Source organism: Mus musculus, chromosome 7 (assembly GCF_000001635.26).
Source record: "Mus musculus strain C57BL/6J chromosome 7, GRCm38.p6 C57BL/6J".
In the NCBI taxonomy this organism is placed as follows: domain Eukaryota; kingdom Metazoa; phylum Chordata; class Mammalia; order Rodentia; family Muridae; genus Mus; species Mus musculus.
In genome coordinates, this window is record NC_000073.6 from 141948598 (window position 1) to 142072485 (window position 123888).

The 123888-nt window shown below is 50.0% G+C and overlaps 2 protein-coding genes and 1 non-coding gene across 11 annotated transcripts; 2 read left to right on the forward strand and 1 right to left on the reverse strand.

Moving 5' to 3' along the window:
• The first annotated feature begins 1153 nt into the window (after window positions 1-1153).
• On the forward strand, window positions 1154-55647 carry Brsk2 (BR serine/threonine kinase 2). 4 transcript variants are annotated; one of them, NM_001276763.1, is made up of 20 exons: window positions 1154-1582; window positions 32940-33034; window positions 34384-34469; window positions 35797-35937; window positions 36252-36368; window positions 36837-36870; window positions 37113-37181; window positions 37289-37435; window positions 38825-38856; window positions 39154-39318; window positions 39517-39614; window positions 39689-39839; window positions 41751-41816; window positions 43643-43703; window positions 44515-44722; window positions 45118-45166; window positions 48292-48415; window positions 49781-49961; window positions 50036-50125; window positions 53878-55647. In NM_001276763.1, exons 1-20 carry the CDS (start codon window positions 1489-1491, stop codon window positions 53895-53897), a joined length of 2028 nt encoding a protein of 675 aa, NP_001263692.1. In that variant the 5' UTR covers window positions 1154-1488; the 3' UTR covers window positions 53898-55647. The 4 variants fall into 4 exon arrangements, with proteins under 4 accessions (NP_001263692.1, NP_001009929.1, NP_001009930.1 ...); NM_001009929.3 differs by lacking the exon at window positions 41751-41816 and adding an exon at window positions 50323-50417; NM_001009930.3 differs by lacking the exon at window positions 41751-41816 and adding an exon at window positions 52245-52292 and having other exon boundaries at window positions 53466-55647.
• On the forward strand, window positions 43582-43644 carry Mir3104 (microRNA 3104). Its single transcript, NR_037291.1, has one exon. It is a non-coding gene; the product is annotated as a microRNA 3104 (primary transcript).
• A 4272-nt stretch (window positions 55648-59919) lies between the features above and the next one.
• Mob2 (MOB kinase activator 2) lies at window positions 59920-112462 on the reverse strand. Of its 6 annotated transcripts, NM_001382351.1 has the most exons (6): window positions 112388-112462; window positions 75677-75879; window positions 67748-67908; window positions 67482-67575; window positions 61656-61780; window positions 59938-60981 (listed from the first exon to the last, which is right to left on the reverse strand). In NM_001382351.1, the coding sequence occupies exons 4-6, from the start codon at window positions 67496-67498 to the stop codon at window positions 60671-60673; spliced, it is 453 nt and encodes a 150-aa protein (NP_001369280.1). In that variant the 5' UTR covers window positions 67499-67575; window positions 67748-67908; window positions 75677-75879; window positions 112388-112462; the 3' UTR covers window positions 59938-60670. The 6 variants fall into 6 exon arrangements, with proteins under 6 accessions (NP_001344634.1, NP_001334489.1, NP_001369280.1 ...); NM_001357705.1 differs by lacking the exon at window positions 75677-75879 and having other exon boundaries at window positions 59920-60977; window positions 112388-112437; NM_001347560.1 differs by lacking the exons at window positions 75677-75879; window positions 112388-112462 and adding an exon at window positions 111540-112256 and having other exon boundaries at window positions 59920-60981.
• Window positions 112463-123888: the final 11426 nt, after the last annotated feature.

Here is a 123888-nt window from a genome sequence, read left to right on the forward strand (position 1 = left end):
GACTTGTTCACCTAGTAGTACACTGTTGACTAGAGTAGCTTCCATTGAAGTACACAGTAAATATAATCCACATCTGTAAAGTTCTGAGCCTGGCCGCCATCAGTTCTCTTCCACCACCTTCCACAGCACATCTTAAGGAAACACAAGGGTTTCATGCAAGAAAAAGAGAGTCCCAGTAGGCCTGACCGCCTCCACCACCGTCCTTAAGGCCACACTCTTTTCAGAGGCTTCTCTGGATCTTAGGTGCCATGAATCTCCTTGACTCTCTGCTTCTCTTAAACATAGAAAGGGTCTACCGCTAAAGTCTTGGAGGCACTAGGGGGTCTGCTGCAGAGAGCCTCTGCTAGAGTTCACTGGCCCTGCTATACTGATGTCTACTGGCATACCAAAGAAACGCTGTCCCCTTCTTCCCACGGGAACAGAAACAGCGGGTGGAGAATGGCTTCCAGGGCATTTTGGACACTGCAGCTTACAGCTCTCTCGCCCGGCATAAAACATTACACTTAATACGCAGATCACCTGTATTCAGAGCTCTAGTCTGCACAGAGCACCCACGGTGAATGCAGCAACCCAACCTAAAAGCAGTATCTCCACACCGCCTGCAGAACCCGGCCTGCGTGCCATATCTTTGCCAATGCTCAATATCCCCACCCTGCAGGGAGCACCTGTGCCTGGTGACCAGCACTCCAAAACCGACTGCAGTACCCTGCCACGATCCAATGGCCCCGTTTTATATGAAAAACGCTCGCGAGGGCGGAAAACTCCTTCCAAAACCCAGGGGTTCAGGGAGAAACCCCTAGACCAAGGCGACCACATGGACGTCTTCCCAAGGTCTGCTTCCTGCGCCGTCCGGCATTCGTTTTAATGACAAGGCACCAGGCAGCTAAAGCACTCTCCGGAGGCTCCTGGCTCTGTCCTGGCCTCCCCTTCGCCCCCGCCCCAACAACACCCCAATCTCGCTTTTCCTGGCCCAGCGCGCTCTTAGAGACTGGCGGGGCGGTCCAGGCGGAAGACGCTGATTGGGCCATGCCTCTGATTGACAGCTGCAAGCACCAGTTGTCACGGTAGCTGCAGCCGGTGGCGCTCGCTCGGGCTCGGCTCGGGCTCGGAGGCACTCGAAGCGGCTCGGCTGCTCGTCTGGGCTCGGCTGAGTGGCTCGGTTCGGTTGCTCGGCGGGGCTCGGCTGCACGGCCGCGGACGGGCGTGCGCTGGGGGGGGGCGCGGGGCGCGGGCCTCGGAGGTGGCGGCGGAAGCCTGGTGCCCCCGCCCGCCGGGTCCTCTCAGAGAGGCAGAGCGGCATTCCCGCGGCCCGGCCTCGTACGGGTGCGGCGTGGGGGGCGGCGGGGGCGCGGAGCAGCGCGGCCCGCCCGGGGGCGCCGCGGGCCGGGTCAGCGCGGACGGCGCTCGGCGGACTCGGGCGCACTGCTGGCCGGCCCCTCCCTGCCCGCGCGCCCGGGCGCCCACTCGCCGGCGCGGGGCCCGGGAGCGATGACATCGACGGGGAAGGACGGCGGCGGGGCGCAGCACGCGCAGTATGTGGGGCCCTACCGGCTGGAGAAGACGCTGGGCAAGGGGCAGACAGGTGCGTGCGCGCCGGCGGCTGGGGGCGCGGGCGGGGCCGGGATGCAGGGCGGGCGCGCGGCCGTGGGGCCAGGGAGACCGTGCTGACCGGCCGGGTGGGGCCGAGTGAGGCCGCAGAGCAGGGATGCTGCAGGCTGGGCCCGGCGGCCGCGAACAATGGGCGGCGGTGCGCCGGCGGCCGCCGCACTCCTGGGTCCCGCGGTGGAGCCCCTCAGCCCACCGGTTGCAGGAGGGCGGGTGCAGCCCAAGGACATGCAGCGCGGCCTGGGGCGCACGGCGACTGGGGCAGCATGGGCCGGGCCTGGCGACTCCTGGCAGTCCCGCTGCAGGTGCGCGGCCCGGGGCCCGCATTGTGCGCCGGAGCGAGCGCCGGGCCCATTGTGCCGCGGGAGGAGGGGGACGAGCGGGCGCCCATCTGCCGTCTGCCGCGTTAATAGGCGTGCTGCCTGAGCAGCTGCGTCCCGGCCGCATGACCCCCACCTCCAGGCAGCGGCCACCGCCCGGCAGGTCCTGGCCTGGCTTTCCTAGGCTGGACCTCCCGTTCTGGTGGGGGTGACAGCGCAGGAACCTAAGGAAAGCTGGACAGCGCCTTCTTCTGCACCCAGTCTCAAGCCCGAGCGTCTGCGACATTGGGTTTCCCTGGGGAGGTAGAGGGTGACGGTTCCTGGGCTTGGGCCATACATCACCGCCTGGCGGTTGAAACAGACCAGGGCCTACAGCAGAAATGAACCTCCCCAAGAGTCCTCACTGTCTTTCCCTGGACAGGTTCCATTTCTGCACAGCTTTCCCATAGACCAGCCGTGAACTACCTTACATTTGGCCAGCTTTCTGGGGCAGCCTAGGTTTAGTCAGCCCCCTCATCTGGTCAGCGAGGCGCATTCACACAGTCGTCTTTGTGGGAGGCTGGGACTCAGCCATTTTCTTTCTTCTCCCAGGACTGGCCTGTCTTCGGCTGCCCAAAGGTCCGATTGGCGCTGCCCACATCTCCTTTCTCTTTGGAAAAAGTTCCCCAGAGCCAGTGCAGGCCGGGGAGTGGAGGACAGTGGGGAGGTGCAGCGTGGTTCAGGTGGGGGCTTGGGAGCCTTCTACAAGCACCCCTGGGGCTTCAGGGAGGCAGTGGTAGAAGATGATATTTGAGAAGAAGGTGGACCAGGCTGAGTTCTCTTGGAGGCTCGTAACTGTGATGTCACTGAGCCAAAGGCAGGTGGGTTTTTTTTTTTTCCAAGCCCCAGGGCTTCCCACCCTGGAGTCAACCCCTGAGCTGAGCAGTCAACACCAAGGCACTGATCAAGGGGCCCAGGACTGAGTGAAAGGCATAGGCAGCTGGTGTTCTCTTGAGTTCTGCATGTTTCTTGGGATGAGCAACTGTAGTTTGTGAGGGAAGAGCCTGGAGTAGCAGAATGCAGGGGACAGTGAAATAATCTAATTGTACCAATAAAACGTTGTTAAAAGAAGCCCTGGGTGTGTAAGTGATGAGAGCAGGGAATGATGCACGGTGCCTTGTGGACTCTGGGCAGGGGCTGGTCTCCTTGTTTTCTCTGTGGCATTACATGGTCCTATAGTTAATGACACAGTGATGGCAGGTGATATAGAAGGACCCTAGCAATCGTGCTCCTGGATCCTTGGATGCGCCCTCTCTCCGGACTACTGAGCGACAAAGGAGTGCAAATGTGCCGCTCAGGAGACTGTTCATCCTGAGTGTCTGCCTGCTATACTACTGGAGGATCGTTCTGGTGGCTGTAGGTAGATCCTGACTGTATCTGCTGAACCTGGTCAATTAGCAGCAGATGTCAGCAGAATTGCTGTATCTCAGCCTTCTTTGCTACACCAGGATCAGGCAGAGGCAGACTTCTTGCCAGAAAGGCTTGATGAGGGAGTGTAAGCCAGACCACTGTCCACTGCTGCCCTGCTTACATGCTGATCTGAGGGCTTCTCCTGGCATGACCACATGTCTTGGGAACACACACACAGATGGCTTTCGGTTTTTACCCACCTGCTCATTTCAACACTAACCCTTGCTCCATTTTGCTTGTATCTGTCTATCCAGACAGAAGCTGCTTCTTGGGGCTATGGATGGGCATAGTCTGGTGGCAGTGAACTTTGTGGAACAGTGTAAGCCCCATCACCTATGGGAAGGTGTACCTCAAGATGTTGCCTCCAGACAGTTAGATGGCCTCACTGCTCTGCCTGTCAGAGGCAGGATACTTTTCTACCCATACTAGAACTTTGCCTTTGTGGGCTCACAGCCCGAGAGGGCCTGTAGGACCTTGTCTTTGTTAGGACTTCTATAGCTGTGCTAGAACACCATAGCCAAAAGCAACTTGGGGAGTGAAGGGTTTATTTCAGCTTGCACATCACAGTCCATCATAGAAGGAAGTCATGGCAGGATCTGAAGGCAAGGCAGGAATCTGGAAGCAGGAACCGAAGCAGGGGCACGGAGGAATGCTGCTTGCTGGCTTGCTCCTCCTGATTTGTTCAGCCTGCTTTCCCGTGCAACTCCAGGACTACCTACCCAAGAGGTGTCACTCACAATGGAATGGGTCCTCCTGAATCAGTCATTAATCATGAAAATGTCCCATAGGTTTGTCTATAGGCCAATCTGGTGGGGTCATTTTTTTTTTCCTCAATTGATCTTCTGTCTTCCCAAATGACTCTAGCCTGTGTTGATGGAAAGAGAGAGAGAGAAAGAGAGAGAGAGAGAGAGAGAGAGAGAGAGAGAGACCATACTTGCCAGCACAGACCTACTATAGGGGGTGATGACAGGGCCTGCTACTATGCAAGAAGTGGTCAGTCAGGCCAAGGCAAGGGAAAGAATGAGCAGGACAGCCTTCCTTCCATCCTGACTGGGCTCACAGGCAGTAGATCGGCTGTCACAGTGAGAGACGAATCATCATCCATTTCACACTTCCAAGCAGCCACTGAGAGGTTGGGAGAGAGCTCTGATGACTGCCAAGCTGCAGATGAATCATGGGGTAGAAGAAGTCTGTGAGGGAGAGACAGGTGGGACGAGGCAGAGAAGGGTAAGAGAGACAGGCGACTGGGGAGATGGGTCAAGGAGATTTAGGTCAGGGTGAAGAGTTGGGTCATGGAGAGCCAAGACAGAGGAGAGATGGGTGAGGGAGAAGGGTGAAGGGGCAGATCAGAGGACAGGTGAAAGACAGGTGGGAGAAGAAACAGACGAGAGACAAGTAAGTGGGAAGAGATGGGTGGGAAGGGAGACAGGTGTAGAGGAAGACAGGTGAGAATCACGTAGCACACCTGCCGAGACCAGGGGTGTTGGTGCTCATGGGTGGAGGGTGGTAAAGTGAACAGGAGCAGGAGTAAAGGTGGCTGTTGGACCAGGGAACTTTTTGAATGTCAAGCAGGAACTATCGATTATCTTCTGTTTCAGTCCCTGTAGATGGGTCAGGCTGGTGAGGGCTGAGTCAGAAGCTGTGTGGGGCCAAGGCCCAGAGCCCATAACTATGGGTGGAAAGGGCCTGGTGGCCATTTCGGCAATGAAGGTGGGTGACATACAGTGTCTGGTGATCACTACTCACCACGCTCCTCTGGTCCCTGCTGTGAGCCCCTTGTAGATTACAAGCCTCCTCCTTCCCATCTGGCTCTGGCCATCTGACCTAGTTGCACAGGTGAGGGTAGTGCGGCTTCAAAGCTAGCACTCTGAGAGAATTGTGCTTACTGGGAACAGAGAAAAGGATTTGCTGCCTGCCCGGGGCCTTGCTCAGAGCTCATATCAGGTGACACGCAGCTATCCTGCCTCTCTTCTGCTCTTTCCTGCCCCTCTCCGTAGCTAAGCCTGGGCACTGCTAGCCCTCCTCCTACAGTTCACACTTGCTCAGGAGTTCCTCTTCTCCTTGAGAGCTGTTTCTGCAGGCACAGAGGCTATGGAAGGGGAGGAGTGCTCGAAGAATAAGTGTTTTTGGTAGAAGTGAGGGAACCTCAGGTCTCCATCCTGTCCCAGCCCACTTAGGTGGCTCAGAGTGCATCTGTGTCCCTGTGCACGTGGGTCTCTGCCTTGTTACAAGCAGTGATGAAGACCAGGGAGGCCTTTTCATGACCCGGTGAGCTTCCTGCCATGGAATGGGGTGTGCTTGTATTGGCAAGGAGAAAGGATGCTTATCTAAGGTGTGATGCGTGTCCACACAGAGCCTCCCTCGGTGTGCCCATGGGCCTGACTATACATCAGAGCCTTGGTGGACTAGGCCTATGCAGGGCAGGTTTCCAGAGCGGGCTATCTCTAGACCTCTGCCCTGCCATAGGAAGGGCACGAGGGAGAACTGCACCTCGAAGCGGTAGAGAGAGCTGTCCTGCATACCTGCACTGAAGCAGGTCCAGCGCTAACCCTTACAGCGGCTCGAAGCAGAGTCAGCTCTTGCAGCCGCTCCTCAGGCTTTGTCCCTGATGGATCATCAGACAGTCTCAGGGCTGAGTGCCACTTGGCTAATCCATAGTCACCACAGAAGTGTGTGGTGGTGGGCTGAGGCTCTGTGGGGCTCCGGGCCCCACCATTTCCCTGGCTGCCCTTCCTTTCTCTGAAAGTGGTCAGACATTGTCTGTGTCAACTGGTGTGTAGACTCCCCCTTAATTTGCTGTGCACTGCTCTCCTCTCTGGTTAGTCACATGAACAGTAGTATAAGGCCGGCAAGCCCTGTACCCCACCCCCAACCTCCCACCCCCATTAGAAGCACCAGACAGGCCCACTCCTGGACACAGCCTGTCAAGTGTGTCCCTGTGCCCTGACCATTTGTGCTAGATTCTCCCCTGGTGTTTATGGAGTGGGTCCTGGGGGAACATATAGTTTTCACCCCTTCCTATCTTGGTACCCAGTTTCTGTGCCACATGTAGAACAGCAGGTCCTCCCCAGGACAGCCACCAGTTATCACTAAGGGTGGTGCAAGTTGCTAGGAAGTTTAGTTGTCTGGCTCTGGCAAAATATCGAGGAGGACACCTTCACAATGACCTACTTGGGTATTTCTTTTGGAGTGTCCCTGGGGTAGGTTAACACCTGGTTGTGCAGGCTGTCCTTTGTGGGCCAGGCCTAGGAGTCCTGTGCCCACTTGGAACTTGGTGGAGACAATTCTGTGCTGCTGACTCTGGACGCTGCTAACTATAGTAGAAAGGCTTTAAGCCTTAGGCCCCATTTACAAATGAATTTTGGGAATGGGGTTTTCTTGGGACTTTGTGAGGCTCCAAAACTGAATGTCGATAGGAGCAAGTAAGCCCTTCTTGGGAATACTGTGGGAGAGATGTGGACTTCTCTGTTTGATGGGGCCCCTTGTTTTGTCCTATTCTGTAGGGAGTTTATAGGTCCATGAGAGAGCTTTCTGTCCTGGTCAGTAGTAAGACCTGAGCATACCTGCATGGTAGCTAATGTGCCCAGCAACTCAGGTCCCAGCCTAACATCCATGCTGCCCACAGGCCTCCATAAGGCCTTGCCCAGAGATGCTGCTGAGCCAGGCTCACCAGGGTTCTGAACAGGATGGAGGCTGGGCCTCGGCTACAGCTTCAGGGACAAAGCAGGGATTGTGCCAGGGTGGCTATCACTCAGGGCCCAGCCCACTTGGTCCAGGCCTTGTTCTGTTGCCTCTAAAGGGCCAGTGTTCTGGATCCCAGCAGCTGGGAGCCAGCCCCGCCTGCTGGACAATATCCTGAAAGTCCATCGCTTTGATAAGAAACCTCCCCCTTTTGAGGGTGGCATGCTGGTCATAAGCTGGGTCTGGGATCTTGCCCCAGACATAGAGCTTGACATCATCTTCCTGAGTGACCTATCAATCCACGTAGAGTGGAGTAGTGTCCCCACTTCCTAATTGTGTGGGAAGACATAGCAACCTTCTCTGGGTGCACACAGCATCCTTGTGAGTCTGGTCGGGCATGAATGGATAATTTTGGTCCCTTGTGGTTCTGGAATGGCTAGAAGAGGGCACAGAGCTGTCTGGGGGCCAGTGGGATTACAAGGTTCCTTTGAGGGTCTCTGGCACACAAATCCTTTAGCCTTCTTGGGGACAGAAGTGCTGTAGGAACATTCACACTGTCACTGCCCACTCAGGGTCTTGAGAACAGAGTTGGCCTTCCTGGCCTTTGGACGGAGGCTTGAGGGCAGCCTGGACAGCTGCCTCAGGGCTAGTGACGCAGGTGGGGGTGGCTACACGTCAGCTGAGGCTGAGAGCCGTGGGCGGTTTGCGCAGAGAGACTGAATGTGCCTGGTGAGGGACGGCTGGGCCTGGGAGTCCCAGTCACCCCAGCTGCCTACAGCCCTTGCAAGGGTGAAAGTATCAGCATGGGAGTAGTGGTGGAAGTGCCCGGTGAGCCCTCAGTGCTCAGAGTAGGGCTGCTAGATTGAGTCACATGGTGGTGGGTCCCTGAGAAGCTGTGGCCAGAGTGAAACCAGCTTGGCAGGATTACTACCAAATGGGCAGCTTTCCACAAGCTCTCCTGGGCTTGTGGGCCCCTGGATACTGGTTTTCTCAGCATGTGGCCTCTATCCTGGACTGAGAGTTCCCTCAACCTGACCAGAAGTCCTTGCCCGAGGAAAGGTAATGGCCAGAGTGGCCACCTTGATGCTGGAGTTGGGAAGGCTGTCCTTAAGATGGAGTTGTTCATGCTCTGGGCCTGGAATCCATTGGCCAGGTAAGGGTTTGTTCAGTGTCTTGTGTAGCCAGGTGAAGTCCCTCCCTCAGGTCAATGAGCTTCAAGCCCCACCCTCCACTTTATTTCTAAACATAGCCTCTGGCTTGTTTTGGTGCTATTAGCTGCACCTTCAGAGGTGAACAAAGGCCTGGTATACCCTAAGTGATGAGGGCATGTATGCTCAGTGTGACCCAAATACCCAGAATGCCAACCCTTCTCATTTTAGACCATATTGAGGGGCACAGAGTTTTGCTGGTTTGGGGAGCAGCTGGATCTCACACACATCATCATCAGGTTTCTAGTCTTTGGAGTCACATTGTGCCACCTTCCATTGGACCGATGGGGCTGCAGGCATGATTCCTCTGACCTGATTCCCACCAGAGGCAAGTCCATCCCACCTAGGAGCTAGGCAAGCCCTATCCCATGGTACTGCAAGTAGTGTTTGCAACTGTCTGGAGGCTCTGGAGTTGTGGCTGTCCTATGGCATAGTTTGTGTGCCGTATCTCTGGGTAGGATCTCCAGTTTGAGATACCAGACTACAATAGGGAATTCCCTCTACTCCGTGCCTGTTTCCCTGTGTATATGTCAGTGGGGGCATGAAAATGAGATGATGCCAGGAGAATGCTCTTACATGAGACTGGGCAGTTCTGTGCCTCACGCTGTGCCCAGTGACAACCGTGGGATCAGGCTAAGGGGCCTGAGGCATGAAGAGAAACAAGGTACATAGTCCCTTATGTTTGTTCACCCCTTCCTTCCACCACAGGAATTTTCCTGGAGCCTTTGTTTGAGTAGCAGCGGGCAGTAAGAGGTGACAGGACTGCGGTCACCTTTGCTGGCCAAGAGGATGCTGCATGGGCCCAGCGTCTTGAGGCTCAGAATGGCACCTCTGCTGTTTTCACAGGCTCTGGACTAGTGAGTGGGCTGGATCTGTCTCTTGTCACATGCCCACAGAACCTCAAGCAAATCCCTGCATTCCTACTGAACGCAGCCCATCCCACCCTGGCTCTGGCTCCAGCCTGGTGGGCATGGAAGAAGGGGACTTACTGGCAGGAAGCCAGCTGTGGGTCTCCAGCTTAAAGGGCATCCTCCCAGACTAAGCCATGGGGGATTTCTGTGGATTGTGGCTGTTATGGAAACTGTGTGCCCAGTGCTGGGTCTGACCTGGATTATGGCATTTCCAGATAGGATGTAGAGGAGTCTCTAAATCACAGCATTTCCCTCCCTGACATGCTCAGCTCCAGCCATCAGCACTGTGCACCCAGTTTTAATTCGACTCTATTTATTTGGAAACAAATCCTACCTGGTAATATTCGTGTGTGTGTGTGTGTGTGTGTGTGTGTGTGTGTATGTATGTGTGTATATGTATATATATATATATATATATATAGAGAGAGAGAGAGAGAGAGAGAGAGAGAGAGACAGTGACAGTGACACTGACACCGAGGATCACAGAGCTGTTAACACCCCAGAAGTAACTCTGACTTCTAGAGCAAACCCTGGTCCAGTTCTGGTCTGAGAGTAAAGAGCTTTCCTGGGACTGGACCTCTTCCATTGGCTGCCTCCATCTGCTGATCTGTTGCTCCAGAAAGCCTAGGAGGGGTGGGCCTCTCAAGACCCTACCATCTGTCCTGAGCCTTTCAGCAGCTGAGGTAGAGGTGGGGCCAGAAGGATGGCATCCCAGCTCAGGCCATGTCTCTCAATATCTTGTGGAATTGTATGCCAGAGTAGCTTCTCAGAGCGGGCTTTCTTGTATGCCAGGCAGGGCAGCAGTCTCTGCCCCCTGCCCAAATGGCTCCTAATATAGCTTCCATCCCTAGGGAGGAGGACTTCCGTCCAGTCAGAGTGTGAAGGTTTTGTAAGATCCTCTAGGTATACTACATTTCCAGCAGATGGACAGTGGGTACAGCAGGCATGGAGTTCAGTTTAGCAAACCACCCTGCCCAGGCCTCTTGCTCCAAACCCCACATCCTAGCACCTCTCTTCGTGGAGCTCTTATGCTAACACACTAATGTATGGCCTCTATGTGGCCTCCAGAAGCTGTGCTAGGAGCTGGGGCCAGTGAGCAATGACAGGCACGGTCACATTGCCTGGCATCGAGCAGATGCTGGGAACTGGCATGGGAGAGCCCCTGGAGAATGTGTGCATTTCCATTGGAGTTGGAGCTGCTGTTGCAGAGGCTAAGCTTAGTGCCTGTGAATTGGGGTTCATTCTCGAACACAGGAATCTTGGGTATGCAAGCTACTGTGGCAACTTCGAAGAGCATAGCTTTCTTCCATCTGTAAGTCCATGTGTATGTATGAAAGATGTTAGGGCTCGGGAGTCCTGAGCAGCCCCAGACCTATGCCCACTCTGTACTGACTGAGCCCAGCCCTTGACTGCTGGGTGCCAACATCTAGTTACCCCTGTCTACCCTAGTTTGCAGAGAAAGCCTTTGGCAAGTCTCAAGTCCCTGGGTCCTTCTTGGGGGATAGTCTCAGACAGGAGATCCTGTCTAAGTCAGGTCTTTGCTCCTGGCAAGCTGGGAGCTGTCCAGCAACACTGTGCTGAAGTCCACCACTTCCACCAGGTGGGGTTGGGGGAAAGGTGCTTCTGATAGCTGCTAGTCTTCAGTCCCCAGAATTAGCTGTACCAAGCTATGTGAGGGACTCAGGGGTCTTTGGTGAATTTCTATATTTGTTTCCGAGGGATAGCTTTGGGTTTTGTGATGGCCTTGGGTCACTGTTGGGGCATGGACTGTCTATGGGCTAATGGAAACGTATGCACACTGGTCCTCGTGTTGCTGGTCCTGACCTGGCCTGCATACCCAAGGATGCTAGGTGTAGGCCTCCAACTGACTCTGGAGGAGAATGCTTCTCATTGATACAGACTCTGACATTGACCTCTTGGTGGTAGATCCTCCCATGAGTGGCTCTGACTGCAGGAGGATGACATGGCCTTTCATGTGGGTATCTTGGGGTGAGGGCAGACCTCTTACTGTTGATGCAGCCTTTCCTGTACTCACTCCTGGGTATCCCTTGTTTCATAGTTCTAAGGGTTGATGACATTCAGGAATGTGATAACTTTGGGTAGCTGTTGGGACATGGACTGGGGAGAGGTTGGCTGTAGGCCATGCTGATTCCTGAACCCTACCTCTAGGAGGTGAGAGGTTGCTGATGCTCACCTCTGGCTTCTCCAACCTTCACTCCCTCGGGGCTTGATTTTAGGTCAGCCCTGATGGTTCCATGAACACAGAGTCCATCTTTCCTGTCACCCCCTCAGGCTAACTAGGAGATGGTAGTGACTGGAAACAGGTGATGTTTGGAATAAGGAGAAGCCTTGGGGGCTCTGAAGAGGCTGCTAGCCAGAATATTAGTGTGGGAACAGCTGTTGGGGTATCTATAAAGAAGCAGGCTCATCTCAGATTGGAGGATTGTGGATACCAAACCCCAAAACTCAGAGGACTTACAACTAGCTGTTAGTGTCACTGACAGTATATAGCAAATGCCACAGGATGATAAGGTAGGCATAGCTCTGTCCAGTGAGTGAGCTCACAAGCCCAGTGTTCGGTCCCATCCCTGAGAGGGCACATTAAGGGCCATCCCAGTGAAACACTACCTAGTGACATCAGGACCCAGTGTCTGTGGGGAAAGAGTGCTATAGGCCTGCCATAGACCCTTGGTAGTCCCTTTGTCCCCTAGATCTTGGCCTACTGTCCTAGACATACTAGCACATACAGGCAGGAGTGAGTTTTCAGCAGTACCCTGGCCTAGCCTCTCTCTAGTGTCACATGCTCTCCCTCATACAAACCTATGGGGCCTCTGCACTATCTGATATATCCTAGCATCATCTGGAGGAGAGGAACACAGAGCCTGGTTTAGGTCACTTTGGGGTCAGTGGCAGCTGTTCTCAGGCCCAAGAAGGCAGGCTGATGACTGTCATCCCTGGTTACATTGTCTTTGATTCATAGGCCACTGTGGGGACCTTTGCCTTGTATCTTTTGATGTGGTTCTGGGATGACAATCCCATCCGGAAGAATGCTTGTGGGTCCTGAGCTGATGGGTGCCGCTTTCCATAGTACAGAATTACTGGTGTGGCATGTGCTAATCTGATGTTCTTGAAGTTGGTCTCTTGCTGGTAGATACCTGGATTGGGTGGAGGTATCTTCACAAATAACTGCCAGCCTCCAGGCCCACTTTTGCTGCCTAGTTTGGGTTTGGCTGCCTAATGCGGTTTGACCTACTCTCTAGGTGGAAACTTCCAGAGCTAGTGCTCTTTCCCAGCCCGTCAGTAGCACCTGCATTTCCTACAGCATTTCCAGTCAGGCTTCAGCTGCCCTGGGAGGCTTGCCAGGGTCAGATGGTTTGCCTCCTGACTTCCAGTACCCCAAGGCCTTCAGGGCTATGGGACCTGAGGTACCAGGGTCAGCTCTTTTGGGCAGACCTCACCTCTCTGTGCCCACTCCTTTCTCTGTCTGCCCTTCCCAGATCTGTTCCCATCCCCAGTGCCATACACTTCCTGACCCTCCCTCTTCTGTCACAGCCTCTTCTAAGGGGCTCCTTCCTAGAGCCATAGACTTCATAGTAGGTACACAAGGACATAGCCAGCCAGATGGCCCTACCTGGAACCCAGTACCAGGCCTTCTGACTTCAAGTTCTGTTATCCACTGGGGACTGGAATGAAGACCGGCAGAGCTCTTGGGACAAGGCAACCCCCAGCCTAAGTGCCAGCCTGGAGAGGAAGAGGTGGCTGAGGCAGACTAATGCCAGGTTTCTCAGTTGGACAGTAGCGCAGTGGTACTTGGGGACAGATGCTGCTGTTTGGAAGTACCAGAGTGTGGGCCGGCAAGCTCTGCTTCTCTCCTCTCCCTGTCCTTCCTGCCTGCTGCCCACTAAGCAGATTCTATTATTACCTTACTGCAGATTACTGGCCTCCTGCTTGAGAGTGTGCAGGCAGGCACTGGCACAGGGGTGGAGCCAGGGTTTCTGTCCCTGACAGCAGGTGACTGCAGGGTTCAGTGTGATTCCCTTCTTTGACTGGGGCCTCCCGTTGGCATTATAGGCCAGGCATGGGCCCATCTGTCTGTCTATCTGATTATCTGAGCAGCATTTCCCCTTGGGGTGGGGCGGCGGGGTCCCTGAACTGTGTATGGTTCCTCCAGAAAGGTTGCCTCCCTGGGCATGAGAATAGTGCTGGCCGGGCTGCTTTCTTCTCCTTGGCTATAAGAACACATAGGCAACAGCTGGACTCCTCAGCTTTCTCTTAGTTAAAGCTTCTGTCTTAGCTGCTCACTGCAGTGGATTCCTACAACAGAGTTGGTACAAGGCGGGCGTGGGGTCCCACCTGCATGGGGAGAGTGGATTTGCCTATGCTGGCCTATTGGTGCTCGTAGCTGCCAACTGTAACAGGGCAGAAGTGTCCCTGAAAGACTAAGGATGGAGGCCTTTTATACCCTTGAATTCCTCAAGGTGATACTGGGGCTCTGCTGGTGAAAGATCCAGGATGACCTACCAGAGCACCACATGCCCATAGAGGATGTTGCTAAGGGGCACTGATGGTGGTTGTGAAAGTGAAATTGGGACATCACTGGGTCTTGCAAGTTGTCTCTAGTACTGGCCGTGTTTCTCGGAAGACATTGGAGTGGTCCATTGCTGGGCTGTCAGAGGACCCGAGTGTGAAGACTCCAGGATGCTCAGACGAGGAGGCCTGGAGTCTTCTGCTTTGGGATGGGATTTGAGGGTGCATGCAGATCTACAGGCCTGTGTCACAGTGTGCAGGTGTATGCATGTGTGTGTGTGCACGTGCACACGCACGCATGTGCATGCACACCCACATATGTATAGGACTGGTGTGTCTGTGAAGGTCTGAATTCCCATGTCTGCCTGTGTGTGGGATGATAGAGACTCCCTGGGGCTTCCCAAGGAAGGCATCCCCAACCTCATCACCATGGCAACCCCACTGCCCATCCCTTGGGCACTGAAGGGGTGGGGCCTGGCAGGTGCAAAGCAGAAAATAGCAACTACAGGATTCAGACTTCTGCTAGCACATGGGAGTATGGAAGCAGGTGTCTGTCTGTCTGGACCTCACAGTTAAGTCTACAGGCTGAAGTGGCTCCTTCCAGGCCCCCACCTTCCTAGAGCATTATAGATTGCCCCACACTGTCAGAAGCTAGACAGCTGCTGTCCAGAGCACTGTCACTAGCTGTGCCTCCTTTGCACACATGGTATGCATCCAGAAGGTGGGAGTCTACCCACAACCTCATGGAGGCCAGTGGGAGTTCTTAATGTTGGATCTCTAGGTGTGAGTATCAGCCCCCCTTCATCTTTCCACCTTTATCCTAAACATGCCTTCCAGGACAGTGATACTCCCTCAGAACCTTCTCCTTCTGGGTCTCCAGGCATGTCACTCTGAAAGTGACTCAGCCAGCGGCCTAATCGCCTGCTTCCATTCCCTAGGTCCTGCACCAAGGGAGGTAGGAAGAGCAAGGCTTCCTTAACTAGGACACCAGCTTAGACAAATGGTTCCCTCAATTGAATTACTGAACAGATAAGGGATTCATCAAAAATACCTCATTGGGATAATTTTACAGTATTGAATTGCAGAGACCGGTTAATAGAAATGTAATGTGATCACCTGGCACTGCAGGGATTGGAGTGGGGGGTCCCCACCCCCCTCTATGGATATGCCTCAGTAAAAAGGGAGTTCCCAGAACTTGCTGAGGCTCCAGCACGGATACTGGGAGTGGTGTACAGAGAGTATCCTGCTAGATTCCTTGTGTGCCCTATAAATTTCAGGACTTGTAGCCCCAGATAAGGGAGCTAGGGGAAGGCTGTCCTACACAAGGGAACTGTGAGGGTGCCTTCTATGCTCCCTAGGGGAGGCTGGGGCCTCCTATGGGGGTCTTGGATAACTCTTCCTGCTGGTGGGCTTCTCTGGATATAAGTGTCTGCTAATGCCTTGCTGGGGCTCTAGCTGCGGATGGGGCTTCACTGACATCACACCAAGATTGTATCTGAGCTACCTCTTCAGGGGCTGGGGCAGCAGCTACTAGGCTGTGACTGATCAAGAGAAAAGGATTTTTTTTTCACTGTAGGTACTTGGGGACTCCCCTCCCCTCCCCTCCCCTCCCCTCCCTTCCCCTCCCCTCCCCTCCCCTCCTCTCCTCTTCTCTCTCTCCATGAATGGAAGACATGGAACTATCTCCCATCCCTCACTGTGGGATATCGACAGTAGACCTTGGAGTGTGTCAGGGACCTGTAGACTCCATCTCTCGAGATCAGCATCGCCCTAGCCTCCCAAAACCTCTCCTTCTAGGACACCCAACATGTAGTCTGTTTGTTCCCTCTTGCTAGCATGGAGGACCTGTGAGACCCAGTTCCTGTTCTGGGAAAGTGTAGCCCTAGTCTAGCTTTCCCCAAGCCGCCTCCTCAGTGGGGCTTCCAGTCTGCCTTGGGGGCACTTCCTCTGTCTAGCCCTTGCTCCCCATTCTTGTACATGTTAATGGTCTGCCCTTGGGGAGGCTCACCTGCCCTTTCTGAGTCCTGGCTTTAGGAGCTTGGAGTTCAGTGCCTATGCCACATGTCATTTTTCACACCAGGGGTCTGGGTCAGACTCTAGGGCATAGCTATTGAAACAACTGTAGAGGACCCGTGTTTTCCTTGTCCCTTAGCTTGAATATATCGTTCCTGCCAGACCCATGAGGACTAAGCCAGTTGGCAAGGTTGGGGTGTTGGGTCTTACGTGGAAACACCCACATTACCAGTCCAGTATTGGTTCTGAATCTACCTGTAGACCTTAGCCTGGTCACAGAGTTAGGGCCAAGTCAAACCCCTTCACCTGCCTATTGTGCTGATCCTGGGAACACAAGGGAGAGCTAGACTTGTGACCCAGCCGCTGGGGAGGTGCCCCTGCCAAGGCTATAGATATGGTTATCAGGGTTTCCCTTATTTCTCTGTCTCTTTGTGTCTTCCTTGACATAAAGGTTTCCCCTTCCCAGGAAGTTGGTCCCTTATCCTGAGGAACTGACATGGTCTTGGAGCATTCTGAACACTCTAGGCTCCTGTCATGGTTGTGCTGGCAGGTGAGGACAGTTTCTTCAGTCATCTATGTCTCACTGGAGAATCACCTGTCATAGCTTTAAGGGTACTGGCGATGCCCCTGGTAAACCAGAGCTCTCTGGATACAATGGGCCTCATGTCTCCATTCACACCAGCTTGTTACTCTGGGATGTGTTTGGATTGTAGAAGTCACTTTTACGTCAGGGTCAACGTGGTATCCCAAGGACCGGGGTAATGTCCCATGAGAACCAGTTTGTGAGGTTGCAGAAGGCAGACCACGACAGTGATGGAAGTGGGCCATGGCTGCAGAGAACACAAGGACGCTTTAGGGGTGAAGACTGGGTAGGTTCTCCTGATCGTCTGATGACTTAGTGCATAAACGCTGAATCCAAGACCAAATGGACGTCTGAAATTCTTGTAGCCGTTATAAGTCAAGTCTACTGAGATTGCTATAGGATGTGGCTAAGGTGGGAATGCTGGACATCACGTCTCAGGGGGCCCACTGACAGTTCAAAGCAGGAGAATAGGAACTGTGAAGGCCCTAGGGATGGTCCATGTCCCCTTCCCAACTTGCCACTTATTTGTCATGTGGCCTTTAGGTCATGCAGCCTAGTTTGAGGTCCAGGTATCTCATAGCAGGGATGCCCTCACATTCTGCTCTGTGGAGTGGGGAGAACTTCAGAGTCGTGTTGAGAAGGACCCCCATGCAGCGCACTGGACAGCAAGTCTCAGGCAGCCCCTGCTGTTGGCTGCTCTGGGTCCTGGACAGTTCTGAGTCCCCAAGGTTAAGCAACAGTGGGTGCTGGACGTCTCCTCTGCTCTCTGGGCCGTTGGAAATTTTGTGAGTAGTAGACACAGAAAGAAGAAGCCATATTCCCTGACTCTGGGGGCTGGTTACCCACCTAGGAATAATCCATGGGCTCCAGCCAGGATGTCCCTGAGCACCTCTTCTTTTTGGGCTGTCAGTAGGCAAGGGCACAGCAAGGAAGCTGGCTCCATGACCAGCGAAGTGTCTGGGGCACAGTGGGGGTCAGAACTTAGCCCCAACTAAAGGAGGCAAGAAGGAAAAGGGAGCCTTGGATGCTCCTGCCTATCTGCTTCTGTCACCATGGCAACAGATGGAGGTTTGAAAGAAAAGGAGGAGGACTCTATATGAGGTGACTGGGATTCGGGAGCAGGGATCCTTCAAGGATCATTCAACGGGGAGGAAGATAGCCTCAGGCCCTCTTCCAAGGCCATTGACCCCAAGACTTGTGAGTAGGCTTTGGAGTAGTGCTGGGTCTTCCTTTTAAGATGCTTCCCCCCACCAGCCTGGCTCCTGGGGTAGAATGTAAGATAGGCTGGGAAGGGTTTCATGTCCCCAGCTGGATATTTGGTTGAAGTAAACAGCAGGAAGGAGAGCTTGACATTGGGCATGGCTCTGTCTCCTCCAACCTGAAGCCAGGGGAAAAAGCCTTCCTGGGACAACAATCTCACCACATTGATGGTCATGCCCAAGACGTCTCTGAACCCTTTCTCTCCTCTTCCCCAGAGAACTTCCTGGTCTGACCTGGCAGGTAGAACTAAGCTATGGAGTTCCACCTGGCTGTACTCTCAGGCTCAGCCTTCACTCAGTACTCTGACCTCTTCAAAGGCAGTCTGAGAGTAGGTCTTGCAGGTTCAGCAACCCTGCGTGGGACATTAAACATTAAAGCCTGTTCATATTGGTTCATGAGGAGATAAGAGTGGGATTTGGCCTTCTTAGTGGGCTTAAGCAAATGCCTGCAAAAACAGTGGAAACTTTCACCATGGGGAGGAGAGCAGCCTTAGCCAGCTGTTGCATTCCCAAGTGCTGTGGGAGGTGAGGCCTTGGGTCTGGTGCCACCCACTGTGGAGGAGATCAGCAGTAACTATAAGCCTGGACTAGATATAACTATAAGGAGCAACTTGCCAACCTGGCTTGGCTTTAGGAACCCCTACCTGCCTTTCCTTGGGAGTGAAGCCTTTAGTCCCCAGTAGGCCAATCCTGCTGCATCTTCCCTGACAGCAGCCAGTGGACTGGGTTACCGGCTCTTTAGATGAGGCCCAGTAGCAAGGGAGAGTAGTCACTTCAGTCAATACAAGGGGGGTGGGGGAGGGAATAAAGAGGAAGGGACTGGTGTCAGTGGGAAGACCTTTCCTCAATTAGAGACAGTGGTAGGGATCCCGTGGTAGTTTCTACCCCAGGTAAAACATTGATCACCTGCCTGTATAGGCTTTGAGGCCCAGACTACACAGTGATAGAGTGTCCTACCACATTTGTGGAGCCCAGAGCACCACCATGTGGCTCGTACTCTCCAAAGTCAGGATCAGGACAGGATCCCCTTGGGTCCCAAACAGAGCAAAGGATAGGATATAAGATCAGCTGGCAGCCACTGCATGCACCTCCACTACATGCCCTCCCTGTCTGCTATAAGCCTGGTGGTCCACCCAGGCCTCCCAAGGAGGATAGTAGGGTAGGTATTCATCTCATAGCTACCCAACTCACATGAAGGCTGGAACCAGTTGGCCTATGGGTACCTCTAGTGGCCCTGTACTGCACTGTGGTCAGTGCTCTCTCCCGGCTCTAGCCTACTACCTTCAGATGACTTTGGTAGGGCACGATCAAGGTAAGTACATGGCAAGCCCACCACCCTCCCTATTAATCCAGGGAATTTTGCTCTGCCCAGTTCCTGCATTCTGATCCGACCTCCAAGGCCCCTGCAATAGTGGTCCCTGTGAATGGGAGAGGGTGCTGAGGGGAGATAGACCACCTCAAGCTGCTATGAGTTCCTATAGAGCCAGTATAGGAGGATTTGGGTTCAAATGGGTCACTTTAGCCTGTAGGGGGCCCTGACACTTGTGTCAGAAGGGAAGAGTGACCCTGTCCTCAGATATGTTGGGAAATGAAGGATATTACCTGCTTCTGTGAAAGGTACCAGGTCCTCTTCTCTCTGCCCAGTACCCAGAATCTGGGCCAAGCAAAGAGGAGGGAAAGGCAGCTGCCATGGGGCCTGGGTGTTAAGACCCCTCTAGCCCCAAGCCTTTATCTCTTAATTCCCAGGAAGTCACTGCACAGGCACATACAAGCATGGACTTCCTGTCCTGGGCTAGCAGTGGAAAGTGGCACTGGCTGCCTTGTAAGCCCCATGTCCCCTTGCAGGGGGAACCTGTTGGCTTTGCCAGACTTGAGATCACAAGAGTGACACAGGCTAGCTTCGGAGTTCACCGAAGCCCCTGGCCTGATATGGAGGTCAGCTAGGTGTCCTCTGCTGCCCATTCCTGCCATTTTCTGATTGGAAAGGGAATGCATAGAGGGTCCTCTGGGCCCTGGTGCGGGAGGAGCCCTCTGTTGGAAATAGCCACTATTAGGGCCTATTTAGAGAAGTGGGAGAGAGGCAGAGGGGTAATCTCTCCCCAAGGTAAGGAATCAAAATGGGGTTCTTGGCCACTTGGTGGAATGTTCCCAGTATATGGATCAATTTAATTTCACTGGTTCCTGTTACTAGAAGGCAGGAAGATGGGGCAGGTGGGGTGAGGGGAGACATGGTCAGCAGGGTGTAGTGAGGAACCCATAGGAAGGACACTGCTTCCTGCATCTGGGTCTGGGCTGAGACATGATTTTCATAGGGAGGTCAGGGACTGGAAGCCTATCGAGTCGTTTATAATCTGACACTGTGGATGCTTTATATTCACAATGTGGTTCATTCACATTTCACCTTGTTTCCTGCTTTTGTGTTTCCTGGAGTTCTAAGTTGCCCCCTTTTCCCTTTTGGTGGCATTGTTTATGTTTTATAAGCTTGATTTTATAAACTCCATTATCATGCAAGTGTCCCCTGCTTCATTGCCTGTATTGGGAAGGCCTCTTAGGAGCAGTCTCTTTCTAGCTTCTCTGTGGCCTCCTTACCTTCACCTGACTGGCCTGATGGGTAAAATGCCTCTGGCCACTCCTGGCCAAAAGTGACATCCTCTCTGATTTGTTCAAAGCCTGTGGCAGCCTGTCCCCGGAGGCCTGGTACTTAGTATCTAAGCTCCCCCCCCCTCCTCCAAGGCTGCCTTTGGGCATTGGGGATGACTCCTGGCTTGAACCCTTCCTGGGCCTCTTCCTTGGTGAGCTCCTAGCCACCTTTCAGTGGGAGGTGAGATGAACAAGTTCAGAGTTATTGGTACTTCAAATATGGAGTCTTCATATTTGATGTTTACCACTAGGAAAGGAAACCAGGAGATGCCTCCCACCCCCAGCAAGACCGGAGGGACTTAGGTCCTGCTAAACCAGGTAACAGTGGAGCCAAGTTCCCAACCCTCCTTACCTATCCCTGAGCTGCATAAATAACTTCACCCTGTCTGGTAAGAGACATGGGATACAGGATAGCAAGGTCACTTGAGGATGCTGCTGCTGCTCTCCTCTTCTGCAACCCTTCCCTTTCTGGGTCAGAGGCTCCTTTAGTGGGCACTGACCTGGGGTTAGATTTTGCAGAATAGGAGGCACCTGCCCCCTATTTGTGTGATAGGCAGGGGAGAGTAGGGTCGCATGTGAAATAGTTCAGGGCTTAATTAATTTAATTTGAGAGATCCTTTTCGGAGTGTGAACAGTCGTCTCCCTAGAGGCATGCACCTCCCCTGGTGCACTGGTGGGCATCCTCAGGATCTTTGTGGAGGAGCTTTGCCTGCACCCTGTCTTAGCTTCCCCCAGCACTGGGGAATCCTGACTACAGCCACGGCTTGGAAACATGAGTTTCTGAGCTGTGGGGGTGAAGGCTGAGAGGTGAGTGGCTGGGGAGGCCGCTGCGGCACCCACAGCTGTGCGGTTGCTGAGAACATGAACACTTTGATGTCTGCAACTTCAAAGTCTCCGCAGCCCAGCTGAGGGAGAGAGGCTTGCTCCAAGCCAGTTTGCCTTTAAAGCTACCCACTGGGTCTGAGCACCCCCAACCCGGGAGCCAAATTCCCTCCCCTGTGTGTGCCCCAGGCATTCTGATTCCCCTGCCCACCAGCCTTGATTTCCAGCCTGATGGGATCTTTCATCAGGATCAGGAGAAAAAGGCGAGTCAGGGCTTGGTGGGAGGAAATCCAAGGGCCTTTCTGGGTCAAAAGCCAGGCTCTCTCTCCAGAGCATTCTCAGCAGGCAGAGGGAGGGTCAGCTTCTAAAGATCTGGAACCTGAAGCCCTACCAGACTTGGGCTTTGGAAACTTAGGGGCTTCTGGTGCCTTGGGAACACTGGCAGCCAGCTTCCAAGGACACCCCCAGCTCACCCCCTAGCAAGACTCTGCTCTCCCAAGCTGCTCAGCTTTGTGTGGTAGGAGGGAGGCCTCTCTACCTGGCAGCTGCACTGTGCTGTGTTGCTGGTAGCTGTCCATGGTGTCAAAGAGCTCTCATGACCCCAAGATTCTTGAGTCTCTTATGTTCCCACTTGCCCTGACCCTGGACTGCCTGCCCAGTATGGTTGACTGTAGATAAACAGTATGGTCCCTCTGGCTTCTCTCAGTGTGATCATCCATTTGTCCAGGCATGACAGACACTCTGAGCTTGAATTGAGAGGTAATGCTTGTGACACCATCCAGCTGGAAGCCTTAACTGCTGGTGCTGTGGCCGGAAAATGCAGCCTGAAGTCTTGTGAGCCCAGATTTCAGACCATGTGACCCCAGGCCTTGAGCCTGCTTCCCCTTCTAAGAAAAAGAACAGAGATTTGTGGTCACTGAGGAAGGTGGATGTGAGCCTCGTTCTGGTCATACGGAGGCATTGCTGGACACCTGCTCAGACTACTATTGTGTCCTCCACACCCAAGGATGCTGATAGGACTCAGTGCCTCTGGCCAGTGTAGGTTGTATTTGCTGGTAGCAGTTATGGTGCAGTGAGCAATGAGGTCTTTGTGAACAAGCCTTTGTGGAGACATGACCAGTTTGTGATGAAGAACATTTGTGTGTGTGTGTGTGTGTGTGTGTGTGTGTGAGTTGAGATGTCATGTGTTAGCTCCTTGGGCCTCCAAACTGAATTCAGTATGAAAGGATGTATGGTTTCACACTGCAGGGTAGGTAGTCTTTGAGGTTGTGGGAAATTTCTTCTGACTTTTCAGTGTTGGGCAATGCTAGTAGTCTTTGGTACCCCCAAATCCAGCTGACCCGACACTGGGATATTTAGTTGATTAATCACATGCAAAAGCATTTTACCAAGTAAGTCATCATCTATTCCCTATATGTCCCATTTGAGGCTTGGCACCCAAAATGGGTGCAGGTATCAGCAATAAGTACCTGCCAACTCTGTCTATACTAAATCTATCAACTCCATACCCTTGGGTTGCCTCCTACCCCGAGTTCCCCAGCACCAGGTGAGTCTCAGTGTAGGGCAGGAGTTGGGAGGATTAGGCAGGGAGGAGGTGCTCCTGGGGGTAGCCTCCAGCTCACCCTCAGAACCCTGCCTTCCAAGGAGGTAATGGAGGAGCCGTGGAGTCCTCCAGTGAGATGTGGTAGGATGGGGAGCCCATTGACTAAAGTGGGGATCCAGTAGTGGGAACTTTGCCAGCAGGTAAATGGGGAGAGAGATACAGAAGCCCCAGACTTCTTGGTATCTAGCAAGGGCAAGAAACGGCCAAGCCCCCGGTGCCTTGCCCTTCTCCAGTGTCCATGCTGACTTCCTATGTCCCTCTTCCTCTGCCCACCACCTTCTGTCCTGACCTAAGAGGCTCAAGCTTTGGACCTGCTAGGATTAGTGAGCAGTGTGGACCCTTGTTACACTGGGGGTGCTTAGACTATGGGACTCTCATCAGGAAGGATTCTGGGGCTGTGGTCAGGGCTAGGGATGTGATCTGGAGCTAAGCAGGCTGATGGCTTTGAGTCTTGCCTTCTGTTGCTCAAGACAAGCTCAGCCTTGTCCTCCTTGGCCTGACAAGGGGGAGGAGGGGAAGCAGTTTAGAGACCACATGGTAAGTGGGATTGTATCTGGCAGGGGTACTGCTGCAGTGAATGGCTACCCCATATGCCTGTCTGTCTGTCCTAGCATCATCTGGAGGCCTTTAAAGACTGAACGTTCATCACTGATTTTGAATGGCCTAGGGTGGCAAACACCATCATCTTCCGGTTTCTGGCATCAGGAACTTGGGGCAACTTAGCAGTGGCTTGGCTTAGCTGTGGTCATGGTTTAGTAGTGGTTAGGGCTTAGTAGTGGCCTTGGCTTAGCTGTAGTCCCAGCTTGACTACAGTCATGGCTTACCTGTGGCCCCACCTTAGCTCTGATCCTAGCTTAGCTGTGGTCTTGCTTTAGCTCATGGTCTGATAAGGTCTAGCTGGTATGTTGTTGGGAGGTAAGGTCACTCCCATTGCTCAGGGCCAGAGAACTGCTGTACAAAAACATTATTCCTTTGCAGGAGGCTTTCCACAGAGCACCCCCCTAACAGTGCCCATGTTTCTGGGGCCCATGGTCAGGATGTGGCTCCAACAGGCTGACTTGTTGGGGTCCTTGGGGAAGTCTGCTGGAACAGTGACTGAGAGGTTGGAAGCGATAAAGTCAGGAAGGTTAGCCCACATGCCAAGGGTCCTGCCTCTTCACCTTGTCTTACCAGCATGGTGAACCAGGAGCTGGACAGTTGCTGCCTCCTGGCCTAGGATGTATGGTCTCACACTGCAGGGTAGGTAGTCCTTGAGGTTGTGGGAAATTTCTTCTGACTTCTTTTCAGTGTTGGACAATGCTAGTAGTCTTTGGTACCCCTAGATCCAACTGACCTCACACTGGGATATCATACATCCTCCCCAATTCTGGCGGCAGCTTATTTTTTTAGGAATCCATGGGAACCCAGCCAGCTCTGTGCACCAGTGATCTCCTGCCTCCCCTCCCCTCCTGCCCCTGCTCGCCCCCCCCCCCCCACCGTGTGTGTGTGGTGGTGGGGGTGTGTGACCTGTAGTGACAGCTGAGACCACTGTGAGGCTGCTGGCCCCAGCTCTCTGGGCAGAGTTTGTGGAGTTCTGTCAGGACATTCAAGGACAGTTGTGGGCTAGCAGGTATGGTTTATCTACTCTCTGCTCTCAGTGAGACTCTGTGTCTGATGTAAAACACATGCCCCCTTCTGGCGAGGGTGGGGACTCCATTTCTCAGGTGTCTGCCCTGCATCTTTCCAGATGCTTCCTCAAGGACTAACCTGCTGCTGTCATGGGCAGCCTGGGCTCTGCATTGTGATCTATTTTCCCAGGATGGGGCCACCTCCTACCAAGCCCACACAGGCTGGCTGTGAGTCCCATCTGTCACCTCAGGGAAATGGGAGCCACTGCCCCTTCACACACCCACAGTGCTGCCTACAGAGAACTGGAGGAAAATAGGTCATTGTGTGCTACAGTGGTTGCCCTGGAAGCTGAGCCATCCAGGGGAGAGGCAGGAGTCTTTGGATAAAATACGCTTGGTCCCTAAGGTAGAGTGGTCACTTATGGGGGAAGTACAGGTGACCCTTGAAGCATTTTTCTCTTGAGTACATCAAGTCAGATGCCACCTGCTGGGCTCAACAGGAACTGGGGGTGGTGCGCTCATCAGCTGACTGGAGCCAGCATTCAGGTGCATCCTGCCTGGTGATAAGCCTTCCTCCTCAAAAGCCGCAGAGGAGGCTGCTGCCAGCCACTCACACACTGCACTAAAGCACTAGCTGACTGTGTAGGACCCTGGCCCCCAAAGCTACCACAGGCCGAGCCCCAGCCTACTGCATTCAGCACCAAGGACAGCAGTCCGGATCAGGCCTGCTAATACAGCCAGGAGGCATCCGAGGCTTGCTAGCTCTCTTCCATCCTCTGTTTTATTGCTGCATCTGACCACTGGCACTCTGCCCTAGGCAGAACTGACTCCTTTCCACTCTCTGGACCAACCCTGGCCAGAACAAGAGTTGGGAGAAGCCAAGTGGGTCCCCAGGGTGACCTCTAGTAGACAGATGAGCAACCTCATGGGCAGTTGTGGCAAGGCAGGTGCACCCAAGTATATGCAGACACATATACCTTGGGTCACAGAGAAGGTACCCCCTCACACCTGGATATTCCTGAATTCCAGTGGAGAGCTGAGCATACCAGTGACAAGGTTCAGGAGCAGCCAGGGAGGGGCCTAGGCAGATTATCCACTGGACTCTGTGAGGATTGGAAAGGGGTGAACCTGAGAGTGGTTGGCTAGAGATGGCCTAAGAGGGAGACTTGGCCCAAGTCTCATTGGACCTGGCTCCTGGGAGCCCCTGACTAAGGTGCTGCCTTTCCTTTGCACTGGTTCCATAGTTGTGGGACAAGGCTCATAGGGACAGCCTGAGTTACGCAGCTACTACATTGCTGGTGTCTGTATAGCCATTCTCCACCTGAGCACCAGTGTACAAGGTTCTAAGAAGTCTGTATTATGTGGAGTGATCTGGGAGTCTGTGGGGCTCGTTCCTCCCTGTCCAGCCTGGTTTTGTACCATGATATCAAGTGGTCCACATGCATGTGCATCTGTTAACACCTGGGAGTTCAGGCTCTGGGCTTCATGAACTCTGGGTTCCCATCTGCACAGGGTAGGCAGTCTTATAACTTAGTCAGGCCCCTACTGAGGTCTATATGCAGCAAGCACATAGGGCCTGTCTGCTTGTCATGTCACTGGCAGCGGGGGAGGCAGAACAGTGTGAGTGGGAAGGCCTGGGATGACCCTGTAGGAAGGGTTAATGGTCACTGATCCTCTTGGGCTGCTGCAGACAGTCCAAATCTTGGCTTTGTTGGAAGAGTTACTTAGAGAGACCAGTGTCCTTCATTGAGGGAAGCTGGGACTGGTGAGCTCAGCCCTAAGCCTGGATCTGTTGAGGGTAGGGTACAGCAGAAGACCCTGCGACACTGGAAGCTTGAGGGCTTGAAAAATGTGAGTGCAAGTGGGTACAGCCCACACCTCCCTGATAATCTGGGGGGGGGGTCCCACAGTCTTGAGAGGTGGCACTGGGTGACCTGGGATGCCCTGGCCAGGTGTAGGAAGATCAAGGGAAGAACTGGCAACAGGAGGTTCTTGGTGGATTGTGGTCTCCCAGCTGACATGATGCCTCTGCAGGAATATTGTGCTTGGGATCCAGTGGAGTGTGTCATGCAGCCCCGAGCTCTGCCTACTAGTCACTTCGAGCTGGACAGCAGTTGTGAGACATGCAGGCATATGTTGCATCTATGGCTGGTGCTGCCACCCAAGTGGACACTGTATATCTCAGGACAGGACATCTCTGGACTGCCACCTCTATCCCTCCAGTCCATGGCCATGCCTGAGGTGCTGGAGGCTACAAAAAGCCCTCCTCAATGCTGGTATTGTTGCCTACCTAGGGTATACTGCCCAAACCACAGAGCAGCAGCAGACCATCCTGATGTGCTATCAATGGACAATTGGAACAGAGCTCTCTGACCTTTGCACTCATGATCCCCAGGGCTCAAAGAACACCAAATAGGGTGTTTAGAATGACTGTAACCCGTAACAGGACAGCAATGGCAGGGCAGAAGGGAAGAGGCACTGCCTCCTAGTCTGTGTCCAGTGCCCCAGGGCACTTGGCCATCAGCCAAGGACTCCTGCAAGTTTATAGGGAGCCAAATCTGCCTCTCAGATGGTGGCTCTATCCTCTTGCATCCCCACTGCCCGAAGTTATCCCTGGGGTATTTTTGTACATCACCTGGATCACCTTTGATCCACTATTAGGCTCCTTCCTTACTTTCCCTGACTGAGGCAGTGATCCTTTGGGATCAACTAGTGTCCAGAGGGCAGAGCAGTGTGCCAAGCTACTACATCACACCCTCTAGAAAGTGCCCAGCCCACACGGCAGTGCCTTGCCCCAGTTCTGTGTATCTGGGTGGAGGACAGGTATTATTTAGAAAGTCATTCTTATTATTATTTAGAAAGTCATTCTTATTATTATTTAGAAAGACCACTGGCACTCTGCCCTAGGCAGAACTGACTCCTTTCCACTCTCTGGACCAACCCTGGCCAGAACAAGAGTTGGGAGAAGCCAAGTGGGTCCCCAGGGTGACCTCTAGTAGACAGATGAGCAACCTCATGGGCAGTTGTGGCAAGGCAGGTGCACCCAAGTATATGCAGACACATATACCTTGGGTCACAGAGAAGGTACCCCCTCACACCTGGATATTCCTGAATTCCAGTGGAGAGCTGAGCATACCAGTGACAAGGTTCAGGAGCAGCCAGGGAGGGGCCTAGGCAGATTATCCACTGGACTCTGTGAGGATTGGAAAGGGGTGAACCTGAGAGTGGTTGGCTAGAGATGGCCTAAGAGGGAGACTTGGCCCAAGTCTCATTGGACCTGGCTCCTGGGAGCCCCTGACTAAGGTGCTGCCTTTCCTTTGCACTGGTTCCATAGTTGTGGGACAAGGCTCATAGGGACAGCCTGAGTTACGCAGCTACTACATTGCTGGTGTCTGTATAGCCATTCTCCACCTGAGCACCAGTGTACAAGGTTCTAAGAAGTCTGTATTATGTGGAGTGATCTGGGAGTCTGTGGGGCTCGTTCCTCCCTGTCCAGCCTGGTTTTGTACCATGATATCAAGTGGTCCACATGCATGTGCATCTGTTAACACCTGGGAGTTCAGGCTCTGGGCTTCATGAACTCTGGGTTCCCATCTGCACAGGGTAGGCAGTCTTATAACTTAGTCAGGCCCCTACTGAGGTCTATATGCAGCAAGCACATAGGGCCTGTCTGCTTGTCATGTCACTGGCAGCGGGGGAGGCAGAACAGTGTGAGTGGGAAGGCCTGGGATGACCCTGTAGGAAGGGTTAATGGTCACTGATCCTCTTGGGCTGCTGCAGACAGTCCAAATCTTGGCTTTGTTGGAAGAGTTACTTAGAGAGACCAGTGTCCTTCATTGAGGGAAGCTGGGACTGGTGAGCTCAGCCCTAAGCCTGGATCTGTTGAGGGTAGGGTACAGCAGAAGACCCTGCGACACTGGAAGCTTGAGGGCTTGAAAAATGTGAGTGCAAGTGGGTACAGCCCACACCTCCCTGATAATCTGGGGGGGGGGGTCCCACAGTCTTGAGAGGTGGCACTGGGTGACCTGGGATGCCCTGGCCAGGTGTAGGAAGATCAAGGGAAGAACTGGCAACAGGAGGTTCTTGGTGGATTGTGGTCTCCCAGCTGACATGATGCCTCTGCAGGAATATTGTGCTTGGGATCCAGTGGAGTGTGTCATGCAGCCCCGAGCTCTGCCTACTAGTCACTTCGAGCTGGACAGCAGTTGTGAGACATGCAGGCATATGTTGCATCTATGGCTGGTGCTGCCACCCAAGTGGACACTGTATATCTCAGGACAGGACATCTCTGGACTGCCACCTCTATCCCTCCAGTCCATGGCCATGCCTGAGGTGCTGGAGGCTACAAAAAGCCCTCCTCAATGCTGGTATTGTTGCCTACCTAGGGTATACTGCCCAAACCACAGAGCAGCAGCAGACCATCCTGATGTGCTATCAATGGACAATTGGAACAGAGCTCTCTGACCTTTGCACTCATGATCCCCAGGGCTCAAAGAACACCAAATAGGGTGTTTAGAATGACTGTAACCCGTAACAGGACAGCAATGGCAGGGCAGAAGGGAAGAGGCACTGCCTCCTAGTCTGTGTCCAGTGCCCCAGGGCACTTGGCCATCAGCCAAGGACTCCTGCAAGTTTATAGGGAGCCAAATCTGCCTCTCAGATGGTGGCTCTATCCTCTTGCATCCCCACTGCCCGAAGTTATCCCTGGGGTATTTTTGTACATCACCTGGATCACCTTTGATCCACTATTAGGCTCCTTCCTTACTTTCCCTGACTGAGGCAGTGATCCTTTGGGATCAACTAGTGTCCAGAGGGCAGAGCAGTGTGCCAAGCTACTACATCACACCCTCTAGAAAGTGCCCAGCCCACACGGCAGTGCCTTGCCCCAGTTCTGTGTATCTGGGTGGAGGACAGGTATTATTTAGAAAGTCATTCTGTTGCCCTCACTCTGGCACACTACTCACTCTCTACCTGTAGTGAAGGTCACTATTGCTCAGAATTCAGACATCCTATGCTCCATGGGCAGGTGGGGGCCTACCTGATGTCTGAGTTGGACAGCTATAGTTGCTATAGTTACCTACCACCTCTGATTCTCTAGTCAGGCTCAGAAGTCCCAGGTGCTTATGGGTGGGAGTAGCCCTGGAAGGTCCTGGGGCCTTGACATTTATGTCAAAGTTACCTCTGGGGACCTTGGGCCCCTCCTTAGAGGCATCGAAGCCCCAGTACCTTTGAGCCTGCTGCTGCCCCATACAGAAGCAGTACACAGTTGGAGCTGGTGGCTCCGCATGCTTCCAGCTCAGCCCCACCCTGGCACGGCCCCATGTAATTATCTGTGACATGGTATACTTTCCCCTTCCATGTGAGGCTGCATCTGTGTAAAGACAATAATTAGAGATAAAATCACAATTGGAAAATAAGCCCTAGCGAGTTAGAGGGCTGGGTAATGAGGGGTGATTGTGGGCTTCCCGCCAGAAAGCCGCCTGTCTCTGAGGCTGCAGGCCAAGTGGCAGGGCTCCTTAGGGCATACTCCCCACTCCCTGTCAAACAGAATGGGCAAAACTTCTCATAACCCAGATGTCTAACATCAGAGGGTCCCCATTGCCCCCTATTCCTGAGGCAGGATCCCATTTTACCACATGGAGGTAGGGAAGGAGTGGCCTAGAATATCAGGAGAGCTTTACCAAGGAGAATTGCCAGGCTGGGCTATGTAAGGTATGTAGGAATGTTTGAGGTATAGTGATGGGAAATGGCCCTCTGTGCATACTGGAAACAAGGTGAAGGGAGGGGTCTAGGCGGCTCCCTGCACTTTAGCCATGCTGTGTCCAGAGCCACTCATTCTCTTGAGCAGGGGCCAAGATCCTCTGTTCCCAGGAAGGCTCTAGAAAAGGCTTATACTCAGGATACCTTGTTCTGGTGGCCCTCTGTCTTCTTGGCTTTTTAGAAGCCAGATAGGTAGATGCCATAACCCCAGATCCCCTCACCTCTAAGGTGGGGTACAAGGCAGTGCCTGATATGCTCGAAGTCACACTGGATGAAGAAAACAGCATTGTCTTCTGAATATCTGATGTCTAGGAAATTGTCCCATGGCTGCTGGTAGCCTACCCCAGTTTCGTACCATTCACTCCCAGTTCCTGAGGCAGGACAGCATTTTTCTATGTGCCTCTTTATGCCTGAGATCATGTACAGGCTGCAGAATATACATGAAAATGAATACATGCATGTGGGATTGAGGGTGGAGTATGTGTGTACATCCATGAGAGGGTGAGTACATGGGCCATGCACACAGGTGAGATGTGAGCATTCTGATGTATGTACACATACATATGAGGTGAATGTGTATGCCACTGGTTTGTGAGAGTGCATAGGCATGCAGATAGTATGTAAGTGGATATGCCTAAGTGCATTGTTGGGGTATGGGTATGCACACATCCATGTAAGGGTGAGTATGCCTATAGTGTGAACATGTCCCATCTCTGCCAGGGCCCAGTATGTCCTGGAAGGCCAGTCAATAAGCAGCTCATGGTTTGGCTGCACTATTGGTTTAATGGCTACTAGGTATGCTTGCCTGCTGAGCTGTGCTGACATATGGAATTCTTCATGTTCCTGCCAAGGAGCTCCAGTGTTCCTTGTTCCTCACCTGCTGAGACACAGTCAGCTCAAAGGCTGGGCCTACCTGCCTGGAACACATCTGAGGATGCTCGCCACGCTTCTTCCTACCTGCCAGCCCTGCTCTTAGGCCATCCTTGGGAGGAAGCTGGGTTTTTGCGCTCTGCAATCTCCTGAGGGGACGGACACATTGTTTCTGGGTGCTCTCATCTCCTGCTTTGCCCTTGTGGCCGTATCCTTATGTAACTGGATCTTATAGGTGTGTAGGAGCTCCTCCTGGGCCAGAGGCTTTTATCACTTGTCATTCTGTCCTTACCCATTTCTTTTGTACCTACAGTCTCATTTCATGAACTGGATGGTTTTACCAACTCTTATGAACCTTCTGACCAAGTGCAGATGGACTCGTGTCTTAGTGCCTCGGTCAATGCCACAACCCATGTGGTTACTGAATTATGGATAGTAGATTACCAGTAGTATCCTTGCTCTCCTGTCTTTCTCCCAATCTGAGCAGGAATCACGAACATTCATACTGCATCAAAGACAGCCAGCAAGAGGTACCAGAGCCTGTGCCAGGCCTCGGAGATTGCTTTCCTGGCTAAGATGCCCACCGTGGCTACCTCTCAGCTGGGGCTCTCACATAGCAGGCAGCCTAGACTTTCCTCCTTCATTAAAACTCAGCTTTGCACTTAGTTACCCAAGTCCCAGCTCCAACTGGATTCTGAAACCACATCTCTGCTGTGATCTTAATCAAAGCGTGAACTGTCTTTCTACACATTTATCTTCTTTATGTTCATTTTTGGCCAATTTGTATAATACTGTCATAAGCATGTGTACATAGATGTGCACATGCAGATACACACACATGCACATACATGTCTGTGTATGTGTGTGTGTGAGTGTGTGCATGTATGTGCTTTCTTCTCGAGCTGCAATATCCCTTTGATTTGGTTGTGAATGGGTCTTTTGTGGAGGAGGGAGATAGCATCCTATGTTGGAAATGCTTCTTTTAGCCCTACTCTACCTTTCCACTGATTTTGCCTTGCGCTGTTCTCATGTCTTCTGTTGTGCCTCATTCTGCTGGGACAATGTCTGGAGCCACCCTGAGTTGGAAAGAACAGTGTCTGCCTCATGGCTGGTGATCTTGGCCTAGCTTTGATTGGATCGTCATGGATCCCAGAGAGGACCCCTGCTACCTCCTCCAGCCTGCCTAGCACCCATATGCTTCATGCTGGACACTGGAACCTCCTCCAGCTTTAGGCACCAGCCTCAAGCTAGATTCCTCCATGTGGAGCGTGTCCAGGGGCTGGGAATGAGAGGGTGCTGGGGCACAGAATGCAACCCCCGTAGAGGTCTACAGCTGAAGGGTTTTGAGTAAGGTTGTGTTGGAGGGCAGAGTGGCTGTGGACCCAGAGCATGTTGCCTCTTCACCTGGGGATGTGCTTGGCTTGGAGGAAGGGCTCTGGTGACATGGGGGAAGGGCAGGGGTGCATGAAGACCTCAGGTTTCAGGAGGGCTCTGGTTTTGGTGGAATGGCATCTTCCATGAGCCATTCCAATCAGTGAGCAAGGTGGTCAATGGCCAGGTTCTGAACAGCTTGGGAATTGCAAATGAAGGTACAGAGCTCCCAAGTGAGGAAGAGGTCCCTGCTATCTAAGGTAGTGTCTTAGGGTTTCATTGCTGTGAAGAGACACCATGATCATGGCAACTCTTATAAAGGCAAACATTTAATTGGGGCTGGCTTACAGTTTCAGAGGTTTAGTCCATTATCATCATGGTGGAAAGCATGGCAGCATGCAAGCAGACTCTGTGCTGGAGGAGCCAAGAGTTCTACATCTTGATCCAAAGGCAGCCAGGAGAAGTCTGTCTCCTGCAGGAAGCCAGAGGGAGGCTCTCTTCCACACTGGGAGGAGCCTAAGCATAGGAGGAGACCTTAAAACCCACCTCCACAGTGACGAACTTCCTTCAACAAGGCCACGCCTTCTAATGATACGACTCCCCATGAGCCATGCCTTCAAACACATGATTCTATAGGGGTCAGACCTATTCAGATGGGCACAGGTGGGCATGATGTGGTGCTGGGGCTGAATCTGGCCTCTCTCCTACAGGCTTGGTGAAGCTGGGAATCCACTGTGTCACTTGCCAGAAGGTCGCCATCAAAATCGTGAACCGTGAGAAGCTCAGTGAGTCGGTGCTGATGAAGGTGAGGCAGTGGGCTGAGGTTAGAAGGGTCACCACCTGGAGGGATGGACCTAGGTATCTGGGACTAACGTGAATGGGCTCTGTCCTATGCTAATGCCAGTTGAACCCGTGGAGTCCTGTCTATTCCTGCTGGAGCAATCCCATGTGGCTCCTGGGATAGTCCATGCTCAGGAACTCAGTTGCATGTGCCTTGACCCTGTTAGCCTGGAGAACAGGCCCACAATGGACGGTGGTGTTACTGGGGCCAACATGCTGGAGCAGCTGACTGGCTCCCAGTTCTCTGATTAGAATGAGGAAGTACCCCTGGCCTCTGAGACCCCTCTTGTCAGGACCAGACTGCCATGAAGAGGGCTGGATAGGCTCCAGCTCTCGATGTAGAGAAGCTAAGAGACTTAGGTGGGTGGCAGTTGCAAGAGAAGATGACAGCTTAGGCAAAGTGGAGAACTTTTGACACTGGTGGACTGACCAGTTTTGAACTGGAGACAGATTGGCTGGGTATATTCCACAGTACAGTGTCCCTGAGATATAGGGCAGGGCTTTAGTACTGTGGACATTGTATACATGGGACCATATGGGGGTGACATATGAGCCAACAAGGGGAAGGGCTTTTCTGGAGGAAGGTCTGGAGTTTGGGCTAGTAGTACTTGCTTCCTCCTAATACTGTCCCCTACTGAGTAGTTCCTTTGTGGGACGATGTCAGTCTCTCAACTCCCACTGCCCAATAAGGCCCAGGCTCAGTGAGACTGGGAAGAGGGTAGATCTATAGCTCTGGGGCTTTGGGGATAGAAAGACCTATGAACAGTTAGTACCTGCCCACAGAGTAGTAGCTTCTCCTTGTCAGTAGCTGTGGGGTCAAGGCAGCCATGGGCAAAGCTGTGCTCATCAAAGTTCTAGACTTAAACTCAGAAACAGATCTGGAGGTGGGAGACACTAGAACAGACTCTATATTTCCTTTAAAAAATGGTGATAGCCTGTAGCCTGTAGAAGAGGAGCCTGAGTTCTTGCACAGGACCTATCACACAGTTCCACACCCTGCATATGCATGCACCTGCAGTCTTCTATATACACATGCAGCCCCTACACATATACACACAGCAGCAAGCCCACTCACCTCCAGCTCTCCTGGTCCCTACTGCCAACTGATGCAGAACCCCTGCCCCAAACCCCTGTCCTGGCATTGGCCCTTCCCAGACCTTCTGGGGTAGCAAGGTCCAAACTGCAGATATCCCTTCTATGCAGCTCAGCCCCAAATGCAGTGTCACAACCATAGGAGACAATGCGAGTTGCCTGTGCAAGGCCTGTCTGAGTGGGCTGTGGCTGGCTGCGGGCAGTGACATGGTTTCTCTGCAGGTGGAGCGAGAGATTGCCATCTTGAAGCTCATCGAGCATCCACATGTACTGAAGCTGCATGACGTCTATGAAAACAAAAAATATTTGTAGGTATTGCTGGGCCTGGAGAGCGGGGGAGGGGGGAAGGAGGGGATGCAGAGGCCCAGGCCACACATGCACTTGGAGAGCTGGCTGTGTTAGTGTTGCCATCCAGCTGAGGGGCTCTCAGCCCTGACTACAGACCTGTGGCCGGTGTTCCTGGGGGGTCTCCAGGCTGTTAACTTGAGGCCAATGCTGAGAAGGACTTCTCTGGAGGAAGATCTGGAGTCTAGGGCTAGTAGTACTTGTTCCTTCCCAATACTGTCCCCTACTGAGTAGTCCCTCTATGGCACTACAGTCTCTCAACTCCCTCTGCCCACTAAGGCCCAGGCTCAGTGAGACTGTGTGAGAAGAGGGTAGATCTGTAGCTTTCCAGGGCCATTAGGAGGCCAGGGAGTAGGACCATGAGTAAGGTGCCTTGGACACTACCTAGAGGGTGAGTCTGGCTGCAGTATTAGTTACTGTGACCACATATCTGACAAGAAACAGCTCGAAGGAAGAGTTGATTTTTGCTGAGGATGTGTGGTGGGAGTGGGGAATCAATGGGCAGGTCACCAGCCTCCATAAGCCTGGGGGCTGGGCAGTTGATAATCCTGGACCTCCATGATGGTCAGAAGGGAACTGGGGAGGGGCTCTACTGAGGCAATTGTAGCCTCTCCCGCTGTGTCCCCCAGTTCTGATCCTGGTGTGGTTTCTCTGTAGGATCTGCTTTGGCTCCCTAATTCTTACTAGATCCCACAAGGCTTAATCACTTGACTCTTGTCAGCAGGTCCCCACCCAGCCTAGATTCATGTCTAGTACAACTGATCCCTGTCACTGAGATGGCTCCCAACTGTGTCACTAGCTGCCCTTTGTTCTTTATCTCAGAGGCCTTACCTATCTTGAGAGTTTGTTCAGTCTGAGCTCATCAGGCTGTAGCCCATGTATCCTCTTGGTTACCTCGTGAGTCCAGTTATACAGATGAGACCCCAGGGGCTGAGAGTGATACCCCCAAGTTACCTGCACTTTCCCCTAGAAACCAGTCCCCCCCTGGTTCTGCTGTATAGCAAAGACCCCAAGGGACTGATGTAAATCTGGGCAGGAAGGAGATGGCAGGCCCTGTTGGATCAGCCTCACTCCATTCTGTGGTTTCCTGACCCACTGCCCAGCTACAAGGGAAGGGCTCCATATGATCTTCACTAGGACCTAGCTGCCTGGTGTGAAAGCCACTAGGAGCCACAGCAGGTGGGCCCTCTTTGGGGCCTTACTCTGGGCTCTGCATGAGGCTTCTCTGACTAGACAGCAGGAGGGTAGGTCATGATGCTGGCACTGATGTCCCCTTGCCCCATTCCACAGATACCTGGTGCTAGAACATGTGTCTGGGGGAGAGCTGTTCGACTACCTGGTGAAGAAGGGCCGGCTGACCCCCAAGGAGGCCCGCAAGTTCTTCCGGCAGATCATCTCTGCACTGGACTTCTGTCACAGCCACTCCATATGGTGCGAGCCAGGCCAGGCTGGGTCAGGCCTGCATCTCAAGGGTGGTGGGCTTCTTATGGGCTTTGTCTAGGCCTTGAAAGGCAACCAGGAGCCCACTTAGGCTTCATTCCTGTCAAGGGCAGGAGGACACAGCATCCCTGTCACCAAGGCCAGGAAGACCACTTAGTGTTAGCTGCCTGTATATTATATGCTTAGATTGTCATGGGACTGCCCCACTGACAGGAGTTTGAAAAAGGAAGCAGTCTTCATCCAAGTGTGGGAGTGGGGAAGTGGGCACAGGCTGCATTTAGGCTCATCTGGCCCTTCCTCCCCAGCCATAGAGACTTGAAGCCAGAGAACCTGCTGCTAGATGAGAGGAACAACATCCGTATTGCAGACTTTGGCATGGCATCCCTGCAGGTGGGAGACAGCCTGCTGGAGACCAGCTGCGGGTGAGTGAGTGGTGCCCCATAGACCCATGACATGGCCCCGGGGGTAGATACCACAGCCACTTCTGCCCAGACTGGACAAGCTTTGAGACTGGTGGCCTGTGGCTGGAGAGCACTAAAGCTGGACTGAAGGCAGAGAGCAGGACCCCTGTCCTTAGAGTAAGCATGTGGGGATGCTTTGTCTGGCACAAGGGTCTTCTTTCAGTGGTGCCAGGGCACAGTGGTGCGAGCCAGGGCACACTTTTATTGAGCCTTCTCTCCTGGGTCTAAGCAGAGCAAGGCCCCAGACCTCCATCCCCTATCAGAAGATGCAGGGCATTTAGGTTGGGAGGACTTGGTCTCAAAGCCATTCAGCCTCCTGGAGCCAGCCCAGCCATGGCAGAGCTCATGCAGAGAAAGCCTAGGGAGGGTATAAGGGTCTGGGTTGTGTACCCTGGCCTCCTACCCACTGACCTTCTGTTTTTTCCTTAGATCTCCACACTATGCCTGTCCGGAAGTGATTCGGGTAAGCAGCCACCAGTGTCCCTGTGGTTGAAGGGCCCCTCATCCTGCTACCACTGGGCTAGACACGGCTCAGCTGCCTTCCCTCAGACCCACTCGCTCACTCGATACCCCTACCTTGCATACTGCCGACATCTGGCATCCCCCACTAGATACCCCTACCTTGCATACTGCCGACATCTGGCATCCCCCACTAGATACCCCTACCCTGTACACTGCCAACGTCTGGCATTGCCCCCTCCACAGGGCGAGAAGTATGATGGCCGCAAGGCAGATGTGTGGAGCTGTGGTGTGATCCTGTTCGCCTTGCTGGTGGTGAGCCCCACTTGCCTCACCTTTTTGTTCCATTTCTCTACCTCCCCACACCCCCTCCCCAGCCCTCCTCTTATACCCATGATGAGTGCTGTCCTGCCTACCCACAGGGGGCTCTGCCTTTTGATGATGACAACCTGCGGCAGTTGCTGGAGAAGGTCAAGCGTGGTGTGTTCCACATGCCACACTTTATCCCACCAGACTGCCAGAGTCTCCTGCGTGGCATGATTGAGGTGGATGCAGCTCGGCGCCTCACGGTGCGTCCTGTCTACCCCTCTTGATTGTTCAGAACTTGAGTGCCCATGGGGAGCCAGGCCCTTGTGCATTCTTGTTGTTCCTTCACACCATCTCTTGGACCTGTTCTCCTCAGCCCTGTACTGGTGGAGTCTCAAGCGTCCATCTCTGGCACTTGCTCCTGGGCACTTTAGGGAGAAAAGGTCCCTAAGGGTAGGGCTTCCCACCTGTGTGTGACTGACTGTGTGCTGCAGGCATACCACACGTATATCAGTGTGAGTCTGTGTTGTACCAGATGGACGGGTTCAGGTGTGGGTCTGTGTATGCCACCATGTGTGTCCAGGTATGTGTGGACAGAGTTTGTACCCAGCTGTGGGAAAAATATGCACAACTGTACAGAGGGTGAGTACTCATGTGTGTGTCACCTATGCATGTCTTTGTGTGTGTGTGTGACAAGGGCTGTGGCCAGCTGTTGGGAGGGATAGTATCTGCTTAGCTTGAGAAGCCTGTCCTCAGCTGTGTGCAGAGTCCTCAGGTGAGTCACCTACACATAGCAGTATGTGGATTCAGATGTGTGTACTGTGTTATGTGGCTGTGCACAGCTGCATGTGAGTATCTGCGTGTGTGTGTGTGTGTGTGTGTGTGTGTGTGTGTGTGTGTGTGTGATCTGTACAAAACTGTATGTATGCTCAGGCATAGAGGCCCTGTGCACAAATCTTAGGAACACAAGTACGGTAGGTAGCAGCCCCGAGATTATGAGTGGTTGGTTCAGGTGAGCTCTGGAGGGTCTGCCCTCCTTTGCTGCCATCTTGCCCCTCTGACATCCTTGTGGTTTGCCCCCTGTCAATGTGAGCCTCCCAGCTCCATCAACTATGGGGTAGACAAGGGTGTGGGGGAAGCCCCAACAGCTTGTTTTGAGCCACACAGCATCTACCCATGTAAGAGAGACACGATGCCTGGTGGGCTGGCCTTTTCTAGAAGAGATATCATCTGCTCTCTCCCACAAAGCAAGTTGTCCCTGTCTCTGAGTCAGGATGGAGAGAAAGGTGTAATGGGCTACCCCAGCCTCCTGCCCGCACCTGCACCCAGCCCCTCCCAGCCGCCTGGCTTTGCTTCCTGGACTGATTCCTCATGTGATGCCCTCTGATCTGGGAGGGTCCAACCAGGCAGGACAGGTGCCCCAGGGCGCTGCTTGCTTCCTTGCCTCTCTTTTCCGTGGACCCCGTCCCCTAGCCTCTTCTTCCCTGGCTTTATTTCCTCTGCCATCTGGGTAGGGGCAGGAGTAGGGGTGCTGGCCTGGGCCTCTGAGAATGCAGCCCCTGCCCTGCCTTCTCCTATTCTCCCACTCTGGCCCCCTACCCCCTAACGTGGGCTCCCCCTGGTACTAACCCCCTGTTTCTCTTTCCTTGTAGCTAGAGCACATTCAGAAACACATATGGTATATGTAAGTAGCTTCTCTGCCCACTAACGCCTGCTTTGCCTGTTGCTGTGGCCTGCAGGGCCTGCTAGGAAGGGGGGAGGGTGCCAGCCAGCTCCGGGCTGCCCTAGCCTCACTCTCCACCTCCCTGAGTGGCTGCTGCAGGATGCAGGAGGTTTGCAGGGTAGGGTGCAGGGACAGCATCAGGACTTGGGCTAATGTTAAGGGTGGATCTCGCACCCTCCTGGCCACCTCAGGGTGGGTGGAATGGTTTCAGGATAGGCTGAAATGAGTGACTGCTGCTGGGTGCCCTGTCGTCCACAGAGGTGGCAAGAATGAGCCAGAGCCCGAACAGCCCATCCCACGCAAGGTGCAGATCCGCTCACTACCCAGCTTGGAAGACATTGACCCTGATGTGTTGGACAGCATGCACTCACTGGGCTGCTTCCGAGACCGCAACAAGCTGCTGCAGGATCTGCTATCTGAGGAGTACGTTGGGGTGGTGTAGGGGTGCTTTAGTCACTGGGCTCCATGTCCCAAGGTCTAGCTGCTCTAGGGGGCATCCTTTTTGGTCCCTGTGGATCCTCTAAGGTAGGTGGCCATAGCCAGAGTAGAGTCCCTGCAAGGCCACTGTCAGACACCCCATGTCACCACATCTCCATCTTTGGCACCTCTCACCTTCTGCAGGGAGAATCAGGAAAAGATGATTTATTTCCTCCTCCTGGATCGGAAAGAACGGTATCCAAGCCATGAGGATGAGGACCTGCCCCCCAGGAATGAGATAGGTACAAAGCTTCCACCCTACCCCATCCCTCCTGTTTCTGGCTCCTGGCCCAGTCTGACCCCAGTCTTTACACAGACCCTCCCCGGAAGCGTGTGGATTCCCCGATGCTGAACCGGCATGGCAAGCGGCGACCTGAGCGCAAGTCCATGGAAGTGCTCAGTGTGACAGATGGTGGCTCCCCAGTGCCTGCACGGAGAGCCATTGAGATGGCCCAGCATGGCCAGAGGTATATGCCTGCCCTGGGGGCCCAAGCCTCCCTCCTGTCGCCCAGGCCAGGGCAGTACCAGGTTCTTAGCCTACTACCCTTAGTCTGGCCTTGCTTGTCTCTGCCCACTATCCCTGGGATCTGGACTGAGGCCACTGGACTGGGCTGGAGTTCACTGTGCTAAGCATGCTGGCTGGCTGCATGGGCTGAGCTGGGCTGCACTGGATTGAGCTGATTGCGCTGGCCTGTGGGGAAGGGGACTAGACTGGATTGGCTGGGTTAGGCCAAGCTGGACAATATTTAACTGACTTGGGGTTGGCTGGACCTGACTAGTTGTACTGGGCTGAGCTGCACTGGCTGGACAGAACTGAAGTAGACTGGGGTGAGCTAGGATGGACTAGACTGTGTTGTACTGGCCAGGATTAACCTAGGCTGGCCTGGCCTGAACTATTATTGTGTGGTCTGGCTGGACTGTCCTAGATTAAACTGGACTGGATGGTCTTGTCTGGACTAGCTCTATGTATCTAGCTGTACTAGACTGGAATGAACTGGTCTGTGCTGAGCTTGCCAGGGCTGAGCTGGTCTGGCCTGGACTTTATAAACTGGTCTGGACCGAACTAGACTGGCAGGACCAAATTGAACTGGGCTGAGCTGAAGTGGGATGGACTGGACTAGGCTGGGCTGAGCTGTGCCTGGCTGCACTGTTGTTGATTGAGCTGGGCTATGATACGGTGCCGCTGTGTTCAGAGCCCCTTGCCTATCAGGCTTGTCCCTCCCTGGTGCTTGGCTGCCTTTGATTTGGATTGAGCTGGACTGTGGTGTGGTACAGCTTTGTTCAGAGACCCCTGCCCAGCAAGCTCGTCTCTCCCTGGTGCTCGGGCATCTCCAGGTGTCCAGTAGCAGTAATGTGGGCAGGAGAGTGCTGAGAAGAAGGGCACTTAGAGCCTGCAAATCTGGGCTCTGGCTGAGTGGAGCACCCTAACAGGCAGGCGGGCTTGGTCATCTGTCAACAGGCCTGAGCTGGGAGATCCCACAGGCCTTGCCCGCAGAGTCAGCATTGTACTCTGCATGAAGCACCCACTGCCCATTCTTTCTGCTGGGAGCCAGCTCTGCCCCTGAATTTGTCAGTAACTGGGAGCCATGTCATGGCTAGGTAGTCATCAAGATAGCACTTCCTCTACCTTGACTTTAGTGTGCTGGTATCTCAGACCTACTAGGTCCTCCCCATGGATCCAGGCTCCCCATGGATCCAGGCTAGCTCATGCTCCAGCCTCAAAGTCTCACTCCTTGAGAAACTTCTCCCAACTTTCTAGCCACCCATGGCTCACAATCCCTTGGCTTCTGGCAACAAGGCGGGACAGCAGGGGTCCCTCTTGGCCATGTTCTTACCTAACCCTTCTCCTGGGTTCTGCCTCTTGTGGATATGCTTCACCTCAGCATAGTTCTCCCAGTAGCTCTAGTGTACACCATGTACTCAAGAGATGGTTGCCTTTCCTTGGCCTCTCTTGAACCCCAAAGGGTCAGTGCTCAGCCCTGAGCTTCCAGACCTATGTGCTGCAGGGTGGGCCCATCTGTAGGATAGTCTGTCTCCAAGGGAATCTGGAAGGCCCTTTGTCCTGGAACATCTAGCCTGCTTCTGCTCTGGTTTTGCCACTTGACACTGGGCTCTGATGGGACCACTGGTGGGGACAAGGGATCCTGTGGCTGGTGCTGAGTCTAGACATCTCTAAGCTTGGCTACCTCCCTACCTGGAAGGTCACCCAGGGCAGGCTGTGCTGTGGCTTCTGTCCCCTTCCTCTCTCTTCATCTCTGTCCCCTGGCTTGGGGTTGGTGGGCCATGCTTGGAGGGCCAGGCAGCACATGGCCCAGCAGCTGACCTGCGTGCGTGTGGCCGGGCAGTAACTCTGTTTTCTCGCTTTGTTCCTGCTGTAGTAAAGCAGTGTTCAGTAAAAGCCTGGATATCGCTGAAGCCCATCCCCAATTCAGCAAAGAAGACAGGTATACACCCTGCCCATCCAATCCGCCCTCCCAGCCCTAGATGCAGGACTCCTGCCTGAGCTCCGCAGACAGAGGCGGGCCTGGAGGCAGGGCTTACTGACAGACACTTCCACCTCTCTTTTCTGGGAATGGAACTATCTAGCAGTCCAGGGGAAGAGCTAGCCTGGGCAGCTATAAGGATGCAAGGAGGGGTGGGGTTGCTGGGGCAAGGCCCATGGCCAGCCCAAGCCAGAGGCCCTCATACTCAAGGCTTGCAAAGGCCCGCAATGGGTACTGCCCTGCACCCTGCACAGACCTGCCTTATGGTTGCAGGCCTGCCACCCCCTGCCACTCTTTTATCCAGATGGTCTTGGTGTTATTCCCACAAGGGCTGGCCAGTTTAGATGAAGTGGCTAAGTGTCCTATGCTCCTGGCAGGTGGCAGTAGGCCAGTAACAGCTGCTGCCCACGTGTGCTGCTGATTAGCTAGGCCACATCCAGTTGAGCTCCATACTGTCCCTGTACCTGCCTGTGCCCCTTCCTGCTTGCCTCTTGCCTACTTGGCTTCCCTCGGGGCTGGAGTCATCTTTTCTACTTTGGACAAATTGCAGCTCAGTTCCAGTATCGCTAGACAGAGAGGTTGATGTGGCTCCCATGCTTATGTCTCAGCTTCCCTTCTTCTTCCCTTGTGCCCAGCAATGTGTTCCTGTCTGGCATGGTGGGATCAGAGGCCTAGACTAGGCCTCACTGCTTGTGGCTGTGTCCCCTCTTCCCTGGCTCCTGGTATCTCCACCCCATCTCCATCTTCTCAGGGACTGGCTCCCAGCTGTACATCTGGACCTTTGTTCCAGTGGGGAGCCCTGGTACCACCCTGACTAAGGCATGCTGCCCTGGCCACGGGTCTCCATTGTTCCTCAGGCTCCTTTAGCAGTAAGTAGAGAGACTTGGAAGTCATGGACACAGGGCTCTAGTTACAGGTGCTCTAGGAGCTGGAAAGGAGCCAACAGAGACTGGTGTTGCCTAGGTGAGAACCAGAAACCCACTGTGTATAGTGTGGTTAGTGGTGGGCAGGCCAGGGCAGTGCAAACTGGTGTAATGCTCTTTCATCCTCTTTTGTCCTGTGGCTGCACCCTACCCCACTCCCCCCGCAAAGATGACAGGTCCCACAGCCAAGGGTGAACCTGTGTTTTTGTGTCCATTCTCATGGTGAGCTGGATGGAAGGCATTGTCTCTGACCTGTGGGGCAGCTAGCTAGCTGTTCATCATGTTATAACGGACACATAGGGGTAGTACCTGCTCCCTGCTACTTGCAGGCTAGGTCTTCAGCCCAGTGGGGCAATAGAGGGTTAAGATGAAGGCTATGGGCTGGCCCTGGGCTTCTCTTGTAGGTAGCTGTGGATGTGAAAGGACTGGGCAAGTCCCATGTAGTGAATCATATACTGAATGCTGTATAGCACAGTCCTGAAGAGGCTGGACTTGGGTGCTGGGGTCATGGACTGCATAAGCCTGGATCTAGTTTACAGGAATCCCCCATAGCGTGTCCTTGCATCTCTGTCCACAGTGTCTGTGGACTTTTGTTGATAGTCACTTAGTACCTTTTCCTGTACCTTGTCCGGGGTCGATGGTGGGTGGCTCCTCAGTGTGGAGGAGCCCCAGGGACCCTGGATACATACTGGGTGGTGACAGCCAAGGTCAGCAGGATGGCCCCAGGACACATCTGTGCCTCTAGAGACCTTCCTCGGCCTTGGAGCTCCGGGTCAGGACCCCACGCTTCCCGGAAAGGCCAACTAGGGGGCAGGAGCCGGAGCCCTCTGCTGAACTGACAGACGCTCTGCTTTGCTCCCCCAGATCTCGATCCATCAGTGGTGCGTCCTCAGGCCTTTCTACAAGTCCACTCAGCAGTCCTCGGGTGAGTGACTACCCTCCTAAGCCTTCACTTACAGAGCTAGCCTCAGGAAATCAAAAGGGACCCCAGTTAGAGAACCCAGGGTGGGGAGCAGGGCCTCCACAGACTGGGAAAAAGCCCCATCTCTGCCTTGCACACAGGCCTCCTTTGTGGGCTCCTCCTGGCTGCTGCTCTGCTGCTGGGCTCTGGCTAACTGCATGTTCTTTTGTTTTGTGTTGTCCGTTTTCTTGTATGTCACTTGTTTTTGTTGTTGTTTTGGTTTTATTTTTTATTTATTTTATTTTTTTGTGGCAAACCTTCCCCATGTCTGTCCCCTCCCTCTGGTCCTGCTTGGGTTTCCTGCTTGAATGCTATCACTGATCCTGGTTGCTATGTGTGCATGTGGGTGGGGTGGGCACGGGCTCCACTTCGCGGCCACCCCTCCTGACGTCACTCTGCGTCACTGTAGCCTGTTAGGAAGTTTGTCCTGCCCCCTCTGCCCCCTGAGCTCCCCTATGTGGCTTGCTCCCTGGCCACCTCCTCGGAGCCTGAAGCTTGTCGGAGCACCTCTCGGCCAGGACACATCCTCTCTCCACAGGCCGCCCTGCGGCCCAACCCCAAGACTCAGACCTTGCCGTGCAAGGCCAAGCTGACAGACAAGCCGCTGCAGGGCACCAAGTCCAACCCGCTCCCAGCCTGCACCCAGACCCAGCCTCCTGGAGCCAGCCTTGGCACTCCACTGGCCCTGTCCCCTGGGCCACCCACCCTGCCGGCACCTGCTCGGCTCCTGCCAACTGGGACTGAACCAAACACCAAATCTGTCCCCACCATACAGGTGACCCCTCACCCCTCACCAAGGGGTAGTCCCCTTCCTACCCCCAAAGGGACGCCTGTCCACACGCCAAAGGAGAGCCCAGCTGGCACACCCAACCCCACACCACCATCCAGCCCTAGTGTTGGAGGAGTGCCCTGGCGGACACGACTGAACTCCATCAAGAACAGCTTCCTGGGCTCACCTCGATTCCACCGCCGGAAACTCCAAGGTTAGCGCTGATATGGGGCTGGGTAGGTGGTGGAATCTGCACAGGGGGTCTTGCACTGCTCAGATGGAACATGCCAACAGCTGGCGGGTCTGTGGGCCTCTCCATAAGCACTGGCCTCTGAATCTGCCCTGTACCCTCTTGTCCCAGAATTGTTCTATCATCTTCTGGGCAGCGAGGCCTGTTGGGTGGTCAGAAAGACTACAGGTCTTAGGCTATGCTGGAGCCAGTTCCTCTGCTCATCTGGGGCCTGGAGAAGCACAATGGGGTTTCAGCACCAGAGCTCTGACAGCAGGCTGAGCAGGGGGGGCGGGGGAGGTGAAGACAAAATGGGCATGGTCCTGAGACTAGAACCTGCAGCAACATCCAACCTTGCCTTTGTCCTTTCCTGTGCACAGTTCCCACGCCAGAGGAGATGTCCAACCTGACCCCAGAATCCTCTCCAGAGTAAGTGGCTTTGCTTGAGGCTGATGAGAGAGGGACCCAGGATTTTTCCCATCAGGCAGGGGATAACCACCTGAGGGCTTTTGGTTCCTGGCCCGAACCCCTTGGGCCTGACTCAGCCCATGAGTGTTTATGAACTTTAGGTTCTGTCCACATGAGAAATGACAACTCTAGAGTTGGCTGGGGACAAGTGGGTGTGCTCTGGGCTTCCCTAGAGTCTAAGGGATCACAGGGAGGGTTTGGACATGAGGAAAAACAGGCTTGTGCTGAGGAAGAAGGACAGCTACAAGATACAGGACCCAGGGAGAGCACTAGGGTTATTGGCAGAAGTCTGAGAAAGACAGAGTAGCTCTAGCCTTCAGCTGGAGGGAAGGGAATGTGGGTGGGCCCAGTGTACCCACCCTACAGACACTGAGGGCCTGTACAGTGTGGCTTCTCTGTACCTTTCACGGTGGCCTCTCAGTAGTTACTTCCTTGGTAGCCACTGGCATGAAAGTAGGAAAACGTCCTATGACTGGGGCAGAGGGTAGGGGAAAGTATTGGCAAAAACCATTGCATCATTGTAGCTGTGCCACCTCACACAGTGGCCAGACAAGAGGAAAGGCCTTGGCCCTGTTGCCAGCACTCAGTAAGGACCTGTGGGCAGTTGCTTGCTTTGTGTTAGCAACTGAAAGTCGCAGAGGTACCTGCTATGCTTTTTGTCCAGGTGAAGGTCAGACACCTAAGCTCGCCATTAACTGCCCTGAGGCTCTGGGGGCACAGGACCACTTCTGACTAGGTTAGGCCTTTATGTTGCTCTGATAAGAAGTTTTGAATGGATAGTGAGAGAGATTATAAAAGTAGGAAATTTGTGACTGTAGCTTGAGAAAAGCCTTTTGGCGTCCACCTCCTCCTTGATCAAGACCGTTAAAGGCTTTACTCTCTCAAGCCCTGCATACTGGCTCAGGAAAGCTTTACATCCTCATCTTCTGTCATGAGCCCCTCATTGGTCATAGCCTCCATAGAGCCATAGCCGGTAAAGGAGAGGTATCTCAGGCTCCCTTGGTTGTCCATTATGTCAAGCCAGCTGGCTAGAAGCCATGGGAGCTATAGCAGTCTATAGAGTTCGCCCCCCTTCTCTCTGCTGCCGTCAGCTGGAGCCCACCTAGCTGAACATGTTTTGTCTACCAGCCTAGGCCCTTCTCTCATGTACCCTTATGGCTCACACCATGTATTCTGTGTACCCAGGCTAGTACCAGGGCCCAGCAATATGGATACCAGAGCTCTAGCATGGGCTATGTCACCCAGTGCCATACAGTCCCCTCCGGTCACCCAGCTTCGTTCAGATTGGGCCATGTCTCATGTGCCATACCAGCCAAGTGTTTCTGCTTGCACCTGTGATTTTCAGCCAGAAATTCTGTTTTTTAGAACCACTTGTCTGCTTCAAAAAATCCTGAACATTGCTGGTCTCCAGGTCCAGGCATGGGCCTTGGGTACAGGTGGGACAAGGGCCTACACCAGGGTCCTGTACACACAGCACTGGACAGAGCTGACAACAGGAACACAGAAGGGCTGGGGTCTGTGTCTGCCACAGAGGCAAAAGAACCATCCTAGAAATGAAGAGGGGGGAAGTCGCAACCAGGAAAGCCTTCATACAGCCTGGACTGACAGTGGCTTGGTGCTGCCCAGCACAGATACTCTCATTCATGCTGGCCACAGCCAACCCCATCCCACTGTTGCCACTTCCCTCAGTTTCTAGCCTGAGCCCCAGGTACAGAGATGCATCTGACTGAGGGGCTGGCTGTGCCCACACTGTACTTACACCAGGCAGCTAGAAGTCTGCCTGGCCATGTTGACTGGGAATTGCTTTGAGACAGCCTGCAGCTTAGCCTCCCCTAGGGTCTCTGGAACAGAGATCTAAGACTTCACTGGGCATTCTGCTTTGTGGTCTCTAGGGCTAGGAAGGAATGTCTTCCAATTGCCAAGTTGTCAAGCTATCATGGGAAGAAAACTAGTCTTGTAGTTAGATTGGACTGAGGTATCTGCAGCTGTTTGGGAATCCTGTCAGCAAAGGTGACAAGAACTCCAGCTATACACATGTCTAGAAGGGAATGGGTGGGACCCCACAGTGAGGCTGGGGAGCTTGATATCTGCCTTCATCCCCTTAGACTAGCAGAAGATTATACTTAAGAGTAAAGTGTCCACACCTTAGGAGATGGTCTGTGCAGTGAGGAATGTTGCAGTGGAGCTGGGGTTGTCACTGGTGTAACCTGGCCAGACACCTGCGGCCAGCTGGGCAGCAGTGGAGTCATGGCCAAGCACGATGTCAAGCTAGAGTGGGAAGAAAACTAGTCCTGTAGTTGGGTGGGCAGTATGTACCAGACCTGTGGCTGTTGGAGCTCTGGGCAGGTCCTTCCTTAAGTGACCCCGAGGGTCTACCAGGGATCTTACAAGCTCAAGTATGGAGCCACATAATCTTTAATTAATATCAGAGAGCCTCACCAGATTCTGTAACATGCACCAGCTTCCAGTAGTCTGTGGACATTTCTTGGAGGAAGGTGTAGAAGGAGCTTGCCCAAAATGTAGGGATCCAAATAGAAGTTGAGACTTAGACACTCTCTCCTGTCCCCTGTCCTACACAGTGGACTGTCTAGCAAGTGCCACTCAGACATCCTGTGGGAGTCAAGGACTTGCAGTTGAGTGTATGTTGGAGTTATTGTTAAGGACATAGAATTGGGATTAGGGTTTTAAGGTGAAGGTTGGGACAAGGGGTTCATGTTAAAGACATGGGGTATGGATTAGTGACATGGAGTTCAGGCTGGGGATATAGATATAGGTTTATGGATGTTGTGGTAAGGTTAGGGGTTATGGTTAGAGAAGTTTGGTTAGGGTTAAGTCTTTTGGTTTATTGTTACAATAAGAGGTATTTGGTTAGGTTTTATCTTGTTTGTGGAGCAAGTTTAGAGTTGGGGATTGCCCTTTGTGTTGGCTTGTGGAGTTAGGGGAGTGGGTTTGATCAGGTTAGCATAAGGGCCGCATGGCTGGTCTGGGGATGTGGGGAACACTGCTCTATGGCACCAGCCACTCTGGAGGTTACAGAAGTGGACCAGGCATCACATCCCCATCATGACAGCCTCTGCTCTGCCTAGGCTGGCCAAGAAATCGTGGTTCGGGAACTTCATCAACCTGGAGAAGGAGGAGCAGATCTTTGTGGTGATCAAGGACAAGCCCCTGAGCTCCATCAAGGCTGACATCGTTCATGCCTTCCTGTCGGTGAGGCCATGGCAGAGCCAGGTGGACACGCACATCTATGGGCCCAGCCTCCAGGCAGACCATAGGACCTCTCATTCACACAAACTGTGTACACATAACTCATCCTTTTGTTCTGCCTGGACCACCACTGTCTACCTAGGCCTTCATCCTGCTGGGAGCTGCCCAGCACCCTGGGAGTGGGGAGCTGCCTATGGCTGGGGTGTGCTGGTCTCCAGGTGAAACCTCCCTGAGACTGAGGGTGACATACAGGTGGCCACACGGATCAAGAAGAGGCTGTGACCGAGGGTTCTGATGACACCCACTTAATGGCCTGCAGCCCAGAGTCTGTTTCCCATGCCACTTCTCTGTCTGAAGCCTGTGACTTCTGTGGCCCCAGCTTCCCTGGAGAGGCCGGGGTTGTCTAGGTTCAGGTTCTAGAACCTGAGATGCCTCCAGGTTCTGAGAAGCAGAAAGGCATAAAGACTGGAGAATTAGACTTTCTAGCCAGGCTAACTCCCAGAAGACTCTCAGAATTAACCCTGTCTTTGTGACTCCTATGTGGGGCTGCCGTATGCTGAGCTGGACTCTCTGGGACTTCCTCAGTGTGTGCCTCCCACCTCAGGGCCTCAGTCTGCTGAGTTTTGGCCAAGGGGAGTCATAGCTCTCATGAGTATTTATTTGAAGGTACCTGCTCTATGGTGCCGTTGCCTCATTAGACATTCTGTCCTGGAATCCTTTCAAGAGTCCTTAGCTGAAGGATTTCCCTGGTACCTGGACAGCTGAGAATGTCTGCTAGAAGCTTTAGGCCAGGGAAGGCCACTTCTAATAGAGTGGTTGTATTTGAGATTGGCCAGACTCTGGGCCTGCTGTGTCCCTTTGATGTGAGCCTGTGTCTCTCACCCCCATCGAATCCATCCGTTCACAAGGCCCCCAGGTTACCAGATCAGCCTGGAACTCCTATCCACTTCCCCATGGTGGCTAGTCCTGTAAGCTGGGGTCACCCTATCTGCTTTTGTTTTGTTCTTGCTACTGTCACGTCAATGTGACCACAGTTTAGTGCTGTGAATTCACACACCTCATAGCTTCCCTGATCACTGCTGGATGCTCCTTCATTTACATCCTCAGGGATGTAAAGCCATCTAGCCCCTTCTGGTTTAGGGTTCTAGTGTGCACCCTGGCTGGCTGAGCAAGGGGGCTCTGAAGTGAGTTTCTTGCCACTGTTAGTTTTCTGTCATGCTTGGTTCTCAAAATTGGAGATTGTTTGGAGGGCTGGGTTTGTGTCTGGTGCCTGCATAGTGCTGGCACTTCTGTTGCCACCTCTGCAGGAGTGGGTTAGTGGGCGCCTGCTGGTAGGCTGCTCTCACATCCAACCTGTACACACTGCAGATCCCCAGCCTCAGCCACAGCGTTATTTCCCAGACAAGCTTCAGGGCTGAATACAAGGCCACAGGGGGCCCAGCAGTGTTCCAGAAGCCGGTCAAGTTCCAGGTGGACATCACCTACACTGAGGGCGGAGAGGCCCAGAAGGAGAATGGCATCTACTCAGTCACATTCACTTTACTCTCAGGTAAGCCAACCCACTTGGTGGCTGTTTGACTCTCACTGGTGTTCCCAGTGTCCTGACAGCCAGTCTTCCCCCAGGCCCCAGTCGCCGCTTCAAGAGGGTGGTGGAGACCATCCAGGCCCAGCTGTTAAGCACCCATGACCAGCCATCAGCCCAGCACCTGTCAGGTGAGGCGGGGGCTCAGCACAGCGCCTGTGGCTAGTGCTGCTTGGATGGGAGGTATGAGAACTGACATGGCCTCCTACTGTGACGGATGGATGCCCACCTCCCTGCCCTGAGCAGTGCTGCACCCCTCAGGGAGCAGGGCCCCTCCCCGGGCATGGTGGGCTGCATCACACTGAAAGGCACCTCTTGTCCACCGTAGAACCACCCCCGCCAGCGCCAGGACTAAGCTGGGGTGCTGGGCTTAAGGGCCAGAAGGTGGCCACCAGCTACGAGAGTAGCCTCTGACGCTGGCAGGTAAGGTGTCCGGCCTGCTGCCGGGGAGGGGAGGGGCTGCGGGCAGGGCCTCCTGCAAGAGCCAGGCTTGTCCTAAGAGGGGCACCCTGTGCCCACTCATCTGGCCTGGCTCCAGACAGGCCTATAGGGTCAGCACCTAGGCAGCTAGACATGAGGGCAGCCTGAGTAGGCTCTGGGAGCAGGGCCCAAGGCCCTGACCCTTGGGGCTCCCCTTGTAGCACTCTACAAGCGTTGGGGCTCCCTTCCTCAATGCCACTGACCAGCAGAGCTCTGCCTTAAGCAGGATGGGATCTGAGGCTCTAGTCCCAGTAGGGTGCTCAAGAAAGGCACCTGGGCTGCTGGTAGTTATGGGAGAAAGGAGTACCTGTGTGTCTGGCCCTATGCATAGGTACACACATGGGACATGTATGTCAGAGTTTAGCTAGGATATAGTCTGTATAGCAATGGGACAGGCTGATGGTATATGGCATGGGACTGCTTAGGCACTTGAGAAGTCTAGACGAGATGGGATGTGGCTCAGGGCCAGCTTCTCTGAGCCCTAGTCTCGACTTGTCTCCACAGCTGGGGCTGTTAGGGTTCCTTGTGTGTATGTAGATTCTTTCCACCTGCTCCTCATCCCATTCCATCCTCATTTCATTGCCTGTGGATGTGCTCCCACCATGAGCCTCGTCATCCCCTGGCAGGTGGGACTGGAGCCCTCAGCAGCCCTGGGCTCATTCAGCTACCCACTCTGCTTGGAAGAAAGCGAGCAAGCAGGGCCAGGTGCCCTTGGGGGCACTGTCCTCAGTCAACCTTGCTTTTCTGGGGCTTTAGGCCTCCGTCTTGGAAAGAGGAAAACAGCCTGGGGAACAGCAGCAGTAGTGGGAAACCGAGGACAAGGAATGACAGGCAGAGGCAGAGGCAGGCCAGAACTATTAATGCAAGGAAAGCCAAGGTCTCTAGCACACTGCTGGGGTTCTGCTCATGGTGACCAAACAGACACTGCAGCCCTCCTGTACTCCTGAATATTGGACAACTCTCCATGCCCTATGCTATGAGATGGTCTACCAAACCCCCAACCCAGTGCCACGTCCCTGGTGTTACAGGGAATATGGTGTGGCCTGTACACAGGACCCACCCACCAGTTCTACTCAGTCAACCATCAGTACTGGAACCTACCCTTGAGACTGTTGGGTTCCCAACCATTCTTGGATCTCGGCCTGTCCCCCTGATGCCCTCTCATTGTGTCCCTGTGTCCTGGGCCCTTGTCCAATGAGCTTGGCTCCAAAGACCCTGCTGGAGGTAGACAGAAGTATGGACTTCCAGCATAGTGGGAGAGACAGGGGTGTATGGAAGCCAGTGGGTAATGAGGTGCAGGCACAGTATAGGTGGCCTGCTAAACTATGCCAAAGCAAGAGTTTATCCAGCCCAGGGAAGACAGGCCCACCAGGAAAAAAGGTCAAATCCAGTCTTCTGGCTTTGGCTATTGGAGCATGACCTTCTGCTGTCTACCTTGCTCCCACTCAGCTGTAGTCATAGGCTTCTTCTGACCTAGACCTTAGCTCTGCCTCTTCCAAACTCTCCCCTTCCCTGGGCCTGCCTGTACCATCACCCTGTCTCCAGGCTCAGCTCCTCTTTCCCAGCCAGTCAATATTCTTGGGCCCTGCCTACTCCTAACCCCTCTCCTCTATGAACTCTAACCCCTTTGGACTCTGGCCACTCCTGGATCAGCCCTCTCAGGACCCTGCTCCTTCCCAGCCCGGCTGGCTACAGGTTGCCAGCTAGCCCCAGGTAGCAGGTGGGCAGCCTGTTCACTCTCTCCCTCCCTCTTTCCATTCTGTGCTCCAGACACCACTAACTGTATGGAAGTGATGACGGGGCGGCTTTCCAAATGTGGTAAGAACTCCTCATGCTCACTTGGCCCCTAGCCTGCCACCTCCACTGTGTGCCCACAGCCTACCCTGACCAGTGCTATCCCACTGTCCCTGGGCTGTCCTGGGTCCCCTGTGTATGCACAGGCATTGGACCATCCACCACCCCTGGGCCCCATCTTCTGCCAAGAGTAGTCTTAACTACTCACTTCCTGGTCCCCATTTCTACAATCAGGCTAGGTAGAGGAAGGACTTAAACTCTCAGAACAGGAAAAGGCCCTTGTGCTGGAAGGCAGTAAAGGGTCTACATGTAGCACTGCCCTGGAGGGCAAGGTGGACACTTGTCCACAGACCATGCCAGTCAGAAGAGAGGTATGCAGCACTGGGCTTAGACTGAGGTCAGGTGAGGGAATGGAAATGAAGCATCCAATTGGCCCAGCTGGGTAATAAACATAGGCCCAGGAGGGTGGAGGGTCACCCATTACTTCTGCCCTCCAGGACCAGAAATCCAGCTGTGGCTGCCTGTCCCCAGCTCCCTGCCTGCCTACCCACCATTAATCCTGTCTGTCTGCTGCTGAAACTGTCTGTGCTAGCCAGGGCAGGGGGTCTCCCTGTATGCTGCTGGTCACTGGCTCAGGCCACCCTTCCCAAGAGCAATCATTACTCATAAAGCAGTAGCCAACCCCAGGGTCCAACTCAGGCCTAATCTTTCTATTGCTCTTTCTACACCTTGGGTTGGCCAGCTCATGTGACCCTGACACTTGAGAAGGGAGGCCCAGGACATCTGGGGCCACACTGGGTGAGGGAGGAATCTCACTGCCTGTCCTGGGCCTCAGTTCTCAGAAGCAGCCCTCATGTCCCATGCCACTTTGGAGGTATGGAGTTCAAGGGTCTATCCCACAGCAACAGCCCCTCCCACTGCATTGCTCCTGGCACTAGGGACCCCACTGGCCGCCTGCCCACCCTGCTTGCTACCCGCCTGTCCTTGCTCTGCCATTCCATCTGACTTCATCTCGTTGGGTTTTTCTTTCTCTTGTCAAGGCTCCTTCGTTCATTTGTTTGTTCTTTCTCTCCTTCTCTCCCTCTCTCCCCTTGCCCCCCCCCCCTTTTTTTCTTTTCTCTCTTTTTGTCTTCTGTTCTGTGTACCCAGGCACCCCATTGAGTAACTTCTTTGACGTAATTAAACAACTTTTTTCAGACGAGAAGAACGGGCAGGCGGCCCAGGCCCCCAGCACACCCGCCAAGCGGAGTGCCCACGGCCCCCTGGGTGACTCCGCGGCCGCTGGCCCTGGAGGGGACACCGAGTACCCGATGGGCAAGGACATGGCCAAGATGGGGCCGCCCGCCGCCCGCCGTGAGCAGCCTTAGACACTAGTCCCTCCCCAGCACAGCACAGCACAGCACAACACAGCACTGACTGTGGCCTTCTGCCGCCCTGTGTGGACAAGGCCCCACCTGCCTGCCCAGACCTTGTCTCAAGCCTGGGAGGAAAGTAGAGTGGCCAGGGCGCGGCCCGCAGGCTGGGCTGCTGGGCTTGCTCTCTTTTCTCTCTTGCGGTCTCTGTCTCTGCCTGTCTCTGACAGCATCGCTTGTTTCCGCTCTGATACCAGGAATTATCCCGAAAAGTTAACATGTCACCTCCACGAGGCCATCCTCTGTGCTGCGTGTGGACACTGGCTGACCGAAGGCAGCTGCTGCGGACCACCCTCCTCCTGCTGCTGCTGCTGGGCAGAGAGGCTAGCCCACTATCCACCACCTCTGCCTGTCCCCTGGCAGCTCCGCATGGCCCAAGGGAGGAGGGCCTGCCGCCCAGGGGTTCCTCTTCTCGCCCAGCCACCCTGGATCCCAGTGACCAGATCCTCAGCAGGGACAACCTGTCCACCATCTTCCAGGGTAGGGGACCATGGTGGGTGAAGCAGTGGGAATGGATTGTCCTCCACGCCGCATCTGGAGGCCTCCTGGGCCACTCACCTCGCCTTTTCCACATGTTGGCCTCGCAGGGCCACCTCTTCTCATCTGCATCCATTGCTCCACCTTGCCAGGCTGCAGAGCTCCAGCTGTGATGGTTCTCATGGGCTGAAGTGGAGATAAAAGACCTGGGTGCTCCAGAGCTGCCAGGGAGCTGGGCTGAGACCAGTATTATTTATTTGCTGTTTTAATTTATTGAGTTTCTTTATGTCTCTGTTCTCTGTTCAGGGAAGGAGGAGTAGCAGCAGCAGCACCCTCCTGCCGTCTGTCTGTCTGTTTGTTCTGTCTGTCTGACTTGGGCAGGGTGGGTCCAGAGCCCAGGTTCCCTCTGAGGACAGAGCCGCTGTGGGGCTGGGGACAGTGGAGAGCCAGCCAGTGGATGCAGCACTGGCAAGCTACTGTAAACTTTAAAAGAATTCCTGCAAGATATTTTTATAAACTTTCTTTTCTTGGTTGTTTTTGGAAAAGGGTGTGGGGTGGGGCCGCTGGGGCAGAGCTAGAGTTTGTGTTTCGGCTCCTTGCTCTTGGCTATTTCTATACACATATACATATATATATATATATATATTTAAAGAACGATGTGGTTAGCTCTGTCCCGGGTTGTTTTATTACTACTTAGCAGCAGCTCCAGTTCCACACGAGAGCTCAGGATCCAGGGCGTCAGCCTGCACTGGTCAGCTGTGCCTGCTGCCCAGAAGCACTGCCCAGTACTTCTCTGCTGCATCAGGCTGAGGCTGATCTTGGTTTGGTGTCTGATTGAGAAGGGGTAGAAGGCCCTGAGCTGGCACCCTACTCACACACAGGATGGCAGCAGTACCTCGGTTTGTTTGGTTTTTTTTTTTTTAAATTAAAATTAAAAAGTTTAAAAAAAAAATCAAAGCCAGAAATGGAGTTAGCAGAGTGCTCTGCAGTGGGTTCCTCTTGGAGGTGGCGAGGGCAAGGGGCCCACACCACTGCCTGCTGCCCACCAAAGCCCACATCACTTCCCTCATCTTCAGCTTTTGTCTGTGTTCCGTTCTGTCTGGCTGAGCCAGTCCCTCCCAGCTGGCCCAAGGTGCCTGGCATAGCAGCAGGAGGGGCTGGGGGCAGGTTTCATGCATGCCTTTGCTCTTCCCCTCATGTACAGATTTTAATGCTTCTATTACATTCAACCACCACAGGCTGGGATTTCTATACATAGAACAAAATCAAACACCTGTAACAACAGCAAAGCCACGCAGTACAAGTGGGAAGGGGCATATCTACGGTGTCAGGATACTGAAAGCAATACCTCTCGTTAGCCTTCCTCTTTTGTACTTTGGACACATGCGGATTCGCAGACATCACAAAAATGGACAAGCCCCATCTGGTGTAACCCCTGTCAAATAACTGTGAGCAACTTCAGTTCTGGAACAATAAATTCCTTCCATAAAGACACATGACGCAAGGTTTCCGTCCGGGTCGGGTGGGCTTGGGAAATGGCACAGGATATCCAGAAGTGGCTTGTGTCACCAACTGTACCTGTCTGGGCTGTGCCCCTGGGTGAGGATCCATGTGTTAGGGTCTGTTAATCAGGGAGGGGTGTTTCTCTAGGCTGTCTTTCACCAGGGGTGGGCTTCTAGTGAGAACCAGGGATAGGGAAAGAACAGTCTAGAGACACTGGCTGGCAGAGCTCTGCTAAGATAGGAATGAGTGTGCTGTTTTCTTCATGGCAACTCTATCACCCCAGATATGCTTGGGGTCACCTAGCACTCAGACTTTGTCCCTAAGAGTCCCTACCACACTACCTGTGACTCTAGCCAGCTGCCCCGGCCTTATCGCCACCTCTTTGCTGCGATTACATGGAGGACATGTCTTAAATGCCAAGAGTCTGAAGCCAGACAGTCCTTAGGAGTCTGATCAAAGTGCTCAGTCCGTGAAGCTATGCATTTGGCACAGGTGCCACATTGCTTGGTGGCAGTGCTCTACTAGATGGCACACTGACAGTGGGAGGCTGATGGTTCTCTATAGTGGACACTGCCGTGCATTGTGGGGGTTCACAGCACCCCTGGCCTCTGCATAGAAGATGCCAGCTGTCTTCCACCTTGTTGGGGCAGCCAAATGCTCTCTGACACTACCATGTGTCTCCTGAGAGTAGAGTGGCCCCAAATGCAGTCCTGCCTTGGAGCTAAGGCTTAGTTAACACAGTCTTGTCAGAGAAGCCTAAGAGCCTTCCTTCTGCCTAGCTTCGTTGTGAGCCAAGGGGGATAACTCTGCAGACCCAAGCTCAAAACAAGAAGCAATGAGCTAGGGTCACCCTTGCTAAATTCTAGATGTCACTGTGCCCTCCAAGAAGTGAGATACCCAGAAGGCTTGGACAAGGGACAAGGGACCAAGCTCCTAATTGCAGCTTTTCAGTTAACTATTGCTTGAAATACAGGTTTAGGCAAGGACTTGACCCCAAAGGTGCCTGATTCTCTGGGTCTGGGGCTCAGGATGCTACAATATCTTCCTGTAGTCCTGAATCTGCTTTGCTGAGTATAGCAACCCACCCACTCCCACCCAATCTTCCTCCATCTGGCCCACTGGTTATTGAGTCTACAATCAGGCTTAGTGGGCACTGAGGAGACATGCTTACTTCACAGACCCGGCAGCTTCCCACGTGTACACTGTTGCACCTCCAAGGCTTAGAAAGGATTCGTTCTCAGTCCCACTCCTGACACTAAGCTGTCTTGATTGTACATAAGTCGAAGCAATCTCAGCCTCTGTTATTCATATAAAATAAAGAAATGATGTACCAGATGTGGCCTTATGCCATTCACACTGAGTATTAAACCCAGTGGGCTGCACATTAATCTAATGCAATTAAAATAAGAACTACTAAAATATAAAAGTCCTCCAGAGGCTAGGACTAAACTTGATTGGCATAGAAGTAAGTATGTGGGCAGGAATGAAGTAATGGATGCTTCCTACCCTGGGTGATGAAGCATAGTCTGGTACCCTCAGGAGATGTGGAAAAACCCAACCTCTAACCTAATGAGCCATCATCCCAGGCTTCATGGTACCTTCTAAGAGCAGAATGGCACAATTCCTTGGAGGGTGGGGCCTCAAACCCTTCAGGTCAACTTTAGGGTTGGCTGTTGTCCTACCGACACCTTAATTCTGGCTCATTATGGACAGCCAACTTGGCTGATGGCTCCTTGTCAAGTGTCTCATTCTCCTGAGGCTCAATGCCCTTCCTGCACTGACACCACTACCCATAAGCCCAAGTCTCCTGGTGTAGTAGGTGGAGCCTTCAGAATGAGGAGGGAGGAGTATTCCTACCTGGGGAGGCCATCATCCCTGGAGCTTCTGAGGCTCCTGAGGCCCCATTATCCTTTTGCTCATGGCCTTGCCTCTGCCTTTCAAACAGAAGTTCCAGGTTGAGTCCCCGTGTTATTGTTTCTAGTTCTCCTGGTTGCTGCCCCTCCCACTGCTATGTCCATGTCCATATCAGCTATTATAACCTTCATTCCACCTGCAGCTTTATGTCCAGTCAGTGCTAAGTAACAGTCACAGGTTCCAGGGTAAGGACCTGGGCATGTTAGATGTGAGAGGCATTATTCTATCTCAGTCTGCCCATGGATCCCATCCCCTACGTAAACTACTCACGTCCCAATGTCTCAACATAGCATAGTATCAAGCCAGGCCTCCTACCTCGCCTTGCTAGTCAGAAGCCTCAAATTGCATCCTCCAAGTCAAAGGAGAGTGTTAGACGTTATCCATTCTAGGAGTACCCTTTCCACACTGGTAGGCCAATGAGCCAGACAAGGTCAGAAGCTTCCAAGCACAGGACAAACAGGAAGCCAGTGGCAGGCATCCTCTATGGCTCAGGGTTCTAGCCCTGTGCCCTGCCCTGTTTGTAGGAAAAGTAGCATCCACTACTGATCTAGTTAGCTTTCCACCGGAAACCTCCCTGCCTCAAAAGATCTTGTTTCATCCTACCTCAGGGCTTCTGGTGAGATTCAAGAGCCTTCTCCAACTCCTGTGTCTCTCATAGGACTCAATCCCTAAGACAAAAGCCTTGTCTACAAGTCCTTCACACATCTGTGCTCTACTTTCAACTTTTAATTAAGAGGGCTGACAAAAGGTGTCAGTGACTGCTAAACAGGCCAGGTTAGCCTCTCTGCCTTGCTGAGGTCCAAACAAAGGGCTACATAGGTTCATCTGGTCTCTGTCTCTGGAGCACATTTTTCTAACAGCAAAACTGTGTCATTCACACAGCCTGAGTGCTCCCCAATGTTAGCTCCCTGATGGTCTAGAGCTCTTCATGGACCTATTCCATGTACAGAAAAGAACACCACAGCAGGGACAAGGAGCAGTAGGGAGCCACCCATGTGGTGGCATGCACAACTGCTATGTATACCTTGGCTCATAGAAGCTGGATCCCAGCATACAACCTGGGAGGTGGTAATCCTAACTAGATACCTACTCCTTCATGGACAGCTTTCCAAAGGTTCTGACGCCACCATGTACTTAGAGGTCCTACAACTCCTTCCTATGAGACCAAACATATCAGATGCAGCAGCAGCACTGCCACCACGCCTGACCACCAAGGAAAGGTGGAGACACACCACTTCACTTAGATTGCTTCAGGCTCCACACAGAGGCTGGCCATGGCCTCTGCACTGGGGACCCTCCCTTCCACTAGGTGGCCAGAACTATGGTTCCCTGAGGGGTTCTGCCTAGAATTCAGCTCCCTGTACTTGGGAGCTGAGAAGGCAGTATCACTGAGCCAACCTGTCCCTTTGCTAGATATCTATAACTTTGTTCCTGCTGTCCCTTGCCCCCAGGACTCCCCACTGGCACGTATAGCAAGCTGAGGTCCCACCACAGGTTCCTATAGCAGTCCCAGACATACAGTTCCATGGGAATCCTGTGGCTTCTATTTAAGGGGTCTATGCTGAGACAAGAGATATGGGAAGAGGCTCAGGCAGTCTGGTGGGTTCCATTCCCAGGAACTGAGACAAAAGCTTGGAGTTGATCCAGGAATTTTGTTTGACAAGAGCTCTCTGTGTAGCCCTCAGCTGGCCTCAAACTCATAATCTTCTTGCCTCGGTTTCAGAACTCCTATGGAGGAGCAGTAGGACCAGGCTGAGAAGACTCTATGTACCCTGGAATTCTCTGGTAAAGTAGACAGGGACAGATGGCTACGGAAAATGTCAGAAGGCAAGTGGGTTTAGTCCAGGTGTTAACAGAAAAGCCTCAAGGCCCAAGTACAGTAAGTTTTTGTTGTTGTTTTGTTTTAAGGCCCAGTAGCCACAAATGCATTGCATAAGCTAAGCCAGAAGGCCAGACAAACACCAAACTCTAGGAGGGTCCGTCCCACAATTTAAATGGAACCTGTCAGGGGGTGCTGAGCATCCCAAGAATCAACCAGCAGAGCCGCTGGTGCCAGTTGGTAGGCATGGCAAGCAGGTTGCCAGGATCCAAAGATCTGTGAAGACCAAGCCATAACCATGCCTGGCTCCATTCTTTCCCTACTTGGGCACCAGGCAAGCTCCAGTCATGGGCTTAGGTCCCATAACCCACCTAGGCAGCAGGTTGCCTGCTCCTAGGCTCCCAATGTTGAGCCAATTCTACAGGTCTGAAGACCTCCATCTCCACTCAAGGAGGTAGAGCCAGTGAGGATCAGGGTATGGCGCTTGTACCCGTCCCTACCCAGGAACCACAAGGAAGACTCAGAATAATATGAAATGGCAGGCTGAGAGGACACAGGCTCTGACCTGAGAGAATGTTTATTATGTCTGAACAGATGAACTAAAGCAGATTCTGCCTTTCGCTGATAGCCCTGTCTCCACACAGGGCCTCAGCCAGTCCTGGGCTGCCCTGGCCCCTACGCACAATTGGGGCCTCCTTGGGCACTGAGGAGGCAGCAAGAAGGGGTAATAGGAGCAAGCAGCAGGTGTGGGCCCTCCTGGGTCACCCCAGGCAGACTTCTCTACCCCAGGGACTCTGAGCCAAGATCCAGGCAAGAGCTAGGGAGGAAAGCTGCAGGGCAGGCCTCTGTAAGAGCCCATCCCCAAAGCACAGCAGAACTCCAGATCTGCAGGGCAAGCCCCATAAGGGGGAGACACCTCTCACAAGGTGCTCCTTTCAAAGCCGCAGAGCTCCCCCCACCCCGGGAGTGGGGGGAAGGCAAGAGCCACATGGAAGACCCAAGAAAGGAAAACCCCACAGAAGAAAAATCAAAACATCAGTCCAATAAATGTTTGTTGAATGAATGAATGACTCCAAAGGCTCTTCACTACAAACAGCACTCATCCATCCAACAGGGAAGTCAGGAAACACGCCTTGACTCCAGCGGCATCCATGAAGCCCACACTCTGAGCAGCCCGGGGCCCTCAGACCTTGCCACCAGCACGCCCGGGCATGTGTGCGCACACACAGACACACAGTTGTCTTTTTGCACATGTGCACCCATCTGGCCCTGGAAACTCATCTCTCCTTCACGTGGTTCTGTGCTCCAGAAGCTCCACTGTTGGCCCCATCCCCAGTGGCACCACTGTTACCCGGGCTGCTGCACAGCACCTCAGTGAGGTCGTCCATGACAGCGGTTTCTTTGGGGTCAAGCAGGTTGAACTCTCTGGCAAAGAGGATGAAATGCACGTACAGTGTGTTCAAGTGTCCATGCAGCTCAAGGGCCAGGGTCTCCTTGAAGTGGGCCCAGTAGATGTGGCCCAACACGTGAAACAGATACTTGCAGATCTTCTTCACCAAGGACTCGAAGGAGCTGGGGAATTCTCTGCCTAGGGGGAGGCCACATGTCACAGACCTGCAAGGAGGCCAGGCTCCTACAACTAGGCTTCTCTGGATGGGCCTCAAGAGCTCACAATTGCTACCACCCCTCCACAGAGTTCCCAGAAACCTGTCCCCCAGGGTGGCATCTGCCTAGAGAAACAGGTGCTGGCTGAGCCATGGTAGCCACCTGCATAGCAAAGAATATGTGGTGGGCACTCAGGCTCCATATGCTTCCTCCAGCAGACACCCAGGGTATCTGCAGACCAGGTAGGGGGCAGTAACAAGTACATGGGAATTCCTGTAAGCCAGTGCTGGCCCCTTGACTGTTCAGGATGAGTTTTTCACCCCCATCAGGACCTTGACAGGTCTGGAAATACCAACCCCAGGAAGATGGACTGTGATGGCCTCATTGTGCAGAGCTGATAGCAGGGCCAAAGGAGGCCAAATGGTGAGTGAGCCTCCTTTGCAAAGGGAGGCATTTGTCCCCAGCTAGGCTGAACTCTCCATGGGAACCTTCCTCCCTCCTTATCCCAGGTCCCCTGTGCTGAGCAGGAGCTAGAATCATGGAACTGTAGCCCTTCTAGACCCCACTTGCAACCATAACCCAGAGACTCTCTATCCCAATGCTGAAGAACTTGCTGGTTTTGCATAAGGATTTAGGTACAAGCTGCAAAAGACATACCGTATTTTGTGGGGAACACATCTTCATCAGTTACCAGCTTCTGCACAGAGCTCATGACAAAGTCAACATACTGGGGGGCAGTGCACTTGACCTTCTTCCCCCGCTCATCATACCAGTAGTATTGTCTGTAGGGACAGAGACTTTGGTCAGGGTGTCAACCCTGCCAAATACCCACCCCAGTGTAGGCTCCCACATATACAGCAAAAACTCAAAGGCAGTGGCAACTGGGTGTGGTGAGCTATGTACAATTGTTCCAATGGGACAAAGTGCTCAGAACAGTATCTAAGGAGAGCAAGGGCCTCTTGTACAGGTAGCCCAATGTGACACATTCATTGCATACTTCTGCATATTTTATTTCTTTTAAATAAATCCATACCTTTTATAATTAATTGGGTACAGGTTATCTGTCTAGGAGGTGGCCTGCAACTGGGAAGAGTCTAGAACCTTGGCAGTACCCAATTCCCAGAATTAGAAGCCATTCTGTCCCCATGGGGAATAGTAGATGCCTGCAGTCAAGTGACTTGACCTCTAGAGCGCCCCCCCCAAAACTCTTTAGACTATTCATGAGGTTGCCAGTTCCGAGAAGACCTGCATCAGGGATGGGCAAATACTAGATGTACAGAGCTCCTGGGTCTTACCACGTACAGTATCATAGTCACTCTGTGCTCTGTCAAGAAGAGCTAGTGCTGCCCTGGTGGACTGCCTGCTGCTCTCTCAGCCTTGGGAGATCTTGGATTAATCAGGGGCCTCTCACAAACCTCTGGTATCTGGACATGCTGTGGAGATGTCACACCACGTAGGAATTCTAGACTCAGGGCACAGCATGTTCCCCAAGCTCCTGCTGAGGGCCTGTGATTCTTTCCAATTGGAGACAATTATGGACCATACTGTTACACTTGTCCCCATGGGGGGGGGGGGCGTCTATATTAATACAAGTTTTCATGTCTCTAAAGCAAAGCCAAGGACAGGCTTATGGTCACAGCAGGTCTGTGCATCATTTCATAAGAACATGTCAAAGTTCTCTCGTATGCTGTGCCACTTGTATCTCACCAGCAGGGCATGCTCCCCAGTACCTAGTGCTCTACAGTGCCAGTGTGGGCTTCGTTTTCTTTAAAACTCCAGTGTTATCTGTCACTGCAGCAACTGGTCCTTCCCTATTCTTGTTGGTCAAGCCACTGCTTGCATGCTGCTGCCCTGAGTTCCCTGTATGTCCTGGATAGTAGCTCTTGTGCCACAGGTGCCTCTGAGATGTCTCCACGTAGTTTGTGTTTGATCTTTCATCTCAGTTATCTTTCTTAGAGAAGTTCTGAATCATAAAGTCCAGTTGGCTGAGTTCTGCTCATGAGTGGGCCACTCCTTTTGTGTAATGTCCACCAGCCTAATACTAGATCACAAAGATCTCCTGTCCTCTAAAGCTGTTGTATTTTCCCATTTCTGTATCAGGGCGAGACTTAAAGTCATAGTACTTTTCCTTTCCTCTGTGTAATATTACATTCACAGAAGCAGTTGTTGGAAAACAAAACTGTCCTTTTCTACGCTCAGTTTCATTGGCCACTTCATCAAAAATCAAAGGACTTCTGGGTTTCCTTCTAGATTCTGCTCTGACCCACTAACCTCTGTCTCACACTTGGTCAACACCACACTTCTTGTCATTGTGTTTAACAATTTATCTTCAAACTGTGGGCCTCCTCCAGATGTACTGTTGTTGTGGCTACTCCTGCTGCCCATTGCATGTAAATTCCAAAACACAATAGGTTAGTAGCTAATAGCTCTGATGGAGTTTTTTAACTGAGAACATAACAAACCACAGATTCACTCAGTGTAGATTTGTATGTTAAGCTGTTGTTTTTCAATCCATGAACACAGTGTGGCCTGTGTTTGTGCACTGTCTTTGACTCTCCATCCTAGGTGTCTAAGAAACAAAGCTGTGTGAATGCAGTCTATAACTAAGTATTTTCTTGCCTCTGGAGCTACTGTAAATGGTCCTGATTTATTAGTAGGACTTTCAGTCACACAGCTAGCACACACCTGACTGTTCTCACAGCTGTGCTCGCTGCTGGCTTTTCATCTCTGACACGGACTCCCCTCTTCTCCCTGTCTTACTGAACTGGATGAGCCTTCAAGCCTTCTTCACCAAACAACGGTTGATTTCATGCTCGCTGTGTGACAGCTGGAGAGGATCCTGGAGTTTCCTAACTACCTTTGTAACATCTGTTAGAGCCATAGGGAACTGTTGCACTTTCTTATGTTCATAATTCCTACCTTCTGTCTCATCTTTGTGTTTTGCTAAAGCTTATCAACTTTATTGTTCTTTCCAAGCAAGCACGTATTTCCCTTACAATTTCTAAAACTCAACGTGAGTGACTTCTACTCTTGTTTCATGATTTCCTTTCTTATGTCTACTTAGGGTGGTTCTACTCTTGCTCTGTCTGAGGTCTCTTTTTAAAATGTGCACTTGGTGCTGTAAACTGCTCTCACCACCTTGCTGTAGCTACAGCCCACAAATTCTCTTCTCTTCTCTCCTCTCCTCTTCCCTCCCTTCCTCCCTTCCCCCATCTCTCTCTTTCTTTCTTTTCCCATTTTCTTAGACAGGTTTTCTCTGTAGCTAGGACTGGCCTCAAACTCACAGCAATTCTCCTGCCTCAACTTCCCAAATGTGAACTACCAACTACCACACTTGGCTGTATTTGAAACTTTGCGTTTCTACTTATATTAGTTCAACAAGCTTCCAATTGCCCTCGAGACTGTTTTTCACTGACCTATAGATTATTCAGGAATGTGCTAGTTCCAAAGTGTTTGGAAATTTGTCTGTTATTTCTCTGACACTGATTCCCAGTATAACTCCACAATGATCAGATAACTTAATATGACTTTAAAGGTTGTCAAGGGCTCTTCTGGGAGCTGGGACAGCATCTTGTTTGGTGAGTACTCCTTATGAAGTTGAAAATAAGGTTCACTTTGCTACCGGAATGGAAAGTCCTTAACTGGCACCTCAGCCTCTTTCCCCTTCCCCCTGCAGCTGGTGGTTTGCTTTGTGCAGCTCTGCCATCTAGCATACAAGCACTGAGGAACACCACTGCCTGATGACCAGCTCTTCCCAATTTACAGCTTCCTTCTGCAACCTGGCTGATTTTGAGTCTCTATTACTATGAACACAGATACTTCAGCTTTCATTTGGTAGTGTTTTCTACGTTTGTCATCTTCTACCGTTAACCTTCCCACTTTATTTAAAGTGCCACTATGAGCCAGGAGCAGGTGGGTGGAGTATACCTGTGATCTCAGCTACTTGTCAGATGAAGACAGGAGAGTGCCAGCTCTAGGTAAGCTTGGACTACATGGCCGAATTCTGTCTCTTATAAAACTTTATACAGGGCAGGCCATATGGCTTGGTAGCAAAGCATAAATCAATCAGTCAACCAACCAATCAATCAAAATGAACACTTTGGTGTATCTAAGTCCCTCAAACCCCTAAAATGAACCCTTACAAGGTCATGGTATTAGTAAGTGGGCTTCTGGAGGTGACCAAGCCACAATGGCAGTGCTCTCATGACCAGTATTCATGCCTTTCAAAAGGAGCTGCTGAAATAAACCAAAAAGCTCTCCTCAGACTCCAAACCTGGATCTGAGCTTGCAGTCCATGAGATATACCAGGCTATCTATTCAGGAGCCTCCATCGTGAGCATTACAGCAGTCCTGACAGACAACAGTGAGTGTGTTTCTCATAGGGAAGCTCAGATTTAGTTCTACAAGAATATTTTCATGAAAATCTCTTGGAAACTTTCTTGTTCACATTGTGGTTGTCACTGCTGGATTTACATTGTCATTGTTGGTTTTCTGCTTGTTCTGTTTTTAAATCTTTATACTTCTGTGGTCTTGCTGTATTTGGGACTATATGCTCTCCACTTTTTTTAACTATTCGATTTCAATTTACCCATATGGTTCTGACTGTATGTCTTTGTGTCAATTTTGAAATTGCTTAAAGAATTTCAAAGTACATATTTGGCTCTTCACACTCAAGATTTTGCTCTGAGTTTGGCCATCAGCTGGGGTCAGTCAGCAACAGAAGTAGGCACCACTCCCCTGTTACCACTAATGTTCACATGTCCCTTCTCTGAACTCTGAGAATGTGTCAGACCACAGTCCATTCACTCTCAAGCTACTTCTGAGAGTTCCAAGGAAGAGTCTGTGTTTCTCATGTTGCTGTGTCACACAGCCAAAAAACTGGTTGGAACTCTCCTGCAGTAGGTCAGACAGCTTGCAGTGGTCCATTCAATTGTGCTCCTGAAGGTAATGGCTGCTGGATGTGGAATGTGGAGTAATGATTTATCCCTGTAGCACCTGAGACACGGGGGTGCTTCCCCAAGGCCCACAGGTCTGCCCTGGATGCCGTGGGGCCTTATTGTGCTTGGCATCGGTGCTATTTCACAGATTAGTCCTTAAGGGTTCACTCAGCTGCCAATGTAAAGGGATGTCTCTGAGGGACCTCTTTGGACATGTTTCTAAATATGCCTTGGCCCCCTGGATCCCAAATGCTAGCCTTTTGAGGTTATCCTGCAGATGCTGCAAGGATGGAAAAGAGACCTAGCCTAGTATAAACCCTCCCTAACCTAGGCAAACCACCAGGGCTGGTGCACAGCAAGGAGTTCTGTGGATTTCTGACTAACTCCCTTTTTCTTTTAAACTAACTTTGAGTTTCCCTTGGTCTAACATGATTCCTCCCAGGGGGTTATAGTAGAAATTAAGTGATACCACAAAGTAAGCGAAAGGCTTGGATGCCCAGGCTCTCCAACACAAACCATATGCAGGTCTGTACAACACTAGCTCCTATGTATGCTCTTGAGAAAGCGTCTCCCAAACAAAATCAGGACTAAAAGGCACATGGGAGAAGCCAGGGAGAGTACCATGCTGTTTGACATTGTCTAGACTGGGCAGACACTCTCAAATGCCAACTCAAAATCTGTCATGGTTCCTTCAGGGGCCACACCTTTGTCACCAAAAGCCTGCCCACTTTCTCTGGAAATGCTTAGGTGATACCTGACCCTCCTGGAGGAACAGAGCCAGCACTCTGTTCCCCCTACATCACCAGAAACTGAGCTGTGGCCACTACAGCTATATGAGCAGGCGTAGCTAGCTGAGGCAGAAAGACTCCTGTCACCTGCTATATCAGGACTTAAAGTGGACTCTTTTTGTTTGGGGAGAGCTGCATCTACATGAAGGACTGCTTGAGTGTACACTATACTACACCTACCCACACACACACACACACACACACTTCCATGTGCCCATAGCATCTTGATGACAAGGAGCCATCATAGACACTCTTCTGCCTTCTTGGCCACATCCAGCCTTCTGCCAGCACCAGCATAGTCACTCCTACCATCGACTCAGAGCTGCTGGGAAACATGTGCCACTCAATGGCAGTGAGGGTCCTTGGTGCCCCTGAAGGTATCTGCATACTACAGCAATGAATGTACACACATATACATCAGAAGGGAGCTGTCAGCACTAGACCTGTTCAGAAGTTGTCAATAAGAACCTCCTCTAGTAGAATGAACCTGCTCATTTGGCCCTGCAGCTCCTTAGGACACTGAGCACTCACTCTCCAGGCTCAGGACCATTTAAGCATGGCCTCTGACAGCACCCAGCAGAAACACTCATGCTGAGCACCTGGCCTCTCAGATACAGAAAGACTTTGTCTAGCCTGAGATTGTTTAGGAAATCTAGCTAGGTAAGAATGTAGTTTGAGAAGCTAGTAGCCCAGACAGCAAGGTCAACCACAGCCCATCCCACACTCCCAGAAAGTGCTATGGCCAGGCTGCTACTCACGTGTTGCACACAGCCATTGTCTGACACGTCTCTCCTGTGCAAAATTCTGAGATTGTGCTATACTGCAGGTTGATGTGGTGAAAAAATGTTGTTGCTGGAAGAGAAGCAAAGGGCCTGTGAGTACTCTCCCCTGCTCCACCTGGTGTGACAGGGAGTGGGTTCACCTGAGTTCAGCCTGTCCATTGACTACTGCTCTGGGGGTGCTTGGAGATGGGGAAGGCTCCCTGCCCTGCAGCTGCTGCACCCATCTCCCCACCCGCACGCACTGTTGCTGGCCAGCCACTCGTTGAGGTCGATCTCCCGGGGCAGCACTACCAGCTCCTTGAATTCAAAGTCAGTGATCCTGGATTTGGTGTGCTCCGGCTCCAGGTACACCTTCTTCTCCTCTGCAGCAGGTTTCTTGCCGTTTGGCTTAGCTTTAGACTTCCTGCCAAGAAAGAAAGGAGGGCATGGCCATCATATGTCCCACCTGGGCCCAAACCACAGGGTTCTGAGGAAGGATTCTTGCACATTGGGTTAATTAAGTCAGATGCAGGCAAGGAAAGATGCCACCAAAGGCCAGACTTCTCTGGGCAATTGGGTGGCTATGCTACCATAGGTCAATCCAAACGGTCATGACCCTATAGAAATATCCTGGTGGATGACACTGTGGACCTGTGCTGCAACACATGTGTGACAGCAGGGGGCAGCACCTGATGCCTAAAGCATAAACCTCTTTCAAAATGCTTGAGTTCTGAGGGCCTAAAAAGTACATAAAGCTCTGAGGATGTGAAAACTTAAAGTTCTGAAGGTCTAAGAAAGTAAGTTAAAGTAATAAAAAAAAGTTTCAGATTTCTTTTCCCATCTATGCTATTGCTATTTCAAAGGCTCAGGAACCTATACTCAGCGGTGTGGTGGGTCTGGGAACTGCTTACCAGCAGGTTGCCAAACAGAGATATTTATCCCTTTAACACCTAAATAGATTTCGAAAACACCTGTCCCCTGTGTTTTCTTTCTCTATGATCAAACTAGAGATTACTGTCCATGTTGGCCAGAGACTTATTATTAGCTTTGTAAGAGACGTGACGCATATTCCAGGAAGGTGTTCTGTTTTTTATGCAGAATGGGGGGATCTTTATATCCTAATTAAGGACCATGGCACCCCAGATGGCGGGGGGGGGGGGGTCACTGGTAAACTTTACTCTAGCAATTATCACAGCTGGCCGTCAGGGACAGTCAAAATACAGAGGGTACATATCCCCACTCTCTCAACCCTTAGACATGGTAGAAGAAGTGGTCCAGGGCTCCTCAAAGGTCCTAACATGCTAATATTACCCCTTTTTTTAATCCCACCTCTCTCTCACATCATCTTGTTTTAGACCTTACCTCCACACATCAGCTATTGAATAATGTTCTGCCTGGCTGCTTTGAAGAATGTTGGTTGTGTGTCCTTCGTGTGTCAAACTTACGACCACCATTTGTAGCCTCACCCATTTGGCTTATTTAAAACTCTCTCACCTGGCTGCTCATTAATTGCTCTAAACTGAGTACCACTACCACTCTTATCTCCCCCACCCCTCCCCCACCCCTCCAGTATCACAAACTCCTTTAACTCCTCAGGAACGTGCTTTGTGGGCACACTGGATTCTTCAGACTACAAAAATATCTTAACCCCCCATACTACCACGCAGCTGATATGCATAAACATTCACAATGCCTCAATTCTCTGCAGCACTCAGGTTTACTGCTGCCTATCCACTGGCTGGTCTGGGACTTGTGCTCTGGTGTTCCTTTTTTCAAAACTAGGGATGGTACACAGTACAGAACCCTTGCCAGTTCACAGGAAGGATTCAGGTCCTACTCTTTCTGACAGTCCTGGGCATAACCACTAAGTGTGGGACTGACTACTTCTCTAGCTATTTGCCATCAGTTTTCCTCTAAGTTCATCCAGGATCTCCAACGGGTATCTCAGATCATCCCCACCCTCCAGTACCAAATAGAAACGCCGGCCATAGTAATGCCAGTGAGAATCACCTTTACTAACAGCAGAGAGAGGTGGTCTTTGTCTTTCCCTAAGGAGGAATACTGCTTTTATGTCAACTAGTTGGGTATAGTAAAAAGTAAGATCCAACAACTCCAGAAAGGTCTCTAAAACATAAGAAACAAGAAACACTCCATGCCTCAGGCCAGTGGATCGTTGATAGTCCATTACAGAATCAAACACTACCCTTCTTACCCTACCTTTTTGTCTTAAGACTATTGTCACACCCTGCCTTATAAACTTCTTGTCTAGATCTCTTTAACAACAAATCCAAAAGATTTCTAACCTGACTTTTAATCAGTTGCTGTTACAGGATTACTGGTTCCTAGCTAGGAAGACAGAGACCTGAAACTCCTGATTTATACTCTGACACTGAAGATCAAACTTGCCCTAAAGACTTCAATGCCCCCATTCAACAGGAAGTAGTCTAATGATTACATTGCTCCTTTCTTGACCCCTGGCTGTTTAGCAATAGTAAACAAAAAAGAGAGACTGTAGACTCCTAAAGGGGCTCAAGTGGCCAGCCCCCATCCCTGAGAATCTCCAACTGACAGGCTCTGCTCACAGAACACTCTAATGGCCATAATGGCCTGACCCAGGCCCTAGAGACACAGGTGGCCAAGCTCGGGGCTTAAAATTCTACCAATCCCTGAGCCCAAAAACCCACCAATCCCTGAGCTCACCTTAAGCTCAAGCTGTGAAATCTCACCAATTCCTACCCTGGAGATCCCTACCCTGGAGAGTTCCACCTCCAAAAACACCTGTGTCTGTGGTTCTCAGCCCTCCTAATGCTGTAACTCTTTAATACAGTTCCTCATCTTATGGTAACCCCCTAACCATAAAATAACGTCACTGCCTAACTATTACTTCATAACTATAATTTTGCTACTGATATGAACTATAATGTAAATATCTGATATGTATTACAACCCCTGTGGTTGCAACCCACAGGTTATATAAAGCCTATCTCCTGCTCAGTTTTTTGCTGCTTCTCATCTGAGCAGATGCACCCACCCTCCTGTGTCTTATAAATCTCTTGTGTGAAGTTTGTTATGCAGTGTGACTTTGTGGTATTCCTTGGCTCCCAACTGCCAGGATACCTTTCTCCTCAGAGATGTAACACTTACAGAAAGACATTCCGGAACAGAGGTCCTACAGGCCACACCAAGGCTCTTCCTTCCAGGCAGGCCAGTTCAGAAATGTGCACAGCTACCATCAAAGCTTTAGAGGAAGGACCAACCATGGGAAGTACCTGGTTGCCAACCCACAGGGGGCACCCCAAGAACAAACTATCCTCCCCAGGTGAGAGCTAACTCCTCCTTTATGTCTTGCTAATGTGCTCTACCACCAAGCAGCATACTTTCACTGGGGTATGGCCAGGGTATAACACCCCCACCTTGTTACCCTTCGTGGAGTGAATGCAAGAGAAAACAAAAACAACCCCTAGGGTTAAGGCTCTGCCTCAGCACTGAGACTCCCTCTACTAGTCCCCACATAAAGGCAGAGGCAATTAGAGAACCCAGCCTCCTCACATTCCAGACTACACAGGACTCTTTGTTAAGTTTCTACCTTGCTTTGAAACTAGTTTTTTAAATAAAACTATGTTGCTCTGTTAACAGAAAGTGAGCTTATTTATGTCTATTTTAAACAACGAATATGTCTTTAAAATGTATTGCTTTCACTTGAACAGAAATCCTAAATTTATGGAGCAGCACACCCCAATCTCTCCCATGCTCATTCCTCCAGTCGAGGTACTCCTCAAACACTGGTGGCAGCACTGAGCCTTTAGCACTTGGTGAACAAGCTTCTAGGCAGGCACTGAGATGGGTGTGACCTTTATGAGAGGAGACCTACAGTGCCCAACTGCCAAGGATTACTTGGCCTGAGTTATCTATGGGGTGCTAGCCTACCAGAACAGATAATTCTGCTGAAGTCTCTGTCAGGTAGCTAAGTCTATGAATGGTTAGAAAGACTTGTTGACCTGAAGTCTCCCTGGTGAGCTCCTTGAGGTAGTCAAGTGAAGTAGTCTACAGATGCTCCTGGCTGTCCATGTCAGACCAGCACACTAGATAGCAGGCCCTTCTAGGCACTGAGCAAACAATGCTAGAAACGAAGGAGGCTCTACCAATCTCTGAACTGCTGGCACCCACAGGTCCGACGCGGTGAGGCTTCAGGATGAGAGCACTGGGTGAGAAGTCTGAGAAGCACAATAAACGTTCCCATAGCAAACCTGAGTCTTGTCCTCACATAATCAAATTAATTCTTCAGGAGTGAACTTTCTGACTTTTAAAATATAAGAGGTAAATTGATACTGGCATGAAGCCTTGTGACCAGAAAAGGATGTTTTTTGATCAGAAACTAATATGGCATTCTGTGGGAAGTGCTGGACAGTTGGAAGTCCAAGGAAAGAAACACAGTTTGGCCTTCTCTAGTAAGGCAACCAATTGCAAAGAGCAACAGCTATCCAAAGCCTACAGCAGACCAGGAGAGTGAGGAGAGGAGCAGATCCAGCAGAGGCCTCTCCCAGAAGCAGTCTCCTTGTACCCACCCTGCTGCACAGGGGTGAGAAGTAGCTAGACCACCCAGCAGGGAAGAACAGTATATTAAAGGAATGACTTGGAATCCTTGCAGTCAGGAGGATGGAAGTGGTAGTGCAGGAGGTAGCCTTTGACTCAGAATCTCACCATGCCCTTTCCAGGTTAGCGCTGCCTGTCCAGATGAAGCAAAATGTAGGCCCTCAGGCCAGAGTACCAGCTAGATACCTGTCTTTTTGTCCTGAAAACACAGGCAATTAGGCCAGCTACCATGCATGCCATCAGGAAGCAGCTGGCTTGGTTCTCAGCCCCGTGTTCCACACCCCTGAGAGGCCACATGGGGGTAGGGTGAAAGGTCTTTTTGACTGTGACCTATTTTTTCCTTTCTTGTGCTTTAAAAGGTTGCTGATGGTTTATTTAAGAGAAAGAGGATAGAAGAATGTTCCCTGAATGCCAGGGAAATGTTTTCCTTTCGGCTTCTCATGGCAGAGCTTAGCCTTAAAAGGCGATGTGTACTTGGCTTCCAGGGCAGGGCCAAAACAGCCAAAACCAGGCAGAGGACAGGGTTGGGTACCACCCAGTCTTTAGGGTCCTGGCACAGCACAGGCTCTAAGGTAAACAGCACAGAAATCTGTTGGGGCTGAAGAACAGGTGTGGATGCACCACACAGAAAGAGCACTTTAAGGCCTCCTGGCATGAGCCCAGCCGTGTAGGCTTCAGTCTCTCTCGTGGAGTTGTGCATCAGCTCCAGGAGGTGCTCTGCCAATGACTTTGGGACACATCCACTACTTGTCCTCTGCCTGTCCACTACCTGTCCTCTGCCTGTCCACTACCTGTCCTCTACCTGTCCACTCCCTGTTCTCTGAATCCTCGTCTTCCACTAGTGATGTGTGCTAAGTTCACCTACTATTCATTCAGTCAGAAAGAAGAGACCCACCTCTCTAATGCTGGATCAGGCCTGTAGTGCCCTCAAAGGATAGGTTTTCCTTGAGACTATCAACTACCTTCTGTCTTCTGTGTATCCTATCCTAGAAACCAAGACTACAGAGAAGGGGGCTGGTAAGGGCCAAGCTGTCAAGCCATTTCCATGTTCTGTGGCTTGGGATGTTTACTTGCAAGCTAAAGGAAGTAAAGACAGGACAACTAGGAAGGTGGCTGGTAGGAACCAGCCATCAACATGGCTCCTGACCACAGTTGAGGACTCACTCAGGGAGGGTATCCTATGAACAGCGTCCTACCCTTACTCCCACTCATAGTTACAAGGGAGGAGATAGTTCCTCTGGGCAGAAGCTACTCCCCAACCTAGTGGGGAAAGGAGTCCCTAGAAGGCCTGCCTCCCTCTATAAAAGGCCATAGGCACTCAGGGTAAAGTCAAAAGGCAGCAAGCGGATGCCATGCTAGTCATCAGCATGTGCACATGAAGCCCCAAGCCTTTCCTGTTTTAGTCATATCCCCATTTAGCTGCTGTCCCCCATTACATGGGGCCAACTTGGACCCTGGAACATAGTGCATTCTGGGACACTCTCCTGCCAACCTAAGTTTCTCAGTCCTAGTCACAGAGCCCTCACTCCAGCAAGAGGAACAAGAGGTCACACAGGGTCCACATTCTGCTTGAGAAGAATATGGTAGTTGCTAGTAGAAAGGCCTCTTGATGGACATCAAAAGCCTCACTTCAATTTCTTTGCCTGAGGGGTTCTTGGCCAGGGCAACAGAATCATGTAGAGGACCAGTTTTAGCTCCTTTGCCAGTGTCTCTGTTTTCACATGGTAGGTTGGGCAAACAAATATCTCCCAGTCTCTGAGGCAAGGTGAAAAGACCATCAGTGGCTTGCCACACCTGCACACTTGCCTGAGGTCACAGGCTCTCCCAGCTTCCCTTATACCACTCACCACTGTGACCCATGTGGAGCGAGGACTATGCAGACAAAGCATTGAGTGAGCAGCACAGAGAATGTACTATAGGGGCCAGGGAGTGGGTGCCACATGTCAGTATACCAACAAAACTGCTATGAGCTCCTGGGAGAACACCCCCCAAGCAAAGCTCTCAACAGCGAGGATGAGGCTAGCCCCTAATGAGCATTTTACTTAAGTAAAATACCTACTTGAGAGTTATCCATGCTCTACCAGAATCACCTTCTTCTTGCCTCTCACACATCCACCTGGCCCTAGACTCCTTCTCCCTGCTTCAATGTCTCTGCTGCCACAGTGTTCTGCCCACCCTGCCCATATGGCAACCCCCCCCCAGTCCTCTAAGACCCCAACTATGAAATGTCACATCTTCTATTCTAGCTGGCCACATCCCATAACACTGAACTCTTTGACATCCCTAGCACCAGGTGTTAGCCAACCCTTATTGAAAGTCTGACCAATGAAGAGCAAAAGAAATTTGCAGAGTTAATAACAAGAATCTCTATGACAATGTGGTGTCAATCATGAGGCTAGAATGGCTTTGATATTGTTGGTGGGAAGTATGCTAGCAGCATTTTTCTGGGACCAGGATGATAAGATGCTATGTTCCCATCTGTTCTTGCCCTGCAGTGAGGCTTAGCCTGCACCCTCCCCACAAAGCCCCATTTAACTTCCTCAGCCTCTGACCCAACACAGATGCTCAGAAAGCAAAGCACTCTAGGAGAGAAATGCTCAGACTTGGGGGAGACATACATGGCAAGTCATGAAGACAAAGGACTTAAGAACACTAAGGTCTGAGGGTGGTGGGGGAGGCATCCAAGAGTCTTGAGACAAAGTACATATACTCCAAAGAAGTAAGGAACACTGAGTGTGGACATCTTAGGTCTCTAGAGAGACAGAGAATGTGCTTGCATCCCACCCTGCCACCTGAACAGCCCCAGCTAGGTAAACAGTGAGGGGCCAGATAGAGTGGGGATTTAGCAATGAGGGACCAGAAGTTAACCTCTAGAGGTCTGGGGCTAACATTAAGGAAGGAGATGCTAACACATTCTGGGGTTGGAGAATAACAACACTCAAGGGATGAATATTAATAACCAGGGAGTATGGCAAGCAGGCAGGGGCCTGAGGACCTTAAAGATACAAGCCCTCTCAGGCCAGTTCTGCGAAACACTATTTATTTAGGTAGAACACAGCTAAAAGCTAAGAGGAGAGTGCTACTGGGGGCTCCTATGTCCCTGGTCAGGGCAAGTATCCATGCTGCAGCCTACTCAAAGCACTAACTCTAAGCTTAATGACCTCTTTTCCCATCACTGTAGGAGCCCCTTTGACAACAGGGCACAAGCTAGCATGGCCCTCATAGCCTAGCCAAATACTCCCAGACTCTCCCCAAACTCTCACTGCTGAGTTTAGTCACTCCTAATTACCATCTCTTCTGCAGCAATTATCAGGGCTTAGGTCTCTGTGGTGCTCAGAAAGTTTAGTTCAAACTCCTGAACCAAGTCCTCACTAACTCCACTGCCCAATGCCTGGCTTCATGGGCCAAGGTAGGAAGACCCTTCCAGTCCTATTATCCTTCAGCACTACCATACTACACAGGCTGGGCTGGTCAGAAGCAGTGAAGAGGGTCACTAGAGCTCTCTCAAAAATATCTGTGCCCCTATCCAGAAAGGTTAGTACTCCCCGGATAAGGCACACTTTCACTAATGTCCCTGATCCAGTAAAGGACTCACTCACCTGGAGAACAAGGCAGTGAAGAGTCAGACACATTTGAGCTGAGGTATGCTTAGACAGTACCACTTATCCTCACTGAACTCAGTGTGATCCTCAGGAAGGCCAGGCTAAGGTGTCTCCCAATGGGACCTCCCTCAGTACAGGTAGCCAGGAGTCACTGGCAGGTGAGTGCCATTCCTTAGCCTCCCTGGAGCTGATGTTGGTATCTGTTAACCACACATATACAGAAATATAAACGTTAACATATGTGTGGCCCTCTACTACTGCCATCAATCACATTCCAAATTAGGGCAGATGATGCCACCACCTTGCTGACATGCTCCTAAAACTTTACACCTTCATATTGAAATTGACAGCAGTTCTTGGTTCCTGCTTGCATCTCCTATGGATGCTCCCTGTCTGAATGTTCAGATAATGATGAGGTAGCAATGGCCCAGAGGAGCAGGTAGGGTAAGAGGTAACCAGGGATAGGTAGGTACACAGAAAGATGTTCCAGAACTCATCAGCCATTTGCAAGGGGCTCTCAGAGGCTGGATTCATGTCAAAGCCTCACCAAGAGCTCTATGCTTTGGGAGTTCACAGTTAAAAGGGGCGCTAGAAAAGCAAATGCTATTTACTTTCATGGTAAATAATAATGGTCCTGCTGGGCACCGTAGCATACATCTTTAACCCTAACACTTAGCAGACAAAGGTAGACAGATCTTTGTGAGTACAAAGCCAGCCTAGTCTACATAGTGAGTCCAGGATAGCCAAGGCTATACAGTGAGATCATGTCTAAAAAGAAAAAACAAAAAACAAAAAAACAGGAAGAATGAAAGGGAAGGAGGAGGACAGGACATGAAAGGGAAAAGAAAAGATGGATGACAGTGGCCCATTTTGTTAAGAGACAAACACAAGACTCCTACATGGAAGGGAAAACTAACTAGAGTCCAAAAGGCAGTGCCTCGTCCCTCCTGGCTGGGGAGCATAGCCCCAAATTGACTTGAAACTGCCATCCCACCAGCAAGTCAATCACAACCCCCCTCACTCATCCACTTACATTCCACACACACCCCAGACTTGGAAAGGAATAACACTGCTGGTCAGAAAAGTCTGAAAAGCTTTCCTGGCAACACTCCAGAAGCAGTATCACATACATCAAGCATCTGGGATATAACATGTCACTTCTCTGGACACTCAAGGGCAAGCTCTAGGATATTCTAGCCTTGCGTAGCCAAGGTTTGTGCCAAAGAGAGACAGCCACTGGCCAAAAACACAAGCTCAGACAAACTTGCTGGTGATAAAGGCAAGCAGTCCAGCAGTTTCCAGAGGGAGCAGAGTAGGACTCCTGACACTCAAGGAGCTCATGTAGCAAAGGTCCAATGCAGGTGGCTGTGCTCCTGGGTAGCATGCAATGAGCTAAGTTGCTAGACTGGCCAAGCTGCACCAATTACCCCAGCACCAACCCCACAGGTGGCACACCTACTCCAGCACAGCAGGCTGCTTTACTGAGAAGGCAATCAGAGCCATAGCCAACCACCTCCCAGACACACTGCGTTTAAATTTGGGCAGGCTGTTACCTGAGCACTTTGCTGACGGCCTGAAGCACCATTTTACACCGAAGTCCAGTTTTGGGGGAATGGCTGAGCAGAGTTCGCTCTGAAGGGAGACTGCAGTACTCTCCAATCATGATGTGAAGATTGCAGAACTGGTGAGGGAAAGTGGGGTCCAGGCAATGTAGCTCTCGGTCCCTCCCTCGGAAGTGCCCTCCGCCCTTGCTCTAGGCCAATGAGGACCACAGCAGAGACAAACAGCTGCTCCTTTACATAGTAAGGGCTGCCCAGGCTGGTGAAATAGGGGAGTGTCTGAACTGCTTTTGCAAAGTGAAGAGCTGTCTGGGCAGGGTGGAATCAGCAAGGCCAGAAGGGAGGAGACAGGGTGGACCCAGCAGCTGGAAGGGCCGGTCAGAGAGATCCAAGTCACACCTGGAGGCCCTCCCTTGCCACCTAGACCAGACTCAGCACAGCCTTGACAAGGGGAGCCTGGAAACTGAAGGCAGGCAGAGCTTCTTTAGCAAGCACACTCAGAACAGGGATCAACAGGCCATTAGGGTCCCTGCAGAGCGGGCACTAGCTGCTACTGCTCTGCAGGTGGGTGTCAGACAAGCTTTTTGAAAAGGGTCAACAGGCTTCGGGAGAATCTGGAGGACACAAAGCTGGTTCTGGGCAGTGCTGTTCCTCAGGTCTGCCAGTCAGGATCACTGCCACTATGAGCCATAGGCAGCAGGAATATCTGGAACACCTTATGGGCACCCAAATTATGTAGTCAAAGCCTTGTTTATGAGAGACTACCAAGCCTTAGAAACCAGATACCTGGGAGTGGTCACTCCCACCCCATCTCTTCCTGGGCCCCACTGCAGCGTCAGAATAGTCAATATGAACTGAAAGGGAGGCACTGCCCCCAAGCTCCACTATGGTTTGCTGGGAGTCAAGCTCCCATTCTCCTGTCAATCAAGAGATGGACACTGTAGAACTTCTCCTCAGAGGTAATAGGTATAGGACTCCCCAGAGCTCCCAGTGACTAAATCACCAACCAAAGAGTATACACTGGAGGGATCCATGGCTCCAGCTACATATATAGTAGAGGATTGCCTTATTTGGCATCAATAGAAGGGGAGACCCTTGGTCCTGTGGAGTCTTGATGCCCCAGCGGGGGACGCTAAAGTCACGGTGAGGTGGGAATGGGTGGGTGGGTGGAGGAGTACTCTCATAGAGGCAAAGGGGGGATGGGATGGGGGTGTTTCTTATGTTTTCCCCAAAGTTAAACGAAGGCTATAGGATGAAAAAGGAAGATGGTCTTCTCTTAACCTCTCACTAAGGGTCCGCTCTGAGCCAGGAACCCTGGCTCTCCTGCTAAGCTGTCTGTAAGGTCTCCCACTGTACAGAGCTTTCTCCCCTCAGGAAGAGAAAAGGCCACAAGTAAGCAGGTGAGTGCTGAAAAACTTGGCCCTACCTCCTGAAGGGTGATCTGGTTACAAGAAGCTGAGCCTCTGAATAATATACTTCCTGCTAGTAGTATATAAAAAAGTGCTAGATGTGTGAAAAAGCAAACAAACAAACAAACAAAAAATGCAAACTAGGACCAAGAGAGAAAGCCAGTGCAAACAGATCCTGAGTAACTAACCCCATAAGGAGGTATGTGTCAACTTTTAGAAGTTAAAAACAGTATTCAAATGAACACACACAGATGTCAAACTGTTACACTGTGAAATGAGACCTTAGTGACACGAGAAGGCAGGGTAAGCCAACCAGCTGGCTAAAGAACAGATAGAAGGCAAGAACCTGCAAATTTCTTGATGGATGGAACTACAAAATATCATCCTGAGTAAGATAACCCAGACACAAAAGAACACACATGATATGTACTCACTTGTAAGTGGTTACTAGCCCAAAAGTTCAGAATACCCATGATTCAACTCACAGACCATATGACGCTTATGAAGAAGGAAGACCAAAGTGTGAATGCTTCAGATTCTACTTAGAAGGGGGAACAAAATAATCACAGGAGGTAGAGGGAGGGAGGGAGGGAGGGAGGGAGGGACGGACGGACCTGGAAGGGAAGGGGAAGAGGAGGCAGGATCATGTATGGGAAAAGACAGGAGAGAAGTCCAGAGGATTAGAAAAATGAATAGAAATACGGAGCAGTGGGAGGTGGGGAACTATAGGTAGCCACTAGAAAGTCCCAGACAGCAGGGAAGGAAGAGGTTTCCAAGGACCCAACAGGGATGACATTAGCTGAAATACACAACAAAGGGGAGACGGAACCTGTAGAGACCACCTCCAGCAGATAGGCATGACCCTCAGTTGAGGAATTGGGCCACCCATCCATCTCAATTTTTTTTTCTTTTTTTTCAAGATAGGTTTCTCTGTGTAGCCCTGGCTGTCCTGGAACTCACTCTGTAGACCAGGCTGGCTACAAAACTCAGAAATCTGCCTGCCTCTGCCTCCCAAGTGCTGGGATTAAAGGCATGTGCCACCACTGCCTGGCCATCTCAAAATTTTTAACCCAGAATTGTTCCTGTCTAAAGGAAATGCAGGGACAAAAATGGATCTGAGACTGAAGTAAAGGCCATCCAGAGACTATCCCACCTAGGGATCCATCCCATCTGCAGACACCAAACTTCAACACTATTGAGATACACACATACACACACACACACACACACACACACACACACACACACACATATACACATACATACACACATACATACACACACACATACACACACACACACACACACACACACAGAGAGAGAGAGAGAGAGAGAGATGGGGGGGGAGAGAGAGAGAGAGAGAGAGATAGAAAGAGCTATACCAGGCTCCTGTCAGCAAATGCTTCTTGGGTGTATACATTGCAATAGTGTATACATATGCAGATATTCACAGCCAACCAACAGGCTGAGCCCAGGGACGCCAATGGAAAAGTTAGAGAGAGGAAGACTGAAAGAGCTGAAGGGGACTGCAACAGAATAACAATATCAACCAACTGGACTTCCCAGAGCTCCCAGTGACTAAACCACCAACCAAAGAGTATACACTGAAAGGATACATGGCTCCAGCTACATATATAGTAGAGAATTGCCTTATTTGGCATCAATAGAAGGGGAGACCCTTGGTCCTGTGGAGTCCTGATGCCCCAGCGTAGGGGGATGCTAGAGTGGTGAGGTGGGAGTGGGTGGGTGGGTGGGTGGAAGAGTACTCTCATAGAGGCAAAGGGAAGAGGGGATAGGATGGGGGTTTGCAGAGGGGAGACTGGGAAAAGGGATGATGTTTGAAATGTAAATAAATAAAATAACCAATAAAAAAATAAAGAAAAACGTTTAAAAAGGCGAGAACTGAAAAGGTGAATCAGTGCTCTGTAGTGGTGGAAACACAGAGGCTGGCCAAAAGGTACAAAGCCCAAAGTCCAGGGAGGGATCAGGACAGAAAACCATCAAAAGATTTATCCAGGACAGAGGCATGATCCAATTTATGTTCCTCACAAGTTTAACTGGTTGTGGTATGTGCTAATGGGAATGGAGTAAGAAATCTGGGCTAGCAGTTTGTCCAAGCATTGAGATACCTGGGGTGGGAAGAAGCACTTGCCCAACATGCTCTGGAGACAGTGCCATGGCCTGATGGTGAACTTGGTATGGATGATGGAAGAGACAGCATCTAGCCACTCCATCACTTTATTCTGTCTCACTACTAAGAATAACCTGAAGCTGGGGAATCTTAAAGAGAGGGCTTATTTAGCTTACAATTCTGAGTTCAGGGGCTCCCATCTGGCAACTGTCAAGACTAAAACCAACCAACCACAACAACAACAACCCCCTCAAATATCCTTTTTTTATTATTATTACTTTATGTGTATGGGTGTTTGTCTGCGTGTATATCTATACATGTGTGTCTGGTACACATGGAGGCCAGAAGTCAGAGTTACAGATGGTTGTGAGCTGCCATATAAATACTGAGAATCAAACTTCCAATCTTCTGGAAGATTAACCACTGAGCCACCTCTCCAGCTTCATATCAACTGCCTTTTTGCTAAGTTCCAAGGTATCATACGAAAGATTTCTCTAATCCTAGTCACCCACTGAAGCTCTTGCCTCTGAACATCATGACAGGAATCAGTCTCCACTGATGAATGTCTCATACTGGACATTAAAGTCAATATATAGGCTTGGTGGGGGAGGGATATACGCAAACCATATTCAGACAACAGCACCTATCAGAATGGCTAAAATAAAGTGCTAACAAAAACATGGAACAAGTAGATTCCTTGATCATTATTGGATGAAATCTAAAATGACCAGCTAGTCTGGGAAACAGTTTGAAGGTATTCTAAAAAGTGAAACATGCAATTAACATATGACTCAACCACTTCTCTCCTGGGCATGTGACCTAGAGAAATGAAAACTATGTCAAAACAAAGGTATGAAAAAGGTATGAAATCATTCAGTGGAGAAAGGAATGTGTTGGTAAGAAACAATGGTAAGCCCCATCTCACACCCAGATGCATCAGAGAACTAAACACAACCAAAGCTCAGCAGTGCCTCTGCCAAACTCAGAGCAGACAAAGTTTTTCAGAATATAAACAGCACTAAATTAAAAAGAGAAAAAAGGATCTCACCAACATTTAAACATACTCAACCTTTTTTTTAATGCTACTAAAAATAAACATACTTGGGGATGGAAAGATGGCTCAGTGGTTAAGAGCACTGGCTGCTCTTCCAGAGAACCTGGGTTCTATTCCCAGCATTCATGTGGCAGCTCACAAATATCTGAAACTCAGTTCTAAGGCAGCTGATAACCATTTCTGGCCTCTGCAGGCAACACCTGTGTACCAGGCACACACATGGTACATACACATACATACAGGCAATATATATATATATATGCCTAAAATAACAATAAATTAATCATTAAATTAAAAAAATGAACAAAGTAGGTAACCATAACTTGCATGTACCAAACAAAATACTTTTATCTGCACTAAGTACAGAAGTCCTACAACTCAATGATTTAAAGATAATCTTGTTTTCAAGAAGAGCTAAAGACTGAACAAGATATGTTACAAAGGCAGACAATCACACACAGTGTTCTGGCTAGTTTTATGTCAACCTGGCACAAATTAGGATCATCTGGGAAGAGGTAATCTTAATCCAGGAAATGCCTCTATAGGATTGTCCTATAGGCAAGTCTGTAGGATATTTTCTTGATTGATAATTGATATGAGAGGACACAGCCCACTGTAGGTGGTACAAACCTGGGTAGGTCAAAGGTGATATAAGAAAGCAGGCAGAGAAAACTATGGGGAGCAAACTGGTAAGCAGCATTCCTCAATGGCCTCTGCATCAGTTCCTGACTCCAGGTTCCTGCCTTGATATCCTGCCCTGAGTTCCCTGGATGATAGACCACAAGCTTTAAGATGAAAAAAACTTCTTTCCTCCCTAAGTTGTTTTTGGTTACAGTATTTTATCAAAGCATAAAACCCCCAACTAATAGATATCATCAGCTCAGCAGTTAAGAGCACTGACTGCTCTGCTAGAGGTCCTGAGTTCAATTCCCAGCACCCTCATGCACACATCTGCCTTTCGCTTACATACTTGAGGCAAATTCCTGACTGAGAAGCTCTAGGGCCCACAGACCCACTCTAGCCAGGAACATAGATCTCAAAACAAAGTAGCCATCTCAGTGCCCTACTGTGCCCAAGCAAAGTAAGTGTGTCCTCCAGACATATATTAGACAGTCTAGTTAACTGCTCCGGGTTAAGTAAATAATGCTGCTACCAGTCATGCAACCTAAGTCATCTTACAAAAAGCAGAGGCATGCCAGGTCCCAGTCCATTGGGAACATACCTTATCAAGGCTATAGGAATTCCTCACAAGCCGCATGCCTGTAGAAAAGACTCCCTGAACAAAATCTAGAGTGACCAACTGCAGTATTCTATTAGCCTATGCTTAGTCGTATTGGAAGCAGCAGCTCTCTGCTCCTCCCTGAGTTATAGAGAGCCTGCAAGATCCCAGGCAGTATAGCCAAAGAGCCAAGGTTGGGCAAAAGGAGCACTGCCTGCTCACTGCCAGAGAGCAAGGACTCCTAGGGTGAAGACTCCTTTGTCCCAGGCTCCTGGCAATCCCTCCTCCAGAGCCCAGGAGAATCAGGCAATGAATCACAGGGTGACAATCTTTGTCCTGCTTACTTCCAGGCAGTTCATACTCTTTTCCTGGTGTGCCATAGGGTTCAAAACTAAGATGCTGGGCTGTACCTTTCCAGCTGGTGAAGGAAGGCTCCCTAAGACCCTTCATCCTTCTCCATGAAGGCTTCCTGCACGCAAGTACCTCATCCACCCTATGTGGCTACACCAAGAGATTCTGGGTGGCAGATTATCCCACTCAGGGGCTCATCTTATCAGCTCCCTTCGGGAGAATGAGTAGCCTGAGTAAATGGAAGGGTAGAGGTAGCTAAGATGACTAGCAGTAGCTACAGACTCCCTTCTGACTATAGGGCGTCCACACCTGCTAGGTGATAGCCTTTACGTGGAGGCTTCTGGGCTAGAACCAAACCTTGTTGCCAATTCCAGAGTAATTTCAGGCTAGACTAGGTAAAAAGGGATACCCTGTGCAGGAGTCAGGCAAGGACACCAAGCAGTTGCTTTCTGGCATATACCAAACTACTGGCTGAAACTCCAGGAAAGGAGAAGAAAGCCGGTCCTTGAGAAACATCTATGTACCAGGCAGCACAAAAACTGGCACAAGGCTGAAGAGATGCCTCAGCAATTAAGAGCACTTGTTCTTACAGAGAATGTGAGTTCAATTCCTAAGATCCACATAGTAGCTCACAGCCACCTATAATTCTGGTTCTGGGGATGTTCAATGCCCTCTTCTGACCAGCATGGGCATCAGGCATATACATTGTGCACAGATATACATGTGAGGAAAAACTGATATACATAGAATAAAATAAATGAATCTTAAAAATCAGTTAAATCCCATTAAAAGAAAGAGAAGAAAAAAGGAAGGAAGGAAGGAAGGAAGGGAGGAAGGAAGGGAGGGAGGGAGGGAGGGAGGGAGGGAGGGAGGGAGGGAGGGAGGAAGGGAGGGAGGAAGGGGAAGGAAAGAGTACAGAAAGAGGAAGGAAGGAAGGAAGGAAGGAAGGAAGGAAGGGAGGGAGGGAGGGAGGGAGGGAGGGAGGGAGGGAGGGAGGGAGGGAGGGAGGGAGGAATTGGCACAAAAGCAACTTAAGAAAAGCTTCAACTTTTCACTAACATCCTAGCAGTCACAAGAAAAGGAGCTGCCATGAAGGCTGGAGACACATGGAGAGCTTTCAGAATCAGCTTACTTACCAGCATCATGCACCCAGGAGAAGAAACTAAGGTAGAGGTTGGTAACTGAGGCAGGCCTGCCCTTGAGGTGGGGTCTGACCCAGTCCTTATACCTCAAGGCTGTTCCATGTGGTTTCCTGTACTGGCAGCTAGCACTGGAGCTTTTATCCTTGACCACCTTCAAGAGTACAGTACACAGGGTAAGGAGGCAACCATATTTACACCCATGTGGTGATGCTCCTGTGCTAGGACTCCATGGCCCTTCACAAAAAATCTTGTGCTTGGTTCAGTCCACTCCTACTCAAGATGAGATATCCCACTCCTTCTCAGGGTTGCAGAGACAAAGCCACTGTGAGCTCCACCCCTAAACCCACCACTGCTCCCACAAGCCAGCCAGTGATATTTGAACTCAGTACCTGTCTCTTCAATTGATGAACTGAGAAGACAAGGACAGAAACATCCTTTCCTGTCTGTCAGGAGGAGCCTCCCTTCCACAGCTGTCAATCTGGACAGGACAGGTCAACATAAAATGTAGAAAGGTGTAGGCAACGTACCAGGGGACCCCAGCTACAAGAGGAAGCCAAGTGGAACCCCCTCATGCCCTGTAAACTCACGCAACTCAGCTACAAGAAGTTAGCAAGAACCCCTCCTCCAAGGCAGCAAGCAGAGGACTCACAGGGGCCACACAGCAGGCCAAACACCCTCCTAAAGTAAAGGTTAGGCACTGATTGTGAGGAAGTAGCAGCAAGGTAAGACTGGAAACAAAGTGCTGCCTGGTACAATCAAGAGGGAAAAGGAGGAAAGGCAAGAATTCCAAGACAAATTTAGAAGGCAAAGAAATGCACCACCGTGCCACACAAATCCTTCAGTTCCAAGCTCTTGTCCTACCAGAAACTGAACAATTAAAGAGGCTGTTGGAACCTACACAGTCAGCCTGCCTGGCCCAGCTCCTGTACCAACAGGAGGGCAGAGGTGTTAAAGGGCCTAAGCATCACTTCCTTTTGGACTTCCTATGCTCACAAACTATCACACATGGCAAATGGGAAGGAGGTCTAGAGAGGAAGAAAGACTTGCGTTTATGGCTAAGACACGCCCTGTACTAGAGACACAGAACCAGTTCTAGGCTCATCTGCAATCACAGGTGGGGCCTACACCCACCCTCCTGCTCACCATTCCCAGGAGCTTGTAGGTTCCAAAGCCAAGTCCATTCATAGCAGGAAGACTGTGACATCCTGTCTATCACACACCCTTGGCATGTCACCAAGCTGTACAGGCCCTGAGCACAGACAGCCAAGAAAGGGCAATGGCCAGCCCTGCCAAGATGCCCCTCCCTGCCTAGTGGTATAAAAACCTCAGCTGCAAAATATAGCCCAGCTCAGTCCACAGAGACGAGGCAGGGAGCCCTACACAAGAGGGAAGCAGCAGTTCTGACAAGGTTGGCTATATGGAGCAGAGCTGCTCTGAACTTGCTGGGTGTCTCTGCTCTTTGAGTGTTGGGTTCCAATCCTGCCCATCCATGTTATATACTAGGCAAAGAACAGAGACCTTATTGTGGGACTCTTAACAAAAACAAAAACAAAAACAAAAACTGAGTATCAGTAGGGTTAAGGTAGGTTTCCCCCCTCCCCCAAATAAGAAAAGCCTGAAATCCAGAAGAAAAAAATATAGAGAAACTGTCTGTCTGAGGAAAATGAAAGGGAACTTCTATGGAAGGATAAAAGGCATCTCCAGAAAAGAGTGCAGAGGATTCCAATGCAGATAGCTCCACTGAGGACTGGTCACTGCCCCAGTCCATCAGGAACCCACCTGATGCAGGTGGGAAAGCCTAGGCCTACTGTCACAGAAGTGCAGCTTCAATCACACAGCATGGTATACACACACACACCCCCAATGTGCTCTAAGGAGGAGTCAGAAACCACCAAGTAGTCTCTTAAGATCTGAGAGGTCAGTGCAGTACCTGGTATTTGTGTGCAGTCCTTGTTTGTTGTGTCACAAATACTAGGTAAGGGAGGTGTCCAGGCCTTATCAGGGCTCTGTCAGTCTTTGTCATTTTGTACAGGGAAAGACTGAGTGGGTAGAAGAGCAGGACTCCAAAACGACACAGGGCACTGGTCTTTCACTGGCCACCTGTTCCAACCCAACAGCTGCAGGTCACCAGGCAGGCAGGCTGTCCCCTCAAAGGCACATTCCTCTCTAATTGAAAATGTTTTTGCTTTTAAAGACAGAGGGGAGGCATTAGATGTAGGAGTGGCCTGTGCTCTGAAAGTGAGAGGAACAGCAGAGCAGGTGCCAGGGCCCATCCTTCACATCCTTCAAGGAGGCAGCAAGTAAGAGGCTGTGGCTTCTGGAGAAGACTCTCCAGCACACAGCACCTGTGGAAATGCCTGACAACACTGTCTGCCACCTCACTACATGGTCATGGCACAGTAGTTTACCTTTCAGTACCTTGCTAACCCTGGCCCAACTTTGGCCCTTGGCCAAAGAAAGCCTTCTCAAAGCCAAGCTTGCCCAAATCGCTCTTGGATCCAAGTTTTCAACACCCCTCTTGACCCATTTCCTGCTGATAAAGCATAATAAAACCTAGGTGGGAAATTTATAATAGGCTCATTCAGTTCTCAATGCCTAAGTCCAAGAAGCTGGCATCTGGTGAAGGCCTCCATGCTATGGCATTCATAGCAAAAAGCAGAAGGGTAAAAAAGGAAAGAACAAACAGGAATATTGCCTATGCATAATACTAGCATGAGCACACTTAAACCAGAGCAGTCCTTTTTTGCTCTGACTGCTCAGGCTTGGGGTCTCTATGGCCTCCCATGACCTACAGGTGCTAGCATACACAGCCCTTCTTCAAATCCCAGAATTTGCTGTACCCTCTGCCCACAGGTTCCCACTGCTCCTGAAGGTCTTTATGACTCTTCCCAAGGTTACTCAGGAATACTATCCTCCTTGTCTTGCCTGGTCTATAGGCTGTTGACATCTGAATCCTAAAGAAGGATCCAAACAGCAGAGGGACAATGGCATAGGTTCAAGCGTTTACAAATCAACCTCAAGGAGATGTCTACTCTACTCAAAAATAGTACTAAAAGGCAAGGAAGAAAATATACACAACTGGGGTGGGAGAACAAAAGGCCAACAAACAAAAGGAAAAAAAAAGAAACAACTAAAGACAATGACTATCACCATCCTCCATCACAGCAGGCCAGGTATTCCCTGCCCAGAGTCCACCTCACAGAATGCTTCAGCATGCAAATCATGAACACCCATGAACCAAAAAGTCTGTTTTTTTTTTAAGTAATTCATCACAAACATCTAAACTCATAATAACTTACAAATAATGAGGCTGAATGAAGCACTGATTTTAGAATGACACATCAGAAAGAACAAGATGGCCCTTACCTTCATGAAGGCTATAAGATTGCTCTTCTACAAATACAGCAGCTGGTGAAGTAGGAGGTCCATGTAGTAGGAGGTCTGGGTATATCAGGGGTATCAATCCCCTCTCAGGTAGACTCTAGGGCATCCAGAGGAAGCCTGTACTGCAGATTCCCATGCACGACAGATGGGTTGGCTCCACATCTGCCCTACTTCTTAGTCAGCAAACAGGCCTATGGCAGAGCCTTTGTTCCACACCTATCCCATAATAAGTGTCACTACTGTGACCCTGAAGGTCAGGGACTCCATCATGCCTAAGTCCATGGACCACACCAGAGTCCTGGCTTAAGGCTTCAGAACTGATGTACTTGGGCTGGGGATACAGCTCAGTAGCAGGGTACTTCCTTAACATGCACAAAGGTGTGGGTCCCACCCCCTACCCCTCGCCCAGCACCAAAAGGGGAAAAAAAAGGAAGAAACTAAGAAAACAAAACCATAACTGTTTCCAAGGTGATTTGTTCCAACGACTAAATGACACCCAGCTATGTTCTCTCTCCCCTGGGTAGAGCTGTCAATCATTGTCTTGCCAAAATATACAGGGAAGGATGCAGCAAACCAGGTCATTGAAGATGACACACACAAATTCATCATAGCTTAACACTGTGTACCTACCTCATATCCAACACACACAAAATTCTGCAACCACTTTTAGGTGGTCTTATGGCTCCCTTTCCCTCCGGTGCAAAGTCACCAGCCACAATTCTGGCAGTGACATGACCCCCAAACCCACGGCAATCTGTGAGAGGGGATAATAGCAGACCATAATCTTTAAGCAGGATTGCTATCTAAATAGGGTCAATGATGTAATAAATTAAAAGCCCTTCCTCTAGACATCCCTTCCAAAAACAAAAAACAAAACAAACAAGCAAACAAACAGCCCCTACATGGCATTCCCTATAAAGAGCCAAGAGGACCAGACATAAACAGAATGGACATGTCCCCATGGCTATCCTTACGCTCTTGAGATGTAGGAGTGGTCAAAGGCAACCTGAAACCATTAAAACAAAGATCAGTAATGAGGATGGTGGGTCAAAAGTGATCCAATTAGAATACTCTCTTTTGCCCACTGGACTGTCAGAGATGAAAATGCTAGTGTCTCCCTAAGCTGGCACAGAGGAGCACTCAGATTCTCCCACCACTCCTGGGACAAGGCACAACTGGTCTTAGGGCATGGCTCCTGGGTCCCACGTGCATGTGTACAGACACACCTAAGGGCGTAGGCTGCTAGGCACTAGCCCCAATGGCAGCTCTGCACTTGGTATTGGATATGCTCTTACTATGCAGAGCTTCCTCCAGCCTTCTCTCATTAACCCCACAGCAACTCAGGAGAGTCAACCAACCACACAGTAAAATCACAAAAGAGTAACTGTTCTTTGTACTGTGAACAGGATCACTGTGGGGCCCTAAGTGGTCAAGAGTGCCCTCTAGTGGAGACAAGGGCTAGCCTAGCCTAGCCTAGCCTAGCCTAGCCTAGCCTGCATGCAGTTACATCATGGTGTGGGGGTAGGATGAGACATATAGGGATGGGACATACTAACATGTGGATAAATAGCCAGTTCTTCTCAATCAGCTTTGGTGGGTTCCACGTGGGCTGCCTCGGTCTGGGCCAGCAGGTTCCAGGCCTACAATTCTTTGAGGTCTTCAGAAAACTAGAGAGCACAGGCACTGCAACACAGTGGTTGCAAGGTCCTGAAGGAGCAATAATTTCTTGGGCATTGCCTCCACAGAGGCCCTCCATGCAGGCCAGGTGAGCTCTGCAGAACCAGACTTCCTGGGCTCATCAACCTCTGTGATTCACCTTCGTACTTGTGATAATGGCTCAGGTGTGTTCAAGAGAGCAGAATATAGCACTTTTCTAGAAATCTGGCAATAGCCCAGGACACCCTTGGCTGAAAATGGAAAGGCTATCGATACTTGAAGAATGTCTGGACAGATTGGCATAGTATTTCAAATTTAACAGAACTCTAGTAGAGGGGACTTGTCTAGACAGCTTGCTGTGAACATGAAGAAGAATTTTCCAGCTGCCAGACAGATGATGTCAAATACTAGCTGCATTGACAGGGCCATCCCTGTTTTATGCCCCAGACAAGCCTAATCCAACAAGCCACCTCTGTACCAGTACCCAGCTCTTCTGCTTACAGAGATACACACCTACAATCCACCTGCTGTCTCTCATCCTCTGGCCCTGCACCCTACTCCTGACCATGCAGGCCTTCTTGTGTTCACTTCTCTGTGTTCCTTCTTTACTACACCCTTACTCAGCTTACTCTTGCCTTAGGGCCTGGCTGGACCTTGCCTATGCTCACTGCCATCTGCCATCTCTCTGCCTAGGTAGCTCATTCCACAGAGAACAATGAGAGGCTGCCTCTACAGTAGATGTAAGGGATGTGATCATAGCTCCAATAAGCCATACTTATGAGATAGAATCCTCCCTGTGTCATCAGAGTGCTCTTGCAAAAACACAAATATAGTCATGCTGAAACCATGAAGGCTGCTGTTTTAGTGCCTGCTAGGTATCTAAACCCCTCGACATGTGACCTTCACTTGTTTTGGAAAACTGTATCTAGTTTACCCCCCACCCCCTCTATACCTTCCAAACTTTCCTGATCCAGGCTTCCATTTTCAGGGAGGGTTTAAGTGATGATGTCCATCTAGTATATGCATTACTTGTACCCTGAAGTAAATACTGAGTCAAGGCTCAAGAAACATACTTGGGCCACTTTGCAGACTGCAGACAGCAACAGGGAGCCTGAACAGGGCTGAAGGACATATACATGAGGATACAGTAGATACCAGAGCTGAGCAGACCACAAAAAATGGCTCAAGATGGAAGGAACATGGTGTTCATAAGTATAGTGAAAGCTATAACAGGTGACAGACCTTCAGTCCAAAGTGCTTACAGATATATGAATCTTAAACTGGCACTTCTGAAAGACAAGTAGGGTTGGCTTCTTCATTCTGAGAGTTGGCCAACTGAGGAAAAAAACAAGCATATACCCTGGCTTTCTTGGGGGTGCCAGGCAGGCACGAGAGACACTTCTTCACAGATAACTACCTAGTGAGAAAAGCAGGGAAGTATCCTGCAGTGTCCAGAACAAAGACTTCGCAGATGCTGCCATCGATCAGTGGCTGAGAGCACCACCATAATTGAGGAAGCACCTACAATGGTGAAAAAGTCTAGGCCTTTGCTAAGGTACCTATGGAACAGTTAGCCCAAGCACAAATACTGTGAAAGACATAGTCCAGATGACGTCATAGAGCAAAACCTGTTTCCTCAACAGAGAAGTACAGAGACGGTGCTCTTACAGCTCAGACGGCATCTGGCAACACCAACAGAGCCACCCATGGGATTTATCTGGGTCTCAGATGGGAGGGAGGGATAAGCAAAGGGAAAGAAAAAGGAGTGGAAAGCTGGAAGAGGAACAGATATATGGGGGTTTCTTAGGAACATGTAAACACTGAAAGAAGACTTCCTGTGACTACAGTGGTGACACACATCTATAATCCAGCACTTAGAAGGCAGAGGCAAGAGAATTGGGCGTTATAGGCCAAGCTGAGTGATAAAGTGAGATCCTATCTCAAAGAAAACAAAACAAAAACAAAGCCCACTCTATCTTTCAGAGATGTACATTGACATACTTCCAAGAGAATACTACTGGAAGAAGACTTCAATATGTTTGGGCAGAGTGTTGCAAGTATGTATAGTTCAGTGGTAAAGTGCCTAGCCACCTTGTATAGAGAGGCCCTGAGTTTGCTCCCCAGCACCATGTACAGAAATAACACTTGATCAGGAAGGGAAAGGTACACAAAGGAGAGCAGGAATTTGGCCACGAGTTGATGCTATCAACACCATTCTCTGATTCGGTGGCCTGGGCAACATTTCACATCAAGGGTTGTGCCCTTCAGCCTTCTAGACTCCAGAGACCCACAGTCATGATCGTGGCATGATTGGAAATGATGGCACTGCATCAGGGAAAGAAGGGAGAAAGGAAAAAGGAGGACAGGCCCAGAACTCTCTCAGGTTCACCCTCTCACTGTATCATACACTCTGACACAGCTTTTCTTTTCTTCTTCTTCTTTTTTTTTATTTTTTTTATTTTTTATTTTTTTCGAGACAGGGTTTCTCTGTATAGCCCTGGCTGTCCTGGAACTCACTTTGTAGACCAGGTTGGCCTCGAACTCAGAAATCTGCCTACCTCTGCCTCCCGAGTGCTGGGATTAAAGGCGTGCGCCACCACAACCCAGGATAACCATGTAGTGACTCTTGTGTTAACACAATTAACTCATTTCAGACCTGAAGGCCTAGCTTGGTCTGTCCTCAGGTCCAGCCTTGTGATGAGGTCACAGACACTTCCTTCCTCACAAGCAGTTTCCACAGAAGAAATGACCCTTCTGGGTCCTCCCTTTCCAACCTCAGGACACAACGTAACCAGCCACATCCACCACACTTCCTGAATAACAGCTGTAGAACCATTTATCATGGGTGTATGCAGAGGATGCCAAATCTAGAAACAGCAACTTCTTGCATTAATGTATTCCCACACCCACACCTACACAACTGGAGCCACTGGAGCTCCCACTAGAAAAAGGTGGCAACCAAAGAAAGACCCAAAAGTAATCCTAGGGTCTGGGTAAAGTATGTACTGGCGACTGGCCTAAGACTTTTAGGCTCTTGCTTCTGAAAAGCTCTCAGAAACCTCTCTGGCTCTTCCAATGTCTCTCGGGGGAGGAGCTTCCTGCAGGAGATGTAACACACCAAACAGGTACACATTTGCCTAGACACAGCATGTTTTCTTTAGTTTCCTCACATACCTGCCCTAAGATGAAGTCCTAACGGCTCAGGGCAATGTGTGAATGAAGGGAGGAGTCAGTGTCTAGAGTTGAGGAGGTATGGCAAAACAGTTCCCTACCCAGGAAAGAAGAACAAATCAAGACATGAGTAGAACCAGGATCAGCCTCAGGTTCATGCTGGACTACCCGCTAAGCAGCCCCATCAGACCATGGGACCTGTAGTCAAGTCCCATACATAGACTCTACATAGAAAGATGTAGAAGATAAAAGATGTCCTTGCTTGTTATCTGAACACAGAGCAAACCAGAAACAGTGAATGAGAACCCAAGTTCAACTCTGACCTGGGAAGTTGGCTATATTACCAATGGAGCTGTCTCCCTGCCCTAGCCACTGAAAAAACTTGCCATAGCTTGTTCTGACAAACATGTGGACAGAGATGCTCAGAATGAGGTTAGAGGAGGTAGTCAAAATAGTTACCTGTCTGTCTATTTTGCCCCAAGGCTGTAAGTTTGCACATCAGGCAGTGTGCAATGAGCTGCAGCAGTGGGCTGTGCTAACAGGGAAAGACGAAGGGCCCTAAGGTATTCATGGACTACAGATGGGACAAAGTGTTTGTACACCATACCCACCACAGGTAGCAGAATATCTTATAACCTGGTGGATTTAATGCCGTGGGACCCATTTATAGTTAACCTCTAAAGTGGGTTGATATTCACCCAAGCCATTCAAGAAGGCCCCTAACTCTCATTCACAAGATTATAAAAAAGAATAGCCAAAAATTACATGTTCTGAGTGTAGCTACCAGAAGTCATCATAGCTCTCTTGAGTACCTTGATGAGCCCTCTAAAACTGATGGCAAGGCTCTGTCCTATCAGATACCCCGAACAAGCTACATGCATGGGAAGGGCCCTTTTGCCTCTCTAGAATACCAGCCAGAAGCTGGGCAATGGCAACAGAGGGAGCATTGATGCACAGTGTCTTTCTCAGGCCAGTGTCATGAGACCATAGCACAAAGAACCCAAGAATGAACAGTTCCATCCAGTTTCTAGGGGAAGGCTAGCACATGGAGTCTACAGGAAGAGATATTACTCCACTGTGGGGGAGAGAATCTCAGCACACAGTGGATGGAAGCAAGCAAAGGAATGTAGACCTGGACCATTTCTGGATAGTCTCTGGTAGTAAAGATAGGTCATGGCATTGGCCAGTGACACAGGACAAAGGTCAGAAAGTAAGCTGCAACCGAACATAAGTTTCTGAAAGCTGAAAGGAATTCTGGGTTGTTGCCAAGCAGAGGAACACCAACAAGATTAGTAAAGGTTCTAGTAGTGCAAGCATGTCACAGAGCAGGGTTTTTTTTTTTTGTTTTGTTTTGTTTTTTGGTTTTTTGAGACAGGGTTTCTCTGTGTAGCCCTGGCTATCTTGGAACTCACTCTGTAGACCAGGCTGGCCTCAAACTCAGAAATCCAAGTGCTGGGATTAAAGGCCTGCGGGCACCACCATTGCCTGGCACAGATTTTATAAAAGTTACTTATGTTAACATTCCTGTAATCCCAGCACTGAGAAGACAGAGGCATGATTGGGTGATTCTGTCTCAAAATAATAATAAATGTGTGTTACATTAGGCCCAAATGAGGTGGCTTATATCTGTAATCTCAGCACCAGGGAAATAAAGGCAGGACCAGGAGACTACTTTGTCTCAAAAAAAAAAAAAAAAAAAAAAGTTATACCAGGCCATATGTGTGTCTTATGCCTATAATCACAGTACCCAGGAGGTGTTTAAGAGGATCAGGAGCTCAAAGCCAGCCTCAACCACATACCAAGTTTGGGCTATATGAGATGCTGTTTTAAAGAAAAATAAACAAACAAGAAAGGTCTCATTGAAACCAGAGCTTCAGGCCAGGTAGAATGGCTCACACACCTTTAATCCCAGGCAGAGGCAGGTGAATCTCTTGTCAGTCTGAGGTCAGCCAAGCATACAAAGAGTTCTAGGACAGTCAGGGCTACAGTCTCAAATAAATAAAAACTAGAACTTCGGGATAAAGTTGTGCTGGAAAAGGAATCTCATCTAGGACAGTATCTAGAAATGGATTTGAGAACCACTAGCCTCACACTTGGCTCAATATCAACAATGCAAGGAGATCCATAATTCACAGAAACAAGTGGCCTGGAGTTTCTTTATACAACTCAGAATCCAGACTGCTACACTGGCAAAGAGAAGGGGAAACGGGGTCTTACTAATGTTCACCAGTGATGGTTTCTTTAGAATTCTTCTAGGAGACCTAGGTTACAAGATACATTGAGGACTGCCTGCTGATTTTGCATCTTGTTCTGCACAGAACTGGGGTCAGCATCCTGTACATCCTATCTTTTTTCTCCCTTCTATTCTGTTCACTTTTCCTGTCAGCAGAGAGGAGGTTGGTCTCCAAGGTCTCAGATACTAGTGTGTGAAGATACTTCAACATTAGTGCAGCTTTTAGGGAGCAGCTATGTTTTTCCTTTCGTCACTACAGTGGGTGTACCCTGAGGCAACAGTCCATAGGACTGACAGCAGAGGAGGTCCCACTGGCCCCTTCCATTCCCAAGGGACCCTGCTCTATAACTGCACACACACGAGAGAGAGAGAGAGAGAGAGAGAGAGAGAGAGAGAGAGAGAGAGAGAATTACACAACAGCAAGTACAGACATACCGGGGCTATTGCCCTATCCTAATACCCTATCTAGCGTCAGCTGTAAGCCTTCATTTTTCTCTACTGCTCATTAAAAGTGACTGTAGATAAAATTCAAAGCCATTCTGAGTTATCTAGTCAGGGGTAGGGGATGAGTTGTATTGAACAAGGAAAAAGACTCTGATCCCTTAGCTAAGTCCTTCAGTGTCAAAATGACCCTCAGACATTTGCACACCAGAACACAGTCAATTACATGCAGGGCAAGTAAGCAAGTCACTCTGAAGCATAGGGAGGAAAAGAGTGTTTATGTGTGCACATGTGTATGTATGTATGTATGTATGTATGTATGTATGTATGTTTGTGTGCACACCAGACTCCTTGACAGCTGACTCAACATCAGTGCTAAAGCCAGGAAACAACAGACTGACATTATAGCAGGCTAAAAGAACACCATGCACAGACTGTAGTTTTCAAGACTGAAATACTGAGGAAATGACCACCAGCATATAGGGTCACCTAAAAGGCATGGAAGGCCTGCTGAAGGCAGAAAGACAGGTCAGAGGAAATGGAGACATACCAGAAAGCCCAGGAACAGAGATTCCAGGATGCTCACAGAAATGCTAGAGAAACTAAACAACTACAACATCTAGGGGGCTGCAATTGTACAAGCTTTTGCTGTTTTAATTTTATTTTTGAGCGCTCTCTCTCTCTCCCTCCCTCCCTCTTCTCTCTCTTTCTCTCTCTCCCCTAAATATAATCTGAATCTATATGTCCCTAAACTTATAATATATAGATCAGGCCTCAAACTCAATCTATCTCTCTCTCTCTCTCTCTCTCTCTCTCTCTCTCTCTCTCTCTCTCTCTCTGTGTCTCTGCCTCCCAAAGATGTGTATCATTACACTCAACTCGCCCATAGGTTTTTAAAACATCTATTCCAATTTCCAGGATGTAATAGTGCCTGAGTGTGCTCTCCTGTGTCAGAAGCCACAGGGAGGTAGATATCTGGCCCTTGTAGGTTCAGGATGCATGGGTAGGTGGCTGAAAAAAAAAGACAGGGAAGTGCAAAACTCCAAAAATTAACAGGGTTTAGGAAGAAGGGTAATTTAAAAAGAGAATCAACTTGGGGACTGGAGAGATGGCTCAGCAGTTAAAAGCACCAGCTGCTCTTCCAGAGGACTCTGGTTCAATTCTCAGCACCCACATGGTGACTCAAATATCTCTAATTCCAGTCCCAGAGAAAACATGTCACTGTGGGACATGACCCTCTGCCTAGCTTCCTAGAGACAGTCTTCTCCTAGCAGTCTTCAGATCAAGATGTAGAACTCTCAGCTCATCCCAGCCGGGCCTGCCTGGACACTGACATGCTCCTGCATGGATGATAATGTACTGAACCTCTTGAACCTCTGAACCTGTAAGCCAGCCCCAATTAGATGTTGTCCTTAATAAGAATTGCCGTTGTCATGGTGTCTGTTCACAGCAGTAAAACTCTAAGACAGAAGCTGGGACTGGGGGTTGGGTATTGCTGCGATAGGCCTGACCATGCTTTTGTTTGGAGGAATGTGGGTTTGTGGACTTTGGAATGCTTTAAGTGGGGCTTAATGGGCCATTCTAGTAGGAATATGGGAGACACTGGTGCTGAGGGTGATTTGAACTGTGCAGACCTGGCCCAAGTGGAGAAGAATTTCAGTATGTAGCCTATAGTCTGTTTTTGTGGTATTTTGGTGAAGAATGTGGCTGCTTTTGCCACTTTTGTCTGAGGAGTCTCCCTGAAGCTAAAGCAAAGAGATTATATTAATTGCATTAACAAAGGAAGTCTCAAAAAAAAAAAAAACCCAACAGATACTTTGTTCTCTGGTTTAGCCTCATGAAGAACATTTTGATCAGTAGCAAGGTTTGAAAAGGAAAAGTATAAAATATATGGTTCAAGTTATAAAGGGTACCAGGAAGTGCAATAGAGCTCAATCCTGTGTTTGGGGAAATAAACATATAAAGGGAGTGGTGACCACCCAGATAAGGTTATTGGTTTTGCATTTGCTGTTGAACAAGGAAAAGTCATATCCCTAAGGCATTATTATCTGGTTATCTGTGGGACAGTGGACCATGCCACCAGACAGAAGAACTGGTAATGTAGTAGCAAAGTTCAGAACCCCAATAAAACTCCTAAGTGAGAACGGCAGGAGTTTGAACCAGCTCCCAACCATGGTAGTTAGCTGGGGCTAAGAAATTAGCAGTGATTAAGATAAGAAGAGACCAGCATCACTGTGGTGAAATCTTCTGGGAGGTGTTTCCTAAGAGCACAAAGCTATGTTCCAGAGATAGCCAGTGTTTAACTTGTGCTACAGCTGGACTTGGTAATGTGTAAGAATCATCCAGGTGGGACTGGTTTTGAAGGTATGGAGTCATAGAGAGCAGCTGAGGCTTGGCACTGTGAGAGGCCAGGGGAAGTATTGGTGAAGATGCAGCCTCAGTTGCAGTTGATAGCCCAGGACTGAAGAGGTCATGCAAAGAAGTTGAGGCTTGACACCATGAAGAAAGCTATGAGAAGCTATTGGTGAAACCTAGTTACAGGAGAAGACTTCAGGGAACTAGAGAAGCCAGTACCGTGAGATTACCACCAAGAACAGCAGCAGCAGTAGAGTCAACTAGACCCTGGAGTGCTACAGAGGGGAGAGCTAGAGTGGTGACCCAAGCCCTTTGAAGGAGCCCAGAAGATCATATGTGGTTCCCAGACACTGGAACAAGAAGCTGTAATTGCCTTGGAGACCCCAAGATGTTTGAGATACCAGAGCTGTGGGACATCTGCTAAGGAAAGCTGGGAATGGAACTAGCCAAAGCAAGAATTGTGTTGCAGTCAACAAAGCAGAAAGGAGTTGGACATCAGACATGAAGATGTGGAATTTGAAGTTTGTCCAGCTGCCTTTTCATCTTGCATTTATCCAGGATTTCCTCACTATGTCATTTTGGAATGGTAATGTATAGCCTGTGATGTTGGAGGTATGCAATCTGCTTTTGATGTTAATTTTATAGGGGATTACAGTTAAGAGATTGCATAAGGGCTGGAGAGATGGCTCAGTGGTTAAGAGCACTGACTGCTCTTCCAGAGGTCCTGAGTTCAATTCCCAGGAACCACATGATGGCTCATGGCCATCTGTAATGAGATCTGATGCCTTCTTCTGTGATGTCTGAAGACAGCTACAGTGTACTCACATGAAATAAATAAATAAATCTTTAAAAAGAAAAATGAGGGGACTGGAGAGATAAGCTCAGTGGTTAAGAGCACTACCTGTTCTTCCAGAGGTCCTGAGTTCAATTCCCAGCAACCACATGGTGGTTCACAACCATCTGTAATGGAATCTGATGCCCTCTTCTGGTGTGTCTGAAGACAGCTACAGTGTACTCACATACATAAAATAAATAAATTTAAAAAAAGAAAAAGTAAAAAAAAAAGAAAAATGAATCTCTGAAGAGACTTTGAACTTTGGACACTTAAACATTGATGAGGCTGTGACAGACTATGGAGATTTTTGAAGTTGAATAAAATATATTTTGCATTATGCTATGGCTAGGTATGGCCCCCATAGTCTCATATGTTTGAACAAGCCTATGGGGACAATATGGAATGGAATGTGGTGGTTTGAATATGCTGGCCTAGGGAGTGGCACTATTAGGAGGTGTGGCCTTGCAGTAAATGTGGCCTTGTTAGAAAAAACATGTCACTGTGGGGGTGGGCTTAGAGATCCTCCTCCTAGCTTCCTAGAGACAGTCTTCTAGCAGCCTTCAGATTAAGATGTAGAACTCTCAGCTCCTCCCCAGCTGTGCCTGCCTGGATGCTCTCACATTGATGATACTGGACTGAACCTCTGAACCTGTAAGCCAGCCCCAATTAAATGTTGTTCTTTACAAGACTTACCATGGTCATGGTGTCGTCACAGCAGTAAAATGGTGTTCATTATAAGAAAAAGAGTCATTTTATTTAGACCAAAAAAAAGGAATTGTTGAGGTTTGATCTCATTTGCTATGTACTGTATTGTATCCCAAGGTCTAGTTGCCTCAAGACAAGTGAATTCTCACCTATGCCAGCTTTTGTTGTGCAAACCTTGCTCCACAAAGAGGGGATAGGAGAAGGAAGAAGGCACCAGGAGGAGGTATTTCATGAGCACATGCACATGGCCACCAGGGCCAGCCAGTTGGAGTAGGAGCAGACTAGGTGGAACATGGCAAGTGATATCTCGGAGTTACTGATAGTGAACGAGACAAACTAGTGTAAAGGGTTGATCTCCCCAGCTCTCATGCTTTAAGGCTTATTATAAATAGAAAGGTCTTGTGTCTTTTACTTGGGAACTAAATGATCTTACATGGGTTTGAACCCCCCAAATATTTACAGCAACAAGAAGAGTGTAAACACACATGAACCAAATGACTGTAGCATTTAGCCCACTGAGTGTGGTGGACGTGGAAGTCCATGACAGTCACATGGCACAGCCAGACATTACTGACTTTCCCATGACCTCTACTACAGCTGTGAGTGGTGGAGACAGATGCTCTCAGCCTAACCTACCATTAGTGTCTATCTGCCTTGGTGTTCACCTGTCTCAAAAATCAACTTAAGAGCTGGACAGTGGTGGCACACACCTTTAATTCCAGCACTTGGGAGGCAGAGACAAGCAGATTTCTGAGTTCAAGGCCAGCCTGGCCTACAGAGTGAGTTCCAAGACAGTCAGGGCTACACAGAGAAACCCTGTCTCAAAAGAAAAAACAAACAAATCAACTTATGACTAAATCCTAATACTCAGTACTAACACCCTGACCACACAGAGAACTCATGCCTGGAGTACAGCAGAACTCAAGGTCCCAAGCACCACTTCAACCAAAACAGAAGACATCCTCACAGCAGAATGTATTGGAAAATAAGATTCTGTGACCTTCCTACTGACAGTACCATTTCCAGAAAGGCTCCAGCCTCCAGTGATGGATAAGGAGATGTTGCCATCAGTGTTATTGCATTTCCATGGCATAAAAGAAGACAAGATAACTCAATACAGCCCCGCTGCTTATGAAGGAAGGCAGGCAGAGAGACTCCCGCTGCCTATGAAGGAGCAGGCAGAGAGACTCCCGCTGCCTATGAAGGAGCAGGCAGAGAGACTCCCGCTGCCTATGAAGGAGCAGGCAGAGAGACTCCACTAGCACCACTCCTGGTCTTCCTGAGTGAGGAAGAGTAAAAGAACAGAGAAAAGACAAAAGAGGTATGTAGAAGACATTTTATCAAGGCAAGGATGACATAAGGAAAGGACATCACAAACAATACTGCTGTTACAGAGAGAGAGATGTTGCCTTTAGGAGACAGAGCATATGAGTCCGCAGCCAATTCAGAAGACCCTTAGACCTGGGCCGCCATGCTGTTTACCCAGGGCATAGAAGGAAAAATCGCTAAGGGATAAATGCCCAAAAACCTATGGCAAGAAGTAGATATTTCTGGAAGACCACTGGGAAAATGCCCTGGCCTATATTCCCATCTGTATTCCCATAAGCACAAAAAGACAAACAGGAGGATGTTTGTATGCCATCCAAGGCCCTGAAGGTCTCTTGTCCCTTCTACTGTTCCACTATCACCTCCAGTAGCTAAGAGGAGGACAGGGACAAAAGACTAGAAAGAGACAACCCTGCCTCAGCATGGGAGTAAATATCAGGTAAGCAAAACAGGTGACAGAAGTCAGGGAGTAGGAACCATTGGTTAGAATCAACCTTAGTTGTCATTCAGAATGGCTCTGAGCCCTACCACTGTCTACTAAACTTCCTAGATTTATCCATGGTCTCCTACACTCACTTGGTCATTTCAGCTGGCAAGTGTTCCCTGAAAGACAATATGAGGAATTGCTATATGCCTTCCACAATATCCTGTACCCAGTGCTTTCTCAAAACTCCCTGCAGCCTCAGCACTGAATACATAAGGGCAATGTGGTGCTAAGAGTCAATGAGCACTGAACTCCTAACTAAGGAACTAAGTTGGAGGGAGAGGAACAGGCTGTAAAGGAGGTAAGATACAATAAATACAAGAGCATCCCTCAAAGGTCAGCAAAGAAAAGGGTAGGCACAAATCCCAACAGATGCCAGGTATGCCATGGCCTATCTATCTCTGCCACCCCTAACCCCTTCAGCCACCATTGCCTGGCCCCATGCAACTCTGCCCTCTGGTCTAGATCCTCTGCTTCACTGCAGCTCAGAGTAAGAGAGATGCTTTGGCCCTATCATGCCTCACAGTGTCTGCCTTGGCTTTTACTTATCTCTAGGAACCTACTCAAGGCTAAATCCTAATACTCAGATCCTCATCCACACAGAGAACTCAATGCCCATCAAATGAAGACAAAACCAATCAAGGTAAAGTAGGCAAAGCAGACAATCACAAAAGAAAATCGCATGGTCCCGGTGCCATGCAATGACACTGTTCCTGCCTAATGCTACCAGGGAAGGTGGGATAAGCATGGGCCAAAACCACTGTAGAATATGCCAGCAGCCACTCAAGAATGCCATTAAAGCATCAGGTATAGCAGACTGGACCTTTAAAGGCACAATCTGGTCTGGAAACATCCTAAATGTCCAGCACAGAAAGGGGGACAGAGTGTGACAGTTTGAGCCATCTAAGTGATGGGATAATTAACTTTGTGTTTTCTGTTTTTTGCTGTGATTCATCCTTCTACAATAGACACATAATACCAAGTTCCACAAGAGCAGAAAACCTGCTCCCTCTCCCATGACATCCCATACAAGGCTTCAAAGCACACTCATCAGAATTCCATAAGCTCTGGACAGACAGGACTGTGAGTACAACAGAGAATTCTAAACATTCCTATGTACCCAGCTCCCAGAAGTGACACAACTTCAGAGGGGGACAAAGAAACCAATACTCATTGTGAACTCATTGTGAATAACCCAAAGGCCCAGCCTCATCAAAACCCCAAGGCAGCACCATGGAACACCAGGGAACAGCTCATGAGGACAGAGAAGCTCACATTTACAAGGAAATGTGTACCTCAATCACATCTTTCCCACTGACCCCATTTTTACCCAGGACTGGCAGAGCCCTCTGGGCTCTTAGATCAGACTCTCCTTCCTCTGTGTTAACACAGCAGCAGGATCCAGTGCCCTTCTTATACTCTTTCTTCTTTGTCTTAAACACCATCAATACAACATGGCAAAATGGCAACCTAACTTTCTCTCCTGGCTTCCCAGGTTCTAAACACTGTGTGGGGTGCCACTGCAAGGACTGAGTTGTCTCTACCTTCGGTAAGGAAAGGATAATGATTCACTCATTTTTCAGGAGAAAAGCAGGTCAGAGAGAGACCACAAGTTAGAGCCAAGAGCCAAGATTATGGTTTGACCCCTCCCATCTCAGCCCACCCACTCAGTGACACCAGAGCTCAGGGAGTATCTGGCTGCCTGCCGTGTGTGGTGTGTCCTCTACCCTGCTATAACAACTCCAGCTCAATGATAGTCTCTTATGTACCCCCAGCCTACCCTTCCTGTAAGGCCACCAGTCCCTCATACACAGATTCTACTCATTGGTAAGATCCTGTGGAGTCTGCTGCCAGCAAAGCTTATATCATGCGCAGGCCCATGACTAAGGTGAGCAGCTCTCAAAGAAACCTGGCTAAATACAGTCACTAAGTGGAAGCACAGTGTCTTGAGGAGTCAGGTGCTTGCTCTGGTCTGTTGTTACAGATTCTTCCCTCCTTCAGCAATACCACTCTGCCAATTACAAGGTGCCAGGCAGCATACTCAGCAGGTAAATCCAGGATGTGTAGGAAGTGCTGAGTACTCAGACCAAAATACATACATATAGAATAAGAAATAATAATTTAAAAATTGTTAAACACCAGAAGGTGGTGGCACATGCCATTAATCCCAGCAGAGGAGAGGCAGAAGCAGGTGGATCTCTGTGAGTTTGAGGTCACCCTGGTCTACACAGCTAGCTCCAGGACAGCCAAGACTACACAAAGAAACCCTGTCTCAAAAAACAAAACTAAATAAAACAAAAAGCTAAACATTTTATTAAGAAATAATCATTTTGATAAAAAGCAAAGCCCAGCACAGGCAGGCTAGGGACAGAGCAGACTCCCATTCTCCGGTCAACATGGCTGCTTCTATGTTTTCCCTTGCTAGCTACCAAGAGCACTGGCCCTTGAGTACTAGGGTCCATCACATCTTGTGATGGCACAAAGACGGTTCACAAGGTTACAGAAAAAAGACACAGTAAGAAGAGTGAACCTAGTCACACTACTGAGGACAAACTAGTATGAAAGTTTATTCCTTCTATCCCAGTAGTGAGGTGTCAGGCCTCAGTAGCTCTCCATTGTTTACAGCAGAAGTGGCCCTACAGACTGCAACTGCAGGCACAAACCGAAGGTAATAATCACTTAGGGATGGAATTCCGTAGCAGGATATAGGTAGAAGTCTATCTTACCCTGTCTGGAGGTCAACTTGAAGCTACACTGCCACAGAACTCCACCCACCTGCTAAGAAAAGAAATGCCACCCTAGTAATGTTTAGTGTCTTACCCTTCTGCCCAGCTTCCTATTAGGAATAGAACCAAGGGCTAACATGACCAACAATAATCTCACTTCATCCAGAGACCAGCTTTTCCTCCCAGTCCTTCCCACTTATCCAAGCAGCTGTAACACTGACCAACAGAAGCTGACAAGAACACTGTTCTCCCCTTCCACTCACTTCCCCCAGGGAGAACTCCTGAGATAGAGCTCAGAGTAGGGTCCAGACCCAGAAGTTGACAAAAAATCCCTTGCTTACTCTCACCCTATTAGTGTTCAATGAAGCTCTGCATACCTTAGTAAAGGCCAAATTCCAGCAGAACCAATACAAGGCCACACTGGAACCCAGCTCCAGGAGTGGTAAAAAGCAAGGCTGTTCTTGTCAGCTTTTCCACTTGGAAAAGCAGTTATTTTTCAATTTAAAAATGTTATTTATGCTAAACTATATTTAGTCCTTATTCTTTTTAAATGGTGAAAGATATTTCTGTTTAACATCCAAATGGTAAATATTGATGCCTACAAGTAACACAAATATAGTTAAAGCTTGGAGTGTAAAGAGGTCCTAGGAGCAAAACGTTTGAGAATGCTGTAGGCCAAGGAGAAAACTTCATAAAAAGAAAGGCTACATTGGGGAAACATGCTCTGGTAGACAACCAATATCAAAAACTCAAGAAAGAAAGATTCTCTTGGGCCTCTCAGAATAGCCACCAATGGAAGCAGCACAGGTAACCTGGAAGAACTAGGACAGGTTAGGTAAAAAAACAAAACAAACAAAAAACTTTTATCTAAAGCACAAAGGTTCAGGGGCAACAAGCAGCAGCCAGAGATGAGCAGCCCCCCAATCACTGCCCCATCTGGGGCTGCTGCCATAAGATATACATACACCCTTGCTGAGTGTCTCTGTCACAGTTGTGTGCAGAAACAGTGAGCACAATGAATAGACAACTGTGCTCTCTGTTGAGAACCAACACTGCTTCAAAATGTGGCAAAAGCATCTTGGAAAGAATAAAGGAGAGCTCTGGATAGGACTTTTCTTGCCATTGGTTTTATCCAAGTACCAGAATAGTCAAGGTCAACCCATAATGTTCCTCATATACAAGCAAAGTCTAAAGCATGAAAGTCTAAAGCCATGAAACAATACCATGATCTGTGGGATCCATGATCCACCCAAACAAGGGCCAAAAAAAATTGTTTTTAAATTATATCTGGAAGGGGCTAGAAAGATAGAAAGGGGCTCAGCAATCAAGAATACAATCTGTTCTTGCAGAGGACAGAAGTTTGATTTCCAGCACCCACATCTAGCGCCTCACAACCTACTATAACTATAGCTTTGGGGAGATTTAACTTCTATAGCCTTTGTGAGCACCTACATTCATTGAGAGACCCACAGACACACCATTAATAATAAATACTTTTAAAAGTATATCTGGGGTTACGGATGTGAGTTGGTTGGTACAACACTTGTCTAGCATGCACGAAGTTCTCTGTCATCCCCCAGTAGGGCATAAACCATGTGTGGTGATACATACCTATAATCTTAGCACTCAAGAGGGGGTAGCATGTTGTAGACCAGCCCTGTTTTAGATCAACTGACCAACCAATAAACAAAACATAGTGTCTGGGCTGAGCAGGTGGCAGACATTGTTATTGTTCTCTAAATAATACAAATTTGCAACTATTCACACAGCAATTGGACCTGTCATATGCCAGAAGAAAGTATAGAGATGATTTGCAGTACATAGGAGGGTGGCTATGTTCCATATAAGCATGTCACTTACATAAGGAGCATCTGAGCACTTGGTACTTGAGGACTGGTCCTGGGACCACTCCCCTCAGCATACTGAGGGCATCTGTACATAACTCATAGTTATGTTCATAGTAACTACAATGAAACAGTATAAGGGTTTTGTTAGTTTATTATATTTTCTATTTTGTTTTGTTCCTGCCCCCACCCCACCCCCAAAAAAAACTTGGTTATAAAACCAGGCATGGTTTTTAATTCCACTACTCAAAGACAGATCCTGGGGAAGGTTGAAGCAAGACTTTGACTCTTAAAAACCAAAGGGGGTTGGAGGGCGGAGCAACTTGTTACCTGCGCTTGCGCGCTCTCTCTCTCTCTCTCTCTCTCTCTCACACACACACACACACACACACACACACACACACACGTTTTAAGCCACAATACTCAGAAGTCAGTTATCAAATCATGAGTCAAAATAGCTTTGCCATAACCCCCTAGCACAGGGGTTTTCAGCCTTCCTAATGTTATAACCTTTTAATATAGTTCCTTATGTTGTGACCCCAGCCATGAAGTTACTTCCATTGCTACTTCATAACTATAATTTTGCTAGCTAAGGATCGTAATATAAATATCTGATGTGCAACCCCTGTGAAAGTGTTGTTTGACCTCCCAAAGGGATTTCAATCCATGGGTTGAGAACTATCTCCCTAGAGTGAAATTCAGATCCCCGTCTTCCAGCCACTTCTCCCAACTCCTTCCCCATTCAAGGGGTAAAGAGCCAATTCAAAAGTATTTCCACTAGCTAAATTTGTGGCAAGCCATTCATCAAAATAAAAAAGAATAAAAGTAATAAATAACAGAATGTACTTGACTATATAATACTGAACAAGTATATGGTAGCCTAGGAAACATAACACAGGCAGCCCTTCTGTGAAGATGTCCATCATGTCAGCCCAAGTCCAGTCATCTTCATAGCACCTTCTCAAACCCCAGGATCTTTACTAAAACTACTTTCCTGTCCCTATATCCACCATGCCCTAATTTCTTTATTGTCCCCCTAAGCAGCAGAAAGTGGCCACAAAAGGCCAGCCACTTACCTCTGTTCATATAGCACCCACCTTTGGCAGCTCCTTGATTCCATCACAATCTCTGGCTCACGCTTTCTCACAACACAAGATCTCTCACAAACCGCCTTGTCACATATGGCATCAAAAGAACAGGCTAAGGAGGCAACATGCTGGGTGGCAGAGTAGCTCCACTGGCTTACAGATGCTCTGCAGAGGACCCTGAGACAGGCCTGGGGACCTGGCCAGGACGTCATATGGCAAGGTCCCATGCAGACAAGCCAAGCTGTGTGTCATACCATATCTAAGCTAATTTTACATTCCTGGACTTACTCCCAAGGCCAGCCTCAGGCTCAGACATCACTTCCTTGGGGCCACTTGGCATTGTCAGGCCTTTTCAAGGACCAAGACACAGCCCCACAAGGTGAGAGCTGGGGCATTCAGCACAGATACTGTCATTCAAACCCCTCAGGGGTTCCTAAGACTGTATCCCTTTGGCTAGCTCAGTAGTTCTCACCAGTGGGTTGCCTTTCACAGGGGTCACCTAAGAAGACCATCAGAAAACACAGATGTTTATATTACAATTCATAACAATAGCAAAAAATTAATTATGAAGTAGCAACAAAAACAATTTTATAGTTGGGGGTTACTATAACATGAGGAACTGTATTAAAGGGTCGAGGCATTAGGAAGGTTGAGAATAAACAGGCTAGCTCAAGGAGGAAAGGAAAGAAGTGCCGTGAAAAGGCAACCAAGAGAAAGTGCCTGACACTGAGATGGCAACAGGCAAAAGGCAGAGGTCAGGTCTTCCCTCCTGTTTCAACCTATCAACCACCCATAACCTATAGGCACAAACTCAAAAACAAAAGTGAGCACCCATGCCATCCTGACACTCCACAACAGTGAAATACTTCAGCCAAAATCACTGCTGCTCAAAGCAGGATACAAGCTAACTACATGGACTTAACTATAAAATAGCCCCATAACCCCGTCACAGATGTGCCCACTAAGGATTATAAGACCAACTAGATGAAAACTGCAACCCAGATTGCATGCATTCTGGCAAAGGGAACCTTCAAAGAGAAGAAAACCAGTAAGTAGGTATGGTCATGGTCCATGGCACAGACACTAATAATGCCAAGTGGAGAGGCCATGGGTGGCCTTGATGCCCTGTTAAACAACCTCTTCCTCCTCTCTTTAACCTTTTGTTTTTATTCCAATTATTTTTACTTCCGTGTTCCAGGCACCATCCCATGGAGCTACAGTGAACACCAGTGGGTGTGCCCCAGCTGAGAAATCCTGTGCAGAAGAAAAACAAACAGGAGGTAGGCACAGAGCGGGAGGAACTTCTGGCAAGGCAGGCAGGAGCAGCTCACACCTTCTTCTGCCAGACTAGCCCACAACAGGCAGGATGCACTAAAATCCCTAGCAGGAAATGCCTAACCACCTCACCCCAGCATTTTTAGTTACACAGCAGAGCAACAGAGAGCAAATGGTGCCCACCAGGATATGGGTCTGCCCACCCTGCCAACCCTTTAGGCTGAAGGACCTCAGGTTGTACAGCATGTCTACACAAACACAGGAAGTGGGGTTTGAGTGTTTCTGTTTCCATAGCCAATGCAAGGAAGATACAGGAAATGTTGGGCTACCAGGACCACTGTTATGGGAGTTCCCCACTGAGCTGGCCTTCAAAACCTTGCTATACCAGATGAGAGGAAGTCTTGCAAGCACACTCTCAACTGTCATATGACAAGCAACAATGATAGCAAGTTCTGGAGGCAGCTTGGGAAGATGCCTTGCTGAGCAGGTACAGAGTATGGTAGCACCAGCCAACAGCTAGACTAAGGACCCGCTAAGGATATTAACCACTAGCCTCACACTATGCTCAGGCACACCTTTATAGGAAAACACAGGAGTACCACCCAACTGTCCCCAGTCAACAGGACTCTTGTGCAATACAACACTGGCCTCACCCTGCTCACTGCTGGCCAGCTTGGCAATGCTTGCATGAACTCCTAGGGGATACTCTAAGCAAACAAGAGAAATGAAGTGTTGTTCAGAGTGTCCTGAAGTACACAGCATTCATGACCACTACTTTTTAAAAAGGGAGTGGGAACACAAGAGACCCAAAGCACACACCTTTGCAAACCCAACCCAGATGTTCACCTGGGCAGCCTCTCATGGAAAGAGGCTATTCATGAGGTTATTCCTAGAATCACATCTTCCAGAGGAGCCATCCACTGGAGAGCCTGGCTGCAAGGGATGGGACCTTCATCGTGCCTCTAGGCCTCTTGCAGGTACCTCTCCACTTACTGTACCACAATCCTTTAAGAAGGTCCCTATGCTCTACTTCATATCCCTCCCTCACTCACTCACTCACTCCCTCCCTTCCTCAGATCTCTGATCCTTCCACTGTGCTTGTCCTGTCCTCCTCTGCCAGCCTTAGCCCTCAAAGCACTGACCTTGGAGTCTTCAGAAGCCTTGCCCTCGGCATAGGTGGGCTCAGAATCCTTGGCTGGGAAGTAGTACAATTCAGTTTTAAAAGACTGGGTTACAGCATCATCAGTCATGCCTGCAAATTTTCCACAACCACCTCTACCCAAAGGTAAAGGGAGAAACAGAATATGCAGGCCTCTTCACAATGTCCAGTGGAGTAACAAACGGACGTCATTGCCGACACCTACCACTGAATCCATCACACACCAGATCTCATGACTCCATTTACACATAATAATGGAATAAAACAGATTGGTGCTGCCTCTCGCAGAGGTGGGCATCTGCAGCAACCAGAGGGCTCTCCAAAGAGTAATGTTAATGTTCCATTGAGCTGAGAAGATGGCTCCATGGTAAGGTGCTTGCCCAACATACTTAAGGCCCTGGGTTCCACCCATAGGAACACACACATACACTTTAAAGTAAATTAAATCATGGTCAAAGAAACAAGTCTATAATTTTATTAAAAATTACCTAATCATATACTTAAAACAAGCAAACTTAGTGGTATGTAAATGATACCACATGAGGCTGTTCAAATAAAACCTACAGACTCTTACCAGTCAGGTGTCAGTCACCAGATATACTTTCCCAGAAGATAAAACCTTTCACCCCTATGCCAACCTTGCAAACACCTACACTCAACTGCTCAGAGTACAGGACTGCTAAAGGCTGCCCCAGACAGGCTGGAAGGCCTGAGGCCATTTAGCTTTATCTGTTAGCTGAGCAAGAGTAGACCTTCAAATATACACTGTATCAAATGGCCTACACCAGGTTTCATCTCTTTCTACCTGTACTGGAGAGATCTAAAGGCTTCATAAGAGTCAGGTGCACCCGGAAAGGGAGCCTCAGTAGCAGGCTGGAGAGAGACTACTGGAGAGGGAAGAGGTTCAGTTAAGGTGGCCAGGCAGGAGGGAAAACTCACTATCATCAGTGGGAAGAGGAGAAAATATGTTCTTTTGACTCCAAGGGGCTTCTGGACTGTGCTTTCTGCTAGATAAAATTCAAACTACACTCAGACCTCCTGGTTAAATGCTTACCCCAGAAAAGATTCAAGTGTTGCCTAAAGTATCCCATAACATGTTGGGGTTCTCTCTTCCAAATCCTGAGCAGCTTCCCCTGGGTGTTACCCTGCACGTGGTTGTCCATAACAGAACAAACACCCACTACACAAAAATTGTAACCCTTTCTAATAAAGAATGAAGGGAGCCTGACTATATATACTGCTTAACAAGCTCAAAGCTTCTCCAAGCAGAGGAAACCTACAGGACAAGAGGTGGCTAAGAGCCACACCTACAACATTCTCCAGAAAAGTCCCAGCAGGTTTACCATCAAGTCCCAACGTGCCAAATTCTGCTCTGGTTATCCAAAGCATGCTTCCCTGCAGGGCCTCCCTTCCTCCTGAGCAGCTGGAACACAAAAGATAAGGCTGTGAGATGCTCAAAGTCCCAGCGTGATCCTCACCCAACTAAGAGAAAGATGTAGCTTTCCACTTAAACTTCTGTAGACCTCCCTGTTGGCTCTAACAATTTCTGTAAGAGACCTCTACTCTTGCACCCATACTTGGGTTCACCCAACATGAAGTAATTAACAAAACCTTTACTTTAACATAAGCAAGCAAACAAACAAACCTTGAAACATTCCAAACCCCTCATTGATATCGGATGGTCTGAATTAAGAAAAAGACCAAGACCAAGACACAATAAAAGATGATACATTTGTCCTATTCTTCCAGACAGAAAAACTACTTAAATGGTTAATTACAGAGAGAGTTTCAGCCCTGAGCAAACAGTGGGTACTCTGAAGCAAAAAATGGCTTCACTCCCGACTACTTTGTCAGCTCTCACCAGGGATCAGAAGACAAAGTGGAGTAGATGGGGGGGGGGGGGCGCGGGGGGATGTCCTCTGAAGGCTCACTCTGCAACTTCCATTCTTCCTACTTTTATAGTAATACTATGAAAGAGGGACAGAGGAGTTTAACGACTGGCTTCTGGTCAGCCTCCAAGCAAAAAGCACCTGGATGGGTATGAGCCTGGAAAAATTACACATACAGCAGTGGTCAGCTTCCTCAGTCACCAAGCTGACAGATCTAGTTCACTTGCAGTGAAACCATACCTTGGCCAAGTTATAGTCAAGTGCTGGCCCTCTCCACAAGTGCACAAAGGAAGAATGGTCTGGAATAGGCTGGTTTCAAATATGTGTCCTATGCTTAAAACCCCTGGGCTTCAGAGACCTTGTTAAAGGCCAGGACATAACATCTGCCAAGCTTACCATATGCAAAACATGTGCTGGCCCTTACCTCAGTTAACCCTTCAGTAAACCTGTACTGCAGATTTCACAGCTTCCATCTGACAGACGATCCATTACAAAAAAGTCTAGAGAGGACCACATAGCTAGGAAGCAGATAGGAACCAGTGACAGGGCTTCCTCTTGAAGAAATAAGATGAGCCTCCGCCTAGTCCCCCGTGTCACCCACACTTAACGTCCTGAGTGGCACTATGTGGCTCCCGGCCTCCCTTAGTCTCTTGATTATCCCTGGGGCTGCTCACTTAGTCCGCTGTCTCCCTAGGTTGCAGCACTGGGAGGTCAAACAGCCTCAGACGTCCTGACAGTGCCACCACTACACTTTCCTCCGCCTTCCCCGCTTCTATCTCCAGAGTCCCGCGCAGCCCTCGTACTGCCGAAGCCGAAGGCCGGCTCTCTCTGTGGTCCAGCAGGATTATACGGACCCCACAGCAGGGCCGCGGACACCGCCACAGGGTCGAGAACCGAGCCGCCGGGAGAGCGCGCGCGGCTAGGAGCGCCCGCCTCTCACTCTCCTCAAAAGTAAATTGGAAGAAAGTCACTTGGGCGGAAGAACTTTCGCAGGCCCCGCGAAGACCGACGACCGACAGTGCCAGGTGCCCGACTCGCGGCCCGTCGATTCGCGGCGAGGGACCGCGGCCTCTCGGGACAGCGCCTCGGGGACCGGGCCTCTCTCCCGCCGGCCGGCCGGCCGGCCGCCTGCCCGGCCTCCCAGCACCCCGCAGCGGCTGGCCGTCCTTCCGTGCCCCGGCCCCTCCTGGAACCCGCTGCCCGCCGCCCTACGCTCCCTACGTTCGCCGCCGCCCCGCGCAGCGCCGCGCTACGCCGTCCTCCGCCACTCACCCCATGAGCCAGTCCATGGCTGCGCGGAGCCCGCGCCTCGCTCGGCCTCAGCCCCGCCGGCGGCCGGAAGTAAACACTCGATGGCTCCCGCCCGCTGCCGGACGTGACGCGCGCACGGCTTGCTGGGACGCGTAGTCCCAGCGGCCCCTGCGGCGATGTCCCGAGTACCTGTTCTGGAGTGTCAGGACCTTTCCCCATCGCCAACCTCGGGGCTTCGAGACCCAGGAGCATCCTGTATCTGAAGACCATCCAGAGTTTCTGGATCACCAGAGTGAGAATAACTTCAGAGGGCCCCAGAAACCCAGACGCCCGGAACTCCAGAGTGCCTCGGACTCGCAAACTGCCTGTCATTGCGCAGTGCCCTGGATCCTGGAGTATCACACCCCCGGTGTCTCTAGAGTGACCCCGGTGTTGCACACCTCTAGTGTTAGGACACTATAGAGTGCCTTGACCCCAGGAGTGAACCTTACCACCAGCGTGCCTGAATCTGTGGAATGCACAGACCCGTGGGAGTCTGAAGTTCCTGGGACCTGAGTATCCCTGACCCCAGTATCCCAGACCTGGGAGTATCCAGACCCCCCAGGCTGGAACATCGGAGTTCCTCTGCTCTGCAGGATGTGTTCCTTTCCTCTGCAGTGCCTCACCCCTTGCTGCTTACATCCCTCCTGATGTCCATCTTCCCACTGTTATCATCTTTTGCCCACACCTAGTGCCTCTGCCAGAACTGTTCTGACCACACTTGCCTCTTCTGTGTCCCTTAGCTTTGCTGGCCGTTCATTTGCATCCCAGCTGCCCGCCCCAGTGGACATGATTGTCCCCTTCAATCCCCATCTGTTCCCTTCCTCTATGTGCTGTACCCTCTGGCTCCTGGGTGAGCCTCTATTATCCAGGATACTTCTCTCCAGCGAGTAAGTCTCTTCATGATCCAGGGTATCTCTCCTATTGTCCGCTCTTTCCAGAGCCTGACCAGTACTAGGAACTCATTGAATACTTTTTGAAAGGCTGACTCTCTATTCTCTACACTGGAGAGATGCTTGCAGGAGCACACAGTTGAGCAGAAGGATCACAACAACCTAACTCACTAGTGTCTTCAATAGAGTGTCATGAATATCAGGCACCAGACAGATAACACCTTCAGGCCAACTGCCTGCTGTAATACAGCTGTCATATACTTGAAATGGGATTCACCTTCCCCAAAGAACCATTCCAGGATGCTGGGAAATGTCCAGTCCATTCCTTCTTTATAGCATGAACAGTCAGGCACTGGGAGTGGGTGGGGTTGCAGTTTTATCAGCAAAAAATACCTGAGATGAAACTGAAATAATAATGAAAGATCTGGAGAGGGAAAAGTCCCAAGTCAAGACCATATCAGGAGGAGAAAAATCAGGCCTGTGTTCTCCTCTGTTTCTATTCCTATGGATGCCCAGTCATACTGGATGACTTCCCCACACCATAATCACTTTGCTTTAGCCAGACGTCAGCTGATTACCTTGCAGTGTGGCCTTGTCCACTGCTTCCGAGGAGCATCAGTCATTGGTGAGCTAGTCTGCTTTTGACTGCCACCATCTGCCATCAGCTGCTGCACTAGATTGGGTGTCATGAGTTGTGCTAGTCTCTTCCAGTTTCTAATGTGGGACAGTTGAACGAGCTGTTTAATGGCCTGTGCCTCTATCTCTTTTCTTATATGTATTTAAAAAAAAAAGGTGTGTGTGAGTGTGTATGTGGGTATGAATGTAGGTGTGTATATGTACCATGTATGTTTGCTGCCTGCAGAAGCCAGAAGAGATCATCAAATTCCTGGAGCTAAAGTTACAAGTATTTGTGAACTACTCGGTGTGAGTCCTGGGACTTGAACTCCAGTCTTGTAGAAGAGCAGCAAGCACTGTTAAACTCTGGGCTTCTCTCCAGCCCTCGATTTCCCTTTCCTCTTCCTTTCTTTTCTTTCTTTTTTGCTTTTGTTTTTTGAGACAGTGTTTCCCTGTGTAATGGCTCTGGCTGTCCTGGAACTTGCTTTGTAGACTAGGTTGACCTTGAACTCAGAGAGATCTGCCTCTCTCTGCCTCCTGAGTGTTGGGGTTAAAGGCATGCACTGACATTCGTGACCTATTTCCTTTTCATTGTAATGAGAATAATAATTTGGTCATGTGTTGCCTCATGATGCACATATATTCTGAGAACTTCCTAGTTATGCCGTTTTGTCACACAAATGTTCTAAAGTCAACAAGCACAGACCTAGATGTTATGGCCTTTTGCACATAGGCTACATGGTGTAGGTTGTTATTCCTGAGTTACAAATCTGTATAGTGTGTTACTGCACTGTAGGTAACCACAACACTGGGTTCTGGGTATCTAAACAGATCATCTGTACCAGTACTACCACAAACAGAAGTGATGGATTACTTAAGATGTTGTAACATCAGTAGGAGTTTTCAGCTCCATTAAACTCTTATGGGACCACCATCATATATGGATTTCACCTGTTACTACAACATAGATCACATAAACATCTTATAAATGTCTACAAAATAGGGCATAAGTGATCCTTCATGAAATCACTGTGTAGGTGGAAAATAGGGGAGAGTGAGGTGTGACTGAACATACTGGGACTGTGGTCCACTGGCTGGTATAGCTTGCCTGGTTTCAACCATAGCCTTCATTCCATGGATGATACTGCACTGAAGGCCAACCCAAATGCCTAGTTCAAAGGGGGAAGTTTCAGATCATATGCTGTGTGATACCCCAGGACTTTACAACCCTTCTGATTGGGAGCCCTATGTCCTAGTGATGGAATGTTTAACAAGCAACACTCTTGTTTGCAGTACCAGAAACTGAACCCAAAGTCTTGTTCATACTAGGCAAGTACTATACCCCTGTATCCCCAGATGTCTTTATTTTCAGACAGAACTTCAATGAGTTGGTAAGGCTGGCTTTGAACCCATTCTATAAGCTATGCCAGCTTTGAACTTTTTGTCTCTTCTTGCTTCAGCCTTCCAAGTAGCTGAGATTAAAAGCCATCACTACTTTAAAGATGGCTTATATTTCTCTATAGGAGTAATGTTTTTGCTTGCTTGCTCTTTGTGACTGTGAATGCATGTGTGGTTTTTCTTTAAAATAATGTTTTATTCTTTGATAATTTCTTACGCCTAAATTTTATCTTCATATTCAACTAAAAATCCCCACCCCCCATCCCTTAGAGGTCTCCATTACTCCTCCCTCTCACCTTCATGTCTTCTCCTTCTTCTCCTTCTCCTTCTTCTTTTTCTTCTTTAAAGATTTATTTATTTTATTTTATTTTATTTGAGTACACTGTCGCTGTCTTCAGACACACCAGAAGAGGGCATCATATCCCATTACAGATGGCTCATGTGGTTGCTGGGAATTGAACTCAGGGCCTCTGAAAAAGCAGTCAGTGCTCTTAACCACTGAGCCATCTCTTCAGCCCTCATGTTTTCTTCTGTAAAACAAAACAAAACAAAACAAAACACTTGAGTGTTGGGTACATGGAAGTGTGTGCCCATCCACTGGAGCATGGGCAATCTACCAGCAGCCACGCTCTCAAGAAAAATGATTCTTCCTTCTCCAGCAGTTATCAATTGCCAGTTGCTCCTCAGTGAGGAATAGAACCTCATGAACCCCTCTCCTGTCCATACTGGAATGTTCACTGGCTTAATCGAGTGCCGAACATTCATAATTACAATGACTCTATCACATCCAAAAGACATTGTGTGCTTAAGACAGGGTCTCACTCTGTAGCCAGGCTGACCTGAAATTTGTTTCATAGCCTAAGCTGACCACAACAGCTCAGCAACCCTCCTACCTTAGGCTTTATGGCCATGAGCCACCTCACCTGGTTAGAGCTGATGCCTTGGCATTCCCAGACCACAGAGCCTTCAAATGTCACCAATGTCTGAGTTATTAAACTTTCTTGGGGTATGTGGTGGTTTGAATAATAATGGCCCTTAATAGGCTCATATGTTTGAATATTTAGTCATCAGAGAACAGATTAGAAAGATTAGGAAATGTGGCCTTGTTGGAATGGGTATGACCGTATTGAAGTAGGTATGTCATTGGTGGTAGACTTCGATGTTTCAAAAGCCCATGCCAGTCCCAGGCTCCTTCTCTCTGCCTACAGATCAGGATATAGCTTTCAGCCACTGCTCCAGCATCTGCCTGCATGCCTCCATACTCTCTGCCAGGATGATAATGAACTAAACTTATAGCTAGTTTAGTTATAAACTAAATTTAATACTGCAACAAGTTCCCAATTAAATGCTTTCTTTTTTTATGAGTTGCCTTGGTCATGGTGTTTCTTCACAGCAATAGAACAGTGACTAATACATTATTTTGGTATCTAGCCTTTCACTAGCACTTCAGCTCCGGGGTCTACCCATGGAACACTGTCTATGTAGTAGAATGCTGTGACACCTTGAACATGCGGGGACACGTCTGTGTGGCGTTAACTTGAGGGGAACCTCATTTGAGCTGATTTACTTTTTGAGGCAAGATCATAGAGATAGGTTCATCCTTCCAAGAGACAGCATGTCATTTTCTGGCATCCTCTGTTTATTGGGGTGATGTGGAAATGTTAGAAATGTAGTTCCCAGGATGGTAGGGGAGGTGTCAGAACCTTCATGAGCCATTTGGTGAAGTGGGGTGGTCCTTTGGCCCTACTCTGAAAAACATTAAGGTAATTTTGTGGTTGTTCAAAGGTAATTGTTATAAAAGAAGCAGAGCTGGCCCTTCCCTGGGATCTCTGCCATTGGGTTTGGGACTCAATCACTTGTCCCTACACATGTTCCAACCATTGCTGTATACTGTGAAGTGCTATAGCCAAGAGTGGAGCCCATACCAGAGCCTGCACCATGTTGTTTGCACAAAACTGAGCTAAATAAGCCTCCTTGTTTTGTTTTGTTCTTCAAGACAGGATTTCTCTGTGTAGCCCTGGCTGTACTGGAACTCACTCTGCAGACCGGGCTGGCCTCAAACTCAGAAATCTGCCTGCTTCTGTCTCCCAAGTGCTGGGATTAAAAGCATGCACCACTACTGCCCGGCTTTATGTGTGTGTGTGTGTGTGTGTGTGTGTGTAAGGGGGGGGTGTGTTCTAAACAAGCCTCTTTACTTTACAAAGTTAGCATGAGCTCAATATATTTTATTATAGTGACTTAAAGCTCATTGATACATTGATGGGTTGCTGGGTTAATAACTATTGATGTACCAGTGTGATTCCCACTTCTGGAGAAATAGCTGCAACTGGAATCATTTATGTCTTCCAATGTATGACAATCCAGTTTATTAGTGACACTCCTTGTCCTGTGCAGGGGTGGAACACGGGAATAAAATTGCAATACTAGAAGCCCCTTCTCCATATCTGTTCGAATTGAGAGAGTGGTAACAACCTCTGGGTTTCTCTGGAGATGAAGTTTTAGTTTTTTTTTTTTTTAAGATTTATTTATTATTACATCTAAGTACACTGTAGCTGTCTTCAGATGCACCAGAAGAGGGTGTCAGATCTCATTACAGATGGTTGTGAGCCACCATGTGGTTGCTGGGATTTGAACTCAGGACCTTCGGAAGAGCAGTCGGTGCTCTTAACCACTGAGCCATCTCTCCAGCCCCGAAGTTTTAGTTTTACTATACTATTTTACCAAGAAAGTAGAGATCAGAGAGCTTCCCATGTAGCCCTGCGTCCTTTGCATCTGCCCATCCATCCATTAACAAGTTCAGAGGGCCAACCATGCTCTAGGCATTTATAAGGTGCTTGGAAACATAAAGGGAAAAATACGCATAAACTTTCCTTAGAAGAACAGTTGGCTGGCAAGGTTACTTACTAATTGACTAAAAAAAAGAGGAGATATACATGTCAGAAAGTAATGGGCACACTGGAGAATAAAACCACTGCTTACAAGGGTCAGAGAATGCTGGTTGTTGAAGATTGATGCATGCCACCAGAGCGGGGGGGAAGACATTGTAAACCCCTGACCCCCCAGTACCTCAGCACAGGACCATATGCGAAACAGGCATTGGAGGTATCATCGCTGAAGGTGAGGTCACTGTGGAGGAGCCTGATTCAATAGATCATGTCCTTACATAAAGGGGAAATTTAAACAAATACTCACCGAGGAGGAAAGGCTACGATAACACAGCCACCCAAAAGGCATAGAGGAGCCCAGTCAGGTGCTCCTCACAGCCCTAGGGAGGAGTCAGTCCTGAGGCTACTGAAGACAAGACTTCAAGCCTTCAGAGCTAAGACAACACATGCCTGCCCTTCTGAACCACTTGGTTGGTGGCACATTGTGATAGAAGCTTTGGGGAATGAGACACAGGTCCTAGATCCCATCTTTTTATCATGTCCCTTCCTTCTGCCTAGTTTTGAGGAATTTCTGGGTCATGAAGTGAGAGTGTAGATTTCTCCAGCTATCTAGGAGGCTGGTCTCCACCCCAGACTAGGCAGCCCTCAAGTCAGAACCTATGAGACCCTCACCCCTACCCCAGAAGCTGTCCCCTTATGGAGTAGAGGGCTGAGGCCTTCAGGACAATACCTACCAACTGGCCAAGTTTTCAGAGGATAATGATACTTTCACCCGAGTCAGACTGCTTTGGAGACACATGAGTTTGCTCGGCCCTCTCCTCTTACAACTTGGGTCTGACTACTCTTGCTTTCCCTAGAGTTCTTTTGCTGCCCTGCCTCTCCCCCAGCCAAAGGCACAGCCAGTGTGGGGTGGCAAGTATCTCCACTCTTCCTTGCTGCCACCTCATGGATGGGGGCTCAGCATAGGGTGAACCTTGTGACACAAACTCTAGTGCTTTTGGAGACTGGGAACAATGGCTCCCTCTCACCTCAGGAACTGGCTCTGCACTTAGGACTGTCCTAAGTGAAGCCAGAGGTCACCCACAGCTTCTAGTGCCTGCTGGACAGGAGAGAGGGCCCCTCTCTCCTCACCATTCATGAAGGACAATATTTACTTCATCTCCTATAAGTCTAGGGATTTGTTTGGGGGAAGAGTTGTGGAGAGTCAGACCTCTGTTGGCTTCAGTAGTCTGACCTCCCCCCACCCCAAGCCCTGCCCCTCAGATGTGTTCCCCCAACCCACCCACCCTTTGCAGCTCATTCTGTATCTCCATTGCATTCTCAGGGAACAGAGACTTATCTAAGGCCACTCAGGCAGGGAGCTATGCTCCCCAACTGTGCTCTCATCTTCTTAAGCCATTCTGCTTTCCAGGGGAGCTCTCCTCTTCAGGCCCAAGAGGACAGTTGAGGTGGTTACAGGCTGGATAGCAAGTTCTCCACCCAGTGGCAGAGAAAGGTTAAAATGTCTTTAGATAGCACAGAAGCCCCTTTTGTGGCTCACCCGGCATGGTCCTCTGCTCCTGGGGTAGCCAGAGCTCTGGGTAGGGGATGCTCATGAGTGTGGATCATTTCCAGGATCATCACAAGCAGCCTCTAGGCAGTCTGGCACTGTACTCCAGGTAGGTGCAGCCAAGATGGCTAGCCACGGTGGCACAGTGGGAGGTTGCTCCCAGGCTCCACACTGTGTGTGTTGTGCTGCCTAGGGTCTCGGAAGCAGAGGCCTGCATCCTGGGCTGTACCCGGTCCTATTCACCTTGGGCTTGCCTGGCATCTGCAGGGAACTTTTATCAGGCTCATTACAGTTCCTGCCAGTCAAAGTCCAAATGAGACAGCATGCTAGTCAGGATCTCACTGCTTCCTGAAAGGCATCCTGCCCATTTAACTTAGGCCTGAAGTCATCAGAAGAGGAAGTAGGCCCCTGAAAAGCATGACACACATTAGGTGCTCTGTTCCCAGAGGCTCGCTACAGTTTCAACTTCAGAGGCTGTCACTTCTGAGTTTATGCTGTGTTGGAGAGACCCGGAAGTGACTTGTAGGGGATTGTGAGTTTTCTTAGGGATGTCCTAGCAATGACCACAAACTTGTTGACTTCAAACAATAGAAGTGGATTCTTGGAGGTCAGAAGCATGAGATCAATGAGCTACAGGTCTCAGCGAAGGACCCTGTGGCCTCTTCCCAGCTCCATGTCTCCTGGTGTTGTTCTGCTGCACACACATAGCTCAACCTCTGCCTCTGTCTTCATACGAGGAGGCTTAGAGGCTCTGTTTATTAGAACTGATGGAATAAATATGTATTACAAAGGGGATTTATTTGATTAGCTTATATAATCCAGACTCAGTAGTCCAATAGTGGCTAGACTAAGACCCCTGTAGATGCTCAGTCCACAGGGCTGAAGGGCTGAAGGCTTCCTGGAGAGCTTTCAACCATCATTGGAAGGGCAAAGAAACTGGGCTCTGATATCTGCAAAGAATGGTGGTGGCAGTGGCAGCAGCAGCAGCAGCAGCAGCAGCAGCAGCAGCAGCAACAACAACAACAACAACAACAACATAATAGATGCACTTTTTAGCAAGAAGCAAAGACAGGCAGGAAAAGCAGCACTGTATTCCTCTCCACCAACTTTATATTTAGGCTACTGCTAGAGATTCTATCTACTTTAGGATAGGCTCTTCCTACCTTAGTTAATACTTCCAGGAAATACCCTCACTGACTTTCCCAGGGGCATGTCTCTTAGTTAACTCTAGATGCAATCAAATTGACAACAAAGATCAACTGTCACGAGGGTGGATGGGCAAGGGCCACACTCAGCATTTCAATTATGGGTTTTCAAGTAGTGTTGAGCTAGGCATAGCTTGTGCTTCAGCAAGCCTGACTGTCTTGTGTTCAAACCACTTCTGGGAGGTGACTCACTAACACGAGAGCAGGAAAAAGGCTTGGAGGAAGCCAGAAGACTCTGCTGCCCTTCTCTGTGCTGACCAACTGGAGCTCACTCTTGTTCCTCCCAACCAATGGATGAATACCATCAGACATGAGGTCTCTCTGGGGAATCCCTGGGGACTCATCCCTGTGCCTTTTCCCTTAGGTCTCATCCTGAAGTTCTGGGTTGGGCCCAAGAGACCTGCATTTACAGACATTCTCTGGAACAGAGGTGGCGGGAATCCACTGGGACTCATGATCATTAGTGGCTTTCCCTACATCAGGGCTAGCAGCAGTTCAAGAGGTCCAAGTGGCTTTCATGACCACAGCCCCAGAATGTGTGTGCTGTCAACCTCTGATGCTAATTGTTGGATTGTAGCCCCCTAGATTCGTATTTGAGTCTAATACCCTGGATCTTTGAATGTTATATTAGTGAACGTGTGTCCTTATCCATATAACTTAGATGAGGTCACTTTGATATATGTGGGGATGCTGATCCAAAATGATTGGTGATCTAATAAAGGGTTCTAGGAGCCCATTGCAGCTAAGGATGAGGCCCAGGCTGGGTTTTTCTCTTTCATCACTGAGAAGGAACCCACTCCTTCATCCACTTAGCAACAATTGATTTTCATCTTCTAGCCAGAATTCAGAGAGAAACTCCCGTTGCTTAAACCACCCTTTTCCTGAGGATTGTTACAGAAGCCCCAGGAAACACATAGTACCTTAAAGAGAAACTCTAATACCAGGCAGGCCCTACCGGATATGATGGCTAGAACTGACTCTCACCCCAAGACTTGAATGTTTGTTCACTCAACATAGAGGGGTTTAAATGAAGCCTTGAACCTGGCAGCAGCTTGGTAGGGGTGCCAGCCTGGTGCATGCACAGGCTGGAGGCAGGCCAAAAAGGCAGATGCCTCTGGGAGGTATTGTAGAGAGTAGGGGGAGTGGCTGGGCAAATAGAGGGATGGTGGTAAAACCATCCAGGTGAGCCTGGCATTTCCAGGTCTGAAAGTACAGAAGAAAAAAAAATCTGGTGGAAGGAACAATCGGGTCAATTGACAGTTGAAACCATGGGTGTGGCTGACCTTTCAGAGGGACGCCAGGTGCAGGTGCAAGATGCCAGTACAGCTATAGCTGCAGACAGGCCAAGGAGAGGGCCTCAGAGGGAAGGTGGGAAGGCGGCAGGGCTGTAGACCCCAGTCTGGGTCAAGTCCTTCTTTCAGCTTGAGGAGAACCATATCAATGGGAAGCAGAGTAGAATGGCTATCATTCACGGACTGACCTTGTCCGCTCAGACGCGGGCAGCAGGTGGCACTAGTGGGCTGCTCTCAACCTTCACAGCTGCCGCCCCAGGTTGGAGCCGAGAGGTGAGTGATAGGTCTCACTCGGTGCATAACACAATCCTATTCACTCCGGTTGTGCCAGGAGAGACTCGGGCAACCATTTGACTACCCAGTGTAAAGATCTCGAGCTGCGTTAGGTACAGATCTCAGAGTGAGCAGATGCCCAGGCACTATTGCTCCTCTGTCTCTGGGCTGCTGGTGAAGCTCCCCTGCAGCGCTTAAAAGGAGGGCGCTGTGGAGAATGGGAGGCACTCGCCTTACCCAGACTAGAATTCTAGCCCCAGAGTACTCGCTGTGCTCTCTGCTGTGCACCAGCCAATTACCCCTGATGTTCATCAAGATTTTGCCCACTCCCACTAGTACAGCAGCGCGCACCTGACCCCTAGCACTGTCCATACCAGGATGCAGAAGCTGGGGAGGGGCACTGCCACAAGCCAGGGGCCAAGGGAAGGGTGGAGCCCAATCGTCCCCTCCTCTTCCCACTTCGTCCAACCAACCAAAATCCTGTGATTCAGGATAGCGGGGGGGGGGGGGGGGTGGCGGGGGGGGGGGGACGACGACGTCGACTTATGTCTTACCAGCCCCAGCTTTTTGGCCTGGGCCTAGGTGTACAATGGTTAGGGTGGACAAGAGGAGTTGGGGAGTCTGTGCAAGGAGGGCTGGCACCTGGACCCTAAAGTTTTTGCCAGGCTTCCCATTAGATGTAGTGTTTCCTTGGACATGTGAGCTGTCTCACCCAGACACCTGTCTCAGAAGGCTCTGAGGGAGAAGAGCAAGGCATTCAGGGAGAACCATTTACTGGCCAGACTCAGGGCAAGTGGAGTGTTATCCATCTGGGCCTTTCTGGGTGTGTCTATGAAGTGTAGGAGGAGTCCAATTCAATGACCTGACTAGAAAAGGACAGAAAGGTAGGTGTCTCAGTCAGGGTTTCTATTCCTGCACAAACATCATGACCAAGAAGCAAGTTGGGGAGGAAAGGGTTTATTCAGCTTACACTTCCATGCTGCTGTTCATCACCAAAGGAAGTCAGGACTGGAACTCAAGCAGGTCAGGGAGCAGGAGCTGATGCAGAGGCCATGGAGGGATGTTCTTTACTGGCTTGCCTCCCCTGGCTTGCTCAGCCTGCTCTCTTATAGAACCCAAGACTACCAGCCCAGAAATGGACCCACCCACAAGGGGCCTTTCCCCCTTGATCACTAATTGAGAAAATGCCTTACAGTTGGATCTCATGGAGACATTTCCTCAACTGAAGCTCCTTTCTCTGTGATAGCCCCAGCTGTGTCAAGTTGACACAAAACTAGCCAGTACAATTGACCCCTTGTCAACTTGACACACAAACACATCACTAGTAAGCCTCAACCCTTACATTCTTATTCATCCCCAAGATCTAAATAACT

Excerpts from the sequence above, each read along its gene's own strand:
- Brsk2 (NM_001009930.3), top strand. The coding sequence starts at position 1,489 with ATGACATCGACGGGGAAGGACGGCGGCGGGGCGCAGCACGCGCAGTAT. Across the intron at positions 38,857-39,153 it reads CAGAAACACATATGGTATAT|AGGTGGCAAGAATGAGCCAG; the intron begins GTAAGTAGCTTC and ends TGTCGTCCACAG. Across the intron at positions 44,723-45,117 it reads CCACCGCCGGAAACTCCAAG|TTCCCACGCCAGAGGAGATG; the intron begins GTTAGCGCTGAT and ends TCCTGTGCACAG.
- Mob2 (NM_001374635.1), bottom strand. The coding sequence starts at position 77,342 with ATGATTGGAGAGTACTGCAGTCTCCCTTCAGAGCGAACTCTGCTCAGC. Across the intron at positions 67,576-67,747 it reads CGAGTGGCTGGCCAGCAACA|CAACAACATTTTTTCACCAC; the intron begins GTGCGTGCGGGT and ends CTTCTCTTCCAG. Across the intron at positions 60,982-61,655 it reads TGTGTTCCCCACAAAATACG|GCAGAGAATTCCCCAGCTCC; the intron begins GTATGTCTTTTG and ends GCCTCCCCCTAG.